Below are 144,179 nucleotides of genomic sequence, written 5' to 3' on the forward strand. Positions count from 1 at the left end.
TCTATACTTATTATTATTCAAAATGATAAACTACAAATTCCTTGTTTCATAGTATTAAGGTATCATTGTCAGAAAATCATGTGTAAGAGAGAAAGGGCTATTGTTATTCGATGACAATGAATAAATAACATATTTACTCTGACAGCAGTACGTCCTTTCCTGTGATAATCAAAATAGGAAAGGGCATATATCAGAGGTCCTCACCCCTCAAATGTGCCCAACGCTGTATCTCACAGAAGCTCAATTTAATGGTTCACCTGTGGTTGACCAAGAAGATCTTTAAAACATCACATTGTGACTAGGGCAAGCACACATTAGATAAATCCAACAGGGCATGTTTACTCTGTTTTTCATTTCAAAATCAAACCTCAAATCACAATAAAGAAAGCATCTCTTCTAGTTATGAGTTCCTGACCCGCTACTTAATTCTCCTTTCACTTAAACACTGAATTTAAAAAGAGCTGTCCTTGAAAGTTCTCATGGCACAGTGAAAGCCGCCATGAGAAAGGAATGACATTTTCATACATGTTATTGAGAATTAAACAATAACACAGATAAAGCATTTGTAGGACCTACTGTGCTAAAATCATAAAGCCCTCAACATCTGACTACCCGAGAGATTCTAGTTCATTGGTCCATCAATCAGATTATGTTAAAGAACATACATAACAAGGTGATAGATATGCTGTCGATTATAAATTGTTCCGATTCAGATACACATGTTTCAAACTGGTACAATTAAGCGATTCTGTTATTAAACCAGATTCTTGCTGAAGTCATCTATACAATCATAGGGGAAAAAAACAAGTTATTGTAGAAAAAAATCCCTTGGCAGTTAAAGAATGAATAAAGGACTAAGCTACAATGAAATTTTCAAAATTCCCCATAGCTGACAATTTAATATGGTGTCTGTTCGCTGAACTTAAAATGACCCTCTATAAACTATGTTTATGAAAAAATAAAACGAGAGCTGTTCAGAAATCGGTGAGAAATGAGGTTGATTTATACCAATGGTGCCAGACTCATATTTACGCATTGCATAAAGACAACCAAAAAAAAACCCGTAACATAAATATATATTTTGTGTTGTGCAGTAGTGATAACCTATTCTCCTTAACTGTAACTAAAAGGCGTTACGTTCATTTTAAAAATCCACAAACTCTGGACAAATTGTGGCAATTGAGGACCAAATTTAAGACCATATATCTTTATTTTGGGAACATTGGTGTGTTAACTGATAGGTGTAATGGCATGTAAAACATAATTGTTGATACATTGTATTTTTGTTGATTTATCTAAAACCTTTTATAAACATCATCATAAAATGACATATTTGGTGGCGTATTTTGGTGGCATTGTATTTTGCATATTATAATAGGGTGACTACATCAGGTTTTTCAGGACACATGGGGGATGTATAACTGACTAATTGGTTCTCTTCCATAAGTCTATACACCCCCCCCCCCATACTGCAGGGCAGCATTTTATCTGGACTGGTCAGTAATATGTACAAATTATATGGAAAACATGGCCGATGTGGTCACCCTATATTATAACCTGTATAGCTTTACCAACACCAACTTTAGCAATCATGAGTGCTTTAAAATATGGTGTCAACGGAGGGCCTTGATCAAGGTTCTAGTTGATACACACAGGGTGAGACTAGTTTAATCGGGGACGGACTGTGCTTTAATAACCAACATTATGATAATTTTCCACTTGGAATAGCTGTAATGTCATGTAATTTGCCCCTTTAAAGTTTTTTCCAGTTGAATTTATATTTTGCCATTAAGACTTTTGACCAACAGTCCATGAGAGGTGGTAGTGGAAACATGGCTTGTCAAATGTTGGGTTATTGAGCATAATTTTATCTTAATCCAAATAATATTTCATTTTCACATTACATTGGATCCAAAGGAGGAGTCTTTCTTTTTTTTTGCTTCATTTTTAATTTAGTTGAACACTGTTATTACAAAAATGACAATATATGAAAATGATTGCATGTCATATAGATTAATTTCTGGGAACGTTACAGATCTAATTACGAAGACACAATCTTTTTAGAAGTTCCAGGAAATAAAATACAAAAAAAAAATTAACGAAAACATTCTGACCAACTCTTCAGTGTCCAAACATGATGTTAAAATAGATTCAATCAAGGTAAAATGTACTTTAAAATGTCAAAAGAACATATTTCTTTCAGCAATCTCTATCCAAGGCAAAGATTTTATTGACTGTTGGCTGAGCCAGGTTTTGTAGTATATCAACCCAAAAAAGGTCCAGGGTGACAGATTAAGTCCATTATAGGTAAACTCTCTGCCTTCCATCAAATGTCATGACAGCTCGAAATAAAATATATGTTTTATATGTCTTTCTGAAAAACTATGTGACCATTTTCAATTTCAGCTGCAAAGCAGTGTGAACTATTTAGAAAATAAATCATTTATCTAAAAAGGGCTTGAATGTGAGTTAATAAATTGTTCTGTGACTTTTCATTGAGATACATCATGACAAAGCCTATTGTTGTTGAATAATAAAGTAAAACACCATATGGTATGTTCCCCATGCGTGTTTTAAAAAGGCTGATGGTACAATTAACCTTATTGTGGAACGAAATTCTTTACATTTGTATAAAGGCAACAAAGGGACAGCGGTATCATATAACATAAACGAATGGACAATGTGTATTCTTGGGTTCCCTACAAATAGTGCATTTATATTGATGATCCAGTAATTGTGTAAGATTTAAACATAGCAACCTTGTGGGGAACGGGTGCATTACAAAATAAGCACAAAGAAGCAGAACATTCCCTAAAGCATGTAGAACTTAATTAATGGGGCCCAATGTGAGAATGGTGAGACATTTGTATACATGTCAATGGAGTGGAACTTGAATGGCCAAAAAAGTGGCCTAATCAAAAGTGCCTTACTGCATATTGTTGGCATCAACCATAATCAGGGACCTTATTAGAGAACAGTAATAGCCTTTATACTCATCAACCATAATGTTTTGTTAAATGCTCGGGTGAGTAAGAGGCACTGTCGTCCAGCAGTATCTTTTACTCTTAGCAAGGTTTTTGCTTGATGACAATCCAAAGGGTCCCTGAAAATGTCAATTATAAGGGTAGCACACCATCTTGATCTTGAGCAGGGTTTTCCTGCTCCACCAGTAAGGAGCTTTTGTTATCTAAATAATAAGTCATTGTTTGGGGATCAAAAGCACAAGTCATAGGTCATGTGACATTGAGTTTTTGACCCCAAAAGTTCTACAGTCAACAGATTGTCTTTAAACCTAGTATCTTTATTTGCTCTAAAATTCCACTTCTTCTGCTGAAAAGACTATGTATCCCAGAATGTCTTTGACCAATTCCTGATTGGCTGCTTATTTCGCAACATCTATGTAACACATTTCATTTGTGGTACAAATATAGGGGGAGGTTCAAAAAGAACCATATTTGCTAGAAATGTTACCATAACATACAAGCAAATCTTAAGCTCTACTGGTTAATGTCAAGTTTATGTTTAGTGACAGGTTTAACACAATTTTTCCGAAAGCTGTTTTAATTTGACATCTTTGTAAAATGCAATTCAAGGCTCAAAGCATTATGGTTAGAATAAATGGCCCATTAATCAGTGGTGCACGAGAAGCCTTATTAGCACAGGGCAGCAGGTCTGGGAAGGCCATAGCCCCAAAGCTGGAATACCCCCATGAAATAATAAAATGTACATAATAATAATAAATAATAATAATAATCATAAATAATACATTTATTATTATGAATAATAATAATAATAATAGTAATACATAAACTGAGAATCTGATTTAAACATTATTTTAAAAATATTATTTTAACAGTAAAAAGGTGTAATACACAATATGCCATCTTGTGACCAGTATATTTAAATTTATGTACTGGGCAATGTGTTCCCGATGTCAAAACCTATTACATCATTCAATCAATATTAGTCTTATTTCTCCATCTATAAATAAACGCAAACACGTATGTATTCAGGTGCATTCATATATTTCCGTATTTGCACAGCTAAAATAGAGAGCGAGCATTCCTTTCCAGTTCATATTACTCATCCTACAAGCATACTTTGTAAAAAAAAATACAAAGCGTAAAATGATCCCATTATACTGGTGTCTGCTTAGCACCTCTAATGTATGCCATTACTGATTGTGTGTTTCTATGGCAGCGAGGCCTATGAACTGCACCGAGAGACTGCCGTGATAGATTACATATACATGCTGTGTCATTTCCAATTAGCTCAAATTGACTGTGTACTGCATTATGCTGTTAGTGCGCAGAAGATCAATAAATATGTACAGAATCCAACGGCTCGCTCTTATTTTCCCATCTCATTCTAGTAGGTCTCGGGCAGATCATGGTAGCACGATGTTTAATGCTGCAGCGTAGGGGGGCAGGTGGTGTATAGACACCATTCAGATTTAGCCTATTCAATCCAAAGTCTCCTAACTCTCCATTCATGCATAGCAAAACACCATCTGGTCCTGTTTGGCCTCCAGCAACCACAGCTGACCAAAAAAATGATAACAACAGCTGTTCTAACACAAAAGCCAAACAAAGGGAGGCAGGGGAAGGTTAGAACCAGGTCCGAGCCTCATGTAGTGAAGAGGTTAAGACGCAGGCAGCTAATTCAAGTGATCGGGGAAACGACAAAAAAAAACAACAAAACATTTAATTAGTCAAAAGCATTATTTTAACCGGAGAAATGTCCGTAGTATGTCATGTTCCCACCATGTGAGGGTTATTAAAAACATTGCTCATTTAATACAGCAGGAAAACCATACCCCCAATTAGAAAACGATGTAATAGGGAACAGGTTAAATGTACATAATATGTCATCTAAATTATATTATCTAATAAGTAAGGTATTGTTGCTATGTGTTTGTGTGTATATATATATATATATATATATATATATATAATTTTACACTAATTATATATTTAATTAACCACAATACCATATGAATAATATTGTTTTTACAATTGGCCCCCAGGCGTTAATACCAGTATATGGTGTGTAATGTAGTTATTGCTCATGTATACCTTTCTTTTTAATTTAACTTTCTTTGTTTTAACATTTCCTTGTCATATGTATATATGTATTTATAGTTGTATGATGAATTTGCATACCACTTTCCTAAATACAGTGTTAAGAATGGCATTAAGTAAGCTCGAATTTGACATTATCTAAAGCCCAGTAGGGCAGGAGTGATAAATATTCCTGTGTACGGTAGGCGTGCGGGGATTTCTCTTGCTTAATTTAAACCATGACATTTAAATTGAACAGTTTATATTTGAGGACATTTTTAAAACACTAATTAAACAGACTTTGCCATAATTCATGACAAATAATTCTAAAGTGCTTAATTAAAGGTGTTAAAATCGTGGATTTATAAAATCAGTTAAGTAGCACAGTCACACCGGCACTGACTGCTTGAAGATAAAACATTCCCACTTAAGATTTCTATCTTTAAAAAAAATCTAGAATAAAAAATAACATTTGTTTTTTTTCATGTATTTTTCATGTTCTTGTATTGCAACAACTTGTGGAAGTGTATGTTAGCCTATAACACATGTAAATAAGAACATTCAAGTCGAGCCATTGTTTAAAGATCTAGTTGCAACTCATTCCAGGTGGTCATTCAAGGAACGGCAGGTGCAAAACAAGAGGGTAAAAGGTACTTGCGTTTTACATTGTTTAATTCAATGGCTTTTTTCTTTATCCAAGCCACATAGTGTTTGTTTATTACACAGTGTGTTGAAAAAGCTTGTGATAAACTGTTAATATGACAATGTATATTCAAAGAATAAAATGATGATATTCAAAGAAGGGAATCTAAAAAAAGGCTTTGAAGGAGAATGGGAATCTGTAACTTATTCAATATGTTGGCCTATTTAAAGGTATCATAAAGGTCTTACAAGGAAACATCATTTTTCCTGCTGTAAAGACTCAGACCTTAATCATTCCTTGGTGTTGTTATCAGGATTCACGTACCATATGCTTATCCCATGCATGTTTGGTTAACATCAGGGAATGAATTCATCTACAGTCCTTTCAGTAAAGTATAACTTCTTTACATTGCATCTAAGCCCCTGACCCTCTGGTCAAAAAGAAGGTCAAGAATGTATAATCTAGAACTAATTTTTGTGTGCGTATTGGGCTAGCTGATTAGCTGAAATGCAAAACAACCACTTTGGGTTTTAATTCACCTCTGGTGGATAATAGGGTTATAGACTCATGTTTTGGGAGACTCCTAATGAAATGCGGCTTGTAATTGACACATACAGTAGATGTTCAGCAACGTGACCTGCATACGGATAGTTGGGTTCCAGCACTTGTCTTCCATGTGCAGGTTATAGGGTCAATGGTGGCCAGATGGGCAGAGAGAAGTCCGTTGCTCCTACAGATGGCAAACTCTTATGGGAAGAATCTTCAGCAGAATTTAACATTATCCATGGGTCTTTCTAGAGCTCCAGAAAGTAGGTAATCTTAATAATGTACTAAGAAATTGTGCTGAATCCCTTGATACGTAACCCGCCATAAGTTCCGTGTTAATGATCTTGTACATAATGAGCATTAAATATTCACTAACGGCAGTCCTAACATATAGTGGCATTTACTTTTTTTATATAAAGGTCTGCTTTCATATTTTATGTACCGGACCAAATCATTTCTAACAATGGTGGTTTGTGCAAACCAAAAATACTTGTGTGTAACCACTCAATACCTATACGTAAATAACAACAATGTACTCATTAAATATTACTTTACAAATTCATTATTTATAAACTACAACATTACACCCATTCTCTATTACAACAGTAACTGTTCCCTTTCCAGATATTTTTTTTTCCCTTTTAATTTGGTCTCTGGACAAAAGTCTCAGATGATGTCATTGTTTCTAAATTACGATTCTGGTCAGGCTTTCTAGTTTGCTGTTTTTAATTTTCATTTTATCATAAGCAGTTTAAGATTGTTGCCAACAGTAATTTGCAATTTTTATCAAGACCTCTTCATTATGGCTTGTGACAGGACAGATGCTGTAATTAATCTTGCAAGACAACAGGGGAATTGTGTCCGTAACACATACGGAGCTGCAGGAAGAGGGGAGCGAGACATGGCAATAAATGAATCTACTTTGTTCTGAAATGTAAACAAGAACAAACAGATCTGACATTATCCCTCTGACTATTCCTGAGCAACCAGGTACCTGTCATGTCACATAAAACATCGTGTGTACAACACCTTCGACGTCTGGGCTTTGGTAAAGCTGTAGCCTAACAGTTGATACAAAGTAACAAAATACAGCTGAGCCGCTGGTTAATATTTAATCCGGAATGACTAAAGATGTAACATGGATTTTCATCAACTGATGAGTGGAACATTTGCCTCTAGCAAACCGCCCAGTGTGAATTATGGAGCAGTGCCGAGTGTGGAAATGTCGGTAGTCTAGTGAAAACACAGTGATTAGTGATACCAACAGAATGGTTCTTCTTAATTTGTTCAAGGTGTCAGATTAAGATAATGTGTGTGTGTGTGGTGGGGGGGGGGTTCTGCATGATGCCAAAACGATGGCCCCCATCCTTGTACTCTTACATTGGATTCATGGCAAGATTGGTTGTAAATAATAATTTAGCATGAATTACTCTTTTTAACCCATACAGTATGTAGCGTTGTGTAATGTCAAGAGGACATCCCAAGCTTCAAGTTATATTTAAATGTAAGGATTGGTACTGATGACAACATATTAATGTTTTTTCTTTACGAGTCAATATAAAAAATAAATGTGGGATGCTGCGTGACTCCAAGATTTGTTATATTAACTTCATGAAGGAACTGGTAATTTGTAAGTAATCTAACTCTACTGTACACAACTGTAGAATATAATGGCTTTAATTGATAACATTTTACAGTAGAAGCTCGCTTGCTAAAATAATCCAGATAAAGTCCACCAACTGTTTCAACATAGAGTGACAGTAGGATTCCATTGCAATATTTTAGCCCACCATCCCTCATAAAAGAACATATAGATGAGGTGCCCTGGCTATGCCTTTTGAGGGGTGTCAGAACTGTAAAATACTAATAAAAATAATTTAAATGTGGAACATTAAACAAATACCACCAAATGTGATAGCTGGGGTTCAAAGGTGGATTCTAAAATAGGTTTAATTGTATAAAATATAGGGTCCTATTTTGCTTGACCCATAAAAATCTCCCCCATACCTCCAACAGCCCTTTAATTAGAAATGTCATATTGATGCTGCCTAGGGCTAAATTAGATTGATGTACAAATAAAGAACGGATAAATTAGAACAGGGCAAAAAAACGTTAATGAGTTGATTTTCTAAAACAAACTACCATACACAGCATTACAGAAACATGTTTATTCTATCGCAAGATAAAAGCAATTTTTTTCAGTTAAGCAAAAATACAAACAACTTAACTGCTGCTATCGGAACTCATAAAAAAGTATAAAACAGCTTAAAAACACAAGAAGCGATGTAGCAATTAATGAATCTGTAACAGTGTTACATTAAAGCCTTGTTTATGAAAACCTTTTACAACAAATTATTAGTTAAAATAACAACTCAAAGAAAATATATACACCTTACTCAGGGTACCTTTTTTAAATATTCTACTGGTAGTACAGTACTTGTAGCAGTAATAGTATCTGTACAATATCTTATCATATTAAGTGCATTTCCCTTTTGAAAAATACATTATTTTAATAAGAAATGTGTCACTTAAACATTAAGAAATGTGTCACTTAAACACATTCACATTTTTATCTATGCAGAATGTATATGTCGGGGACACAGAACCAATCAACATACTGTTACAGTGTATTGGAAACTTAAAATTTGGTAGCTAATGAGCCAGGTTTCTTTTTAAGCATAGACATACAAAAAAAATTCAGAGAAAGGGAAAAAAAAAAAAAAACTTTGGCAAACATCCTTGATTTACATTATACCATATGACAAAAATGCCATTAACTACATATGTTTTACAAATGCACTTGCATGATTGTGACTTTATCACTTTACAGGTAGTAACAAACATATTAGAAGTCTGAGAGTTTCAAATGCTTACAATGCATCCTCGAAAGCACAGTGGGGATCCGACATGGGGCAGAAGGTCCATGGTTTTTAGTGATTTCCAGGTGGCTTTATTAGACCACTCATTTCACATATGTTAGGAAGAAAATGTCCAATAAATTAAAAAGGCAACACATGGAAAAAAAAAAGTCACCTTTTCTTTACTTTTCCAGAGAGCGGATTTACAAGATGCTAAAATATGATACACAGATACATCGTAGTCCTTTATTGCCTATCTAATAGACACTTAAAGAGAATCCCTTGGTCCATTATGCACAGGCTGCATAACCTTGCTCGGACAAATTTACAACATACACTTCTTCCCTTAAAGAGATGAAATAACTTTTCAATGAATCCACCGGATGGTTAGAAAATACTGACTTGAGATAACACTTGAGTCTGTGTCTGGGACTGTAATAATGGTTGGTGGTGTTGAGATGCAGGGGGCGGGCTACCAATATGGGGAATTGGTGATGCTATTTGGGTAGGTACCCCAGACTGAGAAGTAGCAGGAGATTGTTGCTGTGGAGACATTTGAGACTGATGCTGCATTTGCTGCATCTGTTGCTGCTGCAACTGTTGTTGCTGCATCTGCTGTAAGTGTATGTGTTGAAGCTGTTGTTGTATTTGCTGCTGCTGTTGTTGCTGCAGCTGCTGCTGCATGTGATGTTGAAAATGCTGCTGCTGCATCTGTTGCTGGATCTGCTGGTGCATTTGATGCTGGTGGAGCTGCTGCTGTTGCATTTGTTGAAGCTGTTGTTGCTGTAACTGCTGAAGCTGATGCTGCTGTGTCTGCATGGATGGACTCACTTGAGAGGAGGGTGGTGTGGCCACCATTGGTGCACCCATGGAGCTCATCAAAGGTGTTCCCATGCTGCCTGGCATGTTGGGTGAAATAGTAACAGATGTGACAATCTGGCTTGAAGGTAACCTCATGTTTAAAGGTTTGGGTGCAATCGCCCTTGGGAGAGATTGCTGGAGATTCTGTGCAGCAACTGAAACAGATGTATGTTGGGAAAGTGAATTGTTGAGCAGCAGGCTGGAGGACAAGTTGGTAGATGCCAATGTTTGCTGGACGGAGCGTATTGTCTGAGCTTCAGCAGATTCTGCCGCAGCCTAAAGTGCATTGGAATAAAGAAAATCATTAACAACTCAGATTTTTTAAATGAATTTAGTTTAAAAAAATGACAATGTCACTTACCATATGCAGACATAAGACTAAAGCAATCCTAATAACTCAGAATCACTTTTAAAGTCATGTACACAAAGCAATGTGTCTTCACTACTAATCTAACAAAATCTATTCTTGAATACAGTTATATGCTTTTGTGCAGACAATTTGTTGTAGCGATTTACTTTGTGTCATAGAATAAGAGTTCTGAGAATAAGAGTCACAGTGACATGCATTCAAATGAAAATGTTGGTTGGCCAATATTGTAGTATACAGGTCAAGATTGGAGCAAGACCCAGGACCAGCTTGCCGGCCCATGTAGGTGCCAATCGGGCTCATCCTTCAGAAACACAAGGAACAGCTTTAGATCACAGGTCTGGCTCACGTGACTTCTTCCAACTAGAGATCCCCTAACCATAACATGCTAATGTAAGGGTTTTTAACTGGATGTGAGTTATTTAGAAATGTAACTCTTTCCTTGAGGTTTTTCTTGTTTTGTGCTAAACATAAACTTTGTGTATCAATATAAATGCTAGGTCTAGTGAGAATGTGACATAAATCTGCAATCTAATTGGACATTTGTATTACAATACCAATCCATAAAACAATCTAGAAAAAATACTTGAAAGCTACACAAAACTAGTACGAATTCGAGGTCAAGATTGTAAACCGAGATGTGACCTCTCCACTAATTTATTTTTTTGATCTTTAAGTCCGGGCCGTGACTAATGTATTTTAAGCAGACATATAGCAAAGTAAAATAAATAAATCTGGGTGGAACTGATGATTACTCAAAGATTGTGAAATTTTAACTTGTTTTTGTCCAGAATCCCCTCATTAATAATAGGCACTTCTGATCTCTTTGTGTGAATTAACTTGAATTTTTAACAAGGCAGCTCTGATCCTAGGAGGACATTAAGATCTGTTTGTGCACTAATGTCTTTTCTACAGTTCTGCATCAGCAGAGGCTATTCATAAAACTCTTTATCTAAATTACATCTGCTAATCAGATTAAAGAAGAAACACAATAAACAACCACTCCTCATTCTTGTAGCCCAGCTCTGTACCTAATTGCTTCTTCAAATTTGTTTGAGCTTTAACTGAAGGCCTTGATGTGGGAATGGACTGATTTGTAACAAGCTTACATGGGCATGGTAGCTACTTTACTTTTATATACAAAGTGTTTCGCCAAGAAGAATGCATACGTAATGGGATTTTATACAGCCGGTCACAATGTCGATATCAAATTTATTTTTTCTTAACGGCCCTGCTCACCTATCCACTATAACATAAAATAATCTATTCACTAAAGGGAGCGTTTGCATGAGAGTTGTGTTTTTAACTACTTGACTTCAAAATTAAACTTGGGACAACAGCTTAGACACAGATTCAGGCTTGTTTTCTGTCTATACTACTAAGACCAAGGACTGATTAAGGCTTACTTGAAACTACAAAAAAACCTTAAAACCCAAATGAAATGTATAACTGGCAGTGGCCACTCATTCAAAATAAGACCAAAATAAGAAGTTTATTTCCACAATTAAATATGAAATTATATCTCAGATATGAAATGTTCTACTGACACTTACCTTAGACACTAGACTTGCTCTATAGGCTGCAAGAGCTTTCAGATATTCTTTCTTGGCAGCTTCTGTTTTTCTTTTATATACCTTAAAAACACAAGATCCTTATTCGTTAAAATGATTTCTGATGGGAAATTGTGCACTGAGAATTACTAAGGGACGTTTATGAAACACACAATGACACTATTTTGGATTACATTCTATACTAATCCCTATATATATGTAAAGTGTACTCTTTTGAAGCAGTTATGTAGCCCCAGCTAAAAACCTCTAATAATGTAAAGCCAAAAATGAATGGTTATTTTGTTTAAATTAGCTTAAATAAACTTGTTTGGTTTCACGAAACATAAAATTTAAAATGTACAATGGGAATTTAAAATACATATTGAGTTAGATAAAAATATGACGTGTATATCGTTTAATCTATGCCAGTGCAGTTCATTAAATATCTGGACTCCTTTTCATTAGAATAAGACTTCAGTGGTCTATTTTTTTCTATTGACTGCGATTATATTTTGCCTGCCTCCCTGAGTGACTTACTCTGGCCCTCAATAGTAATTTGTGTGTGTGTGTGTGTGTGTGTGTGTCTTTGTACAATTGCCATTCAACAAGGACCCAGTTGTTTCACGGAGCCAAAACTTCCCCTTTATAAATCAGCATCGTTAAATCATAACACGGAAAGTCTGGTAGAAAGCAGATGCCTTGGAAAACTTGTACAGACTGCCTTCAAGTTTCATTAGCAACATTCAAACCACAGAAATAATGAAACTAAAAACGTTAAAGGTTCAAGTGTGTTTGAAAGTTTTAATATTATCAAAAAAAAAATATTTTCCATGTAAACATTGCCGTAAAGTTCTACTAAAATAGGGGGAACAGTAGTAAAGAAATGTTTTCAATAAACATCTTTAACCCCTTAATGACAAAGGCCGTACATGTACGCGGGCTCAAAATGCATTGTTTTCAATGGGTTTAGGGACCGCCCATTGTCCTTAAGGGGTTAAATACTATAGTGATATATATTGAATGATGAAAACAACTTCTATTGTATTTCTATTGTATTTTTAATGGAATTTCAAAATGAATTTACAGAACAGTAATCTGTCGACTCTTGGGTGTATTCAGATGACGCGCACAATTTCCAGGAAATCAGAACATTTGTTAGTCTTTAAAAATAATGGTCTTTTTTTGTACATGAAACATATTTTATTGATGTCTAATGAAAACATTCAGTGTTTACAGAAATACTTTATAATTTTAATAATGATAAATGTCATTAATGACAATGTGTTTACCTGTTTTTGTTCTTCTCCTAAACCGTCCCACATTGAGGCCACAATTTTCGACACCTCGCCAAAAGTAGCATTGGGATTTTGGCCTTTGATTGCTGCTTGTGTGTCTCTAAAAAACAAAGCGTAGGCAGAAACCGGCTTCTGAGGTTCATTGGGGTCTTTCTTTTTCTTCTTCTTTGGTGTCTTTGGTTTCTTGCCAGAGTCTGGTGCAGCTCTTTTCTCTCCGATTGTCTACCAAAGTAATTTAAAAACAGTTAAATGTATTTATTTTTGATTAAGTAGCACAATGCCAATAAAGGTTCCTCCAATATAAAAATGAATCACGTTCATTCAGCAATACATGTGTGATAGTATTTGCCATCCAACATTAAAGCTTATACTACACATTTAAAAAGCTAAAATCCCATTATAATCAAAATAAATTTGTTCATCAAAACATCCAAATATTCTTAGGCTCAAGACTTAATGTAAGAGGAACAGTAACCATATGAATTTTGCTACTTACAGCATTTCAAATGAAGGTGACTTCCAAAAAAAATATTACATGCTTTAACTTTAACTATTTTTAATTCAGGATGAAATTGAGATTTTGGACTTTGTTTTATTGACTGCAAGGTACAGTTGAAAATTCATTCTTAACTAACATTGAAGTTTCAGAACTTCTACTGCATGGGAATGGCACAAAACAACCAAAAGAAGGGAAAAATTGTTTTTTTAAGAAATATGCCTAAACGGAGCAGAGTCTGGGTAGGGAAGGTATGGCTAGCTGCAGAGACGTAAGAGTACACTAAACACTGTTTTCCCCACCTGGAACCCCTCTGGAACAGCTGCTCTATTTACGAAGCTCCATGGCCAAGACTTCCCAAGCATGCTCAAACACACCACTAATGTAAACACACTGAATTGTTACAAGATGCTAATCAAACTCACTCCTTTTCTGCTTTGTAGGATGTGTTTTTTAATGTGTGCCTACTTCTGATCTCCTACTCCACAAGAAACAACTACTGTCATCTACCAAATGGTTTCTCAAAAATTCTCTGGATGCATATCTTCTACATGAAATGTTACCTTGGCCATGCAGTGGAAAAGTCAGTGTTCCTCTTATATGTACAGATCGCCATGTCATACCGTAAACTTACTTTTCCACATTTCTATATCTTAAAAAAAGAATATTACATAATTAAATATGTATTTACCAAACTCACTCTGTTTGTTTCATCAGCATCCTCTTCGTTGACGGAACTAGAAGGTGATGGTGTCGCCGACTTGCTTGCAGGTGGAGAAGGAGATGTATGTGGGATGACGGTGCCACCGATATTGAGTCCCAGTTGAGCACTGAGCTGAGATTGGTTTATGGTGGTTAGTTGACTAGGAGACATTATTCCCGCCCGTGCCACATCAGTCATGTGAACCAGCGATCTCATAATTAAGGAGTGATCTTGTCGATACTGAGCCATCTGGGCATGTCTTTGTTCCTAAAAAAAAAAAAAAAAATGAGTATATTGTTAGAAAAACAATAGAATTATTTTAAGGTAAAGAGGAAACGCTGGTGGTGTTCTTCATTTTTTTCCATTCCATTTTACAATAAATAGAAATAGAAATACAATTCATGTACTGTACTTGGGTAATAATAGACACCAAATAGGCTCATTATTTTTTTGTTATATTTTATATTATACATGAATTCAAAATAATGATTTATGTATCAGAACATTCTGTTTTCTAACATTCAGCTATTATCACAGTATATATTTCGAAAAATATTTTGTACAAGTGTATAATTTTTCTAGTTTAAAGACTCAATGTCATTTTTTTGTAACACCTTTTCGAATGTCTGCATAATTTGCTTTTAATTTTTGGCTTGATAAATGGTCACCCATTTGCATTGGAAGGATTGGCAATGAGATTTTTCAAAAAAAGAAAACACTCAAGGATAATAGTGTGGAATATTCTATTAAAAGTAGGAAAATAGAGGGAAGTAATATTGTAATATGTCTTTAAGGACATCCAAATAATGTATTGGCAAAGCTAAATTTGTTTGGTACAATAGGTACATTATTTGTACAAGAATGTTATTTAAACACTTGTAAGAGCAATTTAATAGGCACCAAATTATTTTACTAAATTATATTAATTAAACAGTATTAGATGTACTATTTAATAGTGTTTTGGTAATTAAATCTACACATGAAAAAACATGATTAATAGGCTTATTTTTTGTTTATTTTAATTAATCTACTAATTGACTCTGTAGTATTCTACTTGTATATACCTGTATAGGCCTAAGAAAAGTGTTTGCATAAAAATGTTGCCTACCCTGGGTCAATGTTGCCCAAGTATTTTGTAGGGATTACAGTCAATTTAAAGAAAACCTCATGTTTTTTACTATACTAGATATTGGCTTTAATGGTGTATAGCTCTCAACATAAATGCTGGACAGCAATGGTCTACGTTAAACCAGATTCTAAGGTAAGGGTATTAGTTACTGAAACCATAGCTGTCAACCTTAATCATTGACCATTTTGTGTGTATGGTAATTAATAATTCTAATTGTGATTTGCCAATACAGTTACTTATACACACACACACACATATATATATATATATATATATATATATATATATATATATATATAATGTAATATATAACTTGCACATTTTAAAAAAAGTATAAAATATGATTTATTTGGATTAAATAAATCTTCCCTAAAGTATATTTATTAGCATGCAAATATTATTCAGAGCAGAGAGATTTACATATGAAACTCTGAGTAGAAGAAAAGGAATCATTAAGAAATCATATGCAGAGTGTGTTAATTTACTTGGCTTGAATAAATTTAAAAGTCAAAGCTATAAATTGATTTGATGTAAAATAAAATGTCAATTCTATAGACACTTACTAGGAGGCAATAAAATGTCTATTTTCTCCACTTGCGTTGTAATGACTGCTGAAAGAAGTGCTTCTGTTCACTCTGCTCTGTTATTGTATTTTTAGTTTGTTCTTCTTTTAATAGACTAACATATTAACCTTGTTTACCCTAGTGTATAGTGCTCTTAGTTCTTGCGGGTACAATAGAAAGGCTATTAGTTTTTTGTTCTATTCCAAAAGATTTAATGGAAAAATCAGCTATATTTCCTAACAGTCTTCATGTATGATCACAGCGAGACCTATTTAAAAAGTGGAGGTGGGGTTGAGCAGGGTCTTAACATTTTGTAACCCTGTGGAAGTAGAGCTGCAATGAGCTGCATGGAAGTCAAGCTGAAGACAGTTGCATGTGTTTGGGTATGTGTGTCTCCCTGGATTTGTCTGTGTGTCTGGGTATGCTAGCATGTTTGTCTGTCTCAGTTTGTGTGTGGGTACACATGCAAACCAAGACGGAAATGCTACGTTTGTATGTCTGTGTGGGTATATCAACATGTCTGCGTATGTCAACATGGTTGTCTAGGTCTCTGTGTGTGTGTGTGTCTGGGTTTGTGCGTATGGGTGTCTGCGTTTGTGCGTATGGCTGTCTGCGTATGTTAGTGTGTGTTTCTAGTCATGTTTGGGTAAGTGTGTTTTTGTTTCTGGGTATGTTCGTGTGTATGAGTGTGTGTTGGAGTGCCTGTGTTAATGTGCATGTGTGTTGTGCAGAAATAACCCAGATGGATCTGTACTAATAAAGGGATATTTAAGAATGTCAGCTTGAATTAGCATATTTACTTACATTGCATTGAATTTGGAGATGTATAGTTTATAATACAGTTGTCCCTGAATAAATTGTAGAAAAGGAATGTCTAATATTCTTAACAATTCTAATTAAACTCAATGATAAGTGTTTATGTAATGAACATGAGACCAAACTTTCAACAAATATAGGTCATTCTACAGATGTCAACTGAATATTTAACTAAAGGAAAAACAAGGTTCTACATTTTTCCATTCTTCATTCTTTTCACATCACAAATCTTCAATATATGTTCTTTGTCCCCTAATTCCTTTTCCTCTTTTTACCATATTCACAGCCTCCCTAATCACATTGGCTCTTGTCACCTGTTTCCCCTTCTAATCACCAAAAACCACATGCTTCCTTAATAAACTAAAACGTCTTCAATACACTGTTGACAAGCTATTAAGTATGACTATAGATGGTCTTCGATAGAGTATAATTGTGGTTCATGTAATTTCCATAGTTCTATCAATCTCAGCTTGAAATTACAGGAGCCATTGGCTGTCCAATGTAAAAAAAAATCTAAAGCTAAAATGGAAAGCAAAGTGACAAACAAAACATGCAGTCTTACATTTGATAAATTATTATGGCCTTCAAAAATTTAGTTGTACTATGGCTGCTAACCATAGCAATAAACATCTTCAGAAAAATAATAAGTGCTTGTTTTAATAGAATGTTCCACACATTAAACATATTAATGACCCATGAAATAACTGTTTTATCTGCAACACATTAAGCAACATTGCCCCAACACTGTATTAATTGAAAATGCACTCATGTTCTCTAAATATCAAGCTATAAAAAACAGAAATATGTTTGGGAAGCCAAAGCTAAAATATAAATATCTTTAGCGGTAAAATAGTGGCGTCTACCATATTTTAGCAGGTATATTATTTGCGTAAGATCAGGGTTTTTCACATTTGCATATTGCAAACATGATGTTTATTTGATTAAATAAACATAATTTCCAAATATTAATAATTAAGTGCAAAAAAGAAAAAGTGGCTTGATTAGGACATGTTAATGGTTTTGTTAATTTCAAGCTGAGTAGATCATTATTCTATTTTAACTCTGTATATAAAGAGAAGATCTTATTGTTATAAAGTTATATTGTAGGTCGTAACCTAACTTTTATGCCTTTTTAGACTAGACTTTCGCCCCCCATGGGCATATGATGCCTACCTGCTCCTGACTCATATATACTCATATACACTCACTCGAGTCAGGAGCAGGCAGACATCATATGCCCATGGGGGGCACGAAAGTCTAGCCACCTGGTGGCATAAAAGTAGTGTACGACCTACAATGCCTGCCTGCTCCTGACTCACATATACTCATATACACTCACTCGAGTCAGGAGCAGGCAGGCATCACATGTCCAGGAACCTGGTGGAAAAAAGGTTAGGTGTAGTACTTAAAATACACAAGCTTGCTGACCCCCATGACTGTGGTACAGTGTAGCTGTGTGTATATTGGCTTGCACCAATTCTGAACAAAAGTATTGGGAATAGAATACGCTATTTGCAGTGTGCCCAAAAATGCCACCATGAAATGACTGATGTTAACATTGGCAGACTGAGAATTAAAATGAGTTCTGGAAATAATTAACACAATAATCCCTTTAATACAAATGCAGATAGAGGGGAAAAATGTAAACCTAGAAACAAATGCTTTGTATTTCTATATAAACATAGAAACGTTCCTGATCTATTATCTATATGCAATTAATGTCAATTTTTCTTTTTCTTCTTGTATATGGAGCAGGAGATATAGGCGGGGGCAGATTTCTAAATTCATCAACGTTAACCTTCTCTTACGTTCAACAGACTAAGCTGAAGAGAATGTTAACAAGTTCAATTTCCATTCAATCACCACTGCTGTTCTCAGAAGTGTTTCATTTCAAGGAAGAAATAAAAATAATCTATATGTTAATTATAAGGACACATTCCCAAGTAACTTTGAGCTTCATGAAAGGTCAGTTCTATACAAAATATTTTATCAGCGCACTGCACATACTTCTGTCCTGTCATTTTAAATCTGAACAGTATTTTATTTTCCCATTTACAAGCTACCTGCAGAATTAAGTACTTAAGCCAAATAACAAAAAAGAGAGAGAGAGAAATGTTGAATTCTGGCATAGGCTATAATAGCACAGAGATAAATCGTTCAGCTGTTCACTCGCAAGCCTTTGGGGCTGTAGATTTGTCTTTCTCCTGGTGCACTGTGGGTATTCCAAACTTGTTCAACATGATTTCATTTCATTTCAGGCGCTGCCTGAGAAAACTAAATTACTGAATCAATCATACAGAAGGTCAGAGTGAGACTTCATTACAAGTATTGCATGCTTGCATGAATATCTTTCATTTATGACTGACCCAATATGTCACAATAGCTGTCTTGTAAAAATAATCCACTTTCTGAAATTGATGTACCACTGATGTCAATAACGCTCAGCAAACTGGACAGATTATAGAGAGGTATAAAAAAAAAAATAAGAAAATAAGGGCGGTGGGGGGGAGGTATATATATATAAAAAAAAAATCTTATGTTAAACTCATACCGTATACACATCTAAAATAAATCAGAAAAACAAACTGAGGTTTACCCAGTTTCTTCAGTAGGGGATGAACTATGATGACTGATTTACATTGGAAGAAAAATACCGTCTGTTCAAAGGACCCTCCAGAAAAAGATATGACTTCTTAAAAATGAGAATATGATAATTTTGCCTAATAATATGGCTCCCTTTAATATTTATCCATCAATCTCTTTCTTTTTATAACCCCCATTAATTTAAAAGCACAAACAAGTCATTTTAGAACGGTCCTTAATCAGCTATTTATTCAGATTGTAGATGATTTATTCGAAGGTAGATAACACAATATATATATATATATATATATATATATATATATATATATTATGTGTATGTTTTGTTTTTATTATAAGATTCTATTATTCTAGATGCATGCAACTGTAAAGAGAAAACATAGTGCCTTCCTACGGTAGCAAGAGTTTAAAAAAGTCGCATTACCAATGAGTCTTTCTGTACCATGGAATCATATTGTTGTTGTATCAAAACTTATATTAAGATAACAAGCATTTTGGTTGTACTTTATAGATCTCAAGATGTCCATGAAGCAATAAAAGTAGTCGCCGTTCATTTTTAACAGCTTTCCTCTGGGAAATATACGAGGGGAGAGCAAAAATAATATTATTTATCTGGCCGATACGAACCCTAAAGGAAGCATTGAAGAACTTTGACATAACCTATTTTTAACCATACCTCTGGCAATTGTGCATTCACGTTTATAGGTGAACATGTCAAGTCTTCCACTGAACAAAGGCACACAATATTAATCATGAACCCGTCGTTCTGCATTTGTTATTTTTTTTTACCACCTAAATATACAGTGACATTTCTCCATATTTATTAACATACTGAATTCACATTAATTGTTTCAGCCGATTGCCAATTCAAAGCCAATAAGCAATGGACATAATAAATGGGAAAGTCAATTATTATTACTAAAATAACAAATACTCTATATAGGCATTTATCCATATATAGGTATGACAAAAAAGAATTAAAAATGGTGTTATCAACATAAATGAAAAGTAGTAAAGATAATTCACAAAGTCCAATAATCAATGCTCTGTTTATGTTGGTTTGCAGCATTAGTTTGGCTACTAAGAAATATGTTAATTTACATATAATTAATGTATGATATTCTCTGGTTATTTTTCAGTAACAGAAAAGCCCCAGGAACTTTAAATACATTTTAAAAGAATTTTACAGGCTAAGACAGCCATAACCCAAAACATTGTTTTTAAATTACAAGTAACATGAGTTTACTTTTGGTGCGTACTCCTGAGCTCTTCCTATTTATTGATCAATACCCTCCCATCCTTGTTTTAGTGTAGAGATTAACATTTTTTATAAAAATGTTGTTGATGTAATACTTTTTCTGATTTTTGTCTTGTCCCCCCACTTACTTAGCCAATCACTGTATAGCTTATCTTTAAATGTTTGTGTTGAGAACGAAGAAGCAATAATGTTACCGTATGTTTATATACAAATGAACTGGCATCGGAGGAAATAGTGTAAATATAATTATCTAGTATTTTTTTTTATAATAATCCTAATCCATCCTATTTTTATACACAATATGCTCTCATTGGGGTATACAGACATCATACCTTGGTGCTGGACAGAGAGGTCAAGCCTAGGGTAGCACCCAACGCAAATTCTTTACTGCCAAAACCCATTTTCTATCATAAATGCATATAATTTACATTCATTTTTTTTTCTGTTTTGCTCATAAACTCTACTCTGGCCCTGCTTAAGAGAAGTCAACCATGCCACGGCCTAGAATTATTCCTATATTGTGGTAGCTAACATGTTGAACAGTAGAACAACACTAGTTGGTAACCGCAAATGACCGTGTACAGACATTATGATGGCAATTTGTTGTACATTTTCTCAGTTTATACGACACAAAGCATTTACTTTCAAAGATTTGGAGAGTAAGACCACTTGAATAGCCAGTAGAGAAAGACACTTTCACCCCATCTATAATTGGCTGTTGTCCTTTTCACACAAGTTAATTCTAACGTAGGTTCCCATGAAATTTAGTTCCAACACGGGTGGTCACCTGTCAGTATTTCCTTTTTATTTTCATTATAGTCAGAAACAACGTAACAATTCATTACTGGGTTATTGATAAATATTTGCCCTGCTAGTAAGAGCAGATAGACATCTTATTAAGAACTGTCAAAATATTGATTTGGGAGATTTTAATGAACTGTGTAACAAACAGAAAGGCCAAGCAATCTAGATAATAAATTGCCAAATTAACACGGGCAGGTGTAAATGAATTCACGGCCGCCTTTTGTTCTTGCGATGCTACATGTTCTTATGCAAAAAAAAAAAAAAAAAGGGTGAAATGCTGGAATGATTAGTTACGTACATTAGTTTGTACACAATAACAAGGCTGGGATTTGTGTATTGATGTCTTTCTGTTCTGCTACGTGAAGCAGAACAATGTTTGGGAAAGGTATTCCAGAAAAGCTGCATGTACTTAAATTTACAATTTTTGTGAAAATGAAGAAAATGTTTGTTCATGTAAATGATGGTTATGCATGGATTTTCAATTTTGAATCCCAATAATACCGTGCGATATTCTTATAAAAATACTCAATTGCAAAATGTCAAGTTTATAAAATATGGTTTGGTGTCAAACACGGATCTTGGGATATAAAGAATTGTTTAAGAACAGGCTTCAACTTCCAAGCAATAAACACCTTACCCGATCTCCATTCCAAATATTCTATTAGCTTTTATGATACTTCTCTATTTATATTGTACCAAATCTGCTGGCACTCTATTTCTCTAGAAATTAAATTGTGTTTATAAAAACTGCCCCTTATCTCATATAATAGAACCAAATGTTGGTAGTGATCCTGCTGGTTCTCTTTAAAGCACCACCTGCACCACATGCCACCTCACTCCTACACCTATTTGAGAAGTGGAATTCAATTATACATTAGAGCGGCATATCGTATAGTTGACCCTGTACACCAATAGCATACTAATGTTGACAAAGTGCCTATAGGCATTTCCGACAACAACACTTCTAACTGCACTCCTCACTCTCTGTAATTACCCATAATTACTTATCTACTAAAGCAACTGCCTCCCTTTGATGATTGATCTTGCAATTAAAGCCAGATGAATTTAAAGCCAAGTGAGGACAATTTTTCTAGACTAGGTAATGTTGCTCCATGAACATTACTAGTAAAACCCATTCTCCCTGCGAAGCGCTAGATTGTGACATCATATTTCGCTACTCCATTACATAAAGGCATGCAGCATCTATTAAAAGGCTTAGCATTGCCTCCATATTTTAAACAGGCTCCTTGGGGAGATCTCCCTTTAAACTGCCCAATGAAACAGCGGCACACCAGGGCCTAGATGACCGAAGAGGGCAAATTGCTCCTCATCTTTGCGCTGGTGGAATGAATATGTCACTGGTTACAAGGAAAACTAATTACCTCCATGCTCATACAACCCATTTCCCAATCTTATCAAATAAACATCTTTCTAGTTGGTCGGTTAACCACTATTACTATTATTTATGAATACTAATATTAGTTTAATATTTCTAACTCATCCAGGAAGCTGGTCTAAACATTTGATTCATAACATAAAATGCACATCTAAAAGTAGCAAAGGGCAAACTCCAAAATGTACTCTAACCTAATGGATAACCCAAATACTTTACATCCAATCTAATATCTTTTTCCCTCTTAAGAACAGTAAGCAAGTGCTTGGCTGTTGTTTTTAATTAGAACTATTACATTCTTAGGTTATTAGATCCTGTTGCTTTTTTGCAGTGATTATAGTTATTACTCATTTCATTTCTCAGTTCGCTGCAGGAACCTAGACTGCTAAAACTATCAGTGACACTCAAAGGGGAAATTTCATTAACGGAGAGAATTCCTTAACCATTTATATTAACAATCAGCCTTTTGTCTACTAGGGCATGCAGTAAATGTGTTCCTATGTTAAAAAAGTAAATAGTTAAGTGCAAAGTTTCATGTCTAAAAAATGTATTAATGTTACAATTCTATATGCTGATGTTATTGTACCATTTCAAGCAGTCTGGGAAAAACATTAGATGTTTAGGAATCGAAGCTTCTATTTATAGAACTGACACTGTAGAGCCCCTTTAAGACACTGATGTATCTTGAGAACTATTGTGGTGAGTCGTAATGGCCAAAGCATATTAATTGTCATGTTGCTTCAGATAATGTAGAAAACTGCATCCCTTGTTAAGAGCTTCTTGTCTACAAAGGGCTAAAACCAGAGAAATGTTGTTTCCTCTATCCATTTAGGCAGTTCTATACTTGACAGGTAGATACCTCGTTGACAGGTGTAGAACAAAGCCTCATGAAAATACAATGCAAAGTAAAGGAGGCTGTAAAGGAGGTTTAAACCAAATGCAATAACTGCTCTTATAGTTCTTCTACACTAACGATGTATAATTAAGGAGACAAAACTTACCATTGTTAAGACATTGCCATGCAATGTTCCTTCCTGGTCCACCATGTTTCGAGATATAGTAATCGAAGGAAGGTCAAGACTCTGAGGTGGAAACTGGGGAGCGTATTCATTTCCTTGAGCAGCCAGTGCTTCCCCCATCATTTGAAATGGCAGTAGGACATCATTCATGCCAAGTCCAGGATCAGTTTCTGGTGGTGGCGTGATTGGAGGTATCTCAAACTCTTCATCTCCAAGACTTGGAGTGTGGAATGTCTATCAAATGGAAAAAATAGCTAATTTTAGCTAAGAAGGTTTTATATTCTAACATGTTATTGGTGAAACATTAGACCACATACTTTTTTTGCCCCTAAACCCTTTTTTGCTAAGATGATTTGTTCCAGTTATTTGACTTAGACATTTCGTCACCCGGGCAAGTGTTTTTGCAATTCATTCTTAAACAGCTATGATATAGAATTTATAGAGGTTCCATTTTTGTTTGTATGATCTCTGAAGGCACACTGTGGCTTAAATAACTGAAATTCTATCTATCTTCATTGAGACTGAAGAACATAAAGGGAATCTGGTGTTTCTAGAAATGTAACTGCAATATTGGTTTCAATGGATATGATTAATAACTAATGGTCAACATGTTGACTGGATGTTAATGAGATCAAAATAATGCATTATCAATATAAAATACATATTAGGAAAACATGGATTTTTTGCATTTGTTTTTCAAAATCCTTTTCGCTGTTTGAATAGACACCCACTACCAGTATGTACAAGTACAACATACATGCCTATTTGAACATCAAAGCAGGGTCATAATGTCCAGAAGCAAAAAGAGGGGCAGTAACAGCAACGTTCATGCCCCCTTCCATTTTGAGGGGCGGGTGGGACATCAGCATGGGCCAGACCTCTGATCCTGCCACTGACGTCAAGAACAGTAGTTGTGGCTAGAAGTTTAAGACAATCCTTTTTATCTTAAAATAATCTAGTTTTTTATTTTTTTATTAAATCAGTTTTATACTAGACCTACACTGAGCCGCTTTTGAAAGCTGTACACAAACAAAGCTTTCTGATTAAAGATTTAAGTCTAATTATCATACGGCTGTAATAGTGTCCTACTATTAACAGTGTTTTAATGTGTACTTAATTAGCAACATCTGTCTTTGTTTGTTTGAGCAACAGATACATTAGGCTTAGTTGCATATCAAATTGCCCATTTATTGATACCTAAGTGCAATAAAGAATAGCTCACATTATACAATACTCATGCCTCATAAATTCTAACAATTGCGCAGCACAAGCTGTACTTTAATCTGCCTGAACACAGCAGTTTATTTTGAAGCCCAAAAATGTAAAACGCCCCCCAACGCTTTGTTCTGTTTGTGTCCCTGTACTTATTCATTGCAAAAAAAATACAATATATTTTTAGATAGTTGGGTATTGTATGAAATAACTATATCAAATTAGCTAAAAATGTTCTTAAGGGCCAGGTTCATCAGAATCCCTTTATAGTTCTGTTCAAATTAACCCAAATTAACTATGTATCTTCTCATCTTCCAGCCGCAGTGCTGAGAATAAGCATAGAATGTTGCGCTTGTTGTAATGATAAATATTGTTGTTGCATGTAGTAATAGCGGTTGGGTTTTCACGCTGGTTAATGTGAGAAATGATGAATCCAACCAAACATCTCATTAACTGCAATAAGCTGTCATCCTTCAGATTCTAATGGAGACAGAAATGAATCACCACGAGACGTTGTATATACTCATAAAGAACAAAAACCTTTGCTTACATGTATAGCTTATCGGAAGTAATGAACAGCCAGTATTTGGTTTGATGTCTAGAACCAGTATTGCAATTAATGGCTTGGCGGCTTCCTGTTTTTAACCCCTTAATGACAAAGCCCGTACATGTACGGGCTCAAAATGCATTGTTTTCAATGGGTTTAGGGACCGCCCATTGTCCTTAAGGGGTTAATGGGCTTTTTGGTGGAGCATAAGGAATTGGTTATATGCTGATTTTCTTGGGGGTATTTGTAGATTCATATTTATATTAAAAATGATTTCTTTTCACTTATTTCTTACTTTTTTCTGTAGACTTTTATCTCTTTTACCTCTTCTCCTTCAGGACTAGCATATATTAACATGTGTGTTATGTCACATCTTTGTTAAATATTTTCACTGTCCCATACCGAAAAGGCGCTACAGAATTTGCTGCTATTAAACAATTACGTTACATGTATTTATATATTTTATCTGTTGTTTCTTGGGGATTCTTGAATGAAATTGGGATACATCTTTGTATCCAAAAACGCATTAATGTTTTTTTGGTTTCATATTTTCTTTTCTTTTGGGTAAACAAAAAAACCCCAAAAAACGAAATAGTTTAATTTTTCACACTACAAAAACCCTAACTTCTATTTGAGGGAAATAGATTGGCCGTGATAGGGAGCAATTGGCTTATGAACATAATCCAATGGCTGAATTTGCAGTTATTTGGCACTAATTTGGTCTTCTAACAGATGCAACAGTAATTTGTGACTCATTTGCTACACCATTACTGCTTAATGAAATCTAACATATCGCATTAACAATACGGGTAAACACTCATTCTTGTTATGTGGCGTTTACTTGTTTTCATTATCGCTGTAATTAAACTTTGAAATATTATTTCAATAAATATTTGAGTTGCTCAAGAAATCGGTCACGGCATAAGGAGAGACACTAATGCTTCTGACCTTAAGATCTGTTGTAGTGATGATAGCATGCAATACATTTTAAATCTTTTTTTGCAATTAAATCTAATTTTTTTTTTACCTCTAAAAAAGCATGATACCCTTTTTAAATTTTCATTTTAGTTAAACAGATCCGGTGAACAAATCTCTAGTTTCAGCTAAATTGTATAAAACGTGTGCTTTGGAAATTATCGCTGATTGACTAAGGGGTAATATATAGGATTAAAATGACAAACATGGGTTTCAGATATGCAAATCATTTAAGGACAACAAAAGATTAGGCAAATCAGTCAACACAGAGGTATAGTACAACATAGAAAGCATTTCATACTGTAATAGCTCGCTTCAGGAGGAAGGTGATCCATTTTTCACGGGTAACTAAATGGAGACAATTAAACTAATTCCTATATTATGTCCATAAAGGTGAGCTATTCTAGGTCTTTACTGCCACTTGCAGTTTTGCTTTTAACATAAGTCATATTTCCCAAGGTGGTAATTTCCTATTGAATATGAGAGTAGAAGACATATATATATATATATATATATATATAACTTTGGACCAGTTCACTAGTCTTATGTTTAGGAATACTAGACAATAAGGTGCTCTGATTTGTTAAGAATCTCTTTACTTGAAAACATATCATACATATACATATTAGTAGTGCTACTTATTAAACAATGTTAAAAAAAAAAAACAATAAAAACAATGTTAAATAAACAAGGGTCACAAGAGCATTAACTCTGCAACTTTCTAAAGAGGTCATCAAATGTGTACCTGTCCTCGGGGACCCAAAGCAAGGATGCCCAAGAACACATGTACAGATGCCCAGAGCCCAGTGTGTATTTTATAGTAAATTTATCCACATATACAATTTCTCAACTGTATTTGAAGAATACCAATAAAAGTTGCAATTCTTAAAGAAAAAAAATTTACCTTAAAGCATTCGTCCGCCCACTGCTGCTTCTGCAAACACAAAGAAAGTATGGGAAAAATGATTTAAAATAATAATAATACACGGAACTTTACAAACCCAGAGAATTCAGTATAATCCACATCACTGTAATATTCAGATTATAAAAGAGTGGTCGGAAATCAAAATGACACAAACCAGAGCAAAGAAAGAAAAAACAAGACACTGTTGGTTCCTCGAAAGAAATATTTAACAGAGTAATGCTTTTCAAACATGAATTAACATGGGGCCAAGTATTCTACATTAAGTTATTTATCCATTTAAAATAAAAAGAAAAAAAGGGGTGTAGATGGTTGAACGCCATCTGTATGAAAATGTTCAAAACATTTGTTCCTTTTGATAAAAATGCAAATGCAGAGAGGTTGTTGTATCAACATATAACAGCCTATGTCTGCCACGGTGAATTATCACAGCTGGAATTAAATTGTCTCTTAACAGCTGCTAGCAGCAGACTTTTCATCAATGCTCGATTCAAATGTAGGAAGAAATTCTACAGAATGAAACATTATGTTATCCTTACAGATGGGGTTTTGTGTTCATTATCGCAAATAAACGCTGGGCCCCACGCCAAACATTATTCGATTATCTAAGCAAGTCTTCATGGTCATAGAAGAGATGGAACAAATGTGTGGAATGCTGATTTTGCAACAGTTCTACTGATCTGCACATGCATAAATATTTCTCCGTTTGTAATAAAACCAGATTTTCTGATTTTTTTTTTTTCATGTGATCTTACTTAGATAGCAGCCTTGAATGTTTCATCCCAGAATTGTCTGGAGGAACTGAACATTAACAAAAACTAAGTAAAACATATATTGTTTTTGGGAACGTAATGAATCTACCCAGCTATTATTATTATTATTATTATTATTATTCAATACCACTCATCGAATTTTAAACACATTTTTTAAAAACCTGTACCGGGTCACTTGTACGTCTGTAAAAGTATATACATAAATATATGGGATTCTTTTAATCTCAAATTTTACCGTGCATGTTTCAGTGTTCATATATTACAAAGTGTTAGCTGTATCTTGTACTTATTCTCATGGGATATATATATATATTTTTTTTATTATTATTTTTATTTTTTTCCGGCTGACGATGGTAAAAGATACATTTTCTTTGTGTAGTTCCATCGCCATTTCCCTAAATCTGCTTCACTGCATCTATTGTTACTATTATCGAATGCTGCAGATGGGGTGATGGGTGGTGAAATGCAAATAAACTCTTCTGGCATGTCACTTTCAGTTCTCTACTCATTCATAGTCATTTTGCTGCATTTACAGCTCAACCTACATTGGGGGAACTTCAAAGGCAGATGTTTGTTCCCTTTGTATTCTTCCATCTGGAATCATTCCATAATTCTGCATTACGAGTATGCTATTCTAGGGTTTTAAAAACAGGTATTACTCAATAAGGGTATAATTGGAAATGGATTCTTATTGTCATTAATGAATTGTAAAATATGTTTTAGGAAGCTACATCCAAATATGCCTTACATAGAAAACAAAAGATGGATGCTAATTAAATGTCCAAGGTGGAACCCCTTTTAAATATCACAGTTTAAATTACACTTGGGATCCCATATGAGTTTCAAGGGCTGTAAGCACAGGCATTTTTATTGGGAACATCCGAAAATGATTTTACTATATAAAAGATAATGAACACAATACATATTTTTGGCACTGGTAAATTTTGACAAAAAGAACATAATTATTCGGTAGCGCTCCCATGTTCCAATGGTGGCAACCACATTGATTGTTGGGGCCTGGAAGCAGCTGCCTAGGCTACCTTTAGCATTAGCATCAACCCTGGTGGGATATATAAAAATTATAGATTTGTTAGAGAGAGTTCCATGCCAAAGATAGCTCTACCTCATATAAATGAATAGCAATCCTCCTATCCTATAGACTGTAATAGAAGAAAATGAGATAAAAACATTTTTATATATTGCTGTCTATGGGAGGATGGATATTCAATGACTTTAACTAATGAGGGGTCTGTGTTTTGATTATTTTTGAGTGTCCTGTACATACCTGGGAATTTTCTGGCTCCAGCTACCTGGGGCCCCACCTTGAGAGGTTCTACTGATGTGGTAGGCGGTCCCACCATTGTTGGGGGGCAAGTGGGCACAAAGTGGAGCATGCGGCAACAAGTTTGCAGGTATGGTCATTTATTAAGTTATGTTAATATACATTTTTCTTAAATTATTTTTGCAAAATCCTATTTTCTTAAATAAAACATGGAATAGTAAGGTTTATGGGCTCCTAATTGTTAGAGGTGTCCCTTTATCAAAGGGAGCTTGGCTTCCTGTTATACACAGGTTCTGTCTACATTGGCATGCTACTGGAGTCACTGCTTTATGGCCGGCTAAATTGAGTGGTAATGTAGTACTGTCAGGTTATTTTCTTTTTCATTAAGGTCTTTATTTTGTGCTCCATGAAACACATTCAGATGCATGAGTTTCAATCTTATTTATCCTCTGTCTGGCAAATTATCTAAACAAACAGATGTATATGAAGAGAGATAAAGGTACACCTACCTCATTTGCAGCGAGAAATGCGTTATTGGCTTCTGCCATATTCATGTAGTTGTTATTATTTCCAAACTAAAAAAAAAAAACAAAAAAAACATTAGATTGGTTTGCTTTACAAATCAGGGCGTGATTTATTTTTGCTCTTAATGATCCATGAAAAAAATGGAAAAAGAACTATAAACATCTTGTATCTTGGAAGACAAATGTTGCATTAAAAATCACCAATCTAAAAGCATGCAGACAGCGCATTGTCTTACATTAAAAATGTAATTATCTTGTAAAACTATAGTTTATTTACAAAAAAAAAGCACAAAAAAAGATTCACAGGATGGAACAAGAGAAATATCACAGAGTAATCTCACATGAGCAAACAGCAGAAACGGCAAAATAATGTATTTGTGAGGGGCTGGGTGCCATACAATATTATGGTTAAAGTGTCATGGGTCCTTGGTAGAGGTGGACAACCCAGATATGTTACACAACATGAGCCAAGCTGACGCTGAGCTAGACTTGCCCTCAACTTAAAGACGGGAGCTCCGGAAAACCAAAATAAATAGGAAGAGGAGTTTGATCCGACTCTGTGGCAGCTTGTAATCCTCCACACAAGACACCAAGCTAACATCTGCTCACACTGGGCCCAACATTATATATAAGATCTGACTTTCTTCAGGCAAGAAGAGGTTGTACAAAATCTTTTAGGGCCACTTCCGCTCACAGCCCTCGATTTAGACCACAAATCAAAGAGCATGTTCGTTATTGCCTCTGGCCAACTTTATAAAATTCTGTTGGCCACTTACACGGTATAATGAATTCCCTTTTTATGGCTGGCGTAAATGTAATTGATCTTGAGAGAGAGAAAAAAGCTGCAAAGAAGAGATAATTATACACTCGGCACAGTTCTAGAAGTCATCTACTGTTAAGGAAGCATCCGTGATACAATCGCAAATAACTTTGGACAACAAAGCCACCATTGTTAGGGCTACTCAGACAGCCATATGCAAAAGCGACGTTTACAAGCTCTGAGGATGTTCATCAGTGCAAAGAAAAATGGGATGGGCAGGAGGACAAAGAGAACAGCTGCTCACACTGACAATGAAATTCCCCAAAGAATATTCAATAAATGGTGACTTTAACAAAGAGGCTCATTCACCTCTAGTGATGAAGTTGATGCTTTTGCATCATGTTGCACATTGTGTGTGACGGAGGTGGGACAGTTTTACTTAGCCGTAAAATAACCACCCGATAGCTGAGATCATTCAAATAACGTTGTTGATCTTGGAATCTTAATAGTGGTTATTGCATGCTTGAGGGGAATATGGAATAACTTGCTCCTACGCAAAACATACTTTTGCCCCTTTTAAAAAGCTGGTTTATTTTGGGGTCAACCAATATTTTAATAAAGAAAAATAAATAGAAAACTTAACGTGACTGTTCTTTAAGGGCGTTAAAAAGAAGAAATTGAGATGTGTTGATATATATAGGATCTAGATGTACAATGTAGCGAAACAAGAAAGGCTATCGATTGTCTAGTAGTGCCACGCTAGTTACTTACATCTTTTGCTAGTTAAGGAAACATTTTGAAGCCTTTTAAGTTATCTTGTTAACAAAATTACAAAAATGTTTAATTGCCGATTGTTGGCCAAGGTATTGAAATAGGGTCATGATGTTTATTGAAATGTAATTTCCTGCAGAACACTTTGGGCACATGTATTCATGGTGTATGGTCACCTCTGTATCGTCTTAGAAAATTACCAGTAATCAGATACAGAATGCTTCCTCCTCTAGTAACAGAAGCAATTAAACGACAAACAGATAGCTGAGATAATTAAAATAATGATGTATCTAATTAGTTCACTGACAACAGACATCTGGAATCAGTGATAGTCCTTATGAAGCCTACTCACGTTGGGCAATATTCCACACTGCAAAACAACCAAATTACCTGTCAAATAGTTAGACTCTGTTAGAAATCCCATTACATGCTAATTCTCATCTAAATGTGCAGAAGACCAACTCCAGGACGCAAATTAGGATTTACCTGCACACAAAATCTTACAAACTAAAGAAATAATAGTGTTCAAGACAAGAGGTAAGGTCTGTTTATCCATTGTTTAATTTCTGCATGGACTTCAAAATTGTGATTTGTATTTCCTTAAGAATTATGCATTGAGACCACCATGGTTGGCATCCTGAAGAGCAGCGAAAGAACTCTACTACGACATTCATTTTGTATTGTAAACATAGTAAGAACTTTGGGAAAGTTCACAAAGGGAAGAATCATAATTTTGGAGCATTGTAATAATTCAACTAATTGGAAACAATGTTAATGGCATAATTTACTTTCTTCTTAACGCCAACAAGGAGTGGTTTGTGAGAAGCTAGTTTAAGATACAACAGATAGAAATAAAGTGCCGATAATTCCAGTGAAAAAATAGTAGTAAGGGTAGAATAGCTTCATTTTGTTTCCATATAGAAATTCTATACCCGGATTCTAGTTCCAGAAAATAGAAATAAATGCTCTTACAAAAGAATGTTGGCAGCAGATACGTAAATAGGTAGAGATCTAAGGTTCAAAAGAGTTGTATCACCGGAATCTTACTTTTTAAATAATTTTACTTTATTACATTATAAATAAATAGAGAAATTAGCTTCAATTTTACGGGATATCGAATGTATCTGGAACCAAAAACCAAGAACGTACAGTCTCAGCAGAAACACCTATAATTCATCTGCATCTTGTAAATTGCGAATAATAATGATATATTAGGTTAGTAAATGTACCAAGTATGTCTTTATATAATCATAGCATTCATAAATACCTCTACTGTATCTAGCATATAGCAATGGTGAATTTATAAATCATTTAGGTTCCTTCCTATCATATTATTAGTTTTGTAACTCTAGGCCTAAAAATGTCAACATTCAATTCGCTTCAACATGTTTCGGTGCGGCTGGATATACCCATGCAAACTCAAATTCAAACTGTTTGTAAGATAACAGCTTCAAAAGTTTCTTATATTTAAAAATACCCATTTTCAAGAAACAATAAAATGTTAATAAATGTTTTTTTTTGTCTTTCAAAAACAGGTGGGCTGCTCTACTCCCCTTCTATCATCCGGTGAACCCGGTGTTAGTGTCTGACAGACGTCTGATCACCTGCGCACATCTTATTATTAACGCATCACAATACACAAGACCAATGACATAGTAGGACTGTTTGCAGGGGTTCTTGACTTCATTATGCGTTATAAAGGGCCAAGCCCTGTGAGCTTCTGCTGAAGGAAGCCCTAGCCCTGTATAATGTATAGTTAAGTGAGATTCAAATTATACAGGGCCAGCTCAGCCGTTCTTGCCGGAGAACACTAACTCCTTGACTACACTATTCTTTATGAAGGACCAATATTGGTAAAGTTGCAACTCTCCTGCAAATGTACCCTTAAGTGTATAAACCCCAGCGTCTAAGTACTCGCAATTGGAATTGGGTTCAATTTATTCGTGATATTTCAGACTAAACCCTCCCCGCGTATAAACTTGTTTTAGAAGAAGCACTGAGTAGTAGAGTAAGGTACCTCTTTCATAAGTAGCGCCACTGATTACTTAGACATTTAGCCAATGAAATAGCACGAACACACCGTTAATGTTTCATCGGAACTCATCAGAGATCTATTTAATGTGAGCAGTCGGGTTGCAACACAACATCTTTAAGATTAAACTCGCTTACACCCTACAAGAAGTTACAACAGCAAAAAAAAAAAAAAAGAATAAAGTAGCTATTATCTCAAGGGTCGGAACAATTCAGAAAACAAATTAGGCTTCTAGTGAAATAAGAACTGGGTTAGGAATCCTCTTCTGAACAGTTAGCATGCGAATGTAATTACTGAAGAAACTACGGCTAATCAGCTGCGAACTGTATCCATTAATTAGTATTTGCCCTGGAGAAATGAAGAAAATTGGTAACAATGTTAACGTTGCAATGTACTGATGAGGGACATGAGGCCCTCAGCATTTAGCCTAGCAGGTGGTTTCAATGGTCCGTCTAATTTGAAAAGCATCCACCTGAAGTGCAGGGTACCACTGACACAACTTGTACGTCGCTATCAGGCTGTAATTAATAGCTTATAATTTAGAATCTGTGTGATCAGTTGGGGACGAGTGTTTATGTCATACAGCTTCCTGGCAGGAGCTCGGTTTTACTTAAGAATAATATTGTTGTTGGCCCACAATTGATTGAAGTGGTTCCATGCAAGACGCAGGTTTACTGTGAAAACATTCAATGCTCTATATGAATCTAGAGTAATTTTATTAAAAAAAGAACATATACTTTACAGATCTTGTATATAAAAGATCTCTGGAATGTTCGGTTCTTCATTTTATCCCAAGAATACTTTCTATTGTCTATGTTAGAAAAATATTCTAAAAAAGAACAATGTACTCATCCCTCTGCTCTATATCTTCGACTGTGTTATTTCAGAACAAAATACAAATGTTCAACTCGTGAACCTGAAGTGACTATCTGACAATAATTGAGAGCCAGTATTACAAATTTCAGCATGTAACAACCAACTCTGCTCTAGGGTATCTAATGATTTATTCCCATTTCTAATGTTTTTTCGTTTTCCAATAAATTGTCTGTCAAGCACAAAGAAATGCAGAGAATACGTTGGAAAAGACATAAAGGAGCTCAGAACTTTATGCACTGCTTTGGAATAAAGTAATGTAAGCTGCAGAAGATGAATACTTTAAAGGTTATATCAAGGTCATTGGCTACCCTTTTAACACAACCCACCCTGTCCCAAAATAATATCATTTGTAATGCCAGTTTAGGTAGCTGTTGGAAATCAACACTTTTAGAGCCATTTACTCAACACTCAACTATCACGTGGTTTATGCACCGGAACACATCTAATCACTAAAATCAACTTTTGGAACCGACGTATGGCTCTCCTGAATCTAAGAGTGGATGGATTGAAAGGTTCCTACCTGCTGTCAAATTTTATGGTTCTATGTTGTATCTTTGGCACATAATTTATGATCTCAATGTTCTGAAAACAACATAAACACGGGGATTGGGGATTACTAGCATTTGGCAAGTACAATTCAGTAACCCATCAACTCAAGTTGTTTAATCATTTTTGTATTTCTTCATGGGAACTAATAATATGATGTCATGTTCCTAACAATGTAATAGAATTGTCCAGTGAGATGTAATTACCATAAATGAAGCAAGTTATATATTGCTTGAGACATTATTAATGAAATTGAGACTATGTAACCATGACACAGAGGTACTTACTATGAATAGCAACAAGACACTGAGACACTAGCATGGTTCGAACCTCGTGCTTGGCCACAACTCATCACAAAAATAAAATGTATACACTAACATTTTATATATGTAAGAAAAACAGAATATGACCTTACAAAATCAATTTTAAGTTAAATTTAAATTTCTAATTATTCATAGAGGTGTTGATAACCCTGCTGACAGATTACATTGTATCTTTGCCAACACAAAACCTGGTGAGTTTGGTGATCAATCATGGTCCTGGGGTTTTTTAGAGCTCTGCTTCTCTCCTGAGTGCAGTTGTTGGCAAACATGGGAGGAACTCTAATGACTTAGATGAATTAGACTGACACCCTAGGTAGGGACCAGCCATGCAAATGGTAGGTACAATTTTATTTAGAAGCCTTGGTTATAGGTCACCGACAGATTGCAATAGGATAGAGTGAAAATGATCAATAACATTAAAATGGAAAATACACAAAACAGTAACATTAACTCATGTTATGACATACTGGTACAAATGGGGATGAGGGCCCTGCTATTGTGGGCTGAGAGTCTATCGGGAAGACTTAGGCAAAAGCTTGACTACTTTAGAATGGTTCTTGCATCACCATAGTTTTCCTCCATCAACTAGTGACATCATAAAAATAATGTTTTATAATGTGACAATAAAATTGCCTGTCTAGCAAGTTGCATTTGAACTGTTCACGAGTCTCAATAAAACATGACATCACTCATTACATCACTGGAGAGGAAGAAAATGTGTACTGATTAGGGAGGAAGGCTGTAAGCAAGAGAAACTCAAAAATTACACATTTTATTAATATTATATTAGTGCTTTGCTTTTGCAACATCAAATTTATTTACACTGACCTTACTGAAAACATGAACATATGTCTGACAGCATTTTGGAAAAGGTGTTTTGTAAGAAAGAGGAGAAGAAGATTATTATGGTTCAATTAAAAATCAACATATAATCTAATGTCACCATCTGTAGTTTTCTTCTGGCCGGTCATTACGATTTCAACAGATTAAACATCTGATACGTACAATAATTAAAAAGAAGCTGTCACTCTTTTTTTTTTTCTTTTTCTTGAATCACCATATTAACAAAGCGAGTGATTGAATAAAGTGACAAATTAAATTAAATGATGAGTGCTGAGTTTTGCTGGTTTGATGGGAATTCATGCGTAAGTGGGCCGAAAAAGACAATACTGTGTCTAATTAAAAGATGAGGATCTTAACTCGTTCTGTGGTTGCGTGATTTGAACATACAATACAGTTTAGCATCACACGGCAAAGGTTGCCTGGAAAAAAAGGCAGTGGGGGAAACGTTTTGACAAAACAAGGGGAGCTGAACAGAATCTTTATATACTACTCTTAGAAAGAGAATCTGATGGCGGATAGAAACCATTCAGTCCGTTTAGTCATCCTGTTTTTCCTTATTTAAAGACTCAAACCTTAATCAGCCGTTGATCTTGCCTTAGATTCAGGATCCATATGCCTATCCCATGCATGCCTCTACAATGTCTGATTTATCTACCACCTTCCATTACAACTAAGCCCCAAAGACCATCAAGTTTAAGATTATGACCTCTTGTTCTAACATTTATCCTCATTTTAAATAGACTTTTTTTTATCCCTTTATGTTCCATTGGTATGCATTGTATGAATCTATTAAAGCCACTGTTCCACTTAAAGCAAGCAAGCAAATAAACCATAGCAGATCTGTACTTATATATCCTATATCTAAAGGTATAATCACATAACACCACAGGCCTTAAAGGAGTAGTTTCTTTGGCAGCCAAATATCAGCGCCTGCTTTTATGTCACGTGGCATTTGAGCACTCCTTGTAAAATTATGAATGAAGCAAAATGCAACATACAAGAATTTTATGAGACAGTTCTAGACATTTACTTAACTAGGAGCTATGTTTCTTTTAACCCCTTAATGACAAAGCCCGTATATGTACGGGCTCAAAATGCATTGTTTTCAATGGGTTTAGGGACCGCCCATTGTCCTTAAGGGGTTAATTCAATTAACTTCTGAACAAATCCTCTAGCCATGTTTGACTCAATCCTACAAACTGATATGAACTTAACAACGCTAATTTATAATATAATAGGTATCTTTTATGACATAATAGAAAATATAACTTTTGCTAACATTGCACACAAAAAAAGGCTTGATTGCATTTTTTTTTCTCTTTTCTTACTGTTCCATTTATGACTGTCTCAAATCCACAGAGACAAGACTTTACCAGATGGGTAATCTTGAAGCTTTAAATTGCTTTTTGTTCAGTTATAAAAGTAATGTTTGTTTATTCATCTTAAATCTTTTAGCGAAAATAGCTCACAAGAGACAAAAGATCTAATTTCCAATGAGATGCAGGGACAAGAGAAAGAGAACTTATGGCCTTACTATGTAACTAGAAGTCTATAACATAATGCCCGAGGTATGGTAATGACTGAAACGTTCAGTAAGTGAAATATACATTTCCATAAGTCTTTTATTCCAGCTGCCCTGCCGGTGATTAATGGGTTGCTAGTTCATCCACATGAATAAAGCTTATTTTTATGATTTTTTTCAACACAGATGTATTTAGTCACAGTATATCCATATTCAGTTAACTGCAACAAGTTACATTGCAGACACTACTTTGTTCAATGTAAAAAAAAAATAATAATAATGTGTATGGGTGTCTTATGTTATGAGCCGATTCTACATCCGAAGACATTCTAGATTATTTATAGTTCTCAACATTAACTGTCATTCATGTTAAGAAAAGAAAGATATTCAAAGATATCCAATGACATAAGCACAGAAGAGGGTTCTTTACAGTATGAACAGTATGTGAAATGTGTTACCTACAGAGGTTGTGCTAGCAAATTCAAATAGTACCTTTAAATATGGGATGGGGGATTTTTAATTAAGCTAAGAAGAATATACAAGGATTTAATGAATTCTAAGAATGTAATAAGTTATAGCTTGATGAGCCAATCTTTTTTGAGATACAAGATTGGGAATTGCTTATCACACAGCCTTCTGGATCAGAAGTGGGTTTAAACTTGAGGGACTTTCCCCCCCTAACCTAAATGTTTATGTTACAACAAAAAAAGATTGGATGACAAAGATTAGAATGAAATAAACTCTGATCACCACAGTTCCATGGCTTTTATTGCAAACTGGTTCCACTGCTGTTCTGGACACTTCTATGGACACTGGATGTGTTTGCTAGTAGATAACATTGTTGCCAATGAAGTTCTACATCTGTGTCCGGAGTCCTCATGGTGATCGTGTATGTCTTTATGTCAACACAGAAGACGGCTATCGGTGACCAACCCTACTGAGCTTTGATTCCATTTATAGCTGGTCTCATTGCACTGTTTTTATGTGAGTGTGAGCTATTAAAAGTATATTGTTTTATCACAACACTACACTCCATCATACTTTTGTTCCTTTGCACATGTCCACTCATGTCTCTAAGGAGACCTCCAGCTATCTGAGATCATCACCACCAGAACACATTTGTGTGCTGATTTCTTAAATAGTTTTCTTCTGATGCCATTACATATTGTAATGAACATTTAGACAAATAGTAAAAACATTTATACAGTGATGACAGTTTCTTCAACACCGTTATGTAGACGTGTGATACCTCGCTAATACATCACACATAGACTAGAATTACATTTTTAATACCGATAGAGTTTCTGGCCCTCTTAATTTGTCTAACTATACAACCAGGTCAGGTCCTTGCTGCTGATTTATCTTTGTCAAAAACAATAAAGAGAATCAACATTTTATTATGGGTTATTATAAACTACAGTATAGAATTATGCAAATGTAAGGGGTGTATAGCATTTCTAGGAAATTTATAAAAGTGGTACATTTTGTACGGGAATCTCAGGACTGACTCAGGATTTAAATTTTAATTTCATCTTTAAGATTTTTCTGTTTTTCTTAAGAATAATAGCCTAGGGGTTATTTTCCCATCTGGTGCCAAACAGTTTAATAGACATTAATAAGATGCAAAATCTGGGTAGAATGATGTAAAGCAAACGTTTAAAAAAAGATATACACTATAGATTGTATTTATCTTTATATATTTATTTAGAAATAAATAGATACACAGGGTAGCAATCCTGGAGTTTTTCAAGCTATTTAAAAGAATTATGCTATCGTAACTGGTGTTCATTAAAAATTAGCTATACAATATACAGCCCCATGAATATTTAATATCTACAAGAGGCTTTGGATTCAAAAACAAGATTACTATACACATTCAATACACTATATCTATTGAAAGCACCATTTCACAAATAAAAGGCAAAGCTTTGGGGTCTTATATCAGGTGGATGAGACAAATGCTTTTTATGTGTCATCACATTTAGTTTTTGTGCAGCAACACATGTTTTCTTTAATGTCCATATATAGCAGAATTTGGTCAATTAAATTTAAAAACTATTTATGAAACCTGAAATAAAACATTATTTGGAATATGATGGCAAAGACTTTGACAAGACTTGAATGAAAATGGTGGCTCCAACAACACTTCTGCTACTAAATCACTCATAATGTCCATATATTGTTGCATTATGCCAGAACAAACATAAAATCCAAGGCTTTATTGCTTTCCTATGCTGCTCAAATAGGAATAGGTCTCTCTGGCGAAAGATGAATGCTCAGCTTTATATGACCCCTTAAAATGTCTTTGATACAACCATGGATTGTTCTCAACTGCCTTAACCTGCAGAGGATAGTCCCAAGACCAGGAATTGTTTGCCTACCATTTGTAATGGCCACAGATTTTGCAACTACATATGGGTAACACATGTTTTCCAGAGGAAGTCAGCTGTGTGACATCATAAAGCGACTCTATATAAGTGACCTACATCATCATCAAAAAAAAATATCGGGGCATATTTACATGCAACCCTCACTGCCAAGAGCTAACAAGGCAATGGAAAACTTTGTAGTGTCTCAAAATCTTTGTTGCAAGCCACTGAACTTTAATCTTTTTTCCATTTCTATTTATTAGCTCTGTTTATTTCCAAGTTTATTTTTGGTAAACACTGAAAATGAAAAAAAACAAGAAAAAAAAGCTGTAAAACGTTATTGCCGCAATAAAAAAAAATATAACTCACGATAGCTCCGCTTCTCCGAAATACTACCACTGTCTTAAAAATCTTTTCAATCATTAGAAATACACAAGCAGCCTTACTGTTAATTGTTATTGTTTGAACAACAGTGACCAACTACACTGCAAACCAATTGTTCAATCTATATAAATTCAAGAAAAAACACGTTGCCAGGGAGCAACTCATATATCAGTCTATTATATTCTGCTAGGCTAACTACATTAAACAAATCGCTCTACCCACAGCTGAAGAATTGAAGCTATATACAGAGCAGAGGTTATTGTCCAATTTAAATCTTGGCTTGGTTCCCGGAGCTGTGCAAGATTCCAATTTGTGAAAATGTTGCTCTTTGCTACTGCCAGAAAAACTGCAAAAAATGCTATTGGGTTCTGTCCAGAAATATGTCTACAAAGTGCCAATCAGCAAGTCACCGAAGATTAACAGTAGGGCTCTACCAAATTAATTTAAATTATGGAAACATATGGGTGGTGTGTTTACCTTGCACTTACACAACACCTGCCTTTTGTGTAATAGTTTAGAAAGGTGCGGATGGATAAAATGGAATACCATAGACTTAATGTTGGGTTTATGGAAAGCAGGCGTAAACAAACATGAATCAGGAGTTAAGTTATTGACAAAAGAAAGATTGACTGTTAGGAACGGAGTACTGTATGCTCACATATGCAGGGTGCGGTATATTTACTGATTAACATGGCATTTTCCTTATTGCTATTATTGCTATCACTATAACTTAAATAAATATGAATAATGTATTTATAATTATTTTATCACATAATGAATAATAAAAAAAAATATCAATCATAATAATTTCCTAATTCTTGGCAAAAATAATAAAGTGAATCCAAGTATAGCTGAAAATGTTAGAGTAAAATTTGATTAAAGCCAAAAAAAAAGACTTAGATCGTTAAGTCTCTTTTAGTCTCCACTTCAGCCCAAGACTCAAATTTGTAAGTGTTTGTTATCAAACAACATTAATATTTGAAGTGTTAAGTACTTTTTTGGGGAGTTTTTCTTGACTGGTTTTCTAGTATCACCTAAATAAAAGAAATACATAAAACAAATGTTCTACCAAGGAAATAAGTATTAGAGCTGACCTATTCTTCTGGGAGAAATGAGAAAGATGTCAGCTCAAGTTTAGTTTAAATATGACGCTGATAAATGAACCTGGAAAATTCATCAAAATTGGAGCTATTCTTCTAACGCGTGACTCTTGTACTGGCAACTTTCTTCATTCATCTTCATTAGGGAGATTCTTAACCCATCTCCCAGAAGCCTCTGCATACATTAACTTCTTAACTATACTAAAAACTGTAGTTCTTATTCTTATAGTTGAATATTTCATCCATATATAGAAGGAGTTCATATGGTTCACATTAAAAAAGGACTATGGTTACCTTTTTCATCTATTTTTTATATTTGTAATATATTTACGTTCGTCTGGAATACATACATATACACTATATGAATAAAAGTATTGGGACGTCTGACCATTACGCCAACAGAACAAAGAAAATGAATAATTACACCAACAGAGACATTGCATTCTAAATACATAGACATATAATACATTTTTGCCCATTCAGTCAGGATCAGGCATGTTGGACTGATGTTGGACGAGAAGGCCTGGCTGCCAATCTCTGTTCTACTTCATACCCAAGATGAGAAATGGGGTTGAGGTCAGGGCTCTGGGCTGCCCAATCTGGTCTGTGCTTCATTATATGGACAAAAGTATTGGGATACACCTCTTAATTATTAAAATCAGGGTTTTGGCCCCTTTACCATTTCACAGCTACATCTAAATGATAACAGATGGAACTTATATCAAGCGATCTCTCTTGAAATGCAGCTAGTGAACCCTTAAACAACCCACTTCTTATAGCTTGACTCTTAGACCCATGCAGAAAAGAGTCCCCGGTGTATCACCCTACTGCCATGGATTTGGTAAATGTCCTTTTTACAACGTCAAATACTGCAAAGAACCAAAACGCCACTGACTTGCATTCAACTTAATATTTAATTAACGGAATGGCTTACTGTCATGGAATGTTTGGGGAGCTTATCACAGCTCTCTACACACAAAGTCACACTGGGACTGACCCACTGACATCATATCTTAACTTTCCACCCAAGAAGGAGCCATGGTACTAGGTACAATGTATGATGGAGTCTGTGCCAGAATTCAGAGATCACAGGGCTATTGAGCAGTGATGCACTTCTTCCAGGACCTGCTGTCCTAGGCATACTCTTTCTAGGGCACAAAACATTGCTGAATATGCATGACAACAGAAAAAAGGTCTATGTTTTGAATTGTGCAAATAAAATACATTCTATTTGTTTAGGTAAAGCACTGCTCTCTAGCCACACCACTGGCTACATTCATTAAGAGCAGTGTCCATTGTTAGCCATTTAAAAGGTTGGGAGGTCTCTCTAATGAGGTTCTGTCATTTTTGACCAAGGCTTCACAAAGCCTTAAAACTCAATACACAAACATTTTAATCCAAATACAGAATAACTGCAATGTAAAGCACTGAGGTTATTTTTTTCCAAATCAAATATTATCCATTAAGGTGTAAACGCTTTCTCCTGAACATGAAGCTTCTACATTATTAGTTTTCCTTTAAATCACAAACACAAGGCAATGTCAATTTCAAGCATTGAAGGTCACAGACTTACATTGTAGTTTGCAAATTTACCGTCTTAGTCAAACATTTCCCATTGAGCTGCTTTTATGTAGAACTAACAATTCAATAATGCAATATTGCACGGTGAATTTTAATAATGCATTATACAACCAAGAATAATTCCCCCAGTTCTAAAGTCTCAAAATTAATGAAGTCTTATTAGTTTCTTCCCAGTGCTTCGGTAATTATTCCGTTCAGCCTTTTTTTTTCCTAACACAAAGAGAACATTTTTAATAATGCAATATTCAGTTTCCACATGTGCATGATAGATTTAACATGACACACAGGGCAGCTGACATTTTAATGAGTAATTATAGGGAAAACAATGCCATGCAATTTGTGTATGTTTCTATGTAGGTATTTATGTATGTGTACACATAAATGCATTCAAATGTATTATTTATCATTGTTATATGATTTTAGTGTAATAAATCTATGCTACATTTATATGTATGTGCTTATATATATATATATATATATATATATATACACACACACACACACACACACACACACACACACAGCCTTAGTATGTATAATGATGTATGCATTAATTCATATGTATCTGCTACTATATTAGTATAACTATGCACATATGCAAAATAAATAAAAAATATTAATATAATCATTAAGCAACAAATGATATCAACAAAGCAAATTATGGGCACAAGATTTTATGCAGAAGAACTTAATTTTATGAAGACTAACTTGATGCTTTATGTGGACAGGGACGTTTTGTTCGGCCACAGTTAGGGAACGAAGTAAAGCAGTAAGCAGCTATGCAATTTATACTGAAGAAAGTTTCTATACTAGCAAATATCCCCATGGGTTTTCTGATGTGAAAATAGATATGTTTCCATGTTTATTATCCATAATACAAATCAGGAAAAAGAAGCATATATTACATTTTTTTGTCCCCCAAAGCAAATATTTTTTTTAATCTTCTTAAAATTAAATTTCCAATATAAGTCTATAATACTTAGGCTCGCTACAGAATATTGCATGTAGTCTGCTAGTACAGACTCTCACACACATCAACAGCGGACCAGACCCATTTTTGTCCAGAAAAAGAAAAAAACTCACAAAAAAGCAAAATACAAATGTGACTTTAACAGATGAAGTGTAAATGCTCATAACTACATGAGTGTAAATGCTTATATCTATACCGGAGCTCTCCCTCTCCTGGGGGAGTGGCTTTGTGAAGGGCCGGGGATAACCATGTGCAGAGGTGAGCCTAGCCAATTATGGGGCGGTGTTAGACCCAGGCAGCTTTAGGTCGACAGGGAGTAGGTGGGGAAGGGGGTGGGGAGTGGGCGAGGCCAATTAGCTCTCCGCAGCTGGGAGAAAATGGAAACTGAGCCACGAAGAAGCGATTCGCCTGGAGACTCTGAGTCAAACCTGTGGAGTTCCCAGGAATGTTTAAATCTAAATGTAACGATTAACACAAGGAGGTATGCACGCTGTGCAAAGAAAAAGTCAGTTTATATTCAAAAATAGTGAGAGACATCAATATTTTCACTAACATCTACAAAACGGTACTGAGAAATAACTATATCATAACACAATTATCTTAGAGTTCCATCACAATTTGTTTGAAATATAGATTTAGCCCAAATCTCTAAATCTCTGCCCTTGAGGGTGAAGTGGATTGAAAAACAGAGCGCTGAAAAAAAAAAATGTATACATTATGGAACATATTTATTCTTAATCCAGTTTCCTTTTTATACAAACATCTCTTAGCTCCCAAAACCTTTCATTTACAATTTGTTACTCTGCCTGGAAAAACATGCATTCCACCATGTACTTAACCAATAAAGGCTCCATTTCAATTAACCACTGTGTAACATGATCATTAAATGACTGTGTAAACAAACAGTGGCTAAAATGAAAGCTTGTGCTATTCCCCATATGTTTGGCAAGAAAACCTTCAGGGAAATGTAGACCTGAGGTGTGGTGAGCTGCACACTCTATAAAGTATGTCAAAGGCAATGCAAATCATAAAGACACAAAAGTCTTTTGACAAAGACGAAACAGGAGCTGGCAAATTTCTGGCCCTGCTAGAAGAATCCCAAAATAAAATAAAGAAGCAGAGTGTTTTGGGTATACTACCATGTATATAGATTTATAAACACATTGTGTTTGTTTCTATCTGCACACAGAAGTAAAAAGTAAAAAGAAAAGTCTTTGCCCCGGTATTGTTCATTAGAACTATAATAAATGCCAAGTGGTTTCTGAACATATACCGATTATAAGACGACCCCCCAAAATCAAAATATTAATTTAGGAAAAAAACAAAAAGCCTGAATATAAGACGACCCTATAGGAAAAAAAGTTTTACCAGTAAATATTAATTCATGTAAATATATTTTTTAAATTTCCTTTTATTTACCAACCTGCCCCCCCCCCAGTTATGCCACTCTGCCCCCAGAAATGCTTTATATCCCCCCTATTTGCCACTCTGCCCCATGATATGCCTTATACCCCTATATGCCACTCTGGCATATAGGGGGTTAAAAGGCATATCATGGGGCTGAGTGGCATATAGGGGGTTAAAATGCATTTCTGGAGGTATATATGCATATCATGGGGCTGAGTGGCATATAGGGGGTTAAAATGCATTTCTGGAGGTCCAGAAATGCATTTTAACCCCCTATATGCCACTCAGCCCCATGATATGCCTTTTAACCCAGCATGTACTGGCTGCCTTGGCTTGATAGGAGTGTGATTGCTGCTAAGGCAGCCAGTACATGCTGGAACCTGGCCACCGATCAACAAGCTGGAAGCCCTTTTGACTATCTATTACTAACTTGGCGACGGTTAGACAAACGCAGATAGTTCTATGTTTGTGTGTATATAAGAATCCCTCTGTTTGGTGAATGTGTGACAAGACATCACTCTTGTTATCTGAGAACAAAGAGTAATAAAATCAGCCTTGTGTAGTTAGCCCGAGTGACAGCTGTTCCATTCTGTTCATCTGGGTGAAAAGGACTCTAATCTTCCCTTTTTATATTACATTCTGAAAAAACAATCACCTATTTTTTTCTGTCTAGACAATAATTAAAAATCCCTTGGAATATTAAATAAGGTATGGTTTAAAGAGAAAGTATGATTTAAAAAAAAAAAACGTGTGCGTGTAAACCCATCATTTTTATTTCCTCAGGAACAATGCACAGCCGTCTGGCTTATTTGAAAAGCATGTGATGGATAAACAGTGTTTCAAAAACAGGAATGCCCCTTCAAAATTTAAACAGCTGGCTATAGAGAGGTGCGATCAAACGCATCAACGTTTATAAAGATTTTTCAAACAGAGGTCATCTTAACAGATAAAATATTTCATCTTTCAGGAGGGATGGCAAGCCAGTATAAACAGATTAAGCAGCAGCTGACAAAGGGGCCCCACGTTTTAGGTTTGGCCCCTATAAACAGTTAGAAAACAAAGGTTTTCCTTTAAGACCAATGTATTTACCAAACCATTTTGGTAGTTTTTTGGGGGGATCAAATGCTAGAGGTTATGTTATCGATGCATATGTATGGAATTCAAATTAACAGAGATTAAATAGGTTTTTCCCAGTGACCTAGTTTCCAAATTATAGAGGAAGCAGCACCTCTTGACCTCTTGATTCGTATCACTTACTGGAATCGTCTGTGTAGATAATGAGCAGAAAATACCAATTGTAAATCATATTAAAATATCTTAAAGAGAAGGCTAATTAAAAGGTTTATTCTGCCTTGTTTTTCTCACTGGGTTGAAATGTAGTATTAATGTTTATACTGCAGAGGCCTACTAATAACCACCAGTTTGCTTTTTCTGTTATGTAGTCTTTTGATGCCTCTCTTCCCTCCCATGATGTCCTTCTCTTCTGAGAGCTCAGAATGTTTGGTGCGTATGAGTCTATCGCAGTGCCTGGGAACTCTCCTGTTTTAACTTGGAGTCTATTAGTACAGCTGTCGTTCTGTCTACTCTCCCCTGGTGCCCATTCTGTTCCCTCCCACTAACGGCTCTCTTGGGGTTAGCCCTGCCTCTACACAAAGCCACTCCCCAGAAGAGCGAGTGCTCCAGGGAGCCCACCCAGGTGTGTTTATTAGATATGCTAGTTTTGCAACCTTATCAATTGGCAATACTCCTTAGATAAAAGTCTTCAATGTTTTAACAAACTATATACAACCTATACTGAAAAAAAAAAACATACAAACTAGTTTCATGAGTGGATTTGTTTTCACTAACTGTGATGTGGACAGTTCCTCCTCAAAGTCCACCTACTGACGCCATGTATCACTTGACGTTTCTTGAAATGTCACAAGTAGTCATGTGCCATTTATTGACCAAAGAATCCAAAGCAACAAGTAGTTTTGTGCTGCAAGAGCTCCCTTCCTGTTTCCCCTTTTTTAACTCTTTAATATACATTCCAATGCACGTTGGATTTACTGTTTTAAATCAAGACCCTTGTTATTAATTCCACAACCATGTTGAGTTGAGCCAGCAGGAACTTATATTTTCTGTTTGTGTTTTTATATTTTGTTTCATTACATGACATTATACAATTAAAACAAGATCATGATGTAAATGACAAACATGCTTCTCACCTAGGGCACCAAAAATGATACTTCTTTGTGAAGACGCTGAGAGCCTTTTACAAGAGGCTGCTCTGCAAGAGACACCACGCTGAGCTAAGATTTCATCAAACTGACCCTCAGGTTTTCAAGAGAAACACATCAACCGGAGTCTACAATGCCAGCATGGTTTACTATGATGAATGAGCGAATGTAAAGGCAGACAGCTTGTAAGCAAAGTTTTTCAGACAAAGGTAATTTGAGAAGATAAAAGAGAAAAACGATTTGTAAAAGATGCTTGTGCTCCAAGAGATAGATCAGAAAGATACGAATGCAGAAAGCTTAATATACGTCAGGAACTGGCACTAAACTCTTTCTTTTATGAAATATGAGACAGCAGGTAAATACACAGCATCTGGTTAGAGCAATAACAAAGGTAGACAGGCCTCTCCCCAATTACCATCTCTGAAGATAATACCCTCTAATATCTTTAATTTACAATAAGATAAATATGTTAATTCCAACATCTTACCATTTACGTAAGACATTTTTTTTTTTTTGTATGTAAATACAGTCAGATGATTTAGTAATTTCACGGACAACACAAAACACACATTGTTGCATACCATCAAACCACCCCTGCTGTTCTGCAAATTAAAATACAGACCTAGAGTTAGTCTGGCAAATTAATACAAGGGCTCATTCAACAAGTCAGCAGGGTCTTGAAACTGTTTAGAAACGTTAATTGTAGCTCAATCTGTACAACTCTAAAAGGTTTGCCCTGCATAATAATGTTTATGTCAACGCCACATTCTTACTAATTGTACTTTTCCTGGGCAGCCTCGTTCTAAAATAAGCAATGTTTAATAAAGAAACAAAAAAACGTTCTGAAAGATTTACCAAAAAATACTTTTAGATACAAAAAAAATAATTACAGCCCTACTATTGATTTGTTTATACATATAAGGGATCCTTCACAAAACTATTTATCTCTTGTGGTAAATAATGGGACACTTTAAGAGAAACCAAAGAATATTTGTGTCAACTTCTTGGCTTAACATCTCCATCTAAGCCTTGGCAAGTTGGCCACCGTCAAGTCCCCAATTCAACGCACAAGCTTTTTGTTGCTTTAACCCGCAAACGTTAAGATTCCACAAACTTTCCCTTTAAGAAAGGGAAACTTGTCAAGAATATAGAGGATAAAACATATAAACCAGGGGTAGCCAGGGATCTTAAGTATTCCAGTTGTATATGCAACTGAGATTGTTGGGGTGCACTTTGTCATTACAAAGTGATGTACAGTATGTTTTTTCTTTTTTACATAAATATATGAGAGCGGCAGTTTTTTTTCAGTTATGTGTTTAAAGCCTATTTACAGGCCGAAAAAAAATAATTTCATTCTAATTAGTCAATCTGCATATCCCAGAAGTGGATTATTGTTAAAGGCTGTGAATTCCCGAATGATACTGTTTTCAAAGCATAGCTTTATGAGAAACGACATTCTGTTTTGTGGATGCAATTGTAAATTATTAAAATGCAATTAAAAAAAAACCCTGGCGTCCTTCTTATCACAACAGGTGGCATTTTGGAAAATAAAACTTGTTAAAACTAAAAGTTAAATGACGTTTTTATTTAACATTCCCTTTAAATCCACATATATTGAGCAGAGAGTCCCTCTTTTATTAATTTACTATTAATTTACGTACAGAATTTTTTACTCAATGCAGAACTGAATAAACAAAAATACAGTAATAGACAGGGCTACTATCTAACATATAGATGGAACAACACTGTGATTTAGGTGGATATTTTATGGACCATTTTGTAGTAAAATTCCATAATTACATACCAAAAATATTATGTTTGGTGGGGCCTCATCTACCATTAAAACAAAGGCAGCACACGATTATTAGATGAATATCACAATCTGCATGTCACCATAAACCCAGACAATTCATGGGTGGTAATAAGGTTCTTCTAGTAGGGTTGACTTTAAGGATGATGACATTTAAGAACATATCTTCTGGAAGAGACCCTATTTTACCCATTTAAAGCTCTTTGGAACATGCAATTCAATCAACGGATCGCAAGCTCTTTTCAACTCATCACACAACTCAACCTTACTGACAGACAAAAGCAGCCAAATGAGGGTACTCTGGCCCCCTGAGCATGGCTGGGGCCAATGAACCTCATTCATTGTCCTTAAAGGAACAAATGTCCCGTTTTGAGGCTTTGCTTTGACAGACTCAATGAGGTTTTTGCAATGGTAGTACAAATATCTGAAATCTCATTAGTTCAGGGGATAATTATACCTCAGCTACAAGAACCTGACTATTATATTCAATCAAGTAGAGTGTAAAGGTATTTCAATAAACTTATACAAAATGGGCCAATCTTTCTTTATAAAAGAGCCCATATGTTTTCATATTCCAATATGCCATTATAGTTCTGAGTTATCAAGATGGGCATTTCTATTTCACAATTATTAAGAAGGTTCATATTATTTGACACTGCCAAATTAATTTGGTCATATTTCCTCAGCATGGATTTTCAAGTAGATAAAGGTTTTTGATTAGAGAGAAAATAAATTTCTTGAAATGGTATCCATAATTTAATCTCATTAACCATAAAGAACTTTGAAATTAGCTTCAAGCACTAAGAAGAGTGCCATTCATTAGATATTGGGCAAAGAGCAAATGAATGATGGCCAGGTTAAGTAAATGGGGTAAATTAGATTTACCATGATGTAGTTACATTGTAAAAATCCATGATAAGAATGCCATTCTTTTACATACAAAAAACAATAGTGTGTCCATAACAATATGTTTAGACACTGGCGGGCAAATGCTTGGTAAGCCCATGCCACTGAATGTCAAGGTCACTCAGGTGGCAAACGTATAATGTGACCAACTGCTACGTACATAGGATACATACAGGGCCGAACGGTTGAAGAAAAGCAGCCCTGGCAATTTAAGGCCAGCAGCCGCTACATGTTACGTTCACACAGCGCCCGTAGTGCAGCACACTAAAGGACTTGAGGGGCCATCAGCCCACTGAGCATTTTCCTGGTTTGCCAGATGAACAGTTCAGGCCTTGATATATACTTAGACTTGTTTTGTTTAATTTGTATTTTTTTTATCAGGTTCTGATTATTCTGTAAATAAAAGCCTATGGCATACAGCCATATCTTTAGATGGATGTACATAGAAAGATAACTTATAGGTTATTCATTATATGATGGCAATTCAAGATTACAGGTGTCCAGAAATCATGTCCTGTGGAAAATGTTTATGCTTCATACATTGGAGGGTGATGTAAAAGTGCAGGGTCATTGAGCAAAAATTGCTCCTTAATTTGGACAGAATCAGAAATGACAGACAATGAGCACAAGGATTTTGCAGAAATCTGTGTTACTGTAAGGTTACTACTGCTTGCCCCTGTTTGGGGGGGCACAAAACAGTAATTTTAGTAGATCTACAAGTAAAGCGCCTTAGTGGGCCAAGGTTCTGTCGGAGCTGTGAAAAACAGAAAGCAAGCCACCCTCCTACAAAAACATGGAACTGATGTTGTATAGTAGATCACCACCCTTCCACTTTTAACTCATTTCATTGAGGTATACATTGGATGTTAATATTGTTTAATGTATTATGTACAGTATTTGCAGTACAAACAAATGTTCTATAAAACACAATGCCCTCTACTGTTTCTTTACCATTTTCCCACTCACAAGGTCTAAATTGATCTCTGCTTAGACAAGCAAAGTTTGGCCTGTCATATTTTTGTCAAGGACTGCACAATTCTATCCTGTAGCCATGTGACTCAATGAGAGGTCCCTGAAGAGCACAAACTGGCCAATACCTAGTGGGCCACTGTCAAATTCACTCCATACACACCTGATCTCCCACCCCAGCGTAATATGTCAGCATCATTAATCATCAATAATTTGGATGACTTTTTCTACATACGTACCCCATTGACCCTGCCCCAGGTTCCAAGAGCCCTAGTTACAGGTCTATGATGTACCTACTCAAGGTGATTCATTTTCCACCATCCACAAGATCTCCTTGGAAATGCATGGCACATATTCATGGAGAAACAAAGACAATTTGCCCCATAAGCCTACCTTTGCCCAGGTGGCCCGTGCTTCCTTGATAACCACACAAACCAAGCCATTCTACACTGATTGTTTTGTTTCGCACAACTCCGACATTTCACAAAGCTTGTTTTAATATTGCTCCATGTATTTAACTACCTAATTAAATGGCGTGTGACTTTTATAGGGAAAATGTCAGTATTTTGCAGTTCATTAAATCCATCTAAAGCAGCAAGGCTTGCATTTTTTATCCTGAAGGGAAGAAAAAGATTATTAACTTAGCTCATAAAGTTTGCATTATGCACCCAAGTTTTCTTTTCCTTGTCTTTAAAATTAGCAGGAAAATCTTAATACATGTCCTGCCTATTTTATTTTAATGTCTTGTCCGTTTTTGACAATAAAAGCTGGTCTGGTATACCAGTTTTAGAGGACATTAAGATGTCACTTTTTATTATAGATGTGTAGAACATTCCATGTTATATTAAAAATAAATCATTTCTACAGAAGCATCAGAGAAAATCAAGTACATATGATGTGAAATGCAATAACTTGCCGAATCCTGCAGGGCCTGTAAGTTGTCTACTCCACTTTCATAATACATTTCTTTGATGAGATTTTTTTCCTAGGAGGGGGAACAAGATTAGTATGATTTTTAGAAGAACTACCTCATGTATTTATGTTAAAACTTTCTAAAACCATCTTTGAAGGTGATCATTTGTCAGATGTGACTAAGCACCAAGGATGTGTTTATGTTTGATTGTGTCCAAAGTGTATTACTTTTGACTGGTTTGTATATGTATTAACACAAAAAGAATTGTTAAAAGCCCACCAGAAAAGAGTTTGCAAATGTAGATCTGTATAAACGACAATGAATTAAACAAAATAAAATTCCAGGCAAAAAGCGGTGTCTTTTAATATGTAGGTCTGCGTGATTCTCAGTGTGGATTGTAGACTCCATCTCATCAACAAGTAACCAGTTGGACAACTCACTTAAGAAGAAGAGTAGGTCTTAAAAGGACAGTTTAATGTCTCCGATGCCCCCTCTAGAAAAAAAGGAAGCATATTAAAGTCTCTGTCCTGCTGCTCCAGCTGCCCTACTCCTCCATGGGCCGCCTATTTTTGTCACTGATTGGCTGCTTGAAGCTGCCAATCAGTGGCAGGAAAGCGCTCCCATTAAAATCAAGGGTAGCAGTTTTCACATACATGCCCAGGGGTCTCGACAGACACACGACTACAGCATTCTCCAAGCCACCGCTTTTAGCCAGGGCGTAAGGAAAAAGCATACGGAGGATTCTGCAGAATAACCCCATGCATTTGAAAAACCACATAGCTATCAGGTCTCATATTGCATAGAACAAAATTATCGTACACATGTTGCATTAATTCCATTGTCATAATAAACAAAAAGGAATATGAAATCCATAAAAGGCAAATTGAAATCCAATATATATTGAACTACAATATGAAAATATCATATAATATATTAAAATCATTACAATTAATATTTTGACAGTGCTAATCTGAAAATGTTTTATAGTATTGCTTAGTGCTTACTGATAAGGTCCTGACATTTCTGTTGCATAATACAACAAGGGATCAAACATTTAGAGCATAATTAACATAAGGACAAAATATTTGAATATGTTATGCATAACAGCACAATAATGTTCTTTGTAAAATCCATGCTCTCATATGTCAATATATCAAAGAATGGCTGGATTTCCATTGAAGCTCACCTAGACCATAATGTTTTTTAAAGTAGCCCAACATGAACAGACATGCTGGTAGCCATGCCCACTCATTCTTTTGCCCATTTTTAGTTGGGCCCACTTTGTGACCATTTAACCTTATTATTTCCCCCATACTATGTTGAGGATACCATACAAAGCCTAGTTTAACTACTGTAAGCATCCTTAAATAATGGCAGACACAGGTCTATATGCCAAGGGACCCCTGAAATGCAAATATGGCTTTGTTAAAATAATAACAGATCAAGAACATCTAGATACAACATTAAGGGGGAAAAATAACCAAATATCTCCTATGTTTCCACCACCTGGGCATAATGAGCTATGTAAAACAAAACATTACTATATGTGTCTTTAAACTGACTATATAGGACTTGGAGGAGACCCTTGGGGCAAACAAGGATTCTGAAGTGTTTTTTTTTTTCTTGCCATGTGCCATGTTTAAAGAAACAGCGTGGCATGTTATTTTAATGGACTTATCGATTTATTGATCTACCTTTTGTCAGCAATATAGTGTCTGTAGTAAGTTGGGTAATGACAAATACATTAAAGAGCCAATAGCTCACAATGACAGGGGTCCTCCTTTTGTAGCCTGTGGTGTAAGAACCATCTCTGGTTAAATTTGTCTGCCTTCAAGTTCGTAGAATAGCAACATGATTCTCTACATTCATTCCTATGGTACGTGATGGAATTGTAGGACCCAGAAGCCTATTATTATACGTAATATGAAGGGTAGTATTTAGGTACTTTTAATCTGTCATTTAGCCATATATTTAGTATATTTTTATACAACGGACAATCATTATATTACCTGTTACTACTCTCTAATGGTGCAGAATACTCAATACTCAATTCATAGATTCATTTAGGCAGGTTTCTGAAGGGACGACCATGAACACAATTTCTATTTTAGTTAGTATAAAAAATAAAGACACATAGAAAGACATATAGGCCTTAAGTATTTTAACATTACAACTTCTCGAAAGACCGTTTAACACTTTTCACAGTGAGCTTATGAGTTTCGGTAAGTACTATATGATGTTTTGCTGACCTGGTTGTTAGATAGTTGCTGAAAAATAGTTCAGTAACCTTTCTCGTTTCTGGCCTTTAAACATCCCCAACAGTTGAGCTTTTTTAGGATTTGCTCCCATAAGCACAGGTGGCTCTTTCATTACAACAAGTCAACCTGTCAGAGGTTGATTGATCCAACAAATCTTTTATACTGATTTGCAGAACACACAGTTGGGGGTGCTTGATGATTGATCTCGAGAAAAGAACAGGGGCTAGACCTTAAACACTTCTAGAACAGATACATAAAAAAGGGCTGACTACATGTGTAAGATGACACCACCAAGGCATGTCAATGCGCAATATACAGCATTTAAAACACAACATTTCAAATAACCAACTCAGCTATTTTCATAAGCAATATTGAAGTATCACAGATTAAACACACAACTGAGATTTCACAGCTCCTGTATTTTGGTTGTCAGGGTCCTTTTTTTTGCACCTTATTATACAGTATTAATGATTTTGGCTTCTGATTGCTCATTAAATGTACTACACCGTAAAAGTTCCTAATGAAAAGAAAGATTTATAAAAGAGCATCTGGCTTCTAATTCAGTTGAACTCTGGATACAAATAACTACACAGTTTCCATCTGTGAAAAACAAAACATTGTTTATCGGACATATTAAGCTAAGGCCATCCACTTTAAGTGATACAAAAACCCAACAAGACTCGCGGCATGACGAGGCATACATAATTTATGCTGTGACTATGTCAAACCTAAAATAGAAGGAATAATGTAGTCGCCATTCGAAAATTCTAATAGCAGCTCAGAATTGAAATATGCTACTCAGCCTTTGTAAACCGAATTGCCTAATTTAGGGATAAATAGGGAGTTATTGTGTATTGCGGACCCCGATTTGGATACATCTACAAAAAAACATCATGGTGATCATTTCAGTCATGTCTGCATTAAGGTCACTATGTAAGAATATAGCAAAATGCCTCAAAAAACATCAGCAAAGTACCATTTCCGGTATAGTTTTTTGTATTATTAGCCTTTTGGTCTATCATCATTGGTAATGAAGAAAGCATTCGTGCTCGGCTACTGGAACATCAGTAATAAGCTGAACTGTTTGTATCTAAATTAAATGGTCTAATATGAGTAATGGATTTATGGTTTTTTTCTGTACAAGAGAACAGTAAGGAACTGAGCCTTCTGCAGTCATGCATATACGTACACACAAACCTATAAGAGGAGTTATACGTTTTGGGGCAGCATTAAATGTTGACACATCCTGTATCAGCTAGTTGCCCATAAAGATCTGCAGGACATGCATTTAACAGCGAGGATCCACCTGCATGGCATGGACACAGTCATCTCCTCTACAGTGGGAGATCGGCTTCTGCAGAGAAGAGCATTTTTTTTTAAAGAAATAAACTTTAGTGTCAGTGTAAATGTAGGCACTCCAAAAAATAGAGTGCTTTATGGATCCAAGCCAGGTTGATTTACAGATTATCCATTAAGTACACAAGATACATGCCTAATGGCCAATGCTGCTCTATGCACTATGTAGGATAGTGGATTCAGACTCAGAGTGGCCGGTGCCATCACACAGAAGGAGACAAGAAGCCACGTGCATGAAAGCGAGTAAATAAATTAAGTAAATTAAAGTAAATTTAGGAATTCTGTAGGGTCTTAATCTGGCACTGATCACTTGGGTGGAGGGAGCTAGGTTACCATTGTGCACCCACAATACTTTTGCATAGTAATTATAGTGAAATTGTGATGTATTTCATAAAATATAAACTTAAAAACTGGACTTCTGTAGTAATGTTATCATAAATGATGCTATAACCACACTTATTCTTAAAGCGAACCATCAGCTCCTCATTACACAGCCCACACAGCATAGCAATATATGTTTTAAACAGCTATTGAATGTATGAGTTCTAAATCCAATATATTTTATATTTAATTGTCCACAGTTCATTTTTACTAATAATTGTATTTGCAGACACTACTTGGAAATAGTGTCTGCAATTACACTAGACAGATTTAGGAAAAAAATAGCAAAACCCGGACATTTGAGGGTATATTTATATTTTTACATTCTACATAAATTAATGATTTCCCCTTGCTACATGAATATCTTAGCTATATGAGAGATTTTCCCCTTAGATTCCAGCTCATGTATTATTAACAATTGTCTGTTATTTATTTATATTGTTATGATGTTTGGTTGTTGTAATGCAGTTGTATCGATAACTTTTCACATCATACATATTTTAACCAAATATTTTTTTTTAAGTTTACTGAATATATTTCACAGTGGTCTATTCACATCTATGTTTATCTACAGAACACCACTTTTTAAATCAGTAACCTATGTTCAATAGCAGAAAATACAGTTGAATATACATCCAAAAAAAGGTTCCCTCAAAACCCTTAACAATTACAGTACAGTTTGAAGATTCTAGAAGTTATCAGGGTAATAATAGTGTTAAAGATCGACCAATGCATGACTGTATCCATGACAATGCATGGCATTCTTAAGTGGGGGATGAGTAGGAGGGAAGTGGGTAGTGAGTGGGCACGGCCAATTGTAGCTCTTCTGTCCAGAGAAAGAGGAAATTGATCCGGAGACCTCTTCTGCCGGAGACACCAGATCAAACCCAGTTCCCAGCTATACCTATCTGCTATGATATATGGTGCAAGTAAAAGCAGAACTTGAGCACAACTAAAACACTAATACTATATAAGTGAATGCAGACATTTACATAAATATATACAGTGTGTGAGGCTGTAAACCCCAGGGAGATGATTGGCATGGGATTTGGGTGCAGGTGCTATGCAGATCATACATATGGGTCCCTGGGGTGGAGTAACTGGAGAGCAGGGTGGGCCAATGCTCCGTTCCCCCCATTCTGTGGAAAATCCATGCCGCCTTTTCCAGGAGTCTCTAAGTCTACAGAATCCGGTCCGGGATTCCTATGGGGCCCGCATCAGGCACAGGTGCTGGGCATTAAAAACCCCTGGAGCCTGATACTCAGAGAGGCTGTTGGGGGAAGAGAGGGCTCCAATTGGGAGCTAGGTTGTTTCTTTTTATGATTTTGTTTTGGGATGTTGCATTTGAACAGTTAAAAATAAAGCACTGTTTGGCTACAAGGTAGTGTTCCTGACTCTGATTGCCCTAGAGGACTGTGCTTAAGACCCCAAACTGTGGCATTTATGGTCCTCATGCTACAGGGTTTGTCACAGGTGATAATTCTGGGTGCATTACCAACAATGGAGAACCTAGCTACATAATGAGCCATTAACAAGCTTGCAAGTATTTTTCCTACTCATATTACTAAATGCACATTCTAAAATAGTATATGACCGTTTTAATACTAGCTGATCAGGTATCAATCAAGCCCATTGCCACAAAATAGTGGCTTGCCTATTATAGGTTTGAAACCAAACCCTCGGGCTGCAGGTGTTCCAAGCAACTTAGTTATTAAGACAGATAGACTGTAATGCAAGTTTCTATGAAAGACATCTGTAAGATGTGCATAGGCAGCAATATATTTTTAAAAAAAGTTAATAAAATATTGTAATTAAAATATTCCAAAAACAGGCTATTCATAGAGCCAAATTAGAATGGTTCCTTGGTAACCACTTTAAAAGGTCTATGTTTTTTTTAGTTCAACCATGCCACATCTAATGAGGGAAGTATGGAATGTACTGTCACCAACCTCAGTTTGTCTAAGGTACCAAAAGTCCTTATGGCAACACAGTGACATATAAGCAATTAAATAAGGTTGGGTACAAACGCTGCCCCCTTTGTCGATTACAACAGTGTCACCATCATACAACAAATAAACAAATGATGACTCAGCTCCCCACATCTGCTGCAGTCAAGGTCAGCATTTTGAACAGCAGCCTCTGTGTCCTCATTACATTTCTCACTAGTCAGTTGAAACAACATTCTGTATTAATGCAAGATATCTGATGATTGTATGCAGCATACATCAAAAAGTAATACACTGACATTTCACCTTCTCTCTCGGCACACAATCTAATTTATTCTTTCCAAAAGAACTGATGATGGACCATTTCGCTTACTTATTTATATTACATACTGCCAGTTTCCTGAAGTTATTCATAGGAGAATAACCCAAGTATATTATTCTAAAAGGAATATTATAACTAAAATTGCTGACTTTCCAAAGGCAGGAGGAAGCAATTATCTCTTGCACTCTTAACTTCCTGTTGTGTTGTACAGCAGCTTCCAGCTCACAAAGAAAACCCAAAGACATGCTATTTAGAGAAAGGGCAATGGGGTAATGGATTCTCATCATGTTAAAAAAAAAACAAAAAAAACATAACTATGTAATCACAAGAATTTGATGGTGGATACTTGAATTTATGTAGCTTAATATTTTTTGTAAGGACCATTTAGTTCCTAATTCATACAGCACTTGGCAAATCAGCTGTTCTTTACACTCATGTCAATTTCCGAAAACTGGAAATTGTCTTAAAACCTGGGGTATTCCTTAGTAGACCCTAAACAAATATCCACATTACCCAAAAGAAAAAGTAACCTTTATACAAAATAAATTTGAGACACTCAAGCAAAAACAGACAGCCACTTTATAGCCTGTCCTATGGTACTTAACCATTGGAAACATCTCAAGTTTTAGCTCTTTTGTGCCATTACAGAGGAAAAATTGAGTAAAGTCATATAGTTGCAACTGACTGGCGGAGAAAGTGATAGTCTATTAGGTCTATCACAATATATAAAACATGTGCCAGTGCCAACATTAATAATCATTTATGTTATTAATTGAATCAGAAGCCAACACAACACTGAACATCACAAATATAATGACTTTTCACCACTTCTTTAATTACATTGATTATGTCAGGTACATGGGTGCCAGATCAAGTTGGAATCCCTGTGCATGGGCGGGATCTGGCTTTGAACTTGGTAGGAGGTATACAGATATGCTGTGTTGAGTTCCAGGCAGCTGTCTGCTTTATCTTTTGGCTTTATCCTTTGGTGTCATCTCTAGACACAACCAGAAAATACCATGAGTCTAAGAACAAGCTCAGCGCAATGGGTTCTGTAGAGCAGGCAGGTACTAGCCGATGGCAAGGCGGTCTAGTGTATGCACAGACGCCAAGGGAGTCTGAAGCACAAAGAGATGTCAAGGGAGTCTGAAGCATGAAGAGACCTCAAGGCAGTCTGAAGCACAAAGAGACGCCAAGGGGGTCTGGAGCACAGTACCAAGTACCTTCAGAAGAGAAGTCAAAGCCCATACCAATAAGTCAACTTCCAGATGGTCAAACTCAACTGCAGTATAAAGTGGTAAACCATGTTCAATGTCAAGTCTAAGCCATGGGTCAAAATCCAAACAACACGTAGCACTTCAGCAATCCTCAGGATACAAACAGGACCACATACACAATGCTCTAGCACCAAGCTAGGAGCATGCCCATGTATTTATAGATTCTTGATAGCAATAATGAGCCACGAGTGAGACAGACGCAAGCAGGTATCTTCTGTCCATGGGATGTAGAAATACCAACATGTCACAAGTGACCTGGTGGTGTAATGGTTAGGTGTAATAGCTACCAAGGGCAAGATAGCTGGTTCAAACCCCCATGTCTCCTGATAAATTATTGCCCTTTTACAATGTGACCAATATTTCATTTAAAACCTATCCTTGATGATTTCTTTCTGAGACCGATTTCCTAACTATATATGTGATCACCATGTGTTCCATTTTGGGTCACGAAACCAAGAAAGCATAAACTATAAGAGGCAAAAGTCTTTTTTTTATTATTTTTTGCAATGTTCATACTTGGTTCAGACAGGTGTGTGTTCTTGGCTAATATTTAACTAACACTTAAGAATGTATGTTAAAGTCATAGCTCAAATTGTGCCAACACTATAAAAAAAACCTCATATGCGTGGAAAATGGAATACCACATAGCTCACACAAAATTATTAAACCCAGAGCCTTGTTTGCCAATTTACCACATCACAATGAGACAGGAAGTAAAAAGAAGAAGGATTTAGATTTTTAAAAAAGGTTATGTTTTTAAATGAGTACAAACATTGATAAACATTTTGCATATTTAAGAATAGTGAAGGTCATTAGCCTGGGAAACTAACTACCCCAAAAGTGGCACCACAGAAATTCAACATAATAAGTAGCTAAATCTGTTAAATATTTACCTTTAACATTGTTACATTTGATTAAGAAAGACTGCTCACTCTTGCCTAATGCACAGGACATTCTGTGCATTTAAAATCTGTTCTGTATTATAAACAGGGCATAAATACCAGAGTTAACCTTTGACAAAAGCCAGGCTCAGAAATTTGTTCATCCAGGAATTGTTTCTCTTTACAATGGAGTCTGGTTAGTGTCTCCATCATGCCTGTGTGTTATGATGACAGAAGTTGACCTTAATCTCATTAACCGCGGGATTTGTGATCAACCTGTGGTTTGGCGCGTGTGTTTCTCCTAGTACACCAATGGCCTATTAGCTTTGATCATCACAGCAATTAGCTACACAATCACGTTACAAATCAAGATTAACGCTAGTGCAATATACAGATTGGAGATCCAGTCAAGATAATAGCGCCAGCTTATCTATCACTTTCATTGCCTTCTTAAGCCGACTAATTGTATTTCTTTATTACTTGAAATTGCCTATGCAAGTAAAAAGAATATTACAAGATGTCTTGTTGACGCAGTAAGGACAAGTCAAATGTATAACATAACCCTACTTATCTGTTCTGATGTACTTGGACATACCTTCTACAAACTGCTACATGTTATTCTTGACTGTCAACTAAAAATGGGTACACAGTTTCCGATAAGTCTAACATGTAAACTCTTTCGAGGGAGGAATGTGTTTCATATAGACCAAGACCCAGATTGCAGGCCCAAAGGTAGGAATTAGTGTTGAAGGTAGACTCTAGCCATCACTTATAATACATATGATAGCATGGAAGGATTCATCCACATACTCCATATGCATTTTTACTGTTCCTCCACCTCCCTACAATTGGCGGAACACATCTCCTGCTTGCAAGTGCGCATGCACACTACCTGCGCCGTCGGTCCCCGCGCTGGCTCTCGCGAGAGCTCCACAGGGTCAAAGGGAGCTCTTTCCTGTTAGTGATTGAAATCTTCAAAGTAGCCAAAACCGACGTGAAAATCAGGCAGAGGAAGGGGTAGATAAATGTTTTTTTTTTCTTACAAAGTACTTTAATATCCATTTTTTTGTTGGCGAGGCATTAAACTATAATTGTCAGCAAAACTATTTGTGAAACTACAATGTATATCAATAAAAAAAACACTCCAGAGGGAACTCTTTTTCAGACTCTTACAGTTGTATCAATAAGTCAGTAATACTTTAGCTGGATATTTGTCAGTCTGTGTATAGAAGAGTAAAGAAAAATAGATACAGGAACCCGGGTGGAAGATCTTTTTATACTTTGTGTAGCCTTTTAAAGAATTTTTTGATAATTCTAGCCAAGATGTAAACACCTTAGGACTTTAAATGTTATTTTCACTCAATCTCCCTTTCCAGTGCCTTGTGAAAAAGACAAAGTACTTTTTACTTTTTCAAGGACCAACATCATTATATTGACACTACATAGAAATGCATTGCAATTCTGTAGTAGATTTCCATAAATGTGTATGGTTTGGCAAAGAAGAAAAAAATAGCGTGCTAGCCCAAGAGAAAATAATGTATTTAGTTAAAATTTGATAGCTTTAATTGTACCAACATAGAAAAAGAAGTTGGTTATCTTTTTGGGACCTTTAGGACTCAGAAGGCGAGACTTCTGTGATCCCAAAAGCTTATGTAACATCTCTGTCTGTGTTGGCCCAATAAAGTCTGTCAACTTTGAGTATGACTTGGTTAAAGCACCCAAGGACTTTTTCACTCGTAAGTGAGCTAGCCAAGTCTTCATCACTCTGAGGCTAAGTAAAGTATATTGGGCCCGTTTCACAATTAAAAAAACTGGAAAGCCAACTAGCATGTTGATCATTGCAACTTAAATGAATTTACATTAATTTTTCATTAATTACGATAATATGTGGATTCCCAAGCCATAAAGATGCCTTAGTTGATGAAGTACTGTAGTGTGAGAACACATGTATGACAAATCAAGACTAACACACAAACATCACTATGGAGACGGAAACTCTAAGCCACATTTTCATAGTATATTTACCCAATGAAATGTGTTTAATCTGATTATCATGAACCTTTATTTATTAAGCGCTCTCATGTTCATAGTCCGGTACAATTAAAATAGGAGTGGGTTAATAAGTACATACAAAGACACATAGAGCTACAACAGGTATCGAAGACTCTCCCCAGCAGCTGACACAGGTGGGCTTATGAGGGCCCCATTTGGAAATCTATGAGTAGTTAAGAAATAGAAAATCTGTTATGTTTTACTTACCATCTTGCTTTTTTTTTATTTATATAATTGTCAATAAATCAATAGTTAATATGTACATTCGTAGATATGCCTTTTTTGTATAGCACAATATTTTATCACCTCGCTCTCACCTTTTCCTTACATAGCTTCAATGACAAATTACATTACTGGTCATAAATCCTAAGCTAAACCTCCCGTCAGGATACGAGTTTTAAATATTTACATTAAACCCATTTCAGTCCATTTAATGTTAAAGTGACATCAGCTTTCTAAAACATGCCCTTAGCACTGTTTACATCTAAAATGGCGTGTACCACTTTAAAGTAATGTTGCATTGGAAAATTAGCTGAGATTTCACTGTCATTACAATGCCGTTGTCCTACTGTGAATGCATCATCAAACATAAATATACTGGCTTAATTGCCAAGAGGGGAATATTGCAATTACTGCATTTTTATTCTTTCATTATGGGAGAACATTTTAGATGGTCTTATAAAAAGTATTATCCTCTGGTTTTAATTACAGGATGATTAAATGAAGGGATATGTGCAAAAGCTCCCATGTGAATATTAAAAAAAAGAAATAATTTACAGTTTATACTGAAGAGTTAATTCCCATGGTGAGGAATGAAAAAGTTTCCGGAAAAAAAAAAAGTTACTTTTTTAATTTTATTGGCAGAAGTAAAAATAATTATATCCATCTCATTTGCAAATGTTTTTAAGTAATTAAAAGTTAGCTGTATCTTTTCATTTTTTTTTCTTTTTCTAAAAAAAAGGGGAAAGCAATATAACGCACCATCAATCAAAGTATACTATTCAGCCTTAAAATATATTGTGAAAGTGAAAATCCCAAATATCTAACATACAATTAATTGTTATTTCAAATCATACAAGTAAAATTAATTAAAAAAAAAACATGATAATTAGATTCCAAGTAATCTTTTTGTACTTAAACTTCTACAATTACCTACATACAAATCCCCTTTGACCTTTTCATCTTAATTAGCAAAACAACAATAGAATCATTCAACAGAGGGAAATCTTTATATGACTATTGGCGAACAAGAATGCATTATGGGTAGGTTGTAAGGTCAAGGGTCATAATTTTTGAAACTCTCCCACAGCGATATATCATTAGCATTACCCGGGGCATGGTAGATATGAATATATCACATTCATAATTATATTTATATACATTTATTATAAAATAACATTTCCTAAAAACAAAAACTATATAAAAAAAGTGATACATAAAAAGGTACTGACTATGGTATTTTTTTTATTATATTTTTGCAACCTATAAAAACTTATCTGCAACATTCAAATATATATTACAAAATAGTTTGTTTTAAAGCATGCTGTAGCCCAAGACAATTATTAGTGTTCTAATTGATTGAGTGTCTGTCTAAGATAAAATTAATTATGGTTTTAAAATAGAAAAAACATGTTCTACTGCCCCTATGACATGCATTCCATTTTTATGAGATCATTTATGTTTGATTCTCGGTTCCAGCTGCTATATGAAAAGCCATTATGCTAAAAGTATAAACTGTTTAAAGTCTGAATATAGGATGAGCCATTAATTTATTCCCACAACAATAGGAGAAGTGCCATGGTAAATGCACACAGCCCAACTCAAACATTGTGCACAGTGTCTTTCCATTCAGATCAAATATTCTGTTGTCAAAACACAAGCCACATTATGACAAAGGATTTAACAAGAAGGCATGTTATCCACACATTATGCTAACCCAGGTTGAATATTAGTGCCAAGACTAGTCCAGATCTCAGCATATAAATCAACCTGGCACAAAAGTTCTGCATAAAACAAAGACTGATCGCTGAACAGATAATTATAGAAGGAGGTATTCAACATACATACTACTTTTCTGTAATTTAATATATAATGTGCCAATAGCTCCTAGTCATTCAGTCTGATTAAACACAGAAGATACTGTAATCCCTTTTCTCAAAAAAACACTATAATCTCTCTATGTTAGCTTGCAAACCAGCACCTACAATATTAAAACAAGGCATTCAGTGCCATGTTAGGTTATTTGGCAAACTATATACAATGTAATTCTTAAAGACATACATATCTTGAATACTTACAATAAACATGACACTATTTTGATAAAAATAAAAACTCAATATTTACCTTGTAGCTGTAGTAGTCTAAACATTGGGAGAAGTCCAGGGTAGATGCATCTCCTGCAGGCAGGGCATTGCCAGCAGCTGCTGGGTAAAACCTTACATCCATGTTTTAATTTGTCAAGTTGCAGTTTTGCCTAGTTCTTACAAAATCAGCATTCAAAGAATCTTTGTTTGGTTTTTTTTCTTAGTGTCAGGTGCAAATGCTGTAGGTGCAAGTTGCAGAACTGATGAGGATTCTAAAGTGTTTGCTTGTTATACCAGGATCTTCCAGAAGCTGAGTGCATTTATAATCAAAGACACCCAAAAGCAGGCTTTGAGATGTGATAAAGTCCGGGAGGGTGTTGATGGTGCTGAAAAAAACAGGGGGTCGTGTTGTTTCTTTAAAAACTGCCAAGAACAGAACCACAGGCTTGGGCATTGATCATCATTCAGCAGGAGCTATGCACAAAGGAGCCACGCGTTTTCTTATAAGGGACTGCAAGCTCCCTATGTAGTAGTATTGAGAAGGGTACTGATTTCCAAAGCAGGACACCCACACACCAAAAATAAAATGTAAAAAAAAATAATAAATAAACAAATCCCAAATATCAGACCATAGCACTAGAAAAAAAAATAATAATAAAAAATAAATAATAAAAAATAAATTAAGTGTAAACTCCAGAACAGTTCAAGCTGACTTTATTCCATCAATACGAATTTGCGAAAAAAAAGATGGATACATGAGTTTGTATTAAATGCACCCTCTGCCTGGTTAAAAAAAAAAAAAGAAGAGGAGGAGGGGGTGGAGAGGTTATTGAAGAATAAAACAAAAAAAAAGTCTTTCCAGACAACGGTTGGAGAGTGGAGTTTGAAGTGGGGAAAGAGGAGAGAGCTGCTGCTGGCAAGACTCCCTGTGTGAAATGAATAAGTAATAGGCTGTGACAAGCATGAGCTGAGTCCCTCCTTCTGTGTGCCACTCCTACAGAGTGCAGCTGCTACTGTGTACATACTGTGTGCATGCTGCTGGGAAGGGGCTCTCACTGTGTGCTACAGTATCATATAGAGCTGGTGTGTGTAGTCACTGCAACCTATACACCCTTCCCCATGGTGGGTATGACATATAAAGCAAGCTGCATATGATCACTTGCATTTGTTACTTTGTTTCTTGGGATACAGTGCAGATCGTATAGGAACACTTTATTCTGCAGTGGTTACAGTGTTTCTTGTAATAACTGTAAAATGCATGTAATAGCATGTATGATCTCATCAGATTTTAAAGGGATGCTTTACTGTCTCTGACAGCCCCACTAAAGAAGAATGCATCAAACAGTACTATTTAAGTACATTAATATGAATGCTTCCAAACCTAAAAAGACAATAAAATAATAAAAACATATACATGAGATGGAAGGTGCATTTCCCCTACTCCTCCATGGTCTGAAGAATCTTCACTGCTTGAATCAGCCGATCAATCTCAAAAAAGCGCTCACACTCAGTGGCATAATTACTGAGGTTGCAGGGGTCAGTTGTGAGAGGCAAGGGGACTGCCTCTCTAGGGCGACCACTGGCTCCTGTCTGCTTGTGCCCTTACAAAATTGTTCAGATATTTCTAAACAATTTTGAACCAGCACAGGCAGACAGGAACCCAGTGGGGTCATTCTACATCGCTCCAAGTGACCCCACAGTGAAGCCAAGGCTCAAAATCTGCAGGAGAGGTAAGGAGTTGGGGGCAGTCGAATGTGTATGTATAAGTGTGTGTGAGCATGAATGTCTATGTATAAGTGTATGTGGGCATTAATGGCTGTGGATAATTGCATGTGAACACAAACATTTAAAGGGACCACGCATCTATGACATGCATTAAAGCACATATGATGGCTGGAGTGTCCCTTTAATTTGATCATAATAGACCCTACAAGTTATACATGGAATGGAAATAAAATGGTATTAACAGTATGAATGAATATGTTCGCTAACTACGGTACTGATGTAATGTGTAGAAACTGAAGTATAATGCAGTTGATACATAATGTGTAAAGATGCATGTGATGATTCAGTGGAGGTGTTGCATAAAAAGTGTTTCACTTGAAAAGTTTGAAAAGTGGTCTTATGGCCACAGCAACCAAATGGTATGGTCCAATCTGCAGTCATATTCCAATGGTTGCTGTCGTAAAAAGATTACTTTTCAAATTTTGCATCACAAACACCTTTTCATTATAAATATGTGTTTGACATAAATAACGCCCGGTGTCTTTTATGTTGTAGTATAATGCTGGGGATAAAATGTATAGAAATTAGTCACTATGATAACAAAGAGACAACAACTCTGGGGTACAATTCTAAATGCGAAGCTATTGTCATAGCAACCTGCAAGATGTCCCTGCTGATTGCTCCATATTTAGCACTTCATTTCAAAATTGCAGTGTGCAGTACGTTCATTATTGATACTGTAATATAATACTGGTGATGCAGTGCGCACATAGCTACTATAATTTATAGTGTGTCTTTTATATGAAGAGTGTAATATAATGCGGTATACGCTAGGCATAGTCCCTGCTATGTATTGTTATACACTACTTCTTTTAGGGATTCTGTAATATGAAGCAGGTGATAGCGGTGTGTGTATACAGCAATTAGAATATGTTGTCAGTGATAACTACAAGAAGAAAAATGGGCAGAATAAATGTCCCAAGATAAATGGGACTGTTTGACCCCATAGTTTACCTAAATGCCAAAGGGAAGATAATGGGGAAGCTCATGAAGACCCCTTTTAATCTCTACATTGAAAATAATTGAGGTTTTAGTATGGGGTTAATTGAACAGGTTACCCTAGATGGAAACATAAGTCATAAAGTGTTCGGCCAACATTATCACACTCAACAGAAAATTAGGCGGTCATTTGGTTTCTTTTCCAGTTATTTTCTGAAGCCATGTGACCAAACGTTGGTCTGTCCTTCGGCATTGTGATGCTGTCCTTTGAGCTGAACTCATGTCTCCTACTATCTGGGGAGGTGCACAGTGCACAATGAAGAGTGGCGTCTATCCAACTGGTATCCAGAAAGGTGGCCACAGGAAAGCTTAGTGTTTTTACTAGGGCAGGCCAGAATTTTAGGTACTGAAGATCCATGATGACGTGTCTCCAGAATAAAGTCCAAGAGCGAGATGTAAGGACAATGCTTAGGTTTAGGTACTTACCCTTTGTTAGGTATTCTTTAGTCTCTTCTATAACGTGTATGGCATTGCAGTCTAATATGGCTTGTCACATAAATACCCCATGTTTTACATTAGTATATTTTCTCATGCACCATTAGTTCCTTTTGTTTAAAAAAGTATTATTCTTTTGATGAGGACAGAACTTTCCTAACATTGTTTTTGTAATAACAAACTGAACCCAAACATTAGCCCCCAAATCAATATTTGCAGTCCATTGTTTGTCTCCTCCAGGGATACAGATACAAATTCTTCAACAAACTTACTTAATCACAGTTTAAACCAAAGGAGCCCGTTTTGGGCAAATCTTTTCTTTCATCCAATGTTCCCTGCACAGATCCTGTTGTAGATATAGCAGTTTGCAATGCACCGACTTTCCAACATGCGTAACGGAATAGCAGACTATATTAAAGTCAGCATTACAAGGTGCCAAATTTAGGTGGGAGAAAAATAGCTTTTGAAACAAAAGGGTCTTTATACTTACTTGGCAATATATCAGTCCATTTTCTGTCTCAGTCCACATGACTCCCAAAAGTATCATCAGTGTTTAATTGTAGCCATGTCTGAGGGAACCTAGAGTAGAGAAGATTATTTCACCGTAATTACCAAGAATAAAGTCAAGTGGAAGCTTAATCTGGCTATTATGTTTCTATGACATGCATGTTTCTGTCCACTCATAGACCAACATAGACAATACATATAGACTACATATGAGTAGACATAAAGTTGAGTAGAGTTTGGTTGTGTTGATAAATCCTTTGTGTGTGATAAGTGCCTTTATGAAATATTTTCCTTGTTCTTTCTGAGCCTTTTAACTATTACTTACATGGCGTAATGTACCTAATATAAGATGAGGTGTTGTATTACAGAAAGCAGTAAAGAAATTCCCTAAAGAATGAACCTCCTTAAAAAAACCAATTAACACACTTAATCAAAATAACTGTACCACAGTGGGATACCACTTTATACAATAACGTCGCTCAATCTAGAACAGCAAAATACTTAGATGGCTTTCACCTTTACAGAAAAAGGGGCGAATCTGGCTATTTCAACGCCAGCTACAAACACAAACTCATTATATTTCTGCTGTTTTGGAAGCTTCATCGTATTATTATATTTCCGCTTTTATTTAGTGGAATTATTATCCCTATTATTTGACAAAATACATGATTGTTGGATGTGCTGTTTATATTTGAATTGTTCTCTAAGATATTACATGATATGATATGTCTATATGGATGTCCGTGTTGAGAGTCTACCACCTAAGACTACAGTTACTGAATGCACATTATTTAATGAACACATCGCAATGTATTGTCTAAATAATTTGTAAATGTTTTCACATTGTTTAATGTTTTTAAAAACTATCAATCTATACTTTTTATGAATTTAATGTGTTTATATTTACATTGTTTCTTATTAATGATATTTGGGCGTATAGTGTCCTTTCTATTTCTATATTCTATGCTGTGTTTCGGACAATGCAATTTCAAGACCAAATGGTTCACTTAAATGCACAGAAAATCTATAAAGCTAAAGATAATTTGTAGCTAGTGTTTTTCTACAGATACTTATTTAGTAGGCATAGTCATGTTATATGTTAATTTAGTTCAGCTGTTATATAACTTAACATATAAAACAGAGTTTTACATTTTAAATATAACAAAAAAATTAGGAATATATGTTTTATATATATTTTTTTTTCTTTGTATCTTGTATATCTTGATGTTTGATACACTGATTAAGGATTTTTATTGATTGCATTAATATTACTAATTGTGCCACTTTGTAAAGATTCCTACTTTCAATAGCAGATTTTATTAAATGTGTTACTTTAGTGTTTGAAATGGCCTATTATAGTCTGATGAGCTCATCACCATATAACTCTTGTTCCTTTGTCGCCCCTGGATTAGAAAGTCCTTCCTCATAGACCTTTAATATACTGTACAATAAAAAAAATCAATCAAGAGTGTGGCTTTAGGTCATACATATTTCACATGAATATACACAATGGGCAGGCCTTCATGAAATTCTGGGTTTTACTTTATCACTATATTCCAAACTTTTAAGGAGATGTTTTAAGATGCAGTTGCATGTACTCTGCTGAATTTAACACTTGGATGTTTAACAAATGGAGATTCAGAAACAAGATTCCTAGGACTGTTGAACTTCAGTAAAATGTTATTGGTTATTCCTTATAAAACAGTATATGACCCCGAGAACCGTTACACACACTCGACAATGTCCAGACTGACAATAGACAGTATTAAGCACAGGTACGTTTTAAGGGGCATCTTGCGTCACCGTTTGTGGACTTTCCTGTACATCAACAGGGTAATGAAGAGGTTAAAGAACTCCTAAATTTTATTTGATTCACATACTTGAGAAAACAAATCATTTTCTAAGTGGGATAGCATGCTTAAAGATAACTGACGATATTTTATGTGAAACAACATGTCTAAAAAGTATTTAGCGGAAAAAGGAACATGATTGGGCCCAAAATGTGGCACTTTAGGCTGACTCAATAAACAGTTTTCAAAAAGCCTATTTGTAATCTAATTCCAATTTATAAATTATTGACTACAAAAGAAAAACATCTAGTTTTTTATGTTTTCTTTATAGGATATAATTTATATAATAATTAATATTTATACTTTTTTTTTTTAAAGTATCTTGAAATCTTGGAATTTATATTACATTCAATATGATTTAGGTTAGATAGTTTAGCTTTATAAATATTTATAACTAAGCCAGTGTCTCCGCTGTTATTTATGTTAGCATTATGCAGTTAAAATAAGAGTATTGTGTTTATTTTGAAAGTTCTGTCCTGTTGCTCTGTGTTTATGTCATGCTTAATTGTTTTTAATCAGTTTGGAAATTATTTATTACAGAATTCGCTAATGTTCTAGTCATTGTTTTGCAAACATTAGAGAAAGCCTCTTGAATTGGGAAGAAAGAAATAAACAGTGGCTTAATCATCTTGCATGATAACAGCACCCCTCGGTGTGGGGTCTTATTTATAAATTAGGGGGTATGAGAGGGGGATTGGGGCGTTCAAATCAGCACCCAATGGGTAAAAATGGTAAATAAAATGATATTTTACTATCTGACTAATCAACCAATTCCTCTTGTTCCACGCATGAAAGGGAGCTATTGAGGAAACAGTAATCGTTAAGAAAGTCCAAAGAAGAGCAACAATATGGACAAAAATAATAATTGACAATGACAACATTTAAAAATGACTCCCACTTCCACACTTCATGTATATATGCCCCCATCTTCTGGATTAGCAGCCCACGTAGAGTGGACAGTTATAAACCAAAACATTTATGCAATTCCAGAAATGGACTAAAGTAATTTTTCTCTCAATACATGTTCCATTCTGTTCCACGCATGTTACATGAAAATGGAGCTGGAGTGTCCATTTCATATCAATGTACTCAATCAATTCATTGAAACGGTCACTATCCTGCAGATAGAAGGTTGCTACTTGATCACTTATACTTCAATAGTCCACTAGTACGCTCCCCTGTCTCATGACATAGGTCATCCATAAACTACAACTGAAGAAAACACCTTTTTACTTTTTATTTGTGTACTTTTATATATTTATTCTGTGTATTATCTCATATTTCATCGTTTTCATTAACAAAACGAGACATTAGTTGGTTTCGGATGCTCTTATAAGGTACTTACGTAGGTATTGATTGCAGAATCTTTGGTAGGAAGATTTGTGCACCTTCCCAGGCAGGTGAATGGAAACTTAGAACTTCTTTATGTTACACAAAAGATTTGGGAACAGTACTTCCAGCAGGTCATTTAAAGATTGTACCCACATAATCTTTGGTTTTGTTGTTTTATTAAGTGTTTTTTCCTTCTTTGTGTGACTTTCTCAATTGATAACATATGGTGTGATTGCTTCAAACTACCCCTCCCTAACCCATAATTCAGTTTGCTGATGAAGTGAACATTGGTCTTGTTCAGACATTTGTCTATGTCGGCATTATACAATGAGTAGACTTACTGCCATTGTTCCTTTTGATTTATTTCTCGCGTATATCTTTCTCGCTTTAGATATTTATGTTGCTACAGAAATAGAGTTGGTGATTACAGATCAGTTTGCTTAACATATCTTTGTAATTTGAAATAAATATTTAATGTCATGTTATTTTAGAAAGGTCTCTTGGGGATAGTAAAGGATTTCTTTTGCTTCTGAACCAAGTTAATATGATTGCCAAAAGCTAATCATTTTTGCAAAAAAAAACACATAGATCACTATAATGACACGGGCCTGTTCTCCCAAGTGGAAGAAGACATTTAGAACCCCAAAATGTTCATTAAAACCAAGATATTGTAATATTTCATAACGTATGGTAGTTATGTTATTATGTAAAACATCTTGGGATAGCATTAGATATAGGTCCATTGTATATACTTTTCAAATGTATAATGTGGTACTGGTACATACTGTACTTATTTCCAAATAAACAGAAAACGCTACACAACATGAACATTTAAAATTGAAAACAACCTTCATCGCTGTTAGGAAAAGAAAACGCGGAGCATTGTTACTGCACGATTTTATTCCTTATTACTGAACATCTGTTTAAGTGTTTGAAAATATTTTGAATATGGTGCAGTGAAAACATGACAGCTGATGTTAAAAATACAAAAGTTAAAAATGATTTGTTAGCAACAGCCTGCTATAAACAAAATCTAAAGGCTCTAACTGGCGCCATCAGGAATCCTCCGACAAATGTTCCAACTAATAGTGATTTTAGGAATAAGAAATATATGCTAACAAATAGAAGCTGGCGAGTCTGCATGGCTTGTGCCTAGGCTTGACTTATTGAGCCAAAAGCTAGGTAAGCCATCTTTGGCTGCAACCATAAACACCACAATGGGTCTAGCAAGCAACATATTTTAAAGCATAAGAAATAAATTCAGGATAACTTTGGTTAACGTTGATTTATGGTTATTTTTTATCGGTGGTCATCGATGGATGTTTTTGTTGTGCTCAAAAGCTAGATTCTTCCAATTACATACCATATATGACACTTTATCGTATGTAAGAAATCCATGTTTCTTTGTTTTGTGAATATTAGGCATCAGTGCAACACGAGTGCCAGGAACATGTGTTTTAATCATGTGACAGAAATACTAGAGGGTCACCCTGGAATTTTTGTATAGTGTAGTAAGTACATGGGATCTAAAGAGTTGTCCTCATGGAGATTGCCATAGAAGCTAATCACTTCACCCTGATATTGTAAAAGGGTATAAAGACTCATGGTTAGAAGGGCATGGTCACCTTTACCTAAATCATCCACCTGGCCATAGAAGCTGTGATTTTGGTCAAATACACTAACACAGATTTTTTTCTAGCTGAATTATATGGAAAACATTCCTTTAGGGTGATCCTTTGAATCATTGCTGGCAGTGGAGTTGAATTGGAATAGGGGATATATATATACATTTAATTGTTAATATGATGTAACATGTTTATGTTAGTGAGGATGTTTTTTTGCATCCTCTAGGCTTTAACGACCTTGTAAATGTACTGTGGTATGGAGAAGAAGATGATGATTAATGATCACCCTCATGGATTTCTCTGGCAAAGGTAACAAAAGTGAACTGTAGTAGGGCATGTTGTGTTGTGGAATCATGATGTATAATTGGTGGATAATTGGTATATTGAAAGGTACACCAAGGGTGCCAGACTGAAAGGGATCTGCCCTCCTTAAAGATTCATCTCTGTGATTTATTTACTATGCAGAGTAACATATAATTTTGCATTCTAAAACTCGGAACAGCAGTGAGTCACAGAGATCTGCGAGTGAGTGAACAGACAAAAAAGCTTAATTAAATCAATATCCATCAATTCTTCTAGGCACACTTGCACAGGAGTTTTTTGAGAAATTGGGCAGGTAGGTTGTTCCAAACATTTTGGAGAACTAACCACAGTTCTTCTGTGGATTTAGGCAGCCTTCATTACTTCTCTCACTTCATGTAATCCCAGACAGACTTGATGCTGTACGTTTGGCGTCACTGTCATGCTGCCGAAAAAATTTAAGGCCAATCAGATGCCTTCCTGAGGGTATTGCATGATGGATTTTCTGCACCCCAGTTCCTGTGTTTTTGCGAATAGTTGGGTCATGGCCTGAGCTTGCAAAGGGAAGTAAGCATGATTTGTCTTCAGCCTGCTGCAGAAAATTCCCTTTGCTGACCACTGCTTCTACGGTCGCCGTTAATTTGTGCTTCTTCAAAAGAGTTTGGACAGAAAATATGAAACCCATGTCTACATTGAAACTTCTGCCTGGCAGAGACCTTGCTGATTCAGTATAACGACCCTGGGCCTTGTTGCTGTGCTCAATCTTCAGCGGCTTAGCCTGGTTATTGAGTTTGGCTATCCCTCACCCAGTTGTGTTCCTCCTACACAGCTGTTTACGTTTCTCATAATGATCGTGGTTCAACCTACATATTAAATTAAAGATCATTAGCACCTGTTTGGTATAATTGTTTCATCATACACCTAACTATATGTCTACAAAGTCCCTGAAGAAATGACGCTGTCATGAAGGCAAATGATGGTTACATCAAATATTCATTTGATGTAGATTTTTTCTTCTGTTCACTTGTTCTTCATTCTGGTAAATTATGCCAATAAAATTAACATGTCTATTTTTGAAAGCATTATTACTTTACTTACTTCTCACTTGTGCACGGTACTGTGTGTCTGTGTGTGTGTATATATATATATATATATATATATATATATATACACACACACACATAATCACTGTCTAGGGGTGAAGCCATCCTTTCAGCCTGAAACACTCCTTCTATTCTCAACACAACTGTAAATATTTGAATCCAAGCCAGCTGAACAATGCTTTGTTTATATAGGCAAACTAATCTGGCAAGCCACCTGCATGAATATGTAAACAGCCTGGTATGTTTCATCTGACTGATAAAACATTTGGCTATGTATTTGCAGAGGGCAAAAATATTTGATAAAAATAGAACCTGTGAACTTTTACTGCGGGGTCAATTCTTAATTAATATATATATATATATAATATTCTTTGTTCTTTGTTTACTTTATATATAGTTTGTCTAGTATAGAGGGAATATTTGGAACTTAATCACTAATGCAACAAATTCAGACATTCCATATAACAATAGTCTATATTTAGAAAAATAAGGCATTTTTCATTGACCAGTCTTCTTTTTACGTTGTATATTTCCATATTTGTATATTCTACCACAATTTCCAAAAAATTACACTTTTATAACATGTGCCTCTTCTAGACTCTCTTGCCATTTTGACCATTAATTCAATTTGCCCCTTTTTCTGCTTAGTGGACAGTCCTATTTTGGGAAGATTTTGAATAAAGTGTTTTCCTCTAAAGAATGCATGCTATCATCATCATGACCTAAGTATAAGGGCTTAAATTCATCAGCAAGGAAAAAACATCTTAAATATTAACCAACGTTGGTCTAAATTGCCAGCTGTACTTTTTTGCCTTTAAATATCATTGGCACAAACATTGGGTGAGAACATTTAAATCATCTTGGGTGCTCTGACTATATAATTACCTAGAAAGTGAAGATAAACATACTTTGACTATGATTAATTGTCTAGCATGTAATGGGTCAGGAAGGTATTGTATACAATATTCCTTTTGATTTTGTCTGGAATGTAAAATAAATGCATTTAGCTTGCTTGTTTGATGGTGCCTTCCTGTCTACCGAGAGTCTGGAGTCACTTTCCAGTTTCAATGTTTTCAGAAATGTGAAGTGCTACTTACACTTTTTAGTGCATTGCACTTATTTAAAAGGGTAAAAAAAACTTCCCAGGTAAATCTCCCAGTGGGATTTTCTCTCTGTCATTAAATGTTAGCTGGTAGGAAAAATGTCCTGACCCTCAGAGCTAGCTACATATAAAACGCTCTGGATTCCATCCCGAGGCTCTGGGTGAAGTCCTGCTTTCGTGGGTCTCAGGTTTTCTTCTTTCTCCAGATCCCTAATCCTTCTTAATATCTGCATATATTTTATACTCGCTGCCCAATTCCCTCCCAGGTAGCCCTGTGAAGTTTACTTGTATGGTGGAATAGAAAGGGACTGCTTGGCGAATGAGTAAAAATCCACTCCTGCCACCTATACATCAAAAAGGCAAGTCCAGAGGCCGTCCAGTTACTTGCTATTCCTGGGGCCTTCTATGTAGGTGTCTAGAATTCTCGGAAATGAAGAAAGTCGCTGTTATGAGTTTTCTTGAAGCCATTTCTCAATATTTTTTAGGATAGTCCATGTCACCAGAGATAATTATTAAGCACTTTATGAAGCCTGGCATGTGATGCAGTGGCCCATCTATAAAGTCACCCCTACTTATGTCACAATTATCAGTGATCAAGGTAGGATTGAGACTTCCATTGTTAATCGATATACCAATATTTTGATTAATCTGTACTAGTTCACTTGATTTTTTGTGGGATCATTTATTTTGCGGAATACCTTTTTCTGATCTCATTCTTTCATCGTAATTGTCCATCTGCATGTAAAGGCCCCTTATATGCATGACAGACATAGCAAATCCTTTACATATAACCTTTTTTCTGAATCCTACCTTGGATTTGTTTAGTGATACAATTAATTTGCATCTCAGTTTAGCAAGCATCTCTCAACATGTCAGATCCCTTTCCACACAATTTGCATCCATCTGCATTACTCATTCAATCTGTAAGAATATATAAACATTTCAAAACATCCTTAGTCTAAAAATACATATTCAAAGCATGTGCAAAACAAGATGGTTTATGCCACCAACAGCAGAGGGTAACGCAAGAATTTATATGCTAAACAAACCAGCAGATTTTATAATCAATCACAGAAAATAAAGACTGATTTCACCTGTGAAATAAAGTCTTTTCTAGCAGTCATGTAAACACATCCCCAGCTTATAACGGTGATAATGAGTTTCATTCCATTAATGGAAATGCTAAAAAAGGATATATATAATATTTACAGAAAAACATCTTTAAAAATGTGTTTTCATTTCAGTTCTACTGTGTCAGGTTATTATGTAATTCCCATGGTAAACAAGAAAGGCCAAGCAGGTCTACGTGTTATATGAACAAGAAATAGTGTGACCACACACCGCTGGCCCAACTCACTCATGGTCTGTGTCCCAAAATGGCCACAACGTGTTTAATTTTTGTGTTAAATCACTACCAGGATGTATATGACAGAAGAATACACCTGTGCTCTGGTGTTTTGAATACAACATTGCTGGTTTAAGTATTAACTGTTATGATTATGCACTCAAGTTTATTACCGACCCATCTACATCTCACCGCAACTCAATATATCTCCCCAAGCCTAGGTTACCATCATGGGTTTGTAATGTCAAAGAAGATAAAGTGATGCCTATAATACCTACCTATAATATATAATATATATATATATATATATATATATATATATATATATATATATATATATATATATATATATATATATATATATATATATAATATAATATAATATCTACCTATAATATAATACCTACATATTAGGCTCATTTCTAGCCTATTCAATGGCCCATCTCTACTAATAGCACCGCAAGCTTGGCCATGGTTCTGACACCAGAATATGTTCTTTGAATATATTTTACATTTGACATTTTTAAAAGAATTCCCTGTCATTTTAACCTTAACCAAAAGTTTTTGAAAATCCTTAGAACCTCAGCCAAAAAAAAAAACTAGGTTTATATTAAACCTGAGTAATATTCCTACCTTGGAAAAAGGGTCTCTTCTACATCTTAGTAGCAAAGACATTACTTGAAAATTTGAGAAATTTTATGTTAACTTGATGAGGTATTGGCATTTTTTTTTCTTGATTTATGTCTGTAACATCTTTCATAAGATTTTTATATCCTCATAAATTTCCCTTCATTTTATAAGTTATAGCTTTTATTCCAGTAGACTGACATATTCTAAAATATTGTTTTTAAATATAAAATGAATTCAAAATAAACTATCATATAATGAAGTGTAAATAGTGATATTAAGGTACCCCTTCCCAAAGTATGGAGAATAATATGAAAGGACTTGGATACTTTAAAAGCATGGAATGTTTTTTACAACATAACATTTTGATATGTATTTTTTTTCCTGAGTGATAGAGCATGGTGAGTTTAACATGTTCTCTTAAGGAAAGAAAAATGAATCAACAACCGTTAAAATTTCCTTGAAGATCAAATATTCACAATATGGCACATTCCTTTAGCAGTTCAGACTCATTTCTGAGCAAAATGTTTTCTCTGTCTAAAACTTTTTAAAAAATGACCTTTTCTTGAAAGAAAAGTCCCTGTGAGTTGACATGTCTTACTAATGTTGTTTTCTCCCATCATAAGATATCTGACTCAAGATTTTATGATGAGATTCCAGGAGACTTACCAAATGGAAAAAAAATGTAGAATTTATCTTCATGAGTACTTCTTATTGTAACCAACAGTTTAGGGTATATATATATATATATATATATATATATATATATATATATATATATATATATATATATATATATATATATATATATATATATAAATATACACACACTCATTTTTTGATTTTTTGTGAAATCAATAAGATACTTTCAAGTTTACATGGTTTTATTCTTTTCAAACAATTTAATAATGCTTTGAAATCAACTATATTTGTTCTATTTATAGTAATTTAACAACTAACAACTTGCGGTAAAATGTCTTATTTATGTTAATACCCTTCTCCTCAGAAAGGACAAAATGTAATACCCTCCTTCATACTTAAGAGAATTCCGGAGACACATTTTCATCTTTCCTTGTTAACCAATTAACTTTGTTAAACAATACATAACTGGACTAATGTACCCTTAAATAAGGAAGCCGATGAGGCAAAAATGAGTTTTGCCAGGCGTTAGCATAGTTTTGAATTATAGAATTTTTATGTAGGCTTATTGTCTACAACCTTATTGTCTATTAACCTAAAAATGTATTTATTTATTTTTGCAGCACGTATCCCAATTGTACAATACTGACTATAAAAAGGTAAATTGATATTAATTATCTATGTGTAGAAAAGGATTTCATAGATGTTGCATACTTTAAGATGTATCTAAAATGTATTAGACCAAGAGGGTGTCTGTCACACTATCTGTAACTTCTGCTTAGTAAGTACCCTCCATTTCTTACAGGGTTTTGTTATGGATGATCTGTAAGGAACTAGAAACACCAACATCTTCAACTCTACGCAGTTGAAGCTTCTTTCTTTTTTCTGTACTTAGTTTCCCTTTACAAATGGCCAGTTTTAGTTTATGGTACCTCAGGCTTTGCTTGGTTTAGTTCTCAATCAATCTGTCAGTCAGTCAGTTTATCTCATCAATAGACAATTCGGCAAAGAACTTGACATCATTCCATCTGCAGCTAAAGTATATACTCTAAAAATAACCAGTCTTTCGAAGGGCAACATATGCATTACACAGGAATTCATAGACTTTGCCAGTGGTCTTTCAGAGACAGCTATGCCAAATTACTAACCCAAAATCCTAGAACGTGTGCTAGAAATCAGAAAATCTTTGAGTAGATTTGCCTATTTTCACCCCAGATCTTTCTATTTCTCACTAACCAGGGATTATTGTCCAGAACATCCCTTAGGTAATAGGTAATACGGCAGAAACCGATGCTGTTTTGATATTGTACTCCGCATTTTGTGTTATTCTACATGGTTTTGGATGGTGAATAATACTTGAATCAGTGTTTTCCACTGATTTTTTTTTTCTAGGCTAGGCTGCATTTATATTTTTTAAAATAAAACATTCTATACCGATATTTTGTTAATGTGTTTTTTAGACCAATTGATTTTGATGTTTCGAAACAGTTTAGTTTGGTCTACAGAGGCATGTTAGTTTACTATTTGCATGGCATTTTGAATAAGGCAAAGTCATAATCTCCCTCTTCCACATAATACTGTGCTAAATTTGGATGGAAACAAAAAATCAAGTCAATTTGGAATCACTTTGTCATCTGCTCAAAAATCTCCATTTGTAATTTGCTGTAATTTTTTTAGTTATTTGGTCCAAAAATATCAGATTTATCATTGGGTCAAAGCTTCTCATCAAAAAAGGTTAATAAACTTTGCTGTTAAGATCTATGTTATTTGTTGATCATTTTTCCATTAACCTTTACTTCTCTAAATTAATTCACAGTTTCGCCTTAACATTATTATTTCATGGTCCACTGGCCCTGACTGATCAGATGCTCATCTAAACACTGCATTATAAGGAAGCAGATTATTTTAACAGTCACAATCATTCACCTTGTTTTAATTAAATAATATGTGTTGACACGTATGCAAAAGAACAAGGATGTGTTATGTGTTGATGTAATATTATATACCTATTTGTAAAGTGATCTGTTGAAAATATGCATACTAATAAACTATAAAGAACTAAGTAAATCTGTTAACACTTAATAAATAAAAATATACAAGCAAACATAATCTAATCTTTAGGTTTTGTATCTTGACACTGCTTGACATAAATAATTACATACGGAAATTGGTAGGATTTATATAGATAATTTAAAAAATGAATGCGACTCTGCCTCTGGAGGGTTAAAAAGAATATAAAATACTAGAGAAAAAAAATGCAATTTGTAATGTCTGATGTTATGTCAAACAATTTAAAATACATTGTTGTATAGAAAAGAGAGAAGCAATACATGTTGTGTGTTTCTCATCAAGGGATTATTCATGAGGTATGTTTTTAAGCACTTTGTCTTTAGGGCTTGCATGCCCTTATCATTGTACACATTATATACATTTATGTAATCTGACATTCCTTGCCATACGTTTTATCCAGAAGGATGATGTATCAGTTCATGATATTTGTAGTTTATGTGGTATTTTCAAATTGAATGGCTCATTTATTGTGTGGTGATAAAATCTATTTGAAACCTATATTTGTATTTCACTTGTATCTAAGAAATAAAAAAAATCCAGAATATACGCAGAAAAAAATGTGGGGGTACTGACAAGCTGTTTGGGGACAAAGATGGCACTGACAAGTTGCTTGGGGGTAAATAAGCCACAGACAAGCTGTTTGGAGGCAAGGATGGCACAGACAAGTTGTTTTGGAGGCAAAGGTGCCACTCACAATTGTTTGTGGACAAAAGTGCGGGTTGAGGGTATGATGATGGTCAGGGGCAGCTCTAAAGTAACACATACATATCCGCATACATACAGCCACTCTAATACCATAAACATACACACATACCCACTAAAACTTTATACATTCATGCATACACACACTCTTACAACATACACATCCAATTACACATAAATACACACACAGCCACCACTCTAACATCAAACACTTATACATTAATACACATATAAACATACATAGCTCTAAATTATTTTAGGAGAGCTACAAGTTTATTTACAATGTTTATTACCTACTGTGAAAGTAATTTCTCTGCTTTAAATAACTTTGTTTTCAGTAAATATTTCTCTCACTCTCAACACAATGTGTTATCTGAACACAAGATTGCTGGTTGCTGGTTGCCTCTGTACACCTATGAAGATATTCCATTACAAATCAGCCATTTATAGTTACAATAGTTATTTACAGAGTTAACATCTGCACTGTATTCCTGATCTATTTGAGAGAGAGAGAGAGAGAGAGAGAGCGAGAGAGAGAGAGAGATTGAACCTTCCTAGACTTTTAATTTATCTTTGTGAGTACAGGTGCAAATTCCTTAACATGCTAACTTATCTTGTAACTGTGCCTTGTGCGGGGGGGGGGACACTGGTTTTCTGGCTCCACTTCAATTTGTTTGTTAGGCCACCTGTTTACAAATCGTATAGTCTGGGTAAGATGCTATCCAATTAGAACATGGAAATGAATGATCTTGTTCCGTTATGTGGAACAAAGAAACACTGCAAAATTAATGCAGTGGAGTTTGACCTTGGTTGACCTTTGAAAATGCAAAAATCTCCCAGTGCCTTTATACATGTCTCACTTCTGTGTCAGGTTTTGTTCTCCAGTTCTTTCAGTTTCACATGAGCCATATTCAAAAAATGTTTCACAAATAATTTAAGCTGTTTGCAGTAATTATCAGACCAAAATGCTACCGGGAGAATTGCATTCTAATTCCTTTTTAAGGATCTTAACCAAAATGAAAGATCAATGGCTGGGAAACCAATTTTGTTAACCAAAATGTAATTTTTAGCAATATGTATACACATATATACATAATATCATATTATAAATACATATACCGAGATAAGTATATATATATATATATATAGATATAAATAATATGCTGTTATTACAATAATATACAGAAAGTTAGAAAGCACAAGAAAGTTAGAAAGTTATTTTTAAAGAAGACAATACCCTTGCCTAAATGTATTCAATATCTGAATATATTCAAAGTATAGGTTAAGTTGAAAAAGAGATCATGATATATACGACAAAAAATCAAAGGGAAATCGGCCAAAGTGTTCTATGATGTTACTTTGATTCATAGTTATTTTATACAAATGAATTAATGGATCTTTAGTAATATTCTTTTTCACTTTATCTGAACTTTCAACAGCCTGACATTCCAAAGCTTTCATCAAGCACAAAAACAAGTTCTAAAGTAAAGATATTTGAAGGCAGCTGATATTTAAGGATGGGTGGGGGGATAACACCAAAGAGCATCGTTATATCAATCATTTCTAAATTAGAAAAAGTAAATATATATATGGGTTTGCAGTAACTCTCTCTGAAACTGAAGACCAGATGAACAGGGTAAAGGATATAAATGATAGGATACATAGGGGATACCCAACATATAGGTTGGTCTGATGAAATAGAAATAACATTGCAAATAGAGCACATTTCTTTTTGCAAAGTGTTTACTGTGGAGTTTATTGAGGGGAATCCTTGCTTCCATATATCTTTAAATTATCCAAATAACGCCCCTTATATAAACCTCTGTAGATGTACCATTTTATTTTTGTGCCCAGTGGGACACAGCTCCTAATCTACATCAATTCAACCTAATAAATGCAATAAGCTTTTTTTATTATTTATTTTTTTTTACCACTTTTGGCACTATGCTTTATCATTATAAATAATATTGTTAATAATATTTTTTTTCATAATTCCCATTGTTATTACCATTATCTATGCATGTCAAAAAGTAGGTCATCAAAATGCAGCAAAGGGTTACATTTTTTATTTCAAAGGGACTGTAGTCATTTTTATTTGGACAGTGTATGGATGTGTTTTTATGCACACTGTGATTATTCGACATCATACATTATAATGTAACAGCATCTGAATTGATATCCAAATTCATTATTACAAATAAGGAAAAAACACTGCATATGCAATTTAACAAGCCATTTCTATTTTATAGGTATCATAAACCTAATTTATAATCTGTTAAGAATCATTTAGAATGGCCAGATTGAATAAACCATCATGTGAATGATTGGAAAGGGATAGCTAATAAAGTTGTCTCAAGAACCTTTTAGTGTATTTAAGAATGGAAAATAAAACGAGAACCCTAACATGAAATGCAAATAAAATCATCACTATAAAGATGTTTTAGAGATTTCAGTAAAGTTTTAAAATGGAAAAGTTTAAAACCATGGAATAACAAAATGAAGCTGACCTTTTTTCTGCAGCCAATTTTACTTATTGCAAAATTCTACATACAACTGGAAACATAAAACCCACATTTCAATATATTTTAAAATATTGTTTAGCCCCAATTTACTGAAAAATCTTCAACAATTAGAAATAACCTTAATATTTATTTATTTTTTTAACTTCTAAAATCAATGTCCTAAAGATAACTGGAAGACAGGAAAAGAAATGGCAGAAACATAAAAATGCAAGGAGACGTCTATAGTTATCAACACCTAAAACAACAGTTAAACATGTTGAAAATATTGAAACCCCCCCTCCACAGCACTTACCATAAGATCTTTACTCCCATGGAAGAGATGATGAGCAGAAAATAGGTTGAAAACACTTCCTGAAACAACAAGAATGTTTTTTCACATTACAAGCAGATACGTGATGTCAAGAACAGGGCTTCTTCTAGCTTTCGGAGATCGCGGATATTTTCACCTGGTTACATTTGTGTTTCATTTGTTTAGGAATAAACATAACCTACTGCTGCATAAGCTCTTTAAACAATTAGTGTTTAACTCAAGTTACCAATACAATTTTGGGAAACACTACCCAACACAATAAAAAAGTTTAGCTCCATTATTTTTTATTATACAAGGTCAATAACCCATGGATTATTTTCTAGATTTTAAAGTTATATTCAGGGGCATAACTAGAAACCACGGGGCCCTGTTGCAAGAAATTGGCTTGCCCCCCCAACTTAAACAGCTAGTCTGTGCCATCATTGCCTACACACAACTGATCTGTGCATTCTTTCCTGCTTGCCCCCCTTCCAAAATACAACACATACAAATTACACACACTCATACTCAGTAACACACACTCAATCTCACCCCACTTACACAATTATACATCCATGCTCATACACACACAAGTACAAACCCATGCTCTCACACACACAAGTACACATCCATGCTCACTGTCATGGTCCTACCCAGGCTGCGGAGCTGCATATCTCACTCTTGTTTCAGTTTCCCTGTTTTGCTTTGATCCATTCCTGGATTTCCTTTTGCTCTGTTCTGATCTCCCATTCCTTGATTCTGCTTCAGCTCTTTGCTTCAGCTCTGTTTCCTTTATAAGGTGCGCCCCACCTGTGTGTTCTGTTTGTCTCAGTCTTCAGTCTAAAGGTAAGTCTCAGTGCTATGTGTTTTGATTACATGTTTGGTTTGTTTCGTACCACTGTCAGCAGGGATTAGCGTTAGGACCCACCGTCATTGGAGTACTTTGGCGTAGTGGTGGGCTAAGCATACTATGGCCATAAGATGTGACGGAATCTCCAATTGTTATCATACAGTCCTAGGCTAGTTCCTGTATTCATGTTTGTCTGTCTCTTATGTTTCTTGCCTGGTCTCCCTATCCCTTGCTTGTTATGTTTCAGCCATATTCTCTGCTTAGCTTCCTCACTCCCAGCCTGCAGCATCCCGCACATGAGTCTTGTGCTATGTCTCATGCCTGTTCCAGGGTGCCTGCAGGATTTACCTTCATTCTGGTCTATATCCGCTGCAATATTAGGGCGCTGGTTTCTGGCTGCACAACCCTAGATGCTCAACACCTGGGTGAGTGCCGTTTGTCCCGCACCAGGCCCTGTCCTGAGACTCCGCTACTGCATACTGAACTCCTGAACTTCATCTTCGGGCGCGCTGGGTCATTACAGTCGTCCGTATGGACCCAGTTCCCTGACACTCACACACACAGAAGTACACATCCATGCTCACACACACAAGTAGCCATCAATTCTCACACACAAGTACACATCTATGCTCACACACACAAGTACACATCCATGCTCCAGGTTGCAAGGGCCCTTTCTAAACAATTTTGAACTGGTACCAGTTGACAGGAAGAAGGGGGCGCAGGGGTTGCACCAGATCCCTAGAGGCACAAGCTCATCAAACTCATCAACTCTGAGTAAATTTTGATATATTTTTATAAATACAAGTCTATATTAGGAAAAGCTTATATTTATGGGGTTGATTAGGGACAATTAGCATACCTTGTATGCTCAACTCTCCTATATGACAATTTAACAGAATTTTTTTAAAAAATCCAAAAATAAATGTATTCAATTTTTGCTTCACAAAAAGTAATATCTTTTCAAGACTGTTCAAGCTGAATGTACTGTGTAGAAATGCTATCGTCGGCAGGATATTGTGTGTATTTAATTTCATAGAGGCAAGATTCTCTGAGCTCTTACAATGAAACATTAAGATTAGACACACAACATAATTTCTATTATGTTAATGTTGCCTTAAAATATATTGTTCTGAGTGCTGTAACAATCAAATTATCAATTATAATGTCTAACACAGGGTATGAAAGTGTTGGAAAAACACAGTGCTGATTATTGCTTCAGTACATCCAATCTGCATACTCATTGTTTGGTACAGGGAAAACAAATTATCTTCTGTTGGCCTTAGTTCAAATTTAATTAAATGAGTGCAAAGCAATTATAATAAAGTACAATAGTTGAGTAATGAAAGGAAAATAATTCATTAACCTATTAATCTTTATTTATGTTACCCTCAAATAACTATGTAATTTCTTTATCACATCCCCCAAGAAAATGAATGCTCTTCTTTTTCTTAACACCTTGGCTGCCAAAGTTACGATGCAGAAGTCTTTATGTAGGACATTTTTGCCAGCAGATCTCCTGCAGTGATTTCTAAACCAGATCAGTTAAATGTATACTGGAAACCATCTTGAATACCCTTTTAGTACCATGATGACCATAACCTTTCCTTCAGATTTAAAGCTACATTTCTGGATGAAAATAATTTCTACTTTTGGACCCTTTGGAGATCCATAGTTCAAGATTTCCATACTTCACCAGGCTTAAGAGTAAAGACTGAATAAAGTGCGGATTACAAGTATCCTTTATAGAAAATTCATCTTTCCTATTAACTTATATACATTAAAATGTGATAATATATAGGGTTGGTTGAAATAGCGTTGCCATCATAAAATACATAGTGGCCACAAATCCAAAAATGTCCATAAGTAATGATGAGTATCTTCTACATGGAAAATGAATAATTACTTCAAAATGGGTTACTCCTAGGACCTCGCCCATTTTTTTCTCAATAACTCAGAGGTGTTTATGAGAAACAAAATAAAAATTTGTTTTCTAGATCCTATCGATCAATGTATGCTTATGGATAGCAAAAGCAACCAAAACCTTCCGCTGTGCAGAGCTCAGCAAGCAAAGAAGAATCCACTAATGCCAATATGGACATGTATAAGACGTCCATAAGACGTACACAAGGACGTTTTAGTTCCTTGGGTGCACGGACTTCCTTGTTTGCATTTAACCGTCTCTGGAGCATATACATTGTGTCCTCCAGTGTGTTTTAGTCTTGCACATGTTGGTATTGGCGTAAATGTATTGTTAGTTAGCAAGCTAGTCTGTTTCCACATTTCATTAAATGGTTGCATAGAAACACACTGCTTTGTTTTATTGTCCCTGTGTCCTCAATAACATTTGTCTTGCTGGTAAACTGCGCAAAAGACAATGGGTCTGACAGTTTCCATAGTATATACCATCTGTGAATCATTTTCCCTATGATCTCCCCATTCCGCTTGCATGGATAGACATCAATGACATTCACATTATGATGTCATATCTAATCAGTTAAACAAATGGATATTGTTTAAAATATCAGTTTCAGCAAATTAATTAAAAAAATAAAAACAAAGCTTATGTTCTGTATGCTCAAATATTTTGTAGCAAAAGTGGTCTCATCACCATCATCAATAACAACCTGTTTTATTGGACCACTTAATGTGTTGCTTTGGTAATACCACTTTCAACTTTTGTACCACAATCGCTTTTTATAACTGACCTCCACTGTTTTGTTTCTGTAGGTGTCTTGAAACACAAGACATATGCTTTCTTTGTATGGAAAAAGAGGGTAGCCAGTAACAGGATATATTTTGAGTTCTCTGTGCATCTCCATGACTCATACATAGGTTAGTCAACGTTCTACATGCCCCAAACCACCATATGTATAATCTTTTTGTCCTGTCATCCCCCATAAATGTTCCTCACTGACTTTCATCATCATAATCTCCTTTCCCATTTCCTCCCACTCCTAATTCCCTTATCTGTGGCCATTTCTTTCCATATATTATGCCTATAGTATGTCGCCAGCAAAGAGTTGATGAAATTGTCACTATGAGTTGGACTTGGAATGAATATAATCATTCATGGTGTGTTAGTTTCCCCAGTGGTTACTGTCCTATCTACTGAGCTTTGGGAAATGATATCAAATCCTGGAGCTCCATCTCGTAAGGGCATGTGATACAAGAGGCGACTAAAAACTTTTGCTGGGACAGCCTCCATAACAAATCACCTTTTATACTTTTGTGCATACTGAAAGTTTCCTTTTCCTTGATATTAGCTAATAAGGCTGTTTTTAGAGTGGAAATATGAAGAAGAGGTTAACATGGATCATTATTTACTGGATTTTAAAGTATTTGTTGAGGAAAAATAAAAAAAACTTATTTAATTAATAGAATGGCCAATATAAAAGATTGTGCAATGTTGTATGATGACTATGTAAATATATGCAAATCAAAGTGTTAATCAGCTATAGAAGGAGTGAGATTTTTGATTATTGTACCGCTTGTCTGGAATCCACATCTATTCTTTAGCTCCCAAGATGCCAACATGATTGATATAATACACGTTGACATTCTGAATGAGATACATTTATTCACAATCCATCATATAATTGCATTTCAGTTATTAGTATTAACCAAAGATGTTCAGTGAACCGAGAGGTTCAGATCTAAATCTGAGCCGGCAGGGAGTAACAGACTTGGCCCTTTATTTTCAGGAGCGTGTTTGTGAGTTAAAGAAATGGATAAAGGGTATTCTATTAAAGTAAGCTATTTAATATCAGATATTGGTAGTATATGCCAATTTTCTTTTTTCTCTTTCAATAAGCATTAATACATTGTTTGGTTTGGAATGAAGTGATTGGAAAAAGGTTATTGTGTATTGGATTTGGAAATGATGTTACACAAAGCTACCTTACTGTAGGGACTTGATGTCATCTGTACATGAAATAAAAGATAAAATAATCCAGCAGACAAAATGAGTAGGCTAGATGATGAGTGGTTGATGTCTACGTCAGGCATGATAGTTTTGGTTTCAACAGCTTCGCTTCACTATTCATTTTGAAGGTCCAACTCTAGCAGGTTACTTCAGCTAGAAGAGCTGAACAGGTCCTACACAATGTATAGCTCAATGGATGATGAACTCTCACTTATTTAACTATACATTAAATAGGTATTGCTTATTGGGTTTGCCCCATTATAATGCATAGTGATGACAAGGAGCTGAAACTACAACTCTCCTACCAGCTTGCCCCTTAATAAACCCTGTTAGTTCTCCACCCCATTCAGTACTCTGGTATTCATATTATAATCTGAAACAGATGATGGACTTTATTTAAACATGTTAAACAAGGAGATAAATATGCACCATCATTCTTCATTTTGCGCAGAAAGATTTGAAATATAAGACTTCTACATTCTAAAGCATTTCAAATGTTCTATAAACATTAATTCTACACTAATGAAAAGGCTTTTTTATTTAACCAAAGTAAATTGCTTTCTGAAGTGTACCTTATCTTATATAAAACACGCTACTGACTCAAGCCTTGCGCTATTTTGCAAGACTGATGTATCAATATATTCTTTCACCCTTAACATTTGTTTCTTTATGATTCACTATGAATAAAATATGGATGCGCAATGCCTTTCTCTATGTTATTTTACATCATATTAAAAGATTTGTAATCATTTAAAATGATAAACTAAAATGCCTCTGTCACCAAAAAAAATCTGCATTCTATAATGTGTCACAACTGGAGAAAAAATGTGCTTTAATTATTCTTTTACAGCCATTTCTATTATTTATAACAGGCCTAAGCTTTTCAGTATAATGAAAGAACCATAAAATTGTCAAGCGTGAAGTAAAACTGTGTGAGAAGATTGTCAATTTTACAGAATGCCAATGCAGGTCATTAAGCCGTGTTACTGGAATAATGCGGGGAAACAGTCACAAAAGCAATAATATAACAAATTTAAATTAAAATATAATGTGTGCATTAGAATTGGAAGGTTTACAGACTTATACACAAAAGAGACCGTGTCGATAGAGGCAGTGCTTTTATTTATCACTTTAAATGATCAATTTTTAAATACCTCGAAACATATGTATAAAAACGCCCTTCATGGAACAAAAAAGGTAGAAATATAACAGAAATGTATATATTTTTCAATGGATGCTTGGAAGTATTTATGGTTTTCTCCTTTATACCCATCTCTGCTAACATATTGTGTGTTTATGCCGTTCTGATTTGGTAATATTGGTTTATTTTATAGAAGATGTAGCTTGACCCTTATAGGCAAATCTTTGAAGTCCAAGGTGTGCATGATGCCTTCTTTTCCAATAAATCATCTTGTATCTCATTTTATCAGATATATTGATTGGACTAATCTTTCTTTCCATTTATAGGTGGTACTGAACCAAACTCAACCTGTGCCTTCAGTGAATTACATATTTTGATGATCTAACCCGATTCCAGTGCAACCTATACATTAAAAGTACACAATATAACAACAAAACATCATTGTTTTTGGCTAGAGAAAGAACTGGCAATTGGGGCACCAGGGGGTACAATTGCCTCCCTAGGTAGGTTTGATGTATTGATTTTTGTCGTTTTTTTTAACTATATATATATATATATATATATATATATATATATATATATATATATATATATATATATATATATCCTGTGGTGACTGGGTCCTCTTTCTGCTTCTTGTATTGGTTTTACATGCATATTTATATGTGAACAAGTTTACTGGATGGCGCATGTCTCTGCCAGATTGGAGGCTATTTATTACCGGGCAGCTTAGCTAGACTGTCTCCCCAGTATGAATATTGCCGGCCCTCACCTTGTTTGTCATGGACAGGCTCCGTGCAGCTCCTGTTTTTAGCTTTATGTCAATTTAGTTCATCTCTGTAATTAGTAATGTCTAGTAACGTCTAGGATAAATATACTATTAGGCCACAATTTAAAGATAAAAATATGTAATTGTCTAGACGATGACTTTGATTGATGATTTGTATGTTTGCAACTACAGACTGAAATTGCATTCTCTAATCCTGAATTATTGACTTAGATATTTGGAAAAAGCATTTTTAAAATACTTGGCCCACTAGTCGAAAGACTACTTATTAATGTAAAGTGATATATATATATATATATATATATATATATATATATATATATATAAAGTCCACATTGTTATGACGCTTTACTAGTTACATCTTGTTACCCATTGTACAACACTGCAGAATATGGTGGTGCTATATAAATCAATAAATAATAATAACTCACAATGCAATATCATAACTAAATAGTGAATGAAGTCAGATACAGTTTTGCACATAATGATAAATTGTTGCCACTTACATTGCTGAAATAAATAGGATACTCTGTATAAACTTGCTGCTGCTTCCCGCACCTTCTGTCACAGGTAAAAGAGACTTTGGGGTCAATGGTGCTAAATAATAATAATGGGGGAGGACAATGAGAAGGTAAATGGAGGCAGGACTGCTCCTTCATATTGTGTGCTGCGCAGGGTGACCTGCGAGCGCTCCACAGGCAGCTCATTCACAGTCCTCAGCGGAACCTACCAAGTGAGAACACCTAGCTGCAACAGAATATCACCTCACCTCGCCCCCCCCTCCGCTCACTGGCGCATTCCCCAAAAAGGCCACTAAGTAGTATCCTGAGCAGGTGACAGGAGGCAAAAGAGGAAGTCCCTTCTACCTCAGCAAAGATAAGTGAGAGGCAGAACAGGAAATTGCACCTTTCAAAAAGGGGGAAATGGCAGAGAGAGAAGGTAAAGGAGCAAACACACAGACACACTGTGTGTAGGAATATATATATATATATATATATATATATATATATATATATATATATATATATATATATATATATATATATATATATATACATACATATCCTCATAAATTTATATATATGTATATATATGTATATATATATATATGTATATATATATATATATAGATATATATATATATATATATATGTATATATATATATATATATATATATAGATATATATATATCTATCTATATATATATCTATACATATATATATATATATATATCTATATATATATATATATATATATATATATATATATATATATATATAGATATATATATATATATATATACACACACACACATATATATTGGATAATTAAGACTGGCCTGGGGGGCAATTGTCCCCCACAGCTGTGAGGTAATCACTTAATGTGAAACTGATTAGGACGTCGTTATTGAGGTCCAGGTGTGCACACAGGCCACACAGAAAGGGACACAGGAGCAGGGGAAGAAATCTTCAGAGTAGAAAAGGAAAAGGTAGAAGATGTCCAGGAAACAGATTCAGCAATACATTAATCTCAATTGAAGACAAAGATGAGACTGGGAGTACAAGCATTTTATGCCTGTCATATATTTTATTTGAATTCTTATTATCAGGTACATGTTTTTGTAACTATATGATATACAGGGAGTGGTATAATATATATATTTCAACACATGAGAATTTTCCTGTCTGTCAAAATCTAAATGCATGCAGCATGATAATTACAATTATGTTTTTTTTTTTCCACCTACAAAAATCGAAAGTAGGAAACTGTACAATCATCCCTCTGCACATCTCTAAGGAGAACAAAATGCTTATTTCAAAAAACAGCAATAGTTTCCATATCCCCAAGTTATTTTTTACTTCCAAAGAAATAATAATTGCAGTTCTATGTTGTTAGCTTTTTTTTTTATCAACTTCAAGGCAATATTTTTTTGCTGCAGTGTGCGCCATTTTACTTGATGCTCTCATTTTAATACATAGTTTAATTTTATTTATTTTTTTACAAAGAAAATAAAATCAGTGCCCAATTGCTTAGGGACACAACATCACATAAACATAAAGTGCATATTAATTTCAGGAACAAGCAGAAGAGAGTAATCTTGCTGCCGGCGATGCATTTGTAATATGTATGTTTAAGGAAAAATATTTTTTTTTTAAAACACATAGGTACAGTGTCTTATTTAACATCTTGCCTTTATTTCAAATTAAAGGGAGTTTGCCATAAACATGTTTTAGCGAGTTATACTCGAGTGGGTGTCTGTATCGTATGTTTCTGGAATAAAGACAATCAAAGGATAATTTTATTATATGTTACTGTATATTCTGTGTTAGGAATGCTTAGTAGAATCTAAGACTATATAATTTTGACCTAAGCTCAAGGACCGTACTTAACTTTGGCACTGCCCTAGGCCTAATCTAGTCCCTCTGCCATGATGTCATATCCCGGTGCTCTGCTTTTTAAGGACACATGGTGCTGGGCAAAAGTGATCAGTGATCTCCCTTTTAGCACTGACAGTTCAGGGACTCTGATCACCTGAAAGAATGATCAGGCTTCCTCTTACGTGGCAGAGGGGCTGATTCCCCCCACGGCTAGTTGGCCTGGGCCACAATACTCCACTACTAAGCTGCCAGATGTTTTAACAGGCGTACATATGTTTGTTAATGATACTTTGCTACTGCGTTTAATATTGAACTCATCTTTGAATGGAGAGCTGATTTTTGCTGTTGATGTCCTATTTGTATTGTTTGTAGGGTATCTAGCAACTATACTAAGTGAGTTTTTGTTACTTGAACCAGAAGATGGGTATTGTCATAAATGAAGATGTATGTTGCTATTCTTGCTACAACATGTGGCTTAGAAGAGGATGTTTGTTTCTATTAGCAGCATAAATATTTAGGCACATATGTTGCACTCTGTGTCACATTGTGACGCAATCAGTCCTGTAGACAGAGGCGTATCCTCCATACTAGAAATGAGCCAGTTGGTTACATCAAAGATCTAAAAAATGTAATGACATTTATACTGATCTTTGGAGTGTAAAGCCGGATTTTTGTTTCTGTTCGCTTGAAAGTGTTTTGTTGATGTGGCCAAAATTGTATCTCTTATGTGTAACATCTATAAATTAAAAATCCCAGCAGAAAGGATGGAGTAATGAGCTTGAAAAGGCCTTAAATGCCTTTCCTCACACCCCTAAAGGTCAAGGTAGACACACGATGTTCAATGTGATTCATATTACATAGTCTACTATGTCTGCTATTCTAATAGGGAGACAACATCATTTTGAATGGTTAACAAGTCTTAATTATTATTATTAATTACATACATACATTACATACTGTATACTGTAATAATAGGCATACATTACTAATAATAACATTATAGAAGCTATATGAGAAATACTAGTGCTGAAATTATATTGTAATAAATCCCCACTCCATTTGAACTAGATTGTAATTAATTGTGTTGGGTAATACGATATACAATTAGAAGGACAAGTGTTAAAGTACACAGAAAAACACTCTGTTGGAATATTGTTTGAAACCATTAAACAGTTTAATTATTTTATTTATGGCGTGTATAATCGTTTCCTTATCAATTCCTTTAAAATGTGACAGAGCAGAGTGCGATCACAATTAAAACCATCGTAAAAGTTGTTGTACAGTGCTTGTAATTTTGACTTGCACTTAACATATTGGTTGACAGGTTAAATGACTGTTCTGCTAAGATAATTCAGTTAATCCCAGGACAAGCCATGGAGACATTGAGCATCGTCTAATAAAAGATAAATGGAAATATGACTGTGAGGATTAAAATGGATATATCCGGGGAACTAATAGTTGTGAGACATACGGAGGCATATCTGTGTAGCGCTAATTAATCCTGCTTCTTAAAATAGATGCCATGCAATGAACTATTCAATTATTTGTGTACTTTTGTAAGTAACGACTTGCGTTAGCAAGCAAATGGATAGTGTAATGTAAACATACGAGGCTGCACATAGGTTAGAGCAGCTGCAGTAATAATAAGCTAATGACGTCATCTTCCTACATCCATTAGAAATTAGAATTTGTAAATTTAACAGCAGTAGGCGGCAGGCGTTCACCACAACTAAATAACTAGCAATGTGTGCTTTGTCAAATTAGTATTTAAGTATGAATATGAGTTCCCAAGTTGCTAGACAGCACACACATCTCCAAACCCCACAAGGGGGTCCTACAACAAATACCTTAACGTTTATGAAAGAGACAAACACATGGCTATTGTAACATCAACCATTGATGAAAACATATTCTTACGGGATGCATTTTTAGCTTTTCTTTATTTCTGTTTGAAAATGTTCTATTTTAATACTGTGATACGGCAATCTCATATAGTAATCAACTGCCCCACACTGAAGGAATGTTTGTAGTGCACCCAGGGTATCCTGGTGAGGCCAGGCACAATATTGGGATTGTCAACTCCTTGACTTAACCCCTTAATGACAATTGCCGGTCCTGGCACGGCACGGAAAAGCATGTGCTTTACGACAATTGACGTGCCAGGACCGGCACGTCTTTAAACGGGTGCAGAAAGCGATCTACTATCGCTTTCTGCACCCAAAAAGCGTTGCTGAATGCCTCGACCTCGAGGCATTCAGCAACGCCGCGATCGGCACGAAGGGGCCATCTCTGGCCCCTCCACGGGGCGTCAACATCCGCCATACTTTGTATGGCGGCGGACGCCCGTTTTAAAAGCGTTTAGGAGGCGATCGACGATCGCCTCCTAAACTTAAATGGTGTCGCTGGAATGCCTCGATCAGGAGGCATCCAGCGACACCAAACACTAACCTTTTGATGGGCTGTGACCGCTCCGGAGAGCGGTCACAGCCGCAGCTGCCGGCAATCTTCGCCATCAAGGAAGATGGCCGCCGTCCTGTAACAGGAACCACAAATTTTAAAAGTTCGCTAGATGGTCCAGACCATCTAGAGAACTTTGGCTCCACTTGCAGGTTGAATACAGGTACTGCATTCACCATGCAAGTCAATGGAGCCCAGCTTTCTAATCACAGTGTGATTAGTAAAAATAAATTAAAAAATAAAATAAAATTAATAATAATTAGAAAAAAATAGTAAAAAAACAGTAAAATGTAAAAATCATTTCCCACTGATGTCACTATCAGGGGAACCTCCAAGTTGAAAAAAAAATGTTAAATTTTTTTTTTTTAAAAATAATAAAAAAAAAATATATATATATAAAAAATATATTTTTGTGAGCAAGTCCTAAAATTAGCATATTAGCTTAAAACAATTCTCGCATGGAAAGAGTTAAAATACTGGCATATTAAATGCCTGTGGGGTGTCTACTTTTAAAAAATGTATGATTTGATGGGGTAAATTGAATTGGCCAGGTTCAACAACGTCCCAATTAACACGGGGGGAAGGATGGCCACACATCTAATTTCCAATTAGAAAAATGCACACGTACCAAATGTGGCCTTTTAGTTCCCCCAAAAAATGACACACCCATGCATGTGGGGTATCACTGCACTCAGGAGATGTTGCTGAACACATTATGGGGTGTCGTGTGACAGCGGCATATACCAGGAGCTGTAAATTCATACATAAAGTAGGTGTGTGTGGGAAAAATACACACACAAAAATATTACTGCAAACTTTGAAAAAATGCTGGTGGTAAAATGTGTGCATGCAAAGAGTTAAAATACCAGCATTTAAAATACCCTGTGGTGTCTAGTTTTGAAAAATATATGGTTTTGTTGGGCACACTGAAATGGCCTGGCTCAAAGATGTACCAAATAGGGCATGGGCAGTGGATCCCAAATGCCAAAGTTCAACATTGAAAAAAGCGCATGCCCCAAATGTGGCCCTTTTGCCCCAAAACAGCCAGGCAAAATCATTCATGTGAGGTATCGCTGTACTCAGGAGATGTTGCTGAACACATATTGGGGTGTTTTGTGATAGTGACATATACGAGAACATTTTAATTCATACCTGAATTAAAATGTGTGTGGAAAACCAAATGCAAAAAAATGACTACCACAAAGTTTGACAAAGACTGGTGGTAGATATGGTGCATGGAAAGAGTTAAAATACTAGCATTTGAAATACCCTGGGGTGTCTAGTTTTCAAAAATATATGGGTTTATTGGGCACACTGAAATGGCCCGGCTCAAAGATGTACCAAATAGGGCATGGGCAGTGGATCCCCAAATGCCAAAGTTCAACATTGAAAAATGCGCATGCCCCAAATGTGGCCCTTTTGCCCCCAAACAGCCAGGCAAAATCATTCATGTGGGGTATCGCTGCGCTCAGGAGATGTTGCTGAATACATATTGGGGTGTTTTGTGATAGTGACATAAACGAGAACATTTTAATTCATACCTGAAGTAAAATGTGTATGACAAAACAAATGCAAAAAAATGACTACCATAAAGTTTGACAAAGACTGGTGGTAGATATGGTGCATGGAAAGAGTTAAAATACTAGCATTTGGAATACCCTGGGCTGTCTAGTTTTCAAAAATATATGACTTGATGGGGTAAATTGCATTGGCCGGGTTCAAAGATACCCGAAATGGCACAAGGGGGGAAGAATTACCAGATTTGGAAAAAATGGCTTTGAAATAGCAAAATGCTACCTGTATTTATTGCCCCATAATGGGTAGAAAAAAGCAAAAAAACATAAAAACATTGGGTATTTCTAAACTCAGGACAAATAGTAGAATCTATTTAGCAGGTTTTTTCATTACCTTTTATAGATGAGTAAAAGATTTTTCAACTAAAAGTTAGAAACAGTCATTTTTTTCTAAATTTTTCACCATATTTTATAATTTTTTTAATAGTAAATAATATGATACAATCAAAACAATGTCATCTAAAGAAAGCCCTTCTTGTCCTGAAAAAAACAATATCTAATGTGTGTGGGTTCAGTAAACGGGAAAGAAGAAAATTACAGCTAAACACAAGCAGCGCAGAAATGTTAAAAAGGCCATTGTCACAAAGGGTACAAAAATTAAAATCAGCCTTTGTCTCGAAGGGGTTAATTAAGCATTATGAAGGCCCAACCTCACTGGGCTTTTACTGGAGGAGGCACTTGGTTGGCCCCATATCCAGTGAGATTCCTTCAAAGTCTCCCTATACATTGAATAATGCATTATAGAGGGCCAGTTTGGCCCTTCTTGCTGCAGAAATCGGCTAATGTTAGCCCTTCATAATGAATAGTAAAAGAAGGAAGTTAAAAAACCATGAGGTTCCTGCCAACTCTTTAGTGAATAAACCCAATTAACACCTTAAATGCTTTGTATACAATATCAAGTCTTTTTCTACCACTGATCAAAGCATCTTAATATAAATAAAAGTAAAACAAATACTTTTATTTGGAGATAAGTAAAAAAAATATTATAAATAAATCAATTATTTGCATAGCCAAGTATGATGTCTATAGTTAATTTTATATGACAATAAAGTGAAACATTTGCCAATACCTAACTAGTATAATCAATAACCATGTATGTTTATCTATTAAACACCATCTGTATCCGCAATCGTAACAAAGGATGGTAATATTTGACTTAGTCAAATGGGCAGGTAGAGATTACAAAGGAAAACGGCAACTTGCCCAACAATCACAATACTTGTAGCGTTAACAAGTTAAAAATGCAACACTATGAAACAATGTATGGTTACAATGAAATATTTCATTCAATAATCGTGACATTGTACGAATTCAAAATATGGAGAGATGGACAGTGTATCAAAAATCCAATGCATCATTTTATTGACCAAAAATATTTTGTTTTATTAATGACACTTTTATTTTATACATTATATTATGGTGTGAACTGTTACACGTGATGCCAAATGATTAATCATTTTTTTCATCTTATGAATTTGATTTTCTCCACTGAGAGGAATTGCTTATTTAAGTAGCGGCCAATAATTCTTAAGCTAACTGCATGTAGAAAGTCCAGCTTTTCATTAACTAATTCCCCTGGGAAGGATTCTTAAACTAAAGCTAAAAAAAACCCCTTTATTTAATTGTTAACATATACGTAACATGATGGAGTTTGAATTCAAACTCCTACTCAGTCCATTTTATGTTTTTGAAAATGTTTTTCTTCCCTTCAGATGCCATATTGGATGGGACAATTCAACAAACAGTTCTCTGCTTTGAATCAAATCAAGGTATGACTTCATTTTTTAAAAGATTATTAACAGATGAAGACATTTTTTGTTTATATTATATAAACATAAGAATTAAAAATACCCATTGTACAGCGCTACGGAATTTGTTGGTGCTATATAAAACAATAAGTAAATAATAATAATAAAAATACACAGTAATACATTACATGTTCCTTCCTAGTCACTTAACTGGTGATACAGAGCTCAAGCTCAACTTCTAAAACTAGAGGGTCGGTGGTTTAGATGTAAGGCGATTTTGCTTTACTGAGATGGTAGATAAATGGAACAGCGGTAGAGGCTAATACAGTAAGGGAATAATGTTAGGATAGAGGACTGATTAGGATGTAAGTCTTACAGTAGGAACAATGAGTAGTTGAGCCAAGTTGTTCTTATATGCCATCAAATTCAATGTTTCTGTAATTGGTATCAGGGCTTATTCAACACAAGTCTTGCCTTACACCATTAAGACTTACTCATTGTCATTTACAATTGTCATTGTCAATAACTACATTAGTAATGATAATGGTATTCTGAATGTGTGCTCTCTCTAGAAGCATCTGGGCAAATGTGATGGGATTGTTGAATAACAAATGTTTGACATAGAATAATGTAATACTATGCATTAAGGAAAATTATATATATATATATATATATATTATATATAAATCAGAATTATTAATAGTGAAACACCCTTCAATTAATTGAGAGAGCAGTGCACAATACCAACTAGAAACAGCAAAAGATCCCAAGAGTTTGTTTCATATAGAAAGGGAAATAATTAATACATAATATTCTAATGGGAGGATATACAATTATATATAGTACAGAATCATAATGTCCGTCAAGGAAAAAAAGTTTTCTTTACCATTTTCAGATTAAATGCAACCTTTTCTGCAATGCACAAAAGGTCCTTGTATGGATTTTAGAGCCTTTTTTTCAACCTTTATAACCATATAACACGAAGATGTTAAGAAAAAAACAATCTCTGGTCTTTCTCTAAAAATATTCAAGGATCAATGGATTATTCTAAACAATTACACTAAACACAGATTTACAACCGTTGAGAAAAGCCAATAAGCAAAATTAGCTGATGGAAATTTGCTAACTCCTATCTATATCAATGGACTCCCATGTTCCAAAGCCATTACTTCTCTGTATGTAATTTAAGTTTGGCACACAGATTATTCCATAGTCCCATTGCTAATTGGCAGCTGGGTTAGGTGTATATATATAATCATGTTTCCCTTCTCATTAGTGTTTTAATATAGATAGTGCCTTGTATTGGTGTCAAGCTATGTTATGTTTGTTCATCAACACTGTTTTTTTTACCACTTACATTAAAAGTGCTTTGATATACTAAGCAAGCTTATGTGCTTTGATGAAAACACTAGGGCCGTAATTAATTTGTTTGATTTTGACAGCTGGTATTTTTGATTATTTTTGAGAATTGATGCCCTTGCAGCTGACCATGCAATGAGGATTAATCTGTTCCTTTTCAGTATAGTTTCAGTTGTAAAAATGGTTTCTTTTATTGGTGTATTTATTTAAGTGTTCAACATCAATTTGCCATGCAGCTATGTTTACTATGTTATATGTATCATGTTAAAATAGATATGACTACATGGTAAACTATGTGCTATGACTAAATGGAAACATATAAATTACTTTTTACCATATATTAAAATTAAAAAGTCCAAATGTATTATTAAAGCTTGAACCAACTGACAAGGAAGAAAGGGAGAGAATGAGGAAGGAAAGCAGGAAGAAGGAAGAGAATGAGGAAATGTTGAGGTAGCATTTAGCTGCCCCAACACTGTGGTGCTCTATACAAATGTTTAGCCTGGTAAATTAAAGACAAGGATAAAAACACAGCTTGTTGGCCTTTTTAAGGCTTCACTTACAATTATTATGAGTTTACTAGAGAAAAGACCTCTTGATGTTCCTAAGCAGTATTGACCTAAACAGGTGAACAAATGTCTTTTAAACTGAGTAACTGCTTTAGATGAAAACATACCTTTAGGGAATGAATGACATTTTCATTTTCTAATAGCCAAAATCAGCCTGCATTTGCTAAAAATGAGATTACATTTCTTTACAGTACTACAATTACACCAAAATAATTTATTTTTTTTATTATTATTTTTCTAGTTTACAGGGACTGTGCCATTAGACTTTTATCTTATGTTCCATAATAAAAAGGGATTTTAACACCTGTGCTTTCTATTTAGCTATATTAACAAAAGCAGTGATGAGACACGCAAGTTTTCACTTGGTTACCATTCATCCAAGATAACTACCAAGCATTTATTGAGCTAGAAAAAGTGCTCGTGTTCTGAGAATCTCAGGAAAGCAAAATCCAATTATTTTTGGGTCTTTTTTTCTATGTGAGTAAAAGCTTTACCTTCTAATGCACAGTTCACCATTCTGTAGATTAACAGGCTTATCTGTCACAGTCAGTTATCACCCAGAGTCATTATTCATGTTCTCTCTATCAAGTTTTCTATATGTTTCTGGTTTCTTTCTGATCATGGTGAACTAAAATATATTTTTATCCAAGCGATTGACATACGTTTTATTTATCAGGCCTAGAGAGATTATTTTTTGTTAGAAATTCATGAGTGATGGTTTGAAAAAGCATGTTTTGTAAATTGTAAAATAAATACAAAAAACTAAATCTGTTTACAGCTAGTATTGCGTTATTTAAAACCCTTGACAAAATCCCCAGCAATTTTTTATGGGAAAACCCTTCTAGAATCCTTCTAGAAATTCTTGTAGCATTTTTTAGAATATTTCTATAGTCCTTTCCAGAGGTAACTAGGTAGTCACTAGGCCCTGACTGGCTACACCTGCACACCTGGCAATTGCCCCATACCTAATATGCCAATCAAAACATAGAGCTCAGCTGTGCATATCCAGCCACGGGCAGCATCAAGCCTCTGGACTTCCATCCAAGCCGCCTCGTGATTGCCAGTCCGGCCCTGGTAGTCTCATGTCTCGGCATTCCCGCTAAAAAGTAACATTGAGCCAGCATAAAATCATGCAGAATACCTGCAAAACAATGAAACAAATTCAACTTTACAAACCTTGTGGCTTTCTAGATAAAAATCCTTTAAATATTTTTGACATACCTGTAACTGCACAAAGCTGGGTCCAGGGAAATCAGATCCAGTAGTGCATCCGTACCTGAAAACTTTCTATTGTTTTAGCAAAAGGCTACACTGTGGCTTTACTAATGCCAGACTAGCCATTGAAGGCCAACAATAATCCCCTTACCCGTGCCAGGCCAGCAGTAGTTATCACCATCATTCCAAGGCAACATCCAGACCTTTCAAGGTCAACAATCAGCCTGAGAATACATGATTTGTAACCAAACAGAAAATACAAAAGCAACAACCCTCCCCTTCAACAAGTTAGTGACTAGACGTCACAAAGAACAACATCCTCATAATAAAAACAGGTCATGTGTTGTTACAGGCGATAAAAGTCTAAGCTCCCAGCCAACCTCAGAACTCAAGGTCGGTGGGAAAACCTACTAGATGAACTTAATTCTCGAACAATGTCCTCGATATTAGTATGATACCAGCAACTCAGTATCTGCAACATCTCTCACTTTATAGTTTGAATTAACATGTAAATGTCTAAACACCCATCAGCATCTCTCTTGCTGTTCCAAAACCATATACATTAGGCCATTTTTTTCTCTTTTTTATATTAGCAATTTCTCTTTATGACATCTGTCTGTCCCTAAGGAATCCCAGTTGACATGGAGCTAACAAGTTAAAAGTAGTCACATATTATAAATGTAAAAACATCAAAAGGAAAGATTAACATTGAGCTTTTTCACAACACAATGGCTACAAGGCAACCTTTTCCCATGTGGACAATGGCTTACCTTATCATAAAACTGTACACACTGGGGTTTTGTTAGCCACTCATGTTTAGTAAACAAATAAGTTCTAGCTTTTTGTAGACTCAGTCTCTATAACTTGTTGTGTGACATGAATGTGTTAAACTCTTACGCACTTAGTATGCCTATAGGATGTCTATAGGATGTTTTGATAAGCTACCAATATCAAATGTAGAAAGAATATTACTTTCACGTTTATTGAAAAGTCAGATGCATAAATATGAAGATACAGTCTTTATAACCCCTCAGGCACATGGAAATTGTTAGATTGGAGAAGGTAGAAGAAATATCTGTTTTGCCATCAATATAATAACATGAGCAAATTATGATTTTTAACTTTAAATCAGCCGGTCCCACAAGTACCAAGGAGGCGCCTCTGGTGCAATGTGAATTATGAAAAATAATAAACCCCAACTAGCCCTCCTGTGCATTTCATATTATTATTATTTGGTTATTATGTGTACCTCCCATTTTAAACCACAGAACATTCTATTGACTTCCTGTAGATAACAGGCTACAATAAAGTCTTTAAACAATGGTACAGCCTATGTTTGCCAAAGGAGAATATAGCAAAATATGATTGAGGTATGGTAATCCCATATGGTAAAACCATATATAATACACATTTTATACACAGTATAATACTCACATGGAACCTGTTGTAGGGATATGTATGTATATGTTGATTGTTTATTTATTATGCATCCATATTGTTCCCAAGATTATTTAAACAATATCTGTAATTGTGGCATACATAAAATAATATTTGCACCACCTGTTCTGATTCCACAGGGCACTAAAATACAACCCTCACGCTCGTACCCTTTAACGCATAGTAACAACATTCCTCTCATTCTGTGAACTATGCAGGGCTCTCCTTTGAACAGTAAGATGCTGGCATGAACCTATTTGAAAACTTAAATTAGCTAAACTATTAATACAATTTTTTTTGTGTGTATAAATGTGGATTAATCTAAAAGTAGTTGTATGAAATAGAGTTTGCATTTTAAATACTTAAGTAATTTAAATAACTTTGATATTAATATTACACTACCAAATATCTTCTAACAGATATGAGAGCAGACGTGCCACGTATTTTTCTATTATCTAGAGTTACAAGATGGAGGGATCAAAATGTATTATTAAACACAACAAAAAGTGTAAAATAATTTTATTTGAATCTAACAGAGGACAATATATTTTAATGTTCCATTGATTCATGTAAAATTGATTTAAGGTGAATTGCCCACTATAAAAATCCATGTTACTTCAACCCATGAAAGTTAAAGTGCTTTTTTTAGAAAAAGAATGTACTTTCCATTTCCAAAATGTTGTATTTTAAAGAAAATGTAATCAACCACAAATATTATTTTTAGAAAATATATGTTCCATATACCCAAAAATTACATTATTAGGTTTTGTTATTGATTTGCTTTTGCTAAGACATATGGTCCAGTTTTCTTTAATCCTGCACATTTCTTCTAAATAAAATCAGTTCAGTTGAATCCTCCTACAGATAAATGAATAATGATTAAGAATGTTTGTAGGCAGCATATCTTTTAGTGTGCATTCAAGTATGTTAATATACACAAATCACACACATTCTAGTTTGAATAGTTTCTCCAACAAGAGTTGCAGATGAATAGGAGGACCTTTTATTAACTTCTGCTCTCATTTACACTTAATCAACATTTTGAGAGTGGTCTTTTGAATGACACAGGGCTTTCATGCCTTATTTCATGGTGAGCCACGCTCACAAAGCATTACTTTTCCTGCACTGCAAATCTTCTCACACTCAAAGCAGCCAATCTCACATTAAAACAATAAAAAGGAAAAACGAGGATATGAATGAAAACAACAGATTACAGTTGCTTTCTATAGGATTTCACGATAAAAGAAAGAATCCTGAAATAGAATGTTAACTGTGTATGTGTGAGCATGGATGTGTAATTGTGTGTGTGTGTGAGCATGGGTGTGTAATTGTGTGTGTGTACATAAATGTGTAATTGTGTGTGTGTGCAAGCATGGATATGTAATGTGTGTGAGCATAGATGGATCATTGTGTGCGTGTGTGTGTCAGCATGGATGTGAAATTGTGCGTGAGAGAGAGCATGGATGTGTAAGCATGAATGCATGTGTGTGTGTGAGCATGGATGTGTGTGTGTGAGCATGGATGTGTGTGTTAGTGAGTATGAGTAAGTGTAATTTGTATAAGTGTGTTTACATATGTGTGCCAGAGTGTATGTTGGAAGGGGGCAGAGGGCAAAGAAGGCACAGACATGTTGTTTGGGAAGCAATGATGGAACCTACCAACTGTTGAAGTTGGGGGTGCAATCTTTGCACCAGGGCCCTGTAGTTTCTAGCTATGCCCCTGCATGGGATGACCCTGTTACATGTATAGTCACACATAGATTTTACTAATTATTATAGTGTTTTTTTATCATCATTCTATAGTAGAGTATGCATGCATATGATTTTCATACTTTATAAATGTAAATCCATTGCTTTTCTTACATATATTACCATCCTAATGTTTTAGCTTCTTATTCTTTTTTTTTTAAGTTAATTATGTGCCGGGTGTTGTTGGGGTATACAATTCATTTAATTTGCTCTACAAATGATCCTTAGAAGAATTCACCCATCAAACCCCCATGAACAGTACCAACTAAATGCAAACACTCCTCAATCACTATCCTGTTAATGAATACCCAACAATATTAAACTATACATTGCATCCTTATGATAACCTTTGTCACACATTCTCGTTTATCTTACAGCTGCTAAAACACAATAAGAAACGGAAAGAAGGTTTGAGGTGCACAGTTTAAGTTGCATCATCTTTACCTTCAGGGCAAACAGCAGCAGCTGCATAAATTGCTATGTTTACTCATGGTTTAGCTGCATTATTAACTAAAACTTACTTTGTCAGCCAGCAATAATATGAAAACTATTCCACATTAGCCTTCCCTTTCTTGTAGTGACTTATTCTATGAACAAAACTTCAAAGGAGACACCCAGGCAAAACTGATCAAAGTTGTCAAAACCTGAAATTTCTGTTGTCATCTTTGGCCATGTAATTAAAATTAATATATCCACATGTATGAACCAACATGCGACTGACATGTGTCATCACATTTTGCCTGAACATGTCACTTCATGTAATGTTTCTTGAATAAATTCATCTTTGAATGACTCCTTGGTATATTGGATAAGGATATTTTTATCATTTAACTTATCCAATGTCATGTTTCTCGTATTTTAAAAAAACAACAAATAAAACAAACCCCTTCAAGCATGAAAATGTCCAAAACAGGACTGGGTTGGCAAGTAATTTGTCATAATTATGACAAAAACCAAAGCTTTCTAAACGCTAAAAATATTGTGAATTCTAGGTCTAAAATAATGATTACATTAAACTATCAATGTAATAATTGTCATGTAGTTACAAAAAATAAAAAAAACACACATGGTCACATGTTATACAATAAAAATGTTGCATACTTGTTTAAAGTGTATTTGTAAATTACAAAATATTGGGTTATGAATTGAAGGCGGAAGACCTTGCCCTAGAGCCCCATCGAGCCCAATATACTTATACTTGGGCTATTAATATTTTGTTTCTGATAATGTTGGCTTTACCTGGTGGTTTCAGGGTAAGAGAAGAAATATTGCTTATTTTCTGGTGTCTAAAAAAATGTGTTGGAGTCCAACATGCAATTTGTTTCTCATTATGGAACCTAATTATTTGATTAATTGCTTTCTTTGTGCAAGACTCATTGTTATAAAATTATCTCTAGTCTATTCCTATATTGAACATCGGTTCCCAATCTTTGTACTGACTAAATGGAACAATTATAAAATGTGATCATAATGGCACAATTAGCACACAATAGGAAATGTTAATAAAATCCTAATAACTAATGAAAATAGAAGACTATGTGTAGTCTTAGATATCAACTAATAGGAATGATTTACCAACGTATAACGGCATACATTTAATGAGGTCCAGTATGGTAAAGTGGCCATGAACATTCGTAAAGTCATTAGGTTACTCTATGCCTCACGTCTTAAAGACCTAGTCCTCAAGCTTTGAGGTGCAATATACATCAAACGCAAGAGACTACCAAAACGCTGTAAGGTAAAAAGCCATGTTATGAGTGATACCATTCGACAAGCTTTATGGTTCATCAGGTTCAGCAGGTACTTAAAAAACTTCCCCACATACTGATAACAGGTAAATCCTCCAAATGCCACGTTGTGCCACATTTATTTCAGGTATCCTAACAGATATATGTAAAGAGAACATAGCCATAATGATTATGATTAGCATTGCTACACATAGTGATTTTAATGAATAAGTAAATGGTTTGCGGTATAGTTTTGGTTATTCATTGAGATTCGATCGGTTATGTTGGCAGTTAAAACATGGTGGGCAGAGGATTGCAGTATTTTAGAAAGCTCAGTAAATTTTGTTATTGTATAATTTTGAGCCAATTCAGTAGTACTTTAAGATCAAACCCAGACCCCCAATGCCATTAAATTTAAATTCAGTGCAAGACTGCAAGAGTATATGTAAGCTACTTCATTATTATGGGCACGTTTGTTACATTTTTCTAAATCCAATTCCTGGAGTAATTTAGAAACACTCCACATAATTCTATGAAATGTAAGTTTTCCAATGTATTCATATATTTTATCGTCTGCTAATTTCATAGAAAGACAGCTGGATTATCTCCAACTTTGATCAATAACCTAACCATCCAACTCCATTATGCAGAGCCCGTTCATAGTTCTAAATATTAGTGCTTCCCATATTACATCATATATGCTTACCATATCTATGAATCTGTGAATAGTCATGAATAATTAAATTAAGAGTAATTCATCGTTGCATCTAAAAAATATTCACAGGATATGTGTGCAGATTTCATGATTTATGATATTAAACACTGCATTGGAAGAGATGGTTTATGGCTACACCTTCATCATTCACATTAAGATTTTGACATTTCTTGCATAAATAATTACGCTAAAGATCAATATTCAACCACTTCATCCTTCATAAGTCACATCATTAATTAAGGTAGTGAACATTTAAAATGAATGTGGTGACGTTCAGGCTGCATAACATTATATAATCATTGAATCAACAGAAAATAGTGTAAATTCACTAACCATATTATCTTCATTTTATACCTATATTGAGGTTGCTTGAGGCTTATTCTAGTTCACTGATACTAAATGACTAAACGTATCTATTCAAGCTACATAGCAATATCTAAAAAGTCAATTAACGTATGCACAATTTTATTCATCTTAGCATTAATAAGACAAATTCAAATGTTGTTGCCTCTCATGGTCATGGCCCTGCCCCCAGCTGCGCTTCTTCTGCCCTAAGAGAGCTGGCGTAAAGCCTGCCTCTGTCTATGGTATTTTAGGTGCCCTGAACTATAATCAATTGAGTAATCAATTGTTGCTAAGTGCCACTAGGTGATAATGAGGTGACCACGAAGAGCCTGTGTGATTATTTTACACTTAAAAATAGGATAACGGATAAAAAACTTAAATAGAATGAATTTGTGCTAGCTTTCAAAACTATGAAATACATTTGTTAAACTGTGTTTTTATATGTCTCGGTTAAATGTTAAGTATTAAATAAAAGAAAAGGTGCTTGAAATTAAACAAAGAAACAACTAAACAAAGTAATGAGATTATTACGGCAAATATCTCTCTCTAGTCACTTGATTATTATTGTTTTGTCTATACACTGCCAACAATTTACACTTCTTACAATCCATACATTCAAAGGCTCTGGCAGACTAAGAAAACCGATACATTAGGTAAAGAGGGGCCTGCTCGTGATTAATGGCACTTAGTAACAATCTCAATACCACTACTACTACTGTAGCTTCTTAGTTGTCTATTAGTTGAAGGTTTTATTGTCAACCATGCTTATATAGATTTCTTCTATGTTACCGCCATTGGTAAGTGGCTGCTGATGTGGATGAGTAAAGCTCGCTACTTAAAGAGAGCAATAAAACTAGTTATGTTCTGCATGTAGACCCACGAACAGTTACTTTCTCTTGCAAAGGAAGGGTAGTAAATTGACAAAACGATCCCCCTGTAAATCTGTTAGACATATATTTTGTAGAGATAACATGGCGTCCCCATTGTGTTTACTCTACACGTATACTTTAATAGTAGAGTACTTTCTCATATAGTTTTTCCGCGTATTAGTTAAGCGGACTAATAATCTCCTTCAACTCTCACAACAGAGGAGGATCGTTTGATAAAATTAGGTGTTGTTTTGAAGATAGGGATACCTTTTAGACCAATGGTCAAATAGCGCAATTACTAAGAAATCTATTCAAAAAATGACCCACACCAATACACCAATATGCTTACGTCTCCTTCATGTGTTATAATGGTTTATTTTTATGTTACTTTACACTCGTATTAAGACATTAAAATTATTGCTGTTGTGGCCATAACAGTATACTACTCTACTAGTTTCTATGTTTTCATCTTCTTTGGAGGTCACAGCAGAAAATGAATAAGCTCTATCATAGACAACAAGACCAAAACATACAAAAAGTCTAAATATTTATCTATTATCTGTCTATAGCGTTGTAAGAGTATATGAACATAAAAAATGTATATTCTTGTGTATTACTCATTAATTAGATTTCAATTAACATTAAATATAATGTAGCCTATATTAGAAAGTTAAAACTTTTGTTGCAGTTTTTATTTTTGTCACAAACGTACTCTAATGAACTTAATGACGATTAATGAAAAGTCAGGGCCATCTGCCTTTGAGGAGCACTCAGAACATACAGTTAAGTCAATGCTCAGAAACATAATTTGGAGGGGAAAAAATAATGGAAACACACTGTCTGTATTATAATTAACATTTTCTTAAAAATTCCAACGATTCAACTTTTTTTTTTTAAATGTCAAAGACATCAAATATTTGTAAATTGGATTCTGTGTCTCCGTGATACTGCTAGATGAAAGGACAAAGGCTGGACACAATGGAGGGATCCATGTTCTTTCAAAAGGGGAAGCTTGGGTTAAGCACTCCCAAGAACAGATGTTACAGACGATGCTAAATGAACTCTTCTGCAGTATATCATGATAATGAGCTTTGTCAGATTGGGAAAAAAAATGCAGGGAAGATGAAATAATGCATTTCAAATTGGCATGTTTAAGAATAAATCATTTCACTCAAGAATATTCTAGACCGTGAAAAAATATTTAAAAAATAAAAAAAAGCATTAACATTTACCGAGGAAAATGTACTCCAATTTACAAAGAACTCTATAATGTTTTGTATAAAAATATGATTATATGGCCTTTAAATTGAAATTTCACTGGACTAATAAAAAAATATTTAACCAATTGTGGGTGGTTCGATGAAGAGATGATGGGTGGGTGGAGAGATAGATAGATAGATAGATAGATAGATAGATAGATAGATAGATAGATAGATAGATGCCAGACACATTTTGTATTTTTATTATTAGTAAGAGGACTGTACAGGCAAAACTATTTCAATAATTCTTTTTAAAATAGCATATTTAAATTCATTTTTCAATTTTAAAATCTAAAAGCAAGAAAACAAGTAAAAGAGAGAATCCAGTAGTTATGACATTAACTACACAAATACACAATCAGCCATTTTATTTACCCTTTTATGCTTTGTGGATATTTTTAAAGTAAACGTGATATTGTTTTGGTTTAATGTTTTAAATGATTGTTATTTTGTGTAAGTTGGGTGGTCTTTGCCGTTTGGAGGCAAGGTTTTCTTTCTGTGGATTAAGGCAGAAAGAATTGTCAGCGTGAAAACAATAGAATTTATCTTCAGTGATGTTGTCTGACACATAAAGAAAACCCTGAATAGTTGCCATGGTAATAAATGTGTAGGGCTTATGCATGCATTTTCTGCTATAGGATTTTGATTAATGGTATTGACTAAAAAGTCTGGAGCAGAGGAGAATAAGTCTTGTAAGAAAATGTAGTTTAATATGTCATTTTAATGCACCAAGCGGCACGCTTTTGTATTACTCAATGAAAAACGTATGTTTCATAAACAGGATTCTTAAAGGAAATTTCATTTTCTGTTGCTTAAATATTTATACAGACATGGATTGAATTTCTGATAATGCATCAGCTTTAATTATTGCAGGCTTACTTGAAAATAAGAGGAATTGAGTCCAACATGTACTTAAAAAATAAGTTTCTTAGAATGGGTTTAACCCTTGTCTTGAAAAGCGACCAGGAAGCAAATTATATCGGACTCCGCTGCAGAAAATGGTTAAAAAGGTGTCTTGGTATTGTGTTAAATGCCTAAGGGCTTTGCACAAAACATGCTTTGAATATATAACATTACCCTCCCCCAACAAACCATTAGACCGGTTTGAGTTTCAAAATGAGCTTTTTTTCCCCTTTTTTCTTTCATGTGTCTGTTGCAAATTAACACACACACACCAAATATATATTTTCTAGGCTTTCTTGATGTGTTTCATAAAAGATCCATTTCAAAAGTGTTCTGCCTTGCGAGTGAACAGCTCCAGTCAATAATCTTGTTACAGTAACCTAAGCAATTTTTATAAGGCATATTTTTGCTTGACTTATTCTCCTGAAGTCACATTGAATTTTTCAGACCTAAAACGTTCCCCTTCCCTAACTAAAGAGGAGCATTTTATATATCCAGAAGAACAGCGGTATATAAATGTAGTATACCTACTTTAAAATAGGAATGTAGACAAACCACCTTAATCGCTTAATAATATAGTGATATATAGTATTTATATTATTGAACAATATCTACTTTAAATGGTAGAACTGAGTCATTGGAAAAGGCACTCCCCGGAGTTACCATTAAAAAAACCGTCTTTACTGCCTGCGGTGACTCCCTTACACAAATAACAAACATGGAGGTGAAAATGATATTTTCCAAATCACATGCATCGTGATGTCACTAACAGTCACATGGCGAACGTCATTGGAATCTCTTTTCCTATATGTTTTCCCCCAAATAATTTTTCGCAGTTTTTATATATTACCTACAAATCTATTCATCATGATTCAACACAATGCACTCTAGTTGTGGATTGTCTATAGTCATATGCGAAGCATGGAAGGTGTGGGTTGTGGATTCAGTTACTCTTAACGGAAATTTTTCTTCTCTATATTTTTCAGTAGACGTTATTCAATTACTTGGGAATCCAGCAGATTGGCAAATTATTCACAGATCATTTTTTTTTTTTTAAATAAAACCAAGTCTCCAGGGCATACTAGTTATTATCATTTAATTATTATTATTATTATTATTATTATTATTATTGAAAGCACAATCATTTTCAATGTGAGAATAAATTAGTTGCATATCGAGGGTAAAAAGAAGACCATCCTGCAGCCTGTTATGTCTTATTTCTTGACATTTATCACGTTACATTTATGGGTTTTAGGAAGTTAATAATTCCGTTGCATGTGTTGTGCCGTTAACGAGTGGTTATTGCCAAGCATGTGTCTGTTCTAGCAATACGGAGAGGTGAAATTAGGAGATTTTCACTTTAACAACCTTGGGAACAAATATTCATTTTTTGTACCCATAACTACAGGTCTAGCTACCCACAAATAAATGTTTTCTTGCTAAAAGAAAGTCGGTGGGGTGATTACAACCCAAAGCACACGTATATATTTTATTTATCAGTAAGCTATTCTTAAGTATGCCACATCCTTGCTTCCATTTATTCTTTCCACACAAAGAAAATAGCATACAGGATTTTTTATGCATTAGTTTACAATAACAGTTATTGAAGCCGAATGCCTATCTTTGGGAGTTGTGGAGAAGCAGACACTTTAACCCCTAACTGCGCTCAATGAATGAAACGTGCAGCTTTTAATAACTTACATGTCTCTTACAGTTACTGAACAGGCCCTTGTGGCTCTCCAAGCTCTGTATGCTATAATATTATCTCTAAAGATCTCCCGTGTTGATTCATTAAAAAGGTATCACAACCTGTAATAAATCTCCAGTTTTCAAGGACCAATGCTGGAACTGAAAGTTAGAAACTCACGTTTTCTGTCATTTCTGAAATGTTATTGCATGAACACCTAAGGGTCTTTACAATGATAATTTCTCAGGTTTATAAAACATTTTACAGCTATAGTTTATCTATGTTTATAACATTGAAAATTATTTAAGTAGTAACTATGAATTAACAACTAGGAACCCTCCTACAGATACTATTAGTCAACAGTTAGTCAAGTTAATTTTAAGGTAAATATGTTTTTTTTGGTGCCTTATGAATTTTCAGCAGTGGTATACCTAGCACATTTGACAACCTGGGCTGATTGTTTGTAACACCCTTGTGACGGAGTGTGTGACGGAACTGTCCATCACTGGGGCCCCTGTAGAGGACTGAAAGCAAGCCTGCTACCCACAGATTATGGACCCTGTCTTCCTGCCCTCGCGAGTGGGACTGCTGTCCTCGTCTGTGACCCGAAATCTCCAGTCTCTAGATGCACCCCAATGCTGGTTGGTGGGACAGATGCACCTTGCCAGCCCCCTGCATCCACAACAGCGACGGAGCTGTGCCCCCTGACTGAACTGTATGCAGACCCGGTTGGGGTCTGGCCCCAGTTCAGTCTTCTTTTTAAAAGGGGAGATATGTAACAGAATGAGCTGTCATACAGGAGCCCAAGGTACTCAGAGATGGCTCCAGCCTGGCTGCCAAACAGGCAGGAACTCCATTGTTAAACTAATCCCATTAACAGGATGGCTACCAGGGGGAGATTCAGTAGCTAAAGGGGATTAAAGGTTGGGTTGTCTACATGTACCTGTTTATCAATGTTAATTTATAATAATTAAGTTTTGTGGATATATGAGTCCATGTTTTACAACAATAAAGGGTTCATTCCTGCTGTACTCAGTTCAAGGTAGTTGTGTCTACTTATTGGGTACACATAGCAGGGTTCCAAGGTGCGCATGCTGACTGGTGCTGGAAGTGATTCCGGGGACAACAGGAGGATACATGTGGGTGATCTCTGGGAGTTACTACAGCTCTCTTGGTGAACCCGTTACAACCCTAAACTGGATAATTATAGGAACAACATCACATGGCCCCAACATTTTCTAGGTGGTGCAAGCACTCTAGTATCATGACCAGGGAAAGGCATGGACATGCTTCATGGAGAACATTGTTAAAGATAGCAGACTAAGTAAAGGGCACTATAAATGTTTTAATTTAAAACAATGTTAAATAACTCCCCTAGGTTAAAAATGAGTTTAAATGAATCGTTATAAATCACTGTAGGCCCAAAACAGAAGTCAAGAAGTCAAGACACACACACAGACAAACTTGCCTTTATACACATACTTGCCCTTCAAAACAAACATCTTAACATACACTTGTCTTCACACAGACACACTTACCCTAACATAAAAACTTTCCTTCAAATACTTTCAAAAACACACACTCTCGCAATCCAACCTTTATCCATACATCTTCCTCTCCGTCTCTCCTTTCTTCCTATCTCTCTTGATCATGTCGCCAGGACCCACTAAAACTAGCAGGCTGCTGCCAGCCAACGCAAGGCTCTTAGGCAACAAGCCTTGGAAGGTCGCCCCTGACATGCGACAGGCTGGGCACTGGATTTAAAAGTCTAGAACTGCAATACTCAGATACCCTAGTGTGGTCCTGATATTGTGTTTCCTGCTTTGGATTTGTGTTTGCTGTTTTTGACCCTTGGCTTCCCTGACTATTCTTCTGCTTAGTGATTCTGCTACCTATTGATCTACCTGTGTACCATACTTGGCTTGACTGCCTGTTCCGTGAACTGACCTCTGGCTTGTATGACTATCTGTTTTGTATGACCAGCTGTGTCTGAAAATCCATCTTGCATTAACCCCTGGTACCCTGTATTAGCTGCCTAGGCCTTCTGCCCGCACCTCTGCTTCTTCTCTTGCCGCTTCCTGTTTTTCTGTCTTCATTTACTTCTCCTCATGTCTTCTTTCTTCATCTGCTCCTTCGTGAACCAGACCTTCCGGAGCACTTCCGCGAAAGGGCAGAGCCTCCGGGCACATCAGAATCATCTAGATAGCCAGTGTAGGCCTAATACTCAATATCAAAGCATCTTACAAGTGTATTTTGAGTTATATTGTAATTTCTTATGATTTTAAATCGTATCAGCTTTAATTCCAATATTATAGCTACCTTCAAGACGACAGAATAAATAGAAATTCAATGACATTTTATGTGTCGAGTGCATTTGATTACTAATAGAGACTGGATGATGTTTGAACAGACAAAAACAACCAAGAGAGTAACCATGAATCATAGTTATAACCCGATCCTAACTTGTGCTGTTAGTTTTCTATTCTTTAGCAATCGCTGTTGCACAGGATTTGATGATAATCTGAAATGTTTTCCTCAGCCTTTGTTATATTGTAGTTTTACATGCAGTGTGAACTTCTGAAAATTGATATTCTCTGTAGAGCTGAAATCTATTAAATTCAACACTCTTTGACAAAATTTTCTTTGCGATAACATAGCACATTGTTAATATGGATTTTTTCCTTTTCCATGCATCTGAGGCTAAGAACTATTCTACTTTTCAGTTACTAAATTGCCAAATTATGATTCATAAAATACTGTAGAAATATGGCATTGATTTTAAAGCAGACACATTTCACAACAAAAATACCCTCCAAAAATATAAAAAGTACTAAAAGAAAAATATTGAAAATGATTTGAAATTGTTATATTCTACATATTTTTAGTTACTATTTGAAAGATTATTACAATAGAATATTTCTAAATAATTTTCAATATTTAATTTTTAATTCTGATTATTTCTGGGCACTTAGGTTTTTCTGGATTGCACAATTTATGGGTAGAATTTAAATTAGGTATGTCTTTTCCAAATAAGATAAACTTTTTGAATTGTATTGTTGACCATATGCCAATACATATATTTCAATACATCTGATTTATCTTTTGACTCAGACTTTTCAATTTGTAAACTCTTTTGTGAATTTATCAATTTGTGAATGTATCTTTTTAACGTGGATGACAAATCTTTGAGATACCAATATGAAGAGATTGAAATCCTGCCAATTTTACTTTAGTACATGACTAAATTAAATCCAGCCAACCTGATTTTATCTGATATCCCATTAGTACCTTAGACAGACCACATGATTAAAGAGACAAAGCATAGGGCCAACATTTTTGGCCACTTGGGGAAATCAGATGTCTCGGTGTAGGCAGAAGTAATCAAATAGATAAAGTGTAATTTTCTTCTGATGTTTACGTGTATAAATCATTAAAGATAGAATTGTATTCACAGAGTTAGGGCACACTAACAAAATAGATAATTTAAGAAAAAAAAAGGTTGGTTTTAGAAAATGTAAAAGAAGACCCTTCCAAAATGTCCCCAGAGGTACATTTAGACTAAATACAATAGTAAGGTTAAATCACATTATAGTTGGAAACAATAACGTAAAATATGATTTGGGTCCAATATAGCTCTGTTTTTATCTCATTCCTTCTGAATCCTAGAATTAGTTGCCTCTCCCCCTTATACAAAATGTTAGAGTTTGTAGAGTACAGTAGAAAACTATTTACTTGCCTAAAGACGGTTAAAAAGCAATTCAATTTTTCCCTATTTTCAACCTGTACCATCTCCTAATAATCTATATGCTTAAATACTTTAATGTATTATGAACAGATCTATTAATCTCAAAAGCTATAAACACTTGGTTTGCGAGTAGTTACTTAGGTTTTCAGACTTATGAGGCAGCTTTAGGAGGTGACATTCCTGAAAAAGATAGGTTCTATTGATTGTGATAATAGCAATCCTGATGCCAACAAAACAATACATTGTTTGGACTTTTTATCATAAAAGTGTATCCATCCATGAAAAATCAAGATTAGATGTATATTTAGTTTCACTAATAGGTTTTTCTTGTCTAAAGCCAATCCAGTTCAATCAATCAACAGAATTTTCCACCGTGAAAAAAGTAAATGGACTATGTGTCACATGACCTACATACGCCAGTTATATATTTTGACACAAAATACACCAAAGAAACACCTAACTCATCGGCAAAGTATTTCTTCCTCAAAATGTAAAACAAGAAAAAAAAAATAGAAATTAAATCAGTGACCTGAATTAATATGCATCACATTAAATCAGTTTATCAGCATGGGTAATTTGTTCTCCTTTTGTTAATTTGGTTAAATATCATGTCATCACTGCCGCCAATTAAACAGGAGCTGAATGCAGACATAATGAGTCCCTATTTTAAAATCAGTTTATGTTTGTAATGAAACATTGACCTTCACCAGCCACCCACCTGTAGCATCTAGTTTTATTTCAGAATGAAATTCAAATCAATAATACTTTAGAGAACAGCAGGGGAACTGAGAATATTGACCGCTAAAGAAAGATGTTATCTTAGTTCAGTAACTATGAAACGGATTAAAAGAATCTGTGCATTTATATGAACAATAGACAGCTTTATACATATATAACAATAAATCAGTACAGTAATTAACTACAAAAGTAGGCAAAATAAATTAAAAATCCTATTGATGGAGTTGCTAGATGGTAGGGAGCAAGAGTAGGTAGAGTCATCACTCACCATGCCTTTCCATGTAATAACATTAAAGGTACAATGCTATAGGTAATTTTCCAAACAATTAGGTGTTTCTCACAGCCCCACTAAAGAAGAATATCAATGTACTCTCTCAATACTTTAATACGAATTCCTCAAAAATAAAAAAATAAAAAAAAGCACTTAACTGAGGTAGAAGCTGCAACTCTGCAGCTGCCTCCCTCCTGTAGAATACCCCTATGCATTTGCAGAAGGGACACCATGAAAATTCAAAGATACCAAGCAGCTATCATGTGTATTAAATTTCAAATGATGGCTGTGAAGTGTTCCTCATCATGTGATCCAGCTTTTGTGTATTAGATGCAGTTTTGCATAATGACAACATAATTAATTGAACAAACTATAACAATGCCATATGATGTCTTTTCAATTCAGTACACGATAGCATGAATATTTTGTTTTCTTTTTTCCCAATAAAATTGAAATTTTGAGAATCGGCACAATTTTTTCTTCAGCGATACATACATTATGGAAGCTATTTTAACAAAGTATTATAATACTAGGTCCATAAAATATGTAGGCCGGCTGTTTTTGTCGAGTCAGTAGGAATTGAGAAAAGCTTCCCGTATTCTTGAAAGGTAGAGAAGAAAACTGCTTGATTAAGCAATGTGCTCTTATTTGATTCAGCATCATTGTTAAACAGAAAAAAATTCCTTTTGTAGATAGAAAGCTTTTTAACTCTCATGTCCTAAGCGCATCAGCATTTTTTTTTCGAATAATACAATACATTGTATTATGTATTATGAGAACAAAAGAAAAACACCATGCTCAAATAACCATTTGAATAATTTATTTGTATTACGAGACATGGATGTAGTTCTTGGTTAAGTCATTAATATTTAATGCTAATATGAGATTGCTACTTTGTATAACATTTTTTAACATTTGTATTATACTCATTATTTACTTTGTTTTGGATGCAATATATAACCTTATATGATATCCCATGCATTTTTAATAGTTACAAATATTTCATGAGATTTTAATTTCTATATGCAGAATAAAATAGTACACATCCTCTCATTCATATATTTGGCGCCCCCCCTGCCCTCTTAGTACCTAACATACACACTGGCACACATTTTACACACACTCTCACATATGACTTACACACTTAGGCCAACAGACATGCACATACTCACTTAAACCCTACACACACTAACACCCTACACACTCTTACACTCTACACACTCATGTTAATATATACTACCTCTCACACATACACATTCATGCTCACAAACACTTACACATCATGCTCAAACACACACTTACGTGCTCAAACACATACACATCAATGCTCACACGCAAACACATACGCATCCATGCTCACACACAAACACATATACACATTCATGCTCACAGAGCGACATTTACACATCCATGCTCACACACCATTCATGCTAACTATACACATCCATGCTCACACACATTTATACACCCATGCTTACACATCCATGCTACTACACACTTACACATACACATTCATCCTGACACATACACATTCATGCTGACACATAAACACAATCATATGATTGTGATCAAACCTGTTCCGGCTGCACAAGGTTTGTTTATTTTATGTATATTTTGTTGTTTACTATACATATACTGAGGGCTGAAGCAGAGTCATCCAGGTAAGTAGCTCCCCAGTGAACAGCCACAGGTGAGCTTAATCACCTCATTCCCAGGAGCCAGACACAAACAGAAAAACCTGGCCTGGACTCTATGTCCACCAAGGAACCCAAAATATATACTTTCTCATTATAAGGTATAAGAACCTTACATATCTATCTCCCTGAGGCTATGTTTTCCCACACTGTAGAGGAAAAACTATGTATTATTCTTGGTGCTAAATTCAATGTTGTTGTTTTTTTTCCTTTTTTTCTTTAGTGCTCTCAGTCTTTTTTAACATATGCTTTGACCATATATCTGCTTCCAAGTGTTCAGTTTCAATCTCATCTTATTAAATATGCTTCTTAGTTCATAATGTGTAAATGCCACTCCTTGCACAATGTTGTTAAGATAACCAATGTCTGATTTTCTTTTTTTTTTTTAGATATAAAACACTAGTTTATTGGGCTTTCTATAGGACTTAATGATTAATTTAAAACAATTCCTTTTATGCATCTATTTTAATAATAAAAAGCAGAATGTAAGAAATGTTTGATAAATACCCAGGTCATTGCCAACAGTGAAATGGTCTATGACTGTGTTTCCAATAAGAATGATAATGCCTTTCCTTCTCTTTGCGGGCTAATATTTGATTCATGTTTTACATTACAATGGCTTTCAATTTTCTCAAAGTCACACACTGGATTTTGCATTTGTACCACCAATTTAATTAATCTTCGAACAGACAAAGAAAGTGAAAAATACAGGTCCTGAAATTGTAACTTGGTAATAATAATAATATTAATAATAATAATAATACTGCAGTGAAAGCGTACTTCTTTTTATTTTGTTATCTTTTTATTTTGTTATCTTTTTATCTCTTTTGACAAAAACATTAAATTGCAAAGATTTTTATATACATTTTTATAAATGATTTATGAAATAGAGATCAGCCTATCACCCCAACAAAAGGGTGTATTTGTAACAGTATTATTATTATTATTTGTAAAAAAGGAAATCTTCAATTATAAATAATTTATGGGGATTCATACTTCACGTAGTTCAGACAACTTTTGCATCTACTATGGCAAAGGTTTAGGTTAACCTATCAAACTGTAGTAGGAAGTAAACCATGGTGGACATCATGGTAGACACCTTCAGGGTTTATGATGGCTATTTCATTGTATCCCCACATCCACATAATGATGAATCACACAAATCTAGTCCTAAAAATTGGAGTCTTTGTAAAGACCCTTCTGTTCTCCTTAGACAAAAATGACCTCTACCATCATAGGGGGTTTATAGTAAATCTGGCCGCTAGCAGCTACTAACTAGTGACTATCTTGCTGGCTATTTATGCATCATCGATTCCTCATTCACTTTTTTTTTACTAAATCATATACTGGAAAGAAAGCTGCTTCATTAGATCATAAGCTCATTTGAACAGGTCTCCCCATGCCTTTTATTTCTGTAAATCCAAAGTTCTGTAAGTCCGCTTTAATCATTATCCAGCTCTGGGGGCATGACATGGATATGATAATAATGAAATAATATGGAGTTCTACTAAGCTATGGGTATTACTTAATGATCAGCCATTTATAATAGTACTTCTTTAACCAGGTTCAGATGGATCAATGAGGGAAAACTGTTTTAAAGTAGAACGCTTAACAGTAACACAAATTCTTATAGAATTACTTTTGTTTTCTACTAAAAGGAGTTACAAACGTGTATATAGTATGGAAGTTGCTGTCTAGGAACTGAGGAGTATAATTAGAATGTCTTCACACCTTCTGCTAGCAGAATCTAGTTACTACAAAACCGTATTTGGCTGCGAAATCAAAAAAGATGTTTACTCCAGGCAGTTATCTGTTACGATATTCATCACTGTGTATGTTCGAATAAAACAGCTCACACAATGTGTTGGAATTTGCAATAGTTTTATTGAAAAGCGTTAATTTGGAAGAGTAGTTACACTTGTCATTGCTACCCACTGAAAAATATATTAAAAAAATACAGTATTTATACATTTACATACTGTGTAAGCTGAAATTAAATGGTATACATATTAGATTATATTAGCAAAGAAAATTACACTTGTTATCGTGTGGTTACCACCACTTGTTAGTCTGGATAATGGTCTGCATATTGTGTGATTACTATATAGGTTTGGCTACTTCTATAGTAGGCAGCTAGGCACTTACAAATGTTTTAGCATATGCATCATTTTTATAATTCGCTATAATATTTCAACATCTTGCAATGAAATCATGAACAGAAAGAACAACAACACTTCCCATAGGGAGAACAACATATCTGAAAAGGTTTTATTTAAGAGTAGAACAGTAGCCTCAATGGTTGATCATTAGACTGTACTCCCTTTTTCACTACCCAAGGAAGGCAGCACCGTCGTACTTTGAATGAGAACAGATTGTCCCCGGGGAGGACATTACCGGATTGACGCCTTAAAATATATAATTGAAAGAGCTTCCAAGACCTCAGGTCCCTTCTTGTGTCATGGTGAAGCGTCATTACATATAAAAGCACCCCAAGTCTTGAGTGTGTATGTTACCCCTTACACTTTGAACTTACTAATATAATATCTACTAAAATATACACAACACAAGCTCTTGTAGACGTTGACAGCAAACAAACATGATATCTATTTATAAGTGGAATTTAAGCACTCCCTTCATTTTACTTGTATGCATATAAACCTCTGCATTTTGCTCATATTTAGGATGTAGCTTGTGGATATATTAATAGAATGAGACTATATGGATTAAACAATGCCCATATCACTCAAATGGCAACAAAAATGTTCTTATCCATTATTTCAAGGTTACCAAAATATCTTAATTAACTCACTATGATTAACAGTTTGCTCATGTCTCAATGCACTATTAAGTGTAACAAAGAACACAATTACATTTTTCTTAATTTAACTAGGTTGGTATTTGTTCTATTTTTTCTGGAATATTTTGTTTTTTTAGTTTTCTTAATCATGCATTTCTCCACATATTTCTAGAAGTCATTATTAAACAACAGCAGGTGATAGAAAAAGTAAATGTCTTTAACATGAAATCTTGTACATAGCTATCTTGGATCTGGGGGTATACCAAACATTGGCAAGCTAATATTTCAGGTTTTCTTTGTTGTAATGGTCTTTTTTTTTACAGTTGTGTTGAAAACCAGGTAACTATCACTAAATGTCCCAAATATCTGTTGCCAAAAATAGGATTTACGGTCTCTGTGAGGCCGTTCTATTTATGGGGCTGTTCAACAACATTGTTCTTCTATACACTATTTGTTTCACATTGAGAAGATTATATGTCAGACTATCTGCAGGCATAGAATAGTAATCTGGGTTCTAAACTAAATCTCTCAGTGTTCTCTAAATTTCCTTGAAATAACACATTTTCCTATTCACATTTCATGAAGTGTACTAATATATATTGATATCTGGGGATTTCTTTGAATTATAGATAATGTATTTTGTATGCTGATAGGCAGTGACATATCCAGGCCTAGGCCAACTAGTCCTAGGGTGGCATTAGTCCCCTGCTACAAAACACATTGCCCTCTTGGACGATCAAGCCCCCAATGTCCCGCTGCACAATGGACCTGTTACAGGTCTTACTCTATGGATGCTGTGCTGGCTCTGCACAGCCCCTATAGCCTTTTTATTAAGCAATTTATGTACAGAACAGGATAAATGCTGATTAAACAGAACTGTTCTTTTTGAGTTATCCCAGTTCTTAATATAGGATGAGATATGATTCGCCATTGAAAACTCACAATATATATAACAATAAAGTACAGACTTACATTAGCACATGTGAGCAGTCATAAAAGAATGTGATTGTGGTTGACTTGTTATGCATTGAGATTCTATTTTTATAAAAGTCACATAATATGCCTTCACATATATTCGATGTCAGATCTGTGGGATATAAAGGGGGCCATTTCATTTTAGTTACAAATATCTGTATTCTCACATATTGAATTTACTGGAACATGTTATGGTTGAAAAAGAAAAATGTCAATTGCACGGCAGTAATAGGTTCCTCAATCCTACAAGGCAAGAGAGAAGATGAAATAGATTATGTAGACTTCAAGTAGAAGGTTAGTGGTTAATAAAAAAAAAGATTCAGAGAGAGATGAATTTAGATTTCCAATTATAGGTCATGGTCCTACCAATGATGATATATAAAACTCCATATATGACTGAATGAAATGAATATCACACCTCTTGGACAAACTCGATACATTACATATAATCACATATGTGTGCTTGTGTACCGCAATTGGCAAGGCTTGCTTTGTGAGTCTCAGAACTTTAAGTGTTCAAGACATTTAACCATTGCCTTTGCCTGCAGTCATGGGCAGTGGATTCTTGAGGCAAAGATCTGAAGTTTCATCAGGATGTGAGCTAGTATGATGGCAGATAACATTCTCCCAGTTCTGTCTGTGTGGTATTTCCAGGAGTACAAGTAAATATTGCTTGGCATGATTGAGGCTCTAAGTGGGCAATGTATGAAAGTCTCTGTTATTCATCAAAACTCCCACAACTTTAAGATACAAACGTAAAAATATCTAAATATTGGAAATAGGTCAAAGCTCTGTTAACTTTTAAGTTTGTTGTATTGTGGAGAAGATGAAAAAAAAGCCAGATTTGTTTTACTCTAAAGAGATATTAAAAAAAAACACATTGTACTCTCTAAGACACAACATCATCATTAGATCAAGTTTTGTAGATTTCATCAGTTAGCTACTTGCTACTTTCATAAACCTTAACAAGACACAGATGCACTTACACATACATCCAATGTTCTATAGGTTAATGTAGGTTATGTAATTAGCTACTACCTGCACAAAATCATAGCTTTCAATTAGTTGATATTATAAAATATTTTGTACTTTTAACATGTTTGAGAGCTTGCCCTGTGTCACTTAAGGACAAGTCGGATTTGAAGCTTTACTGGGGCTGGTTGTGGTTTGAGACGCAGAATATATAGAAGGCAATTTCTTAATAAAAAATATCACAATTAACTGTAATTTCCGTCTTCTGGGTCATCGACATTTCTTGGATCCAGTGATTGCTCATATTTTAAATGTTACTCTGATCTCTTTGAACTAACAAAGATGAACTTATCTATAATAATTGCATATCTGTACATAAATCCTCTTTTAGACCACACAGTTGGCAAAGTGTTCGCTCTAGGTCAGATCTTTCTTTTGTTTCCAGACATTTATCAAGAGAATAATATTGAGAAAGCCTAGTAGAAAAAGATGTAAGCCTAGGCCTTGACATCATTATTATTAACCAGAGGATGCCAAGAGGGGTTCAGAACAGACACCCTACTTATGGTAGGAGAAGGGTAATCAACATGGGAGAACTAGAAAGGAAATGGACAGTGCTTGGTGTTTATGTATAACCAAGTAGGGAAAACTTAAAACCATCCAGCTATCTAGCTGTGCTCATTCATCAGCATACTCTTTAGAACTTAATCTTACTTAATTAAGTCCGGTGTCCAAATTATGGTATTAAAATTATTATTTTGAATACTTATTTGGTCTAATAAGCATCTTTCGCTATGTTATAGTATTATAATGTATTTATAAACTTTCACATTTCAACCAAAGTTTCTTAATTCTAAATGTATTATATATTCGTAAATCATAGTATGTATCTTAAACTTTATGTTTTTTGAATGTTTTATACAGTATGTTATTGCAGTATCAGAAGCTATATCAAACAAGAAACACGAAATAACAATGCAAGAGATTGGAACAATATGTTCTGATGGCTTTCTCTGACATATGCGTGAATACAGTCACAGCTATCTGTCATCTCTGCCAGATAATAAGGAAGTATTTACAAATGCTAACATCTGTTACACATTTAAATCATATCTGGATACTAAATACAAAATACTTTTTGACAAAAAACACATGGCGTGATCATTTAACATGAAGAGAATGATTGCATAACATGGAAATACTTCCAGACTAATCATGTATTAAATATTAAATATATGAATAATGGAGTGGGTTTAGACTAGTTAAATGTCACAAATATTTACATATTTAAATCCCATTAGCAGAGGCGATTACATCATAATGACTTTTATATACACACAATGAAGTATCTAAGGCCCCATTAAACATAAACACATATAAAGAAAAGGCTTTGTTCATCTATTGTAATGTCACTAAGAGCACATCAGTCTCTGATCATCTGTTTGTTAAAATAAAGTTAGCATGGACACTCCTCTAGATAAGGAAAAATAGGTTATTTTACAGTTCTCCATAACTTTGTGGAATACCCCACCAGGGTCACCATTAGCCAGGGGGCAACCCGGGTTTCAGCCTGACCCTCACACTTGGAAGGGCCCTGCAGTGCCATTGCTTATGAATCATGATCAAGGTCTTTCCAAATCTGATGTTAGGGAGACCACAGGAAAAAGGGTAAGATCACCGCTGCCCCCCTACTAAGGACAAAGAGGTCCTAAAAAACCTCCTTGCCATTGGCCCTGCTCACCCCGAGGGCTACCTTATATCCTATGCATGTTTACTCTTTTTTTAAATACTTATCATGTATGCTATACATACCTTTATTATTATTTTATTTTGTAAGGCACTTGGGTAGAATGTAACCAATTTGCCGAGCAACATCAGGGTTACAAATCTATAAACTAGCACAATTTATATTTGCACCCACTATACAGTTTTACATGGCTTAAATCTCCTCTCAACCTAAAGTGATGTTTTAGTTTAAAAACTCTTACTTACAAATACCTTCCAACAACACTTGGAAGGGTAAATGGAATAGTCAAAATGTGTAATGAAATAAAATTGACGTTTATGAACAAAAATAAACAAACATGGACTTTGAACTGTTTTCAAAAACATGTTAATTACACCAGTATTCCACGGTTGTATCAACAATATAAAGAGATGCTATGGAAACAATGAGAGGTGGTTTCCAAGTGAAGTCGACGGAAGCAGTAGAAAGTACGGCTAGGGAGGTTATGGAAACAGTTCCAGGAAGACGTGTTTCAAGTGGTTATGAAGACTGGCTGACGAGCTGCCATAAGGACAGCAGAGTGCATTGTGTTAAAATAATTATATGAAGCAGTAAAAGGAACTATTAGCTGAAAGCCAATAGGGAATTATTGCACGAGTAAATAGATAATATGATATTGAAACAATACTTATTCTTACTGTATTTTTGTTTTGCTTTCAATTGAGAATGATCAGAAAATGACCTGATCTCTCCTCTGCCTATGAATAATATATTTGACGTCTAACCCATGTCACATATAATGCCATCAAACAAAGTAGCATTTTGGATCTGAACACAAATGCGGCGTCTAAGCTGTTCTGAAAGTATGAGCTAAACTGTAAATGATTACAGTTGACATCATATGGTATCTGGAACCAATGCTTTTGGCAGGAGGAATTATACTAATGCAAAGTAATAACACATTTAAAGCACAGCGATCAAAATTACTGTATATTACATACTGTAACACATGTTCCGCTTTGAATATTATGAGTTTAACATGTGGGAGTTAAAAAAAAAAAAAAAAAAAGATTTCCTAACTTTTGTAATGTATTAGAATAAAAAATATGAGGCCTGGAGAGGACTATAACACAGTAATACAGGATGTGCGTTAAGTCCATTTTTGTTTGGGGCTGATTTGAAGCGTATGTGATTTGTATATGTCAGACTGAGAGCCTGGTAATGATACCATTAGAGCTAAAGTCATCTGGCATTCCCTTGTTGGCTGCATAGATGAGCAATCTCTAAGAATCTTTTATTTGGTCCATGTTAGGACTTTCTTGCATATCTGATCAGTGGTATCGACAAATCCTAACACACATTCATTACATTATTAAAAAGCATCATATCTCAAATTACATAATTAAGTGTATTATTGGTCATTGGAAGACAGATACCCAACTTTTCTTCTTATTAACATCTTATCCAATGTCTAATAAATTGAATCTAAAAACAATTCTACTATAAAAAAAAACACAAGGTAATGCTACAAACAATACAATAATTACGTTAAAATCTAGACACAGTTGGTTGCTCTTTGTTGAGAGGGATAGACATACATCACGTGTTTGGCAAATCATGAAAATAAAGCGAATGAGAATAATACACTATTACATTTGATAGAAATGCCACTGAAAATGGAACGGAAAACCTTATCTGCCATATGACTCCATTCACAATAAATATTTCAACTATAAAGCCATTGTCTTAAATTACCTTATTTGTTTTAGACTTTGAAATATGGATATTCATACCAAAAAACGCAAAGTCTTTGTTTGCTTATTCTTCCTTTTCACGTCACGGCTATATAAGATATTATGTGACTTGACATTTTTGCTACAGTTGGAAAAGCATCAAGCGATTCTGTACCTCGCAAATTGTCAGACATCCCTTAAGTAGGAGATTTGCCTGAGTAAATTATTTTTGCATGTGTTGATTTCATAGTTTCATGAAGACACCAAGTCAAAAATAATCAAAGCAACAAGAAGGATAGTGACAGACGAGTGTAGGCTTCATGTCATTTAAAAAAAAAAACCTTATCTCTTAATTATTTTATATATTCCAAAGTCTTGGGTCTATTTGATGTAGCAAAGTATGCTGGCTTGACTTACAATGATGATTGCAATTTATATTATGCAACACTGCACCATGAAAAGTATTAATGTATTAAAATCAATAAATTTAATTGTGTTTGAAACATTTAAAGATTAACTCTAATGATGTTGAGAAAGGGTCAGAATTTATTAGAAGAAAAGGCACCAAGTCTGGGAAGTGGGGGTTAGCCCCTGTGTCACATTAGCAGTGGCAGGTCGCTCTATTGGGCAATTGGGTTCTCTCCTCGGCTAAGGCTTAATGAACCAGTCGGGGAGATCTGTTCTCCCGCTGGCCCATTAACACTTCGGAGTCATGTGCTTAGCCGCATATCTTTCTTGTCACCATGCGACCATTTGAATTGGAGCATCAAGATATAACGTCATATCCTGACATTCTACGCAGAGGAAGATCAGCTCAAGGAACAGAACCGACAAGAGGAAGAGGTAAGTCCCACCTTTGGTCAGGTTTCGACAGTACTTTGCATAAATAATATATCTGATAAAAGTATGGGCGTATCAGAGATATTCATTGTATACCACATATGTAAATGTTATGGATTAGAAAATGTAATGTAGGATATATTATTTAATGCTTTAAAAAACGAGCGCAAGTATGATTGTATTTATTTAACTATTACTTGTAGTTTCAAAAATATTTCATTGGATATGTCACTATATTTCAGCAGACCTACTAATACTCAAAGCTCAAGATATCAATTGTGATTGTTACACAGGAGAACAAGAACACATTTTATCCCCAGAAGCAATGCAGCAATTCATTGATTCTGTCCATAAACGGTACAGTGATATGTGGACGAACCTGGATACACAACAGTCAGCTGAAAATAACATAGTTAATGGCGAGTGGAAGTCATAAGGGAGACATTTCGACACCAAGTTTCACTTTCAATAAATGAAGGGCCAAAATGCAATAAGGAAGCAAAAGAAACTGAGGCATGTACTAACCTGTAATGAAAAATATATCATGGAGAATAAAATATAACCGTAGATATATTTAAGTTGTTGGATTATATATATATATATATATATATATATATATATATATCCTGTATCTATCAAACATATGCATATATATATATATATATATATATATATTTATTCATATATATATATATATATATATATATATATATATATATATATATATATATATATATATATATATATGCATATGTTTGATAGATACGAGATCAGCCAGTATTTATACATTAAAATACATTTGTTGCTAAGAAAAACTCCAAGAGGATAATATTATTTAGCTTTAGACATTCTTTATCCTTCCATAAACCAGCATGCACCTAACAAAGTACCGCAATATTTCTAGTATTACTACTGGAAAAAAAATGGAATCTATAATGTAAACCAAGATATGAGGCCACATATTTCACACCGTATAAAAAGGCACATCCGCTGCTTGTGAATGACAAACAAGGTCAAGGGAATAAACATTAAAAAAAAAAAAAAAAAAAAAAGGGATTTAAAAGGAAACAGTATGGCGTGCACTCTAAATAGGTTATACTTTCTTATTCTCAATGTGATGCCATGGCAATGTTTATACATCACAGTAATCTAGCTAATAGTGCCAACACACGGTAGTACAATAATTGAAATCCACTCACCATGGATTTTCCTTTTGTGCTAAAACCTTTTTGTCTGTTACAGGTAATATACTAAGTTTCTTATTTATAGACTTAATCAATCAATTCAATTTATGCACCACTGAGCTATTTATTAAAATGATCGATGCACCTCCGTAACCCCAGGGTTTAAAGAAATCCTGCAGACGATGTGAAATACACAAGCAAAGAATTATGTGACACGGCATTTATTTCACTGTTAATAACGATGAGAAGATTATTGTGAAATGTAATATTTGATGAAGTGGCCGATAACCATTCTAATCTGTACGACATGGGAAGGTATCATGTTTATTACAGTCAATATTGTAGCACTTTTTGAGTTATCCTGAGATATACAATCAGCTCTCCAGAACAATTTAGAAATAACCATCTTAATATATTTTTATTATACAGCAGTTTAAATCATTTATTTGCATTGTTTTAAATAATCCATGAAAAATCTGATGCTTATAATTTACACGCCACATTTTTTAAGCAGATTTCTCCTTTAAAAGACGTAGCTGGGCATCCATTGGTTGTCTTTAAACACCACTTTTGGGTGAAAAAGTTATGCTGCTAAAGTTAAGTAATCCTCACTATCGGTTGTAAAAATAAAGAACTATACTGCTCAAGATTCATTAACTGAGATAAAATGTATCATTGTTTTTTATCTCTCTCTTTCATTGCTGTCTAGGAAAGGTATTGCTATTCATTAACTTACGATAGATTTATGTTTGGCGTTGACACCAGCCCATTGTGATAAGGAAGGAAACGTCTCTATAGTTGCTAGAGTAGACAGGGATACAGCAATTATTTAGCTCATCAAATATTACTAATAACTAATAAGTCGAATGGAATGACAAGCACTTTAACTGGTATGTCTTTCCATGTGTTTTACATAATATATTTTATAAAACATATGATTCATATTTGACAGTCATCATTTTGAACTTTGCCAACATTGGTACCCAGGGAGGCTCTATGAACACAGAACACACGTGCAAATGAAATTTACGATATGTGAAGTGCATTCATAACATTGTGTGATGAGATCCATCTGTGGAATGTATCAAATTCATAATATTCACTCAAAAGCATACTGTACAGATATATAATCAATACACGTATGTGTATTTCAGCCTTCATTCTAGAAGTATGTCAGATGTATAAGGTTATGTACATGTAATCATGTAACCAGAGCTGTATTCTATCTTTGGCACTGCCCTAGGTCTAACCCAGGGCAGCGCCACCAGTCTCCTCCTCGCCACATTGCTATCTTTACTGCTGAGAGCCAGGATATGATGTCATATCCCAGCGATTCACCTTTTAAGGACACATGGTGCAGAGCGGAAGTGATGCATGTAGGCTCTCTGGGCAAGAATGACCTATGGAGGTCAGTGATCAGTAATCAGTGATGTAATTAATTGACCCATACAGCAGTGGCACTCCATGGAGCCAGATTGCTCAAGAAAAACCCAATTTATGTAACTGGGAGTGGTGGAAAAAGTTTTGGATATTTTCAACTTTTTGCAAGAGGAATGATAAAAACAGAAGTATAGCTTAATTTTTGGAGAACAACAGATCTGTTTTTATTCTTGAAGACAACAATTAGCAAAAAATAAATCTTTCTCTGCCTGATCATTAGGCCTACAAACACAGTGTTGAGCCTCTTTTGTACTGGAATAAATATATTTATGGTACACAGAACTACACCAAAGAACCAAGAACATAATTATGAGTTGAAACATCAGAATTGTTTTAAAAGTATAAAGCAAAGCATATAGATAGCTAGTAGAAGATGAAATTGATTGTACTCTGCACTACCACATTTATCTTTTGGTTTAATTTAGTTTGAAGATCATACATATATCTCAATGTATCTTTCTCTGGCAAACACTGAAATAAATACAGAGGATTGGCAACTTTAGTCATATTTTTATCTTGTGTGATTCTACATTCTTTGCTTGTTCTAGTAAATTGATGAATACCGTCAAGCAGTAACAAATCTCCCCGATACAACTCTGAATTATGACCTGAAAGGCTATTTTGTTTTCTTGAAAGAGAATCAGTGAAATGATGAACTGATCAAAGCTGACACTGGCCATAAACAAGCGCTAAACATATCCTTGTTTGCACAACACATAACTCAAGAAGATCACATAGGCCGATCTTTCTCTAACTACAAATTAGAATTCATTTTTAATGAAAGTTTCTGTTATTTTGCTCCCAACTTTGTCACACTTCCAAGAAAATTACTTATTTTCTAAAAAACCCACATGGTCCTTGAGAAAGATACATTTTATTAACAATACAACACTTTTTCAAGACATATCTTTGGAAACAATTTATAGTCTTGGTGGAATATTTTTTTATGATAAATATTAACCAGGCTTGGAATGTTTACTGAGAGTAAACCTCATTTATCTAAGTGTTTATTATTTAGCTAGAAGTGCACTTCATCATTCTAAGAATATTCTTAAAGAATGCATTAACAGTAACAAAACTCATATAATGTGTATACAGAGAATGAGTTAATATACAAAGTTTTAACAGTAGAATCCAACGTTGTGGAAATTAAAGAATTCTACCCCCTATAAATATTTGAAAACGAAATATCAAATTATATTTTTGAGACACTGAAGGTGAGAATTAGTTTTTTTTTTCTCTAAGTCAGATAAACCAAAAATAAATGTTCTAAGTAGATGTTATACATTCTTTTTTATTTTGTTGTACCCGGTATTTTACTTTCTGGTGCTATGATTAAGACATAAATTTGTTAAGGATAGAGATCAAAAACTATGAGTTATATTTTACCCTTTTTTTGTTTAATGGCTTTAAAAATATTTATCATATGTTGTGTAAATGTACACAGATGGATCAGCAAAACAGATAAAATATTATGTAAGACAAATAATGTATTGGAATTTAAGATAGTAGGTTAATATATATATATATATATATATATATATATATATATATATATATATATATATATATATATATATATAAAATTATAATGGCCAGACCCAGCGAATGGGTTAAATACGTCAGTTAATCATTCCACAAATTTCTGATTTCCCTATAAACACACAAAAATGGCACTCAACATCTGCTCTGAATTTGTTCATTTTTTTTTTAATTTCCATTTATTCATTCTGATTCCAACATCTGTGCTGGGATGAAATTGCTAAGTTAAAATGATACTTATGGTGCCAGCAGTGGTTTTATGTTCCTCAGCTGAAAAGAACCATTTATGCAACCATATTCCTGATTTTTCAAAAGCCATTTCCCTACAAGCCATAAATGTAGTAAAGCCAACACCTACAATAAAATACACGATTCCTTTTTTAATACTCATGTTTCTCTGCAATATTTTGAGTTATGGAAGTGTATGTTCATTTTATCATCACATAGTAGTCTAAGATCTTAAAAGACAACAGGGAACACATACATTTAATATAGTTATATAACTTCATATTTGCAGAATGGAAAACAATTATAGGACAATGTATCACGTTGTATGGGATCCTCTTGTATATATCATACATATAGAATGTGTAGAACAGAGATGCACGAGACTGACCTTAAGGCCAATGATGAATGGTGGCATCTGTTGTATACAGCATAACAAAGGTTAATTTATTCTTTGGATATTGGAGGAAATACGCAATTATAACCAATTCTTATTCATAAAAGTCCATCTCGTCATGGACTACAAAGCAAATATGTACTTAATGCTAACTTTTCTGATTAAACATTGCAATAATTGCGCAAGTACCTCTGTGTCCTAGACCAGCCCCACTCTTTAGGCTACTTAGAAGGCTGTCTTGTGTTTAGCATTTGGAGTGCCACAAGCAGCTTCTCTTTTATGTTCACAAGTAGGTGCATCCGACGGCATAGTTCCCCTAAAGCTCTAGTAGCCCTAGGCCTGGAGCTGCCGGCCTCTGCCGTACCCAAGGAAAATGATGACACTTGGTATGCACTTGTTACATATTGGTCTCTATCTGAAGAAATCCGTTTCTCAGGAAGAAGATAGCAAGTGGGATGGTCTGACTATAATGGGACACGGCTTTAATAATTTCATAGGACATGTAACATATGGCTACATGAGGCTTTCGAATTAATCGCATTATTATTTTATTTATCGTTCTATATCTATAGTTTTCATTGTGGCACAAGTGAGTTTTGTCAAATCTGTTGGAACGTAGTGTGATGCATAGAGCTGCCTGGTATGCAGTCCCTTAATGTACGCAATTTCAGACTTATATATATATTATACTATATTAATGAAATAAGAAAAAAACAGGCAGATAAAAGGCAGCAAATTGTTCTTATCTGCCATCAGATTCTGTTTCCATGAAATATGATTTCTAAGTGATGATATTTCATTACTAGCAGATTGTGCTATTATTACAAAAGAGAAATAGGAGTCTCTTGTCTTCTTTGGTTTTGTTAGTTTTCTTGCTTTAAGTGTCTTTATAAACACTTTACAAATAACATAACACAGTCAAAACCGTTAAATGAAGCATGTTAGATCTTCAAAAGCGGTCGTGTGCAGAGCCTTGCTCTGGTAATTTTAGAAATATTCCAAGATGACTCTACATAGTTCATGTCAGGAGATTGGCAATGACTCAGATGCAGCTGAAAAAATGAAATTTCTTTTTTTTATTATTATTACAAGTGTATGCCAAATGAGTAAACACCATTGCAGTCGTGCCCTGCAAATGAAAGTATATGTCAGGTGAGCCAATCCTCAAATGGAATGAATGGAAAATGGAAGCACACATCATACAAAGTGATACTTTGTACGTAAATGCACATTAAAATAAATGCTTTTTACATTATGTGAATAATAAGAATTGATAAGACCCAAAGCTCTCATATACAGTAGACATTCCAGTGCATTCCCATGCAGCTCCACCAATAATGAACACACAGTCATTTGTAAGTACTTTAATATGCATTCCTTAGCAGAAAAAAGTATAAAAATACCCTTATTTGTAGGAGAAGCTGCAGCTCCAGAGCTGATACACACACACCTTTTGGCTTGTAGGGGTCTTATTAGATCTCTGGAACTCCCTGTGCTGGAGCTGGCTGGTTGTGACTATAGAGCACACTGGCAAATGTTTGGCAGAACAACTCTCCTTAATGCAAAAGGGGATGTACGGAGGGAAAAAGTGTCAAACACAAAGGGAGAAATACTTTCATTTAAATGAGACACAGCTACCATTTATATATTAAAGTTCATATGATGGCTGGAGTTTCCATTTAAGCAGTTCACCGATCTGACACGTTGTGGTGCGTTCAATGGCTTTCAGTCCAAACATAGGATAACACAAAGAATGGAAAAGCTATGAAACTAATGTCATTCAGTAAGCCTGTTTTACATTTTGGTTCCTGATCTTTAATGGTGTTCCAACTGTATTTAGTTCCTAGCCAAACGCAATAGTTCCCACCACAAGGGATAGGCAATGTCAAAGGTCTAGGGGGAACAACAAAACACAAGTACAGTCCGCTGACCAGAGTGGACCTGGTTGTACAAAGCAAGTGAAATTAGTGAGAAGATATCCTAAAAATCTACAGGGCAAAAGCCATGGAGATGGGGTAGAACAGAAAGAAAAACTGGGGGATGGAGATGCGAAGAAAGGAAAGAAAGTGGTGCTGTAGGAACATAGTTTGTTATTGTTGGATAACAGGAGCCATTTGTGTTTGATAGCAGTTTACATCTTACATGCATTTCTAAGCAAATTATGTTAATTAATTTAGAGACTAAATTGCAGTTGCATGTTAGGCAAGTTTATTTTGTAATTAGGAAGGCTGAACTAATGAAATTTGACAGTATTAAATGTTGCTTTCTTACAGACGCTACATATTCACTTTGCAAATTATCCTCTCTTAATTCTTTTAAATGATGTTCAGACCATACTAATGTAAAATGAGCTAGTCAAAGGATATTAGTTCATTTTTCTTAGACTGACATTTACAAAGATGGTGGATACGTGTAAATGAAGTATTTTCTAATAGACAAACTCAATTACTTTGAATAAAGATGTACATCAATTCGGGAGACTTTGAGCAGAATCTTTATCAACAAAGGGTATTCTGCCCAGACTGGAATTTGCTTGATGACTCAAACCTTTGATTATGTAGATGTAACCAGCCTCGATCTTTATGTTTTACAACATGTTATATATTATAATGACTGTAATATTTATTCATTCCATAGCCTACATAGATTGTAGCAACTTTCCTATAATGATTTTATTCCCCTCCTTTACAATTATTAGAATTTTTGTGGCAACTAAATATGCAGTACATTTTTTGGTAACATAATATACCTTAATTGATCATGCTATAGTACAGGGGCGTCCAACGTGCGGCCCTCCAGCTGCTGCAGGACTACATCTCCCATACTCCCCAGCCAGCCCCTTAGCTGAAAGAGCATTATGGGAGATAATTGGACGCCAGGTTGGACGCCCCTTCTATAGTAAAAGCAATTGCCTTTTTAGGACTAGGCCATTTGTGACCAAAAAGTACAAATGGGTGTTTAATTGAACATCCTCCCAATGATATTAACCATTCACACTCTCTGCTCATTTTCTCTTCTACTCAATACTGCCTAGGGCTAGCCCTGCGTCATGTACATGGCATACATGGCCGACTAGCCCCTTGCCCCAGATGATGGAGAACTCCAAGTAGCCTGGCCTGGTAAGTTCCTAGGCATAGTCAAAGGTTTCTGTAGACATTCAGGTGATGACATGCGAAAGCCTGATAGTGGTCAAAGGCCCAACTACTCACATGGGGCTTAAATGCAGTTAATACAGACAACATGGGCACCATCAAGAAGTGTGTGAATGGTTGTGCTAATATAATTTGTGACTAAAAATGGTTATAGACTTTGGTGGAACAGCTTCAAAATATACATAAATATTCTTTCTCCATTCCAGCTCCATTTAGCCTCTCATGCTCTCTACACTCCTTTGATCAGCCATCAGGTCATATGTAATAAACATAATGGATTATGCTCGTTCTCATTCGTGTTGTAAAAATATCCTTTAAAGCATGTGAACGTGAGGAACAAATATCGTAAAATACAAACATGATAAAAAACTTCAGCTGTGAATATCTGTAGCACGTTTTATTCCCTGGAAGTAATGTGCTACCTTATTTCCATCTACCAGCGAAGAAGAAACAGAAATCTCATTTTCTGTGATGTATATTTTATTCTAGCCCATGACTAGTTAGAAAGTCATACGCTCCCAACTGCCGCAGTTAATAATGAGTAACTATGAGGACTGAAATTACATTTCATTATATCTGACACTTTTTAGATTAGTTTTACAACTTGTGATTTTAATTTTGGAAGAAATGTATTGAAAATGATTCGTTTTCAGATTTTCACATAAAATATAATGAACCTTAATGGTATCCTAACAATGTTAAAACTGCTTTGATAGTAACTACCGCTAGCTTGAAAAGACTAACTCAGCCTAAGAAAATAATGAATTATCTTTTAAGGGAAATGTTCAAAGGAACTGCAGAGAGTATAACTCTCTATATTATAAAATGTTCATACATTTTAATAGGAATATCTTTGTTGGGCATCGTTTTTAAATTCTAGCTCTGTGTATATACGGCACCTTATATTAAAAGGGCAGCCATAAACATTTTTTTTCTCAAGATTCAATATAATAGTTTTTGGCCCAGTCCTAGCATCACTTTAATGTAAAATCCTTCATGGTAGTTAAACTTAAGTTAATCTGATGTAATAACCAGAAGTAACGTATATATGTAGGTATACAAGCAGTGTGAGCTCCCTTTTACAATATAGTTCTGTGATGGCTACATTGGAAACTAGACACAGTCATTCACTGTCAGCGTTGTTGGAATGGATACCTATCGTTCCATCCAACCCAGCTATCCTTCCTTGATTGTTCCAATGTCCTATCCAAGTGATGGATCCTCTACTGTACAATTAAGTTAAATCGGACTGCATATTTTTGGGGGACTTTTCAAATTTTACTTTTTCATCATGTACCATGAAACATGTTTTCACAACATATGGCTGGTAAGAACTAATAAAGTGCTCTGAAAGAATAGGTATCTGAATTGGATACCTTCCTTTGGAAAACAAAAGGACATGACAGTATTTGTTATGGAAGCAATAAAAAAATGTGTACCATAATATTTCAATTCAAACTTCCAAATAGACTTACAGAATAATTAAAACTGAATTGCTTAGATAGGCGTTCAGCATGTGGCCCAACCTGATGGACATAAAATGTGCACCAGACTTCTTTTTCAATGACGAAATCAGTAAAACATGGATCTTTATAGTTTTTATTTTAGAAAATGTATCACATGAATCTGTGTTAGATTAAAACTGGAATTGAAGGGATTGGAATGTTTTAATCATTATGACAAACAGTGCTTTATTCATTTTAATACACGATGCTGTTCTAAAACACATTTTTTTTATTATTTTATTATTTTTTTTTACTGTTATTGGTTAGAAACAATTATACTCACACTTATGAACCTTAATGAAAACCAGTACTTAAAAGGTGAAGGATTTGTCAAAGAGCTTGTAATTATGTTTTAAGTAGTGGATTAGTTCCAAATTGCTGTACTAAACCACATGCAGATATTGTAAGATAGATCTTGCTTGGTGATGTTTAAGAAGGTTTTGTTATATGAGATAAAGCATATGAAGGAGAAAGACATATTATTTATTATCTGGCTCCACAAGTGGTAATTTGAGATGAATATCAGACAAAGGATAGAATTTGATTGTACATTCACACAAATGTTTTATCTGTGATTGAATCTGCTTGACATTATAGAGTAACCAGTGGGAGACAGGGAAAAGCTTCAGAAACTGGAATATAAACTCTATTACAAATTTATATCCTGCAAAGATTTATTATAGTTTAGAAAACGCTTACCCATTTGAAGAAAAACAATCCCTGTGTTTTCATCTTAACTTCGTTTTTCTGTTGATATGGGGCTTGGATGTTAAGTGCTTTTAAAATACAGCTAACTAGTTTTACTTTGGTGAAAAGCAGGGATCAATAATGTGGCAATTTAGAATTCCATTTTAGGTTCAATATATCTGTATTCTGAGAGTGTGTTTAGTGAAAACAGGCTTACCTTGTACAGATAAAACCTGCTTCAAGTGTTTAAATAAGAATAAAATCCATCGAGGCATTGACTTACATCATATTTTAGCTTGTTGAAGATTATTTGTGGATAAAATTACAATTTCAGAAAACACTTTTCAGACATATTGTGCAAAAGATTCAGGGTAGTCATCTAGCGTAAAAACATAAAACATATGTGGAGGAGACACAGTAAACAAGCAATTAATAACTAAATGCTAAATAAATGCTACAAGACTATATGAGATATTTAATATGTATTTTAATGTTAAAGGCATGTTACATGGTAATATGCCATAAAATATGTGGGTCTTACATTCTTTGAATTGTTTGTTCCAGTAACAAAAACTGGACGTTTGAGGTTAAATAATAATAATAATTTTGACTGTACAGAATTCATGTAATCTTTTTAAATGTAGTGAAAAGCATGGGTTTTAGTCAAGAAAGAATCATGGGTATTGTTGTGTTACATCTGAAACACTCCCTTATTTACTTGGGCTTGGTACATTTTACCCAAACTGAAATCATCATTACTGAGAATGAGATCTACACAATTAATAAGGTGTTGATCTTTACTACTGTGCAAAAGGGGAATTGTATTCACTAAGGCTTGTGTACTCAGTTGTGCTATTAAGGTAACGCAAAAGCACCCGGCTAAGTGAACTAGAACAGATAATCTATTTTAAAAACTCAACCTACTATTGAGTTGAATCACATCAGACTTTGCGGGTTTCCAGCAGAGTTGTGCCAAGTTAACATTCATTTCAACAACACTCCGTTCCGCTCAACAGCTGTCAAGTTTAACCAGATTGCTGTTGTGTTGGTAGTCAAGTCTGTCGGTTCAACCAGTCTTCTCAGCTGTTATTCAAGTCTGACACATGAGTCTCTAAGTTGAGTGATTGTGTGAGTCTGTCAGTCAACTTGACTGTCAAGCAGTCCTGTTAAGTATAATACAATTCTGAGTGTTACTGCTTTCCCCTGAGGAATCAAATTGATTTCGTTGAGTTGGAGCCCTTTTTTACTGCACTGCAAACTTAACTGATTTTCACAGAAACTCACTATGAGTTAACCATCAAGTCAACTTGAGATGAGTCTACTTGAACTGTGGTGGAACTGATAGTCCACCCTTGACACCAAATACAACTGATTTGGTCTAAGTATTGCAACTGTCAACTTGACACAGGTTAGGCTTTGATCCATCAAGATCAATGCTGTCTCCATTAGCTTTAAGCTCTGATGCATCCTGAAGAGCACATATACAGAGACAGCCCTTACATGGGTCTAAGAGGACCCATAGGACAAAGGTGGCACGTTCAGCAGTATTATTATTATTAAGGCGAGGCGGAGTCATGTCACGTTGCATGACCACTCTGTAGTAGAGGGTTTAGAGGAGCATTAAGGACAGGCTAAGGCTTCACAATTATAAGTAATTGTGTGTGACTGTGTGTCTGGGTATGTTAGTGTGACGACTGCGTGTTTCTGGGTATGTTAGTTTGTGTGTCTGGATATGTTAGTGTGAGTATGTCTGCATATGTAAGTGTGTCTCTGTGTATGTTACTTTGTGTGTTCGTGAGTGTGTGTCTGTGTTGGTCAGGGTGTGTCTGTGTTGGTCAGGGTGGGTCTGTGTTGATTAGGGTATGTTTACTGTATGGATGTGTCTGCCTATGTGTGTGCTGGCTTGAAGCTAAGCAGGATTGGGCCTGGTTAGTACTTGGATGGGAGACCGCCTAGGAATACCAGGGGGTTTTTTTTGTTTGTTTTTTACGCGTGACATCATCACGTGATCATGTGATCTGGTCCGGTCACATGATCGGACATTGGCAGAAGGGCTACAGGAAGAGATTAAGTTATGGAGACACAAGGTATTTACGTAGTATGTGCCATTAATATGCCTGATTTTTTGTAATATACTTGATAATGAAGATGTAAACATTTAAATTATTTGATGTTTTTAAATCACTTGAGGATTGATGGTTTTTAAATAAGATATGCAATTATAACTAATTGTTTGCATTACTTTTTACTGAACCTGATTGGAGTATGTTATTTTGTCTGGGTATGTTAGTCTGTGTCTGCTTGTGTGTGTGGGTATGTTGGTGTGAGTGTCTGGCTGCGTCTGTTAGTGAGTTAGTATGAGTTTCTGTGTGTGTATGTACATTAGTGTGAGTGTGCTAGTGTGTGTCACATTATCAATGTGGGCATGGTTTTGGTGGGGAGGGGCAGCATTTCATTCTTAGACCAGGGCAGCACCATGTCTTGGGCCTGCCTTGTGTACAGCTATACCTAGATTGTAGTGGATGGCACTGACATGATTGAGCTTAAAAGGTTGTCCCTCAACCATACCCTTAGTTTCTTAATTTTACTAACATTGACAGCCATAGTACATATTTATGAAGTACGGGAACGATTTTCACTGTATCCTGTGTTTCTAATATGGTTGTATAAATGCAGCACCTTTGTTCAAATAAGCAAGCGGTGCAATGATTTACAGCACAATACCTGGAAGTTTAATACAGGGGAAAACTGCTTTTTATGTTCTCTATAAATCTTCAAAACAAAAAATGACTTCAATTTGCAAATTCAGATCTTGTTCTGTTCTCCTGGGATGTGTTTAGCTGCAGTAATCACAGTATTTGAGTGATTGTCTTATGGTAACAGTAAAATGTGCACATGAAATATGTATATATGATATTTTCTTATCATTTGCAATATGTTTTCCCGCTGTTAAAATTCTGAAAAGAGCCAAATAGTAAAATGACAAGTGATATTAAAGAAAGAAACGTGATAACAATAATACTATGGGGGATTACGAAACATAAATTAACTGGTTGGAAAGAAAGGTATAAATAATAGAGGACAATGAACATTATGCCAGGGGTAACTGTAATCTGAATGCATACAATAGCATACAAAACAAACCAAGCTTTTCAAAATGAATACTATATGTAGAATGAGAAAGTTTAAATGATATTTTTAGTTTAACCCATTGTTGTTTTTTTTTTCTTCCAAATGTATCAACAACCGGAATGGAAACGAACTATACCTGATGGTAGGAACAATTCAGTAACAACTATAGCTTTTTTAATTCTGCACTTAATCAGCTACCATTTAACCCCTTAATGACAAAACCCGTACATGTACGGGCTCAAAATGTATTGTTTTCCATGGTTTTAGGAACCGCCCATTGTCCTTAAGGGGTTAAAAATACGCTACCATGGGATGGGACAATTTATAGAATGAACTGTATTATGAATTATAATAAGAAACTATAGCTCTTATTCTTCCACTCTTCACAAGTTAACCTAGAAAACGACCTTGCCAATACTTATTTAACAATCTGCGCAAGTATAGTAAAAGCTAAAACATACAAAAAACAAAACAAAACATTATTATTCATAGGTACACTGTGTTAAGTGGTGCAGGCATGTGGGCACACACATGTTTAATTCAGATGGTAATTGGAAAACTGTAAATATATCTCGATAAAGAGAGGGCTCATTTACAGAGAGTTGAATAACTCATTCCGGATTATTTTCATGCACCTGCTGCATTTTAAAACTTTTCACCAACAGCGACTGAATGCTACACAAAGCTCCCAACTTGTTGGAGCGCTGCCAGCCAAAAAATTATCACTCCTCAAGCAAGATAAACATCATATTACTTCATTACCCTTTTAAAACATATGCAAATGAAACCCATTCTCTCTCCTTTTGTAGTAAACAGTAAAGTTTATTTGGCTAGAATAAGGCAGCTGCTTTTAGAATTCTTGACCATGACTGAACGTTATGTAGATGATGACCAGTTCCTATTTATAAATCAAACGTTAATACTATTTGACAGTAATAAAAAGCATTTATCACAAACACAGACCTAATAATGATTTCCCCCACTAAGCTGCTTCGTCAGCTGACAACTGCGAAAATGAGATTAGCATAACAGCTGCCTCTGATAAATGTCTCCAAATCGTCTTAACGCCACGGACCTCTTTGATCTTGCTATCATATTGATGCCAAAACTATATTGGCTTCCTTGATGCGTGTTTGCGAAGCATTCATAGGTATATTTGGTTATTACACTGGGTTAGTAAAATTATTTTCAGTTCAATGTTTACAAAGCCCATTTGGAATTAGTTTGCAAAGTTAAATAATGCTCTGTTTACCATTTAAGTAAAAACAGTTAAGCTCATTCAATGCAAACCCTCTAAGTAACATTAAAGTATGATTACAAGTTGTAATCTAAAGTTAATTCTATCAGGAATGGATACAGTGCCACTATTTGTTACGTGTGACTGGGGATATGCAATGATAAATTTAAGGTTATGCATTTGGTTAGGAAAAAGGCATATTTAATTAATCGAGTCAGTAAAGGCCCTACTGAAAAGTTATTTGGTCACAAAACAATTGGCAAAAGGTCCTTTTGTTTTCAATTATTGGTAAAGGAACATTTATTTTCCTAGATCTAACTGACCTTGGAGGATTCATTGATCTTTATATATTCTGCTGGAGTCATTACTTATTATGATTTTATTCATCACTTTGAATACTATTAATTGAATCAGCTCATGTTTAATTACGACTGTCATAATTGTAATGACCTGAATAAATATATTATATAGACAGATCATTGCATGATGACAATGCTTATTGGTTGAAGAATGTGTGGCTATAGAATAAGACCATAAGGAAGCATCATGTTACTCCACAAAGTGTTCACGTTAGATTTGGTGTTTCTGGGATAATATACTTTGTATTTAAAAATGATGACCACCAATCTTATGATTTTTTTTTATATATAATGATAACATCTTGATATAGCAAAAATATTACTTAAAAGGTGATAAAAGAATAAGAAGGATACGATTTTAGCTAAAAGTATAAATGTGTAGAGAGTATCACTAAATATTCTTTTAAGACCAGAGTCAGGCACCTAAAACATGGGTCAAGCTGACTGTATTAGATCCTATCAATGTGACGTTACTTTCATTTCAGACTAGCTTTTGTTTTCTATGTTTTTGTTTTTGTTCAGCTCCTACTAACAAATCTACTCAGGAAACAAAACTTGTTTCCCCTTCCTTGTCTTCCTGATGACTCCAGGAATCTAGATTAATATTAAGAATCCCTTGGAGCAACTG

General features: G+C 34.9%; 1 protein-coding gene across 2 annotated transcripts; it reads right to left on the reverse strand.

Annotated features, from left to right (window-relative positions):
* Positions 1-8,815: 8,815 nt before the first annotated feature.
* TOX3 (TOX high mobility group box family member 3) lies at positions 8,816-66,180 on the reverse strand. 2 transcript variants are annotated; one of them, XM_053449827.1, is made up of 8 exons: positions 65,315-66,180; positions 30,183-30,248; positions 27,601-27,630; positions 23,945-24,196; positions 14,368-14,646; positions 13,175-13,402; positions 11,889-11,969; positions 8,816-10,244 (listed from the first exon to the last, which is right to left on the reverse strand). In XM_053449827.1, exons 1-8 carry the CDS (start codon positions 65,414-65,416, stop codon positions 9,495-9,497), a joined length of 1,788 nt encoding a protein of 595 aa, XP_053305802.1. In that variant the 5' UTR covers positions 65,417-66,180; the 3' UTR covers positions 8,816-9,494. The 2 variants fall into 2 exon arrangements, with proteins under 2 accessions (XP_053305802.1, XP_053305803.1); XM_053449828.1 differs by having other exon boundaries at positions 14,377-14,646; positions 65,315-66,178.
* Between the last annotated feature and the right edge of the window lie 77,999 nt (positions 66,181-144,179).

Source organism: Spea bombifrons, chromosome 10 (genome assembly GCF_027358695.1).
Source record: "Spea bombifrons isolate aSpeBom1 chromosome 10, aSpeBom1.2.pri, whole genome shotgun sequence".
NCBI classification, from domain to species: Eukaryota; Metazoa; Chordata; class Amphibia; order Anura; family Pelobatidae; genus Spea; species Spea bombifrons.

Excerpts from the sequence above, each read along its gene's own strand:
- TOX3 (XM_053449827.1), bottom strand. The coding sequence starts at position 65,416 with ATGGATGTAAGGTTTTACCCAGCAGCTGCTGGCAATGCCCTGCCTGCA. Across the intron at positions 24,197-27,600 it reads GGGCGGACGAATGCTTTAAG|ACATTCCACACTCCAAGTCT; the intron begins GTAAATTTTTTT and ends TCCATTTGATAG. Across the intron at positions 14,647-23,944 it reads ATGGCAATGTCTTAACAATG|GAACAAAGACATGCCCAGAT; the intron begins GTAAGTTTTGTC and ends TTTTTTTTTTAG.